Genomic DNA, 131,246 nt, shown 5'->3' with positions numbered 1-131,246 from the left:
GAGGGGGTGGGAAAGGGATGGATGGGGAGTTTGGGATTAGCCGATGCAAACTGTTACATGGAAAATGGATAAAAAACAAGGTCCTCTGTATAGCACAGGGACCTGCATTCAAATCCTGTCATAAACCGTAATGGAAAAGAATATGAGGGACTTCCTTGGTGGTTCAGTGGTTAGGACTTCACACTTTCACTGCCAAGGCCACAGGTTCAATTCCTAGTCTGGGCACTTTTATCCCACAAGCCTCATGGTGCAGCCAAAAAAATGAAAAACATTGTATATATATGTTTAGCTGAATCACCTTACTCTACAGTAGAAATGAACACATTGTAAGTCAACTATGCTTCTATAAAATTTTAAGAAAGGAACTGAGAAGGAGCAGCCAGAAAAGCCAGAGGAAATCCAAGCTGGGGTGGTGTTCCGGAAGTCAAGTGAAGAAAGTGTTTTGGGCACAGGAGTGATGGATGATATCAGATGCAGCTGACAGGGCATGGCAGATGAAGATTAAGAATTGACTACTGGGTCCAGCGCCACAAAGCTCCTTGGTGGCCCTCTGACGGTGGTCGTTGGTGGTCCTTGTCATTGGAGAGAGACAGGAGTGAGTCTGCTGGGAGAGAGTTGGAGAGCAAATTAGAAGGAGATATTGGAGGCAGCGAGTGTGGACAATTCTTTCAAAAAGTCTTGCTGAAAAGGGAAGGAAGTGAATAGGCAGGAGAGAGAAAGTTTATAGGTTAGTTTTAAATTTTATTTATTTATTTTTGGCTGAAACATATGGAATGCAGGATTCTAGTTCCCTGACCAGGGATCAAACCTGTGTCCCCTACAATGGAAGCAGGGATTTTGCAGTGGATTCTCAACCACTGGACCACCAGAAAAGTTCCAGGGTTTTTAGTTTTTAAGACACACCATGGTGTGTAGGCCAAGGGGAAAGATCCAGTAGCGATAAGGATATTGGTGATACAGGGAGAAGGAGGGTAGCTGCAGGGATGCCCTTGAGGAGGTTAGAGAGGGTGGGATCTGCCTACTGCTATGGGAGGGAACTCAGCACAGTGGGCCAGACATTGTGAACATACTCTATTATTTGTGTGTATTTTTTCACAGAAATACAGAGGGGGTTCTCATAAATCACTTCCCTTTTATTTCTACTATATATGATAGTTAGGACATTATATTGATTTTAGGGAGAATTTATGTGTATAAATAGGTTGCCTTATCTAGGAATTTCATTCCAGGATGGGAATTGGGAAGGACAATACAAAATGCTCTTCATCATAAAGGAGGTACTGGTCTGATAGGATTAAACACCAGTGTTGTAGTGCCCATTATAAGGCCCCTGAGGTTGAATAACTGCAGAAAAAAAATATACCATTACCTGAGTGCTGGTGAGTCTCCTCTTTCTCCTCCATTTCCCCATCAACCTAATAAGTGGCAGTTTGATCAGCAAACATTTCTAAGTTCCCTCTTTTAGCTCTGGAATTAAAATATTCCAGATTAGTGGGTAGTGGAATGCAGGAAGGCTTCCTGGAGGAACAGTTAAAGAGCTTATCATTCCATCATCAAAAAAGTCTACCAAAAAAAAAATGCTAGAGAGGGTGTGGAGAAAGGGGAACCCTTCTGCACTGCTGATGGGATGTAAATTGGTACAATCTCTATGGAAAACAGTACGGAGGTTCCTTAAAAAACTAAATATAGAACAACCACATGATCTAGCAATTCCACTCTTAGGCATATAGCTGGAGAAAACAATAATTTGAAAAGGTACACGCAGCATTGTTTACAATAGCCAAAACATGGAAGCAACCTAAATGTGCATCAACAGAGGGGTGGATAAAGGAACTGTGGTACACTCCAAAAGAGATGTGGTACATATCAATATACACAGTGGAATATTATGCAGCCATAAAGAAGAATGAAAAGTGCCATTTGCAACGACACAGATGGACCGTCCCTGAGATTGTTATACTGAGTAAAGGAAGTCAGACAAAGAAAGAAATATTACATGATATTGCTATATGTGAAATATAAAAAAATGTTACAAATAAACTTATTTACAAAACAGAAAAAGTCACAAATGTAAAAAACTTATGGCTACCAGGGAGGAAAGAGGGAGAGTGACAAATTGGGAGATCAGGATTGACATGTATGTACTACTGAATCAACCCACTCCAGTACTCTTGCTTGGAAAATCCCATGGGTGGAGGAGCCTGGTGGGCTGCAGTCCATGGGGTCTCGAAGAGTCAGACACAACTGAGCGACTTCACTTTCACTTTTCACTCTCATGCACTGGAGAAGGAAATGGCAACCCACTCCAGTGTTCTTGCCTGGAGAATCCCAGGGACGGGGGAGCCTGGTGGGCTGCCCTCTATGGGGTCGCACAGAGTCGGACACAACTGAAGCTACTTAGCAGCAGCAGCAGCAACTACTGTATATAAATTAGATAACTAATAATAACCTACTATATAGCACAGTGAACTCCACCTAATATTCTGTAATGACCTACTTGGGAAAATAATCTAAAAAAGAGTGCAAATATGTATAGTTGATTGATTTACTTTGCTGTACACCTGAAAGTAACACAACATTGTAAATCAACTATACTCCAATTAAAATTAAAAAAAAAAAAAGCTCATCACTACCTATGGTGTATTGAGTGTTGTCCACCATGCTGGGAGATATGTGAAGTTATTTTATCCTCATAACAATTCTGAATCAGAGGGTTGAAGTTACTTAGCTAGAGCCACACAGTCAGGCAGCACCTGAATCCCAGTCTGGGTGACTGCAAAGCCTGGGAGGTCCCAACAGATGAGGGGAAGGAAGGAGGGGGAGGAGCCATATGTGACAGTTGTCTCAGAATGGGCATAAACAGGATGTGGTGGTTGATGAAACTTTTCCCCTACCCCACACCCCGCCCCCTCGAGCTGTGGTCCCCACCCCTAGAAGACAGCGGAACCAAGGAAAGAAGAGGCCCCTGGACAGTAAAGTCATGGTCAGGGGCCAGGGTCGTATGGGAAGGGCTAGGGGCTGGAGTGGGACTGGGGCTGGGAGGATGCCAGGGTGAAGGTCAGGCTGTGGATGGGAGGTCAAGGCTGGGGAAAGAGAGATGGTGGTTCCGGGTTTAGCCCCAGGCGAACAGATCCCCAAACCTCCCTGGGCGTTGCCCAAGGGCACCTGCCAAGAGGGCTCCAGTCCAGCCCAGAGGAAAGGGTACCTTTCTCCAATGTTCACAAAGGCAATCTATGGGCTATGGGCCCCTCCTCGTTACTAGTAGATGGGGATACTGAGGTTTGGGGAAAGGGGCAGGGCTGAGGCCAGGGGACTCAGCTCTTAACTGGGCTCCTCTGGCAGTCCGACTCCCTGGTGGTGTGTGAGGTAGACCCAGAGCTAAAGGAAAAGCTGAGGAAATTCCGCTTCCGAAAAGAGACGGACAATGCAGCCATAGTAAGTGAGTGTCATCTTCCCTCCTGAACGAATGGGGGGTGTGGGGGAGCATAGGGACAGATGGCAGGGGCGTCTGACCCACGTATGCCCTCCCTCCTCAGTGAAAGTGGACAAAGACCGGCAGATGGTGGTGCTGGAGGAAGAATTTCAGGTGAGGGGCTGGGGGATGGGACTGGGAGACCCAAAAGACTGTGACTGATGCTGAGAGCCTGGTGTTGGGAGCCAGAAAAACCCGGAAGTCAAGTTCCAGCTTAGCTGTGACCCTGGGCAAGAGACTCTGCCTGTATAGGTCTCTTGTTTCCTCATCTGTGAAATGGTGATAACAGTCCTTACCTCCAAGAGTTGTCTGTGAATTCAGTGATTTAATCCTTGTAGTTTGTTTAGAAAAAAGCAAGTGTCTTAGCACCTCTTCGGTTTGCTCACCGGTAACATGGGGATAATAACAGGACCTACCCCTTTGGGTTTGGGGAGAGATCAATGGGCTAATAATCCATGGGTGTTTCTTGGATGAGTGCCTTGGCACAGAGTACATGTCCGTTTAATGGCAGTCTTTTTATTTTTCTCTCCTCCCCTCACCCCTCACAGAATATTTCTCCAGAGGAACTAAAAATGGAGTTGCCTGAGAGACAGCCCAGGTATCCTGGGGCAAGGAAGGGGAAGATCAGGCCAAGGAGGGTTACAGACTGGGGGGCTACTTGGGGTCCAGTCTTATTTGTGGACTTTGAAACTATGTCTGTGAGTTCCTATCACAGGACTTTTGGTTTGTATACCAAAATTTTATTGCAGAATTTTACGCTAATAGTCATACGTGATGTTAGTACATACTTTGTCAGGGTTTGGTCTCAACATTGCACTTGCTTCATTAAAAAAGAAAAGAAAAGTTAAAATTTCCTTATTTTTCAATGCTTGGGAAGACTTTGAGTAGGAAAGGATTTATTTGACCTTTAATGATTGGGGAGAATCCTGTGTGAAGCCAGAGGAGCCTGGTGCTTTTTGTGTGTGGATGAGTTTTTTTACACTTCTATGAAAACTGGTCTCTTTAGATTTTTTCATCTCGACTGGGCTGAGTTTTGGGTGTCCTAGGACTTTAAGCCTCAATCCCAGGCTCTAGATCTCAGTCAGCACCCTGGGCATCTGACAAGTGCAATCACACAGGGCCCCATACCCAGAAGGGAGCCTTGAAGGCAGGGCTTGATCCCTGCTATCTTGAAATTCTTTATAGTTTTATCTCTGAATCTGTTTTGTGTGAAGTCTGACAGGACAGTGGAGCCTGTGCTGGAGGCTTGGAGCCTCCTTCAGCTCACATGTCCAGCCCTAGATGGGTTCTCAGCTCCCCACTCCCACATTGCCCAATGATGGCTGATGCCCTCTGCCCCAGGCAGGAGGCCTAATTGCAGACTCGGGAGTATCGGGGACGGGGGGGGGGGACACTCACTCCTGAAAGATAAATTCCAGGGTGTGCCCTTGAGCATTTTCACTTCCCCCGTGAGTGTCCCCATGCCCAAGACAGCACATGACTTGAAACAGGAAATTTTAAAAGACCAAGAGCAGTCTGGAAAGAGACTGCAGAAGAAAGGAAAAACAGGCTTTCTCCTGTGTTTCTTACAAGGGGCCCTGCATTTTCATTTTGCACTGGGTTTGGGAAATTATATAGCTGGCCCTGGTCTCAGCCCCTGATTCTAGACTGCTGGGCTCTAAAACATAGCGGTTGAGCACTTACACTCTACCAGCCAAGTTCCTGGGTTCAAATCTACCCATAGAACCTTGCGCAAATGGCTTCACTCTCTGGGCTTTGATTTTCCCGTATGTAGTATGGGGATAATAATAGTACCTACATCATAGTGTTGTTGTGAATAATCAAATAAGCACTTACTTTTTTTTTTTTTTTGGCCACATCACTCAACACGCGGGAGCTAAGCTCCCTAACTGGGGATCGAACCCCTGCCTCTGTAGTCTTAACTATTGCACCTCCAGGGAAGTTCCAAAACCATTTTTTCTTAAGCATTTTTTTCTTTATTGAGTTCTATTTGACGTATAATATATTAATTTCAGGTGTAAAGCATAATGATTTGATACTTGTATATACCGTATGACAGAATGTTCACCATGATAATCTGGTTAGCATCTGTCACCATACATAGTTTCTAGAACATTTTTTTTCTTACGATGAGGACTTTTCATATCTACTCCTTTAGCAACTTTCAAATATACGACACAGCGTTATTAACGTATATCACATCCCTAGGACGTATTTAAAATAAATAACTGGAAGCTTGTACCTTTTGACTCCCCTCACCCATTTCACCCACTCCCACCTTTGTCAACCACTCATCTGTTCTCTCTCTTTATGAACTTGATGGTTTGTTTCTTTATTTTTTCAATTCCACATATAAGTGAGATCATAAGGCATTTGTCTTTCTCTGTCTGATTTATTTCACTTAGCGTAATGCCCTCCAAGAGCCATCCATGTTGCAATGGCAAGATTTCATTCTTTTTTAATGGCTGAATAGTACTTCATTGTTTGCATATGTGTGTGTGTGTGTGTGTGTACCACATCTTCTTTATCCATTCATTTGTCAATGGACATTTAGGTTTTTCCATTTCTTGGTTATTATAAATAATGCTGCAATAAATATGGGGGTGCATATATCTTTTTGAATTATTGTTTTCATTTTCTTTGATAAATACCCAGTAGTGGAATTGCTGGAGCAGATGGTAATTCTATTTAGCATTTACTAGTATTATTTTTTTAATTAAAAACTTATTTATGGCTGCACTGGTTCTTCGTTGCTATGCACAGCCTTTCACTAGCTGCAGTGAGTGAGGGCTGCTCTCTAGCTGCAGTACACAGGCTTCTCATTATGGTAGCTTCTCTTGTTGCAGAGCACAGACTCTAGGCATGTGCACCTCAGCAGGTTGCAGCATGGGCTCAATAGCCATCGCACGAAGGCTTGGCTGCTCTGCGGCATGCGGCCCTGGTCTTTCCAGATCAGTGATCTAATCCATGACCCCTGCATTGGCAGGCTGATTTCCAACCACTGGACCACCAAGGAATTCCCCTATTATTATTATTATTTTTCCCCCATTAATATTTTTTAAATCATTTCTTGTGTTTGAAGCCAGTACCCTCGGTCTCAGTTGTTAACCCTAGGTTCTCAAACTCAGGCAAGATTGCTAGGCTGTGGTCTCAGGGGATGAGCATCAGGCCTGAGCTCCAGGCCAAGGGCTGAGTTTGAATTCCCTTTCACTATTGTAGGTTCGTGGTTTACAGCTACAAGTATGTGCACGCCGATGGCCGAGTGTCCTACCCCTTGTGTTTCATCTTCTCCAGCCCTGTGGGTGAGAAGGGGGTCTTAGATTCTGTGTGGGGATGTGTACACGTGTGTGTTTGAGTGTAAGTGTGTGTACGTGCACGTGATTGGTGATTTTGTGTGTGTGACTGTGTGCGTGTGTATAGATGCCTGTGTGAGTGTGGGGTGTGTGATGAGTGAATGCTGAGAAAGCAATGGGGTGGAGGTGAGGGCCCAAAACCCCCATCTTCATTAGTTTTGAGGTGTGTAAGCACATTCATCTCTTCCTTTTACTGGCAACCCCTGTCTGACCCCTAAACCATCTCCAGGGACCCTAGAATAACTTCCAGCCCCAAACAACTCTGAAGACTCTGACTGTAGCCTCCAGGGACCTCCTTAGAACAATTCCTGGGATTCTTAGAAAACTCCAGGGCCTGTAGGACACTGTTATTGTTCAGTCACCAAGTGGTGTCTGACTCTTTGCGGGCCCATGGACTGTAGCCCATCAGGCTCCTCTGTCCATGGGATTTCCCAGGCAAGAATACTGGAGTGGGAGATACCATTTCCTTTTCCAGGGTAGGACACTACCAGGGCCTTCGAGAACACCTTGGCATCCCCCAGTTATGCTTTCCTCTTCTGTTTTTCACACAGGCTGCAAGCCTGAACAACAGATGATGTACGCAGGGAGCAAAAACAGGCTGGTGCAGACGGCAGAGCTCACAAAGGTCTGGGGCCGCCCGAAGCTCCTGAGTGTGAGGGAGGAGAGTCTGGGATCCGAGGGCTGATGGAGGGTGGGGGACACCACCCCTGGAGGTCCCCCACGGGGGGTCAGGACTCCTGGTCTGAGGGAGGAGGGAGCTGGGTTTCTGGGTCTGAGGGAGGGATGGGCAGGAGCCCTCACTGTTTCAGTTCCTGAGTGGATTATAAAACTGAACCCTCTCTCTGCGCAGGTGTTTGAAATCCGCACCACTGATGACCTCACTGAGGCCTGGCTCAAAGAGAAGTTGTCTTTCTTTCGTTGACCTCTGGGCCGAGAACCTGAACTCAAACCCCCTAGGGCCTGAACATCCCAAACCTTAAAGAAATTAAAATGCAACAACTCAGAGACCCTCAGCTCTGGCTTAGTTTTCTGTTCCTCATTGTGGGCACCGGGTGGCAGTCCTGCAGTACCAGTTTTGGACCAGTAGAGGGCAGGCAGAGCCAGTGGACGCCTGCTGAGTTCTGGGAGGACCAGGAGGATTCCATACCTGTTCCTCTGAAAGAAAGGGAGGGGCCTGTAGGGTTTCCTAAGGAGAAATGAGGGAGGCCTGGGCCTCCTAGAGGAATTGGGGGAATATCTTAATCTGTGGAGGGGCCTTGTCCCTGAGAGTAAAGGAGGCGAGGGCCTGTCTCCCCACCTCCCACCTTCCCACCCTTGAAGGCAGTAGTCTGCACCTATGCTAATTTTCTCAGTGATCCCCCAGGCAGGAAGATTTCGAAGCCAGAAAAGTTGTTGAAGTTGTTATAAATGTCAAATGTAATAGCTTCAGGGGCTGGGGAGTTGCTGGGGGGTGAGTGATTTGTGGGGTTGGGTGGGCCTGTGGGCCAGGTCTGGGAAAGATTTAGAGGAATCAGAACTCTCAGAGGACCCCTGAGGAGTATGAAAAGTTGAGGAGGCAGGAAAGGGACACTGCCCTCCCCCTGTGGCGATTCGTCTTTCTTTCGTCATCTTTGGTCACTTGATGCTCTCAGGCTTTCTGTTTCTGAGGGACATTTACTGAGCACCCACAGTGTACTAGGCTCTGCGGATTCTGAGATGGGTAGGTCTTCAAAGAGTTGAATCACTGTCTCGCTCTGCTTTTCCTCCAGGTCTCTGAGTGTTCCTCTCTCTACCCCTAGATTCAGGGATCTGGGAACTCCCTCTCCCCACCCCTTTCCAGGTTCCCAGTTGAGAGGTGGCTGTTGCCATGGTAACAATGACAGAGTGACCTTGGGCCCCGGCTGCCCCTCCCCCAGTCCTGTCGTTCCTGGGTGAGGGCCCACAAGCCCAGCTCCAACCCTTCCTCCTGCTTCCCAGCCTGAACACACCATGCCTTCAATTGCCCCACACTGTCCCATCCCTTGCCCCCTTGTCCCCAGTCAGGACACGCCCCTTGCCTGAGGGATTCAGGTTAGAATTACTCTACACTGGGCCATAGAGAGATCCTGATGGCCCTCGATTTTCTGGGGGTGGGCTTGGGTGCTCAACCCTTCTCTTTCACCTATGCTGGTCCCCCCACCCCATTTCTCTGCTCGGGTTGTCTCTCCTCCTCCCTCTGTTCACAGCCTCAGTCCCTGAAGGCTAGAGGTGAGGGAATAGGAGGGGTCATTCAATGAAGAGGTCAAGCAACTCCTGGTCTGCAAAGGTCAAAGAGGCAAAAGGACTTGTCCAAGGTCATGAACTTACACAATGAAATGGGCAATAAGAGCTAATACTCTGAGGGCTTCCTATGTGCTTAGTATTTCTATATGCATTTTACAACTAATTTAATTCTTACAATTATTTTTGAAGAAGGTATCATTATTACCCCCGATTTACAAATGAAGAAAGTGAGGCACAGAAACCAAAAAGTTGCCCAAAGTCACACAACTAGCGGTCTGTATGGTTAGAATTTTAACCCAAGGCTATCCTGTGGTCCATGGCCACTCCCTCTCATAGAAAAGAGATTCAGGGAACCCCCTCTTCCTCCTCTATCTTTTCTTTTTCTTGCTACTACTTGCTCGCACCATAGTTGAACATCTGTCTGCCTCCAGGTTCATTCACAAATGCTCTAATCAGAGACAGGCATGTACAAAAATTTGCCCAATTGGGAGCGGGGAGTTTGGAAAGCAGGCATCAATCAGAGAGGGTGACTTTGAAGGGCAGTCCAATGCACAGGAGGTTTGACTACAGGGCTTGTGGAGGGACCAATCAGAGAGGTCAGAACAGAATACCACTATACAATGAAAAGTGGGCACAATGCGGCTGTGGCTTTTCATTTGGGGCCACACCTTTGAGGGGTGGTACAAACTGGGAACCTCTTCCTCTCTTTCCACCAACCTCCCTTCTCAATTCAGTTCAGTTCAGTCGCTCAACCCTGTTCCACTCTTTGCGACCCCACAGACGGCAGCACGCCAGGCTTCCCCGTCCATCACCAACTCCCAGAGCTTGCTGAAACTCATGTCCATCGAGTCGGTGATGCCATCCAACCATCTCATCCTCTCTTGTCCCCTTCTCCTCCCGTTTTCAATCTTCCCCAGCATCAGGGTCTTTTCAAATGAGTCAGTTCTTCCCATCAGGTGGCCAAAGTTTTGGAGTTTCAGCTTCAGCATCAGTCCTTCCAGTGAATATTCAGGACTGATTTCCTTTAGTATGGACTGGTTTGATCTCCTTGCAGTCAAGGGACTCTCAAGAGTCTTCTCCAACACCACAGTTCAAAAGCATCAATTCTTCTGTGCTCAGCTTTCTTTATAGTCCAACTCTCACATGCATACATGACTACTGGAAAAACCATAGCTTTGACTAGATGGACCTTTGTTGGCAAAGTAATGTCTCTGCTTTTTAATATGCTGTCTAGGTTGGTCATAGCTTTTCTTCCAAGGAGCAAGCATCTTTTAATTTCATGGCTGCAGTCACCATCTGCGGTGATTTTGGAGCCCAAAAAAGTAAACCTCCCTTCTAGGTTCCCACAGATCCAGGCTCCCTAGGTTTTCCCTGGGGTGCTTCTCCCTGATAACCTTGAAAGTGAGCAGGTTTTATGTTGAATAGGTGAAGACTGGACTTTAGGTCAGAGTGGAGAACGAGGTACTCAAATTAGGCCTGAAGGGCCCTTGCCTAGGCTGAAATCTTGACTCTTTTGGAGTGGAGTCTAAGCTGGAGGTGTGGGGCTAGGATAGAGGGATGGGGCTTGGGTGGTGGCAGGACCCAGACTGAAGAAACATGAATATTACAAATTTTAAGATGGTGTCTAAAGTAAAGGGGTGGGGCTCAGGCTGTGAGAGTGGGACCTAGGCTTGAGGGGTGTTACTTATTTAGGTCAGATAGGGCAGGGATTTTGCTGTGGGATGGGGCTTTAGAGACAGGGGGTGGAGCCTATGCTTCCGGGTGGGGCCTAAATTGTGGAAGCATTAGATTGGATCTCTATTAGGAGATCTGGATCAGAAATTAAGGTCAGAGGGAAATAATCACACTATATGCTTTCATCTGTCGCCTTCTTTTTCAGGCCAATTCACATTCCGTGATCTCATGGGGCATTCCCCTGCCTCTGGGGTATATATCCTTCCTCTTCTAGTGGCCCCAGGCTGGAAGATCATGTTTATTCCTGAGTGTAGGCTCTACAGTGAGTCTGCAGCAGCTCTATCTCCCAGGCCTTCTCCTAAGAGGAGTTCAAGAACACATTTTTTACTAAGCACCTATCGGGCTTCCCAGGTGGTTCCATGGTCAAGAATCCGCCTGCCAATGTGGGAGACATGGCTTCAATCCCTGGGTCAGGAAGATCCCCTGGAGAAGGAAATGGCAACCCACTCCAGTGTTCTTGCCTGAGGAATCCCATGGACACAGGAGCCTGGTGGGCTACAGACTTAGCTACTAAACAACTAGTACCAAGACTGTTGGGGAAATGTGGGGGACTGGAGAAAACTGGTGTGCATGCCACATGTCAGGTGGCTTACATTTCAGTTAAGAGACAATAAGCAACAAATGAATAAAGAGGTAAACAAACAAGCAAGCAAGAATGTTACCAAGAGTGATAAAGGCTATAAAGGAAAAAAAAAATGAGTTTGATGGGATGATAGAAATCCCAAACAGGGTGGGACCTGTTTGGGTTTTTTGTTGTTGTTGCTTCTTTAGTCTCTAGAAGAGTCCTCCAGTTTCTTCCTGCCAACATTTATTGTGAAAATTTTCAAACATATAGCAAAGCTAAAATAGTTTTACAGTGAACACCCATATACCTACCAACTAGATTCTAGATTAACATTTTGACTGTACTTGCTTTATCACATAGCCATCCATCTATCCATCCATTAATTCATTTAAAAATTATTTATTTTTTTGGCTGCACGTGGTCTTAGCAGCGGGATGTGGGATCTAGTTCCCTGACCAGGGATTGGACCCAGGCTCCCTGCACTGGGAGCACAGAGTCTTAGCCACTAGGGAAGTCCCCCATTCATTAATCCATTTTTACTTTGAAAGTATTTCAAAGTAATCTGAAGACATCAGGACAACTGGTGGCAGTGAGGATATAAATTGGTCATGGTAAAGGAAGGGCTCTCTTAAGAGATTACATTTAAATTAAGAATTGAATGAAGCTCTCTTTCCCTTCGGCATGCCACTGAAGATCCTGGTGTTGCCATGTGCCACCACCCAGCCCAGTGTTACCGGTATTGTAAGAACAAGCGGTACCCAAAGTCCCGTTTCTGCTGAGGTGTCCCTGATGCTAAGATCCGCATCTTCAACTTGGGGCATAAGAAAGCCAAAGTGGATGAGCTCCCACTCTGTGGCCACATAGTGTCAGATGAGTATGAACAGCTCTCCTCTGAAGCCCTGGAGGCTGCCTGTATTTGTGCCAACAAATACATGGTGAAAAGCAGTGGCAAAAATGGTTTTCACATCCGAGTACGGCTCCACCTCTTCCATGTCATCCGCATCAACAAGATGTTGTCTTGCGCTGGAGCTGATAGACTCCAGACAGGTATGCACGGTGCCTTTGGAAAGCCCCAGGGCACAGTGGCCAGGGTCCACATTGGCCAGGTCATAATGTCCATCCGAACCAAGCTGCAGAACAAGGAGCATGTGATTGAAGCCCTCCGCCGGGCCAAGTTCAAGTTCCCTGGCCGCCAGAAGATCCACATCTCCAAGAAGTGGGGATTTACCAAGTTCAACGTGGATGAATTTGAAAACATGGCGGCAGAAAAGCAACTCATCCCGGACGGCTGTAGGGTCAGATACAAATCGCAGTCCCCTGGACAAATGGCGGGCCCCACACTTGTGAGGATCAGCACTGTCCCCTCCTTAATCATGCTCACCAATAAATGCTATTTCCTGTAAAAAAAAAAAAAAAAGAATGAAAAGAAGAAATCAGCCATGGAAGGGGAAAAGAGTGCAAAGGCCCAGGGGTTAGAATGACATGATGTGTTGGAGGAAGAGAAAATTCATTACTGAGGCTGGAAGACAACAGTGGTCAAGGATGAGGTCAAAAGGTGGGCAGGAGCCAGAGATCACAGGGCCAGACACGCTCTGTGAGTGAGGCTATCTCTGCCTGGGCTCAGGCTTTTTATTTCTCTATCTCTGTCTCTATTATTATTATCATATTCATTTGCTCCATGGAAGAAAAGCTATGGCAAACCTAGACAGCCTATTAAAAAGCAGAGACATTATTTTGCCGACAAAGGTCTGTATTGTTAAAGTTACAGTTTTTCCAGTAGTCACATACGGATGTGGGAGTTGGACCATGAAGGCTGAGTGCCAAAGAATTGCTACTTTTGAACGGTGGTGCTGGAGAAGACTCTTGAGAGTTCCTTGGACAGCAACTCCTCAAACCAGTCCATCCTAAAGGAAATCAACCCTGAATATTCATTGGAAGTACTGATTCTGAAGCTAAAGCTCCAATACTTTGGCCACCTGATGCGAAGAGCTGACTCATTGGAAAAGACCCTGATGCTGGGAAAAATTGAGGGCAGGACAAGAAGGGGGCGACAGAGAATGAGATGATTGGATGGCATCACTGACTCAATGAACATGAGTTTGAGCAAACTCAGGGAGATAATGAAGGACAGGGAAGCCTGGCGTGCTGCAGTTCATGGGTCGCAAAGAGTCAGACACAACTTAGCAACTGAACAACAACAGTTCTTAGTTGCACCATGCGGGATCTTTTGTGCAGCACATGGGTTTTCTAGTTGTGGCGCAGGGGTTTAGTTGCTTCGAGGCATGTGGCATCTTCTTTTTCGGCTGTGCTGGGTCTTGGTTGCTGTGCAAGGGCTTTCTTCAGTTCCTGAGAGTGAGCTTGTCATTGTGGTGGCTTCTCGTTGTGGAGCACAGGCTCTAGGGGTTCAGTAGTTTCGGTTCGTGGCTCTCGGCTCTAGAGTGCTGGTTCAGTAGTTGTGGTGCTTGGGCTTAGTTGCACTGTGGCATGTGGGATCTTCCCAGACCAGGGATTGAACCAGTGTGCCCTGCATTGCAAGGCAGATTCTTAACCACTGGACCACCAGGTACGTCCCTGTCTCTGTTTTTATTATCTTCTCACCCCACCCCCCTTTTCCACACCCATCCATCCCAGACCTGCCCTATCCTCTTTCCTCTTTGCCTCCACCTTGTTCTGCCACTTTCTATCTGTGTGATCTTAGGCAAGTGACCTAACCTCTCTGTAGCTCAATTTTCCTCATTTGTAAAATGGGCATAGTCATTTGACCTCCTCATTTGGCTTCTGTGAAGAGTGAATGGAGTTGGGAGTCTGCCTGCTAATGTGAGGGGTGGGGCGACGGACATGGGTTTGATCCCTGGTCGGGGAAGATCCCACATGGCTCAGGGTGACTAAGCCTGTGCACCACAACTATGGAAGCCCTCAGCGTGTTTTGAGTCTGTGCTTTGCAACAAGAGAAGCCACATCATTGAGAAGCCTGTGCACCACACCTAGAGAGTAGCTACTGCTCGCTGCATCTAAAGAAAGTCCATGCACAACAAAGGAGAGCCAATGCAACCAAAAATTAATTATTTAAAAAATAAAGTGTGCAACTTAACAAAAACCAGAAGTGAGTGGAGTTGTATATGTGAAGCCCCTAGATCCAATCCTGGTACACAGTAGGGTTGGACATGTGTCCAATTTTGCTATTATTGTTATTGTTCTCCCACATCTGTCCTTCCAGCCCTAGTCCTCCATGTCCTGGCAGCGAGCACCCAGTATCAGGGTGAGAGGTGGGAATGGTGGCTGGGTGGTGGTGGTGATGGTGGTGGTGGTGTTGTTTAGTCACTAAGTCTGACTTCTTGCGATGCTATGGACTGTATGGACTGTAGCCCGCCAGGCTCCTCTGTTCATGGGATTTTCCAGGCAACAATACTGGAGTGGATTGCCATTTCCTTTTCCAGGGGATCTTCCTGGATCAGGGATGGAACTCAAGTCTCCTGCACTGGCAGGTGGATTCTTTACCACTGAGCCACAAGGGAAGCCAGTGATGGTGGTGGGGAGGGTGAAATCTAGAGACTCGGGAGTGGGGAGTGGGGCTTTGAGTGTCCTCAGGGCGATCTAAGGGTTGTGAGTGGTTCACTAAAGTGAGGTTCCCCAGAGGGAAGCTCTGCAGAGATGCGCTGGATCTGGGGGGTGTGGGGCAGGCTCCATGTGATGATATGAGTAGGAAGAATTTAGAGAAGGGGTTTAGGGGAAGACCTTGGAATCCAAATGGGATCCAAAATGGGAGGGATTTGGGCCACCAGGGACCTAGGGGATTGCAATAAGACAGATTTTTTTTTTTAAGTTAAGATTTTCCCCTTTATTTTTATTCGGGTGCACTGGGTCTTAGTTGTGGCGTGTGGGATCCTTACACGCATATGTTACAGCATGTGGGATCTAGTTCCCTGACCCGGGGTCGAACTTGGCCCCCTACATTGGAAGCCTAGAGTTTTAGCCACTGGACCACCAGGGAAGTCTCATGAAATAAGACTGATTTTGAGGGGAGAGCTTGCTGGGTTTAGAGGCCAGAATATCTCAAAAAGAGATGGAGAGTGGTCTGAGATACCCAGTGGGAGAGGGGCTCAGTTCAGTCGCTCAGTCATGTCCGACTCTCTGCAACCCCACGGACTGCAGCTTGCCAGGCTTCCCTGTCCATCACCAACTCCCGGAGCTTGCTGAAACTCATGTCCATTGAGTCGGTGATGCCATCCAACCATCTCATCCCCTGTAGTCCCCTTCTGGGGGGTTAGCTGTTCCATAGGAGTTGGGCAAAGGGATCTGAACAAGAAAGGAACAGGAATTCTCAGTTCCTCGGAAGTCACAGGGTGGAGGAAGGGCCTGGAGGGTTCAAGAGAGAGAATAAGAACAGGGGTGAGGCAGGGTCCTCAGGAGGGCAGCATGGGTGGGGAAGATGATCAAGAATTTGGGGCAAATTGGGCATTCTGGAAATCAAGGACTGCCTTGGAGGGGAGGATGTTCTGGGATCTAATGGGGGTAATTGGAAAAGTCTAGAGTCTCCCATGAGGAAAAGAGTTATATTTGGCACCCCTAGAAGTTAGACATGGTCTAGAGGCTCTACTAGGGGGCAGAGAATTGTTTGAGGTCAAGAGGGTAGAGGGGCATAGAGGGTCCTCAGGAAGGAGTGGGGTATGGTCTGTGGTCCTGAGTGGCTATAGAACATGGTTTGGCTCCCCCAGGGGAATGAGGCATGATCTGGGGTCTCCCCAGATGTTGACATATGGTCTGGATCCACTGTGGATGTTGGGGTGATCTGGGGTCCCTGAGGGATGAGGTGTGGTCTGGGGGTCCACCCTTTTAGGGTCCCTGGTAGGGGTGCTGTGGACCCTCTTGGATGCTGAGATACGGTCCTGGGCCCCGCTAGATTGGGAGGTCTGGTCTAGGGTCCCTGATGGGTGTGGGGCCCAGTCTGAGGTCGCCAAGGAGAGCAGGACGTGGTTTGTGGTCCTGGGTGGCTGAGAAACATGGTCTTGGTTCTCAAATGCGGTAAGACGTGATCTGGAGTCCCCCTGGGTATCGGGACAAGATCCGAGGTCTTCACTGGGGCTGCAAGTGTCCCCATGCCAGTCGGGGCGTGGTCTGGTGGTCTCTGGGGAAGCCGGCAGGGCTGGAGGTGGGGCTGGGGAGGGGTTGGGGGCGGGCCGGCGGCTCCGCAGTGGAGAGGGGTCTGCGGCGGACCCCGGGGCGGGGGGCGGGGGCTTGCGGCCGCCGCGCCCGGCCCCTCGGGTCTGCGCCCCCTCCCCCCTTGCGGCGGCGGCGGCGGCGGGGCTCGGGCGGCGGGCGGCGCGGAGGGCGGAGCTCGCGGCGGCTCGGGAGGGAGGGCGGGAGGCGGGAGGGAGGCGGCCCCGCGGCACCGCGCCCCCTCCCCCGGCCCTCCCCCCACCATGGCGCGGCGCGAGGCGGCGGCGGCGGGGCCGGGCCCGGGGCCCCCCCGGGCTGGGTGAGCGCGGCCCGCAGCGGCCGGGGAGGCGGCGGGCGGGGGCGCCGGTGTGAGCGCGGGTGTGAGCGTGCGAGCGTGTGAGTGTGTGTCCGCGGCGCTGCGGCGGGCCCGGCGTGCGCTCGCGCGGCCCTGTGTGTGCCCGGCGCCGGCGTGTGCGGCGCCCTGCTTGTGTGGCCATCCGGGTGTGTGCCGGGTGTCGAGCCGAGGTGCTGTGTCCGGCCGTGCGTGTGTGTCCCCCCGGGTGGCTGCCCCTTCGGCTGTGTGTCTGGGGGGCTGTCGCGCGCCCAACGGAGGGGCTGTGTGCAGGTGTGTGTGCGTGGGTTGTGTGCCCAGGTGTGGGTTCTCCCCCCTCCCCCCGCCCCGCGTGAGTGTGTTCGCGCGGTTAGCTGCGTTGGGTGTTTGTGTCCGGATTGGATGTCCATCCCAGGGTCTGTGTAGCCGGGTGTGCCCGCTCGGGTGTCCATTTGTGTGTGTGTATGTGTGTGTGTCTGCGGGTTGTATGTCTCCAAGGGTGTGTATCTGTGCGTCCATGTCAGGTTCCCGGCGGGAGGAGGGGGGGGCCTGGGGCTCAGCGCCTTGTGGGGCTTCTGTGTGGGTTTGGGGGAGGGGAGTTTGCCGCTCCCTCGGTCCATGTCAACTGTGGGGGGGTGGTCCTCGGCGGTCCTTGGGGGAGACGGCCATGTCTTCCCCTTCCTGGTGGCTGGGTGGGGGGGATGGGCAGCCGGTAGGTGGACAGATGGAGGGATGAGAGGCCGAGGGGTGGACAGATGGGCCCGAGGGAGGGACGCAGACCCGGCCCTCTCCCACCCATCCCACCCCAGTCCCCTGCCGGCCAGATCTCTGCAGATGAGGCCGGAGGTGCCCACATCCAGATGGCCAGGCTGGGGGACCTTTGCTGGGAGGATTGCCTCTGACCAGGTGCTCTTCAGCTCAGGCCCCCAACCCTCTGAACTCTGACCTGGCTGGGGAAGGGGGTGCGCTGGGAGGGAGGGGTGTTAGGATTTCCCGGGCCTAGGAAGTAGGTGGGGCGGGGGTGCCTCAGGGGTGGGAGGGATGTGTGTCCAGACTGTGTGTGAGTGCGATTCTCTGCCTATCTGTTGACTCTGCCAGTGGGGTTCAATATTTTGTGTGTATTTGTTAAGTGTGTAAATCCCTCATAGGGCAGTTATGTGAGCATGTGCCTGTTATGAGTGAACATCTCTGAGTGTCTGTGCAAAGGTGGATCTTTTTGTACCTATGTGCTTGTTTGAGTGTGTATCAGCCTTGTCAGTGTCTGTTCCCGTTATGGTTCTGTGCATGTGTGTGAGGTGTGTACAGGCTAGTGTGTGCATTTGTGCATCTGTTGGCGTGGGAATGTACCAGCTTTGTGACCGTGCATACTGGGGGTACATGAAGTTGCATGAGTGTGTTGGGTATTTAAGAGTGTGCACCTGTGTATCTTTGTGTGAGTGAGCATCTGTTACATGTGTGTTGGTGAGTGTGCAAGGGTAGCTTTGTTATAGATGCATGCACCAGGGGACACATGGGTTTCACAGTTGTGTGTGTGCCTCTGTGTGTGAGTGTGCAAGGGAAAAGGCAATGTTGTACGTGTGGTTGTGTGCAGGTGCGTCCACCTCGAGGATCTGTGTCTGTACTCTGAGTCCATTTGCGCATTTGTGTTGGTATCTGAAGAGTGGGGTTGTGTATGTTCAAATACGTACATGCAGGATGATATGTGTACATGTGCCTGTGTCCTTGACATAGGTTGACCCCACTTATGAGCCCAGTGAGATGGGGGCCCGTGTGGCAAGACCTGTGGTATGCTGGGATCCATGGACACAAGCGTGTCCACATCCTGGACCAAGAGCCTCCAGAGGGCGGGGGCACATAGATCATGCTACTCTGTCCATGGGAATTCAGATACAGAGTCATGGGTTGTGGGCCCATGTGGGTTTTGGCATGTCCACATGTGCTGGGGTGACCATGGTCTGCTGGCGAAGATGGGAACTTCTGATCCTCCCCCAGCTCCTGCTACTGTCCAGGTCTTTGAAGTTGGGGGACTGGGATGTGGATTCTGGAAGGAGGAGGCTGGGAGCCTAGCATCCTGGGTTTGAAGGAGACAGAGAGCTGAGGGACCAGACTCCTGGATCTTGGGAAAGGAGGAAACTGAGACCTGGACTGTTGGGTCTAAGGGAGGGGGAGTGTGGGGATCTCAGTCTCTTGAGCCCCCAGAGGACAAAGGACTAAAGTCCTAGACTCTTGGGATTTGGAGGGTGAACAGTCTGGGGCTCAGACTCCTTGATTTCCAGAGGTGACTTCCTGGGTCCACCTGAGCCCCTGTAGAACCTACAGCAGGAGGGCTGAGAGAGTGATCACGGCAGGGGCTTCCTGGGCTGAGGTGGTCTCTGAGGAGGGTCTCGGGAGAGGAGCCAGAAGAATACTAACCGTGTGCTTTTGTTCCTTTGCAGGTACTGGCCCAGGCCCTGACTGCCTGAAGAGAGGTGAGTGGGGTCCCTCCGGCTGGGGATAGAGATGTGAAGTGATTGGGTTTACTCTGAGAGAGCCAGAGGCTTGGAGTGATGCCTTGTATGAATTTTAGTGGCAAGTATGGTAGTGTCCTGAGGGCCAGGTGCCCTGCAGGCTGGGGTTGGTGACAAGATCAGGAATGTCTTGTTTGGGTAAGAGCTTCATAGAACGATGGTGTGGTAGGTGGGCTCTCAGGCCTGGAGGTAGCCCCTTTTAGGCTGAGTAAAGTGGTCAGAAAAGGAGGCAAGAGTTTCCTGACATGAAATGACCCTGCATTTGGATGGTGGCATGGGTATGGTTTACCATTTTGTGTGTGTATGTGCACGTATGTGGGGACATCTCCTGATAATCAGACCTACTGGTGGCTGAGAGAGAGCCAGAGCAAATGATCACTTAACGCTAACAGCAGCTAACATTTATATAGTGTTTACTCCATCAGCAACTACTCTAAGCATGTTGCGGCAGATTATCTCATTTAATCCTCACAATAATCTTATGCTATCATCCCCATTTGACAGATGAACACACTGAGGCCCAAAGAAAGGAAGTCACGTGGCAGGAATTTGGGTGTGAACCTGGGCAGTTGTGGGCCAGATTCTGTCCCTCAATGCCATGCTGCCTCTCAATAAATGTTAGCTGTTTTCATTATTAGTATTACATTGTTTCAACTTGAGTCCCACCCTGGCTGTGGGCCTTCTGGTTTCATAGATAGTGGTTCTGAGCCCCAGAGAGCTTACAGCCATGCAGGTGCAGAGCTGCGTCTCCTACTTCAGGAGCACCACCTCCCAGGCCAGGATTTTCTGTTGGAGGTAGAGCCGTGTCCAGAGGGAGTGCACAACAATTAGTGGGGCGGGGGGAGGGGGGCGTCGCTCAGAGATGAAGCGATGCTCTGACTTTGCCTCTTTTTCTTTTTGCAGCCCCATCACTGTCTTCTTCAGTCTCTTTCTTCTGGTCTTCGTCTGTGTAACACTCTTGTTTCCTCTTCTTGTCTCTCCCTCTCTCCATCTCAGTGTCTCAGTCTCTCTTTTCTGTGTGGGTCTCCTCCACTCAATTTTTCTCTCTTTGCCTCCGACTTGCTCCCTGTCTCTTCACCTGTCTTTCAGATTCTTTCTCTTGTTGTCTCTTTGTCTCTCTCTTTCTCTGTTGCTCTCCGAATCTGTCTCTGTGTCCACAGTCCCCCTTTGCCCGTGGGCTGAAGGATCAGGGCCACATGAGGCCACAGCCCCCAAACTGCAGATTCCTGGGAGGTGGGCCAGCAGGGACTGGGGCATGGGGTGGGGTGAAAACAGTGTCAGGGACACCCCCTTCCCATCCTTTCCTCTTCACCCCCCACCCACCCCGTGTTGTGATGGGAGCTGGCATGTCGTGGGCTGCAGCTGCCGCAGGGGGAATCCCAGCCGGAAGGTTTTGCCTGGAGCAGAGGCACAGCCTGACTGTATGTGTGTGTGTGTGTGTGTGTGTGTGTGTGTGTAGGCATGTATAGGACCTTGTGTTGTGCCTATTAATGTGAGCATGAAAGTCTGCCCCCTGCTTGGGCCCTCAGCAGAGGCCAGAAGGAAACTGGGCTCAGAGAAGGACTTCCCAAGACTGAGCAGGGAGACTGCTGTTTTCTCAGCCCCTCCCACCTTCAGTACAATCCCCCATCCCCACTGCCAAAGGTGTGGGGGGGGGTGTTACCCTTAATACTTATTGAATATGTACTGTGTGCCTGGCCCTATGCTCCGTGACCCCTATGAATGAGCTCTATGAACTCTTGCAACAATCCAATGGCGATAGTACAATTATCAGACCACTTTACAAATCAGGAAATTATGGCCTAGTTCGGGAAAATCATTGGTTTGGGGTCACAGAGTTAGTAAGTCGGGGGAGCCAGGACTTGAACCCGAGTCTATTTGATTTCAAAGCCCTTGCTCTTAATAATAGCCCACATTTATATGCATGGCACCTACAAGACACTCAATGATGATGATAATAATAGTTATACACTAACATGTATTGAACACATTTTATGTGCCAGCCACTGTTCTGAGTATACCATGCTCATTAATCCAGTTCATCCTCACAGAGGTAAGGCCTGTTTTTGTCTCCATTTTACAGATGAAGAAACCGAGATTCAGAGAGGTTCAGACACTTGTCCGAGATCACACAGCTAGTAAGTGTCAGAGCTGGGATTTGAACCCAGGGAGTATGGCTTTGAAATTCATGACTTTAAACCCTAGTCAGCAGTGATTTTTCAAAATATTTAGTGGGTACTAGAAGGTGCAGGCCAGGCCAGATGTCATCCCTCTGGCTGAGAGGTCATGAGAGGTCTGGGAGCTCCTGGAAGAGGGCCAGAAGTGGGGGTTAGACACTCAGAGGTGGGGCAGTGGTAATTTACCAAGCACCATGGAAGTGATGTGATCTGTTCATGAGTGCATGCCAGTTGATGGTCAGTCCTGTTACTGTCCAAGAGGACCCCATTGTCAGGAAGGGACGGATGTGGGTCAGGCTCCGAGCGGGACATCCCAGGGTGGCCAGGCAGGTGGTCAAGCCCTACGCCTGGCTGACCCTTCTCCTTCCTTGCAGATCTCACCTCCCGCTCCTCCTGCCTCCCCCCTGCACCATGGCTCCGGGCCCCTTCTCCTCAGCGCTCCTCTCGCTGCCGCCTACTGCCCTGCCCTTTCTGCTGCTCCTCTGGGCAGGGGCATCACGGGGCCAGCCCTGTCCTGGCCGCTGCATCTGCCAGAACGTGGCGCCCACGCTGACCATGCTGTGCGCCAAGACCGGCTTGCTCTTCGTGCCGCCGGCTATCGACCGGCGCGTGGTGGAGCTGCGGCTCACCGACAACTTTATCGCGGCCATCCGCCGCCGAGACTTCGCCAACATGACCAGCCTGGTACACCTCACCCTCTCCCGGAACACCATTGGCCAGGTGGCGGCCGGCGCCTTTGCGGACCTGCGTGCCCTCCGCGCCCTGCACCTCGATAGCAACCGGCTGGCGGAGGTCCGAGGCGACCAGCTCCGGGGTTTGGGCAACCTCCGCCACCTGATCCTGGGCAACAACCAGATCCGTCGGGTGGAGTCGGCTGCTTTCGACGCCTTCCTGTCCACCGTGGAGGACCTGGATCTGTCCTACAACAACCTGGAGGCCCTGCCCTGGGAGGCCGTGGGCCAGATGGTGAACCTGAACACCCTCACGCTGGACCACAACCTCATCGATCACATCGCCGAAGGGACCTTTGTGCAGCTTCACAAACTGGTTCGCCTGGACATGACCTCCAACCGCCTGCATAAACTGCCCCCTGATGGGCTCTTCCTGAGGTCCCAAGGTCCGGGACCCAAGCCGCCCACGCCGCTCACGGTCAGCTTCGGCGGCAACCCCCTGCACTGCAACTGTGAGCTGCTGTGGCTGCGGCGGCTGACCAGGGAGGACGACCTGGAGACGTGTGCCACGCCGGAGCACCTCACCGACCGCTACTTCTGGTCTATCCCCGAGGAGGAGTTTCTGTGTGAGCCTCCGCTGATCACGCGGCAGGCGGGCGGCCGGGCCCTGGTGGTGGAGGGCCAGGCGGTCAGCCTGCGGTGCCGCGCCGTGGGGGACCCTGAGCCCGTGGTGCACTGGGTGGCACCCGACGGGCGCCTGCTGGGGAACTCGAGCCGGACCCGGGTCCGGGGGGATGGGACCCTGGATGTAACCATCACCACCTTGCGGGACAGCGGCACCTTCACTTGCATCGCCTCTAACGCCGCCGGGGAAGCCACCGCACCCGTGGAGGTGTGCGTGGTGCCTCTGCCTTTGATGGCGCCCCCACCTGCTGCCCCGCCACCTCTCACGGAGCCTGGCTCCTCGGACATCGCCACGCCTGGCCGACCTGGAGCCAATGAGTCGGTGGCTGAGCGCCGGCTTGTGGCGGCAGAGCTCACTTCCAGCTCTGTGCTCATCCGCTGGCCGGCCCAGAGGCCCGTGCCTGGCATCCGCATGTACCAGGTGCAGTACAACAGCTCCGCAGACGACTCCCTTGTCTACAGGTGGGTGTTAGAGTCCCTGGACCTCCTCCTGCCTCAGGGGCCCTCCCTCCGCCTCCCTAGGCCTTCTTGCTCAGCTGGGGTTCTAGATGGGCTTGTAGAGTGGTCTCTGGCTCCCATTTGCCCTATTTCCTTCTCTTTCTATTTCTTTTCTTTGTTTTTCACACATCTTGCAAATCCTTCTGGAGCACCCACATGAGCCATTTATCACCATGAATGCACCCAGCATGGTCCCTGCTCTCATGGGGCCCAGGGTCTACATCACTGCTCACCAAAGGTGTTTGATCATCTACCTTGTCAGTTAGACATTCTTAGAGCAGGAAATATACTCACACATATATAGTTACAGTTGCATTTATATTTAGAAATCACATACAAGGCTACTGTATCAATACATTGGGTACAATATAGAAACAGAAAAGTCTGTAAGTTGCCCTGGCGTGGACAGATCCCTGTGGTGTAGACCAACGTTAAAGAGGTACTTTTCCCCTATCATCTCTGATTTTCTCTTGCTCTCACTTCTGTCTGTCTGTACCTTGTCTCCCTCCTGCTCTCATGAGGAACTAAGCCCCTACTATGTGCCAGACCCTCAGCTGGGCAGGAGAGATACAAGGAGACCAAGAGCCAAGCCCTGCCCTAGGGAGCTCACAGCCCAGAGGAAGGAGGCAGAGAGTATATGATGAATTTCAGTCTTGGCTTTGCCTTGTCTCTCCATCTCGGTAGTGTGGCTCACAGCAATCGGCCTGGCACACAGTGGGCGTTTGCTCGGTGGCTGTGGGCTCTATGCACATCTCTGCTTTGTCCTGGCTCTGCCTCCCTTAGGCACATTGCAGAGTGCTTGCTGAATGTTTCATCCTTTGTATGACATACCTTGGATGCTCCAGAGGGGGTGGAACCATTTCCCCACCTGTGGGCAGCTCCTGATCCTGTGGGTGCTTAGACCCACACCAAGAAGCCTGCCTCTTGGCTTCCATCTTCACCTCACCCAGTGTTCTCTTGGCCATGGTCCTGGCACACAGTAGGCACTTTTCTGTCATTGGTTGAATGAGGTGATGCCTTCCCTTTCTCTTGTCTTTGTCATGCTCATTTTCTTTTCGTTTTGAATTTGGTCACCAAACACTGAATAAATGCCTACTGTGTGCCAGTTCCATGCTGGGCCCTGGGCCTACTGAGATGGATAAGACACTGGCCCAGTCTTAAAAACGTTAGGGCAAACAAATGGACCAAACAAAAACTTTTATAAGGTACTGCCAAAGGATACTACTCCATTTGACCTTCCCAACTTCACTGTGAGACAGCTATGATTCCCCCTCCCATTTTATAGACAGGAAAACTGAGGCTCAGGGGGAGAAGTCACTTGTTCAAGGTCACACAGAAAGAGATAGAACCAAGATTCCAGCTCTTACTGTTCTAACTCCCAATTCTGCCCTTTTTACATCGAACACTTGTTTATCAGGTGACTGCTGTTTGCCAGGCAGAGATTAGGGGAGAGGGATAATAGATTTGTGTAAACAGCTCCTGGTTTCTGTGATTCTCCATCTCTCTTTTTTCCTCCTCTCTCTAACCCATGGTCACTACATGGTGGGATAGAGGGAGGTTCATGGGCCCCCAGACCCAGCATTTCTGCAGATGTTGATGGCCCTCTGTCTCCAATGGGGCAACAGACCCTAGGACTCTTCCCTTCCCCTCAGGGCTACATAGTCCCAGTCCTCTGTCCCTCATTGCAAGCACCAGTGCTACAGCACTGCAGGGGTTAACTCCCTCACTGCTGCCATGGGAGGAGGTGACAACCAACCAGAAGCCTGCTCTGCAGCTTGCTTGAGCCTTACAGCCAATTAGAGACACATGGCCTCAAGCTTTCTTAAGGAGCCAGCCTCTGTCCTTGAAAAGGGGGGAGTCCCTAGCAACTGGTTATTTTAGGGGAAGGAGCAAAAGGAGCCCAAGACTCTTTGAGAGGGAAGATGAGAGGAAGAGGAAGACTTACAGCCAGGGGCCCAAGGTTGGATGGAGTTGGTGGTGGGGCAGTGGTCTGGGAAACGGCAGGCAAGGAGAGAGTTGGAGAGGTGGTGGGCCCCTGACGTGTAGTCTTTTGGGGGGAGGATGGCTCTTGGTGATGGCGGAAACTTCTGGAGGTGGAGGAACTGAGGTGGGTTTCAGGACCAGAAGGTGGTGTGGCTGGAGGGAAGGTGATGCTTCTGAAAGGTAAGAGGCCTGAGGAGGTGGGGGCATGGCCTTTAGAGGAGGTGGTGCTCCCGCAGCATGGCCCCCACGCAGATGAAGAGGCGGTTCATGTCTCTGATGACCCACTAAGAGCTTTGTGGGAGAGGAGAGCCTGTGAGATTGAGTGCTTGCAAATCTGTGTGGGTGTGGCAGTCCCAGCTTAGCCAACATTGAACATGGAAGGGATGTGCCCAACAGAAGAGTGGCAAGACCCAGGGGGAATGATTCTTATAGATGGGGAGGAAAGCAACTGGTAGGAGAGTGTGAGCCACAGCAAAGCCAGCATCGTGTGGGATGCCAATTGTTAATGAAATTATTAAGTGCCAGGCTTTGGGGATGTTAACTCATCATACTTCACACCATCTCTATGGGGTAGGAATTCTTAATAACCTCAGTGGGGGAAATGAGACACAGAGAGGTTAAGAAACTTGCCTGAGGTCACAGAGCTAGCAAGCAGCAGAAGAGAAACTCAAACTCTTGGGATCGTGGCTCTCAGACTTTGTCAGCTTAACCACTTCTCTACACTGCCACTTGTTTGAGAGCAGGGGTCCATGGCAAGAAAGGGGCATGTTTTCTTGGCTACATTTACCCCAATTATGGATGAAACTTACCTGGGGGCATGGTGTAGTGACTTCAGGTAGTATAGGGCAGGGTGTGCACATAAAGTGGTTGCCTCTGATATCTGGGTACAGTGCATGACATGCAAAGAGTGGACATGGTCCTAGGCCGGGTAGGTGAACCATCTCCCCTGAGCCATTGTGGGGTGTGGCTTGGAAGGCACTTGTCAATCAGAAGGGAAGTGGCCTTTAGCCTTGGCCCCTTGGTGGGCGGGAATATGTAGTGGAGGGGATAAGATAGATGTTGCTAGGAGAGGTGTAGGTATACTCAAGGGTCGGATATGCAGATGAGGGGGTGTGGTCTGTATCATGGTTTCCTTCGAGGGGTAGGAACATGTGGAAGAGAGGAACTAGAAGAGCATCCATTGTCCCAGTAGGAGTAAGCCTGGGAGTATGAGGTAACCTGCTAGTCCACCCCAGCGAGAGTGAGGTTTGCAGGTAACGGGGCATGGCCTGTAGCATCCATCCCCTTAAAGGGTGGGAATATGTGAGCGCTTGAGTGGCATTTGTCCCAGTAGGAATGAGACACTGCTAGGGAGCAAGCCCCTTGAGAGCAGGGCATAAAAGCTGTAGCATTCCTCCCTGGGGGCCAGGATGTATAGATGAGGGGAGACGAATGGCTGAAATTTGCCATGAAACACGGGTGGGGAGTGGGTCTGACGGTGGGGCATGCAGATAAGGGGCGTGGCCTATACCCAAGGTCCTGAGAGGGTGGGAATTTGTTGCTTGAGTGGCTGCTGTTGTCCCAGAGAGGGTGAGACACTGGTAGGGAGGCATGGATAGGTCTGCACGGGTGGTGGGGACATGCAAGTGAAGCAGCCTGGTTCAGAGTGGAGCTAACCCCGCGCTGATCCCGCCCCCTCCTGCAGGATGATCCCATCCACCAGCCAGACCTTCCTGGTGAATGATCTGGCAGCAGGCCGCGCCTACGACCTGTGCGTGCTGGCCGTCTACGACGATGGGGCCACGGCGCTGCCGGCCACCCGAGTGGTGGGCTGTGTGCAGTTTACCACCGCTGGGGATCCCGCACCCTGCCGCCCGCTGAGGGCCCATTTCTTGGGCGGCACCATGATCATCGCCATCGGGGGTGTCATTGTCGCCTCCGTCCTCGTTTTCATCGTTCTGCTCATGATCCGCTACAAGGTCTACGGCGATGGGGATGGCCGCCGAGTCAAGGGCACCTCCAGGTCGCCTCCGCGGGTCAGCCACGTGTGCTCGCAAACCAACGGCGCAGGCGCAACGCAGGCCCCACCCCCGCCGGCGCCCGACCGCTACGAGGCGCTGCGAGAGGTGGCGGCTCCCGCGGCTGCGGCGGCGGCTGTCGAGGCGAAGGCTGCGGCGGCCGACGTGGCTTCCGCGGAAACGGAGGCGGTCCTTGGACGTTCCCTGGGCGGCTCGGCCACCTCGCTGTGCCTACTGCCATCCGAGGAAACCTCCGGGGAGGAGTCCCGGGCCGCGGTGGGCCCTCGGAGGAGCCGTTCCGGGGCTCTGGGACCGTCGGCTTCACCGCCCCCTACTTTAGCTCTGGTTCCTGGGGGAGCCCCGGCCCGGCCGAGGCCTCAGCAGCGTTATTCGTTCGACGGGGACTACGGGGCACTCTTCCAGAGCCACAGTTACCCGCGCCGCGCCCGGCGGACAAAGCGCCACCGGTCCACGCCGCACCTGGACGGGGCCGGAGGGGGCGCGGCCGGGGAGGACGGAGACCTGGGGCTGGGCTCCGCCAGGGCGCGCCTGGCCTTTACCAGCACCGAGTGGATGCTGGAAAGTACCGTGTGAGCGGCGGGCGGGCGGGCGCCGAGACGCCTGGGTGCCGCGGACAAACGCCCAGCCGCCCTGACGTTTAGGGCAGGATTCGGGGGTGAAAGCGCCGAGCCAACACGTCGTCGGACTGGAGGGGAGAAGCACCCTTCTCCCTGGAGGGGACGGGGGCGGGCTGCCTGGGCTGTGGCTCGAGGCCACGCCCCCGCGCTCAGGGGGGTTTGAGGGCGGGCCGCCGGGCTCCCCTCCCCCGTGGACTCCAAGCCCCCCTCCTGCCCCTCCCCCCGCGCGCTCGCGGACCTCGCTGGAGCCGGTGCCTTACACAGCGAAGCGCGGGGAGGGGCAGGGCCCCCCCGACACTGCAGCACTGAGACACGAGCCCCCTCCCCCCGCCCGGGACCCGGGGCAGGGGCGAGGGGCCCATTTCATGTATCTGGCTGGACTAGATCCTATTCTGTCCCGCGGCGGCCTCCAAAGCCCCCCCCACCCCGCAACCCCATTCAATTCCCTGGTCCCATCGTCGGGGCTGGCTTGGGGTCCCCTTTTCTCTGTTCCCCTCGTTTGTCTCTGTCCCGCCCTCTGTCATCTCTGTCTTACGTCCTTCCCTGTTCGTCTCTCTTTTCTCTGCCCCGTCGTCTGTTCTCCCTCTGCCCTCCCGTATGGCGTCCAGCCTCCTTGTCTCACCAGATATCTCCCCCAGTACACAATTCTCCCGGGCAGGTCCCACCGGAAGGACCAGACTCTCCCCGACTCCTTCCTGTTACTCCCAAGTGAATCCCCACAGGAACAAAATCCAAAACCAAATCCCCCTCGCTACCGGAGCCGGGACCCTCCGCCGCAGGAGAATTAAACTTTTTTTCTGTGTCTGAGGCCGCTCTGCTGACCTCCGTGTGTGTTTCTGTGTCTTGGGAGGTTGGGGGGGCGTGGCCTAGATTACAGCTCTAGGACTATTAAGTGAGACTAAAGGTAGGCCGGCTGACTGCGACCAGGGAGATCTGCAGTTTCCTACCCTTTGAGAGACTTCGAGGTGGGGAATAATATATAAAAACAAAAACAATAGCTAAGGTTTAATGAGTGCTTACTATTGCCAAGCACTTAAATCGTTTAATCGTCACAACTCTAGGACATCAGTACCATGACCCCATTTTATAGATGAGAAAACTGGGGTCCAGAAGTAAAGCGACTTGCTCCAGGTCGCATAACCAGAAGGTAACAAAATTGGGATTTAAAACGGCAGGCAGCCTTCTGAGTCTTTAGTGCCCAGCAACTAGGGAGTGTTCATTTGCCACATAGGCATTGTGCTAAGCACAGCTCATCTCTCTGAGGTCCGACAGCTGTTGGAGGTCGATACACTTGGCCCCATTTTACAGATAGGAATCTACACCAGGGAGAAGTGAAGTCACTTGCCCAATACTCCCCTGGTGAAGAAATAGGACAGTTGGCAGTTTGACCTCAGTATCTGTTCCACTCTACTACAAAATGTAACCTCTGATGTCTGTGTCTGGAGGCTGGGGAATGGTCACCCAAGGACCTTAATTAGTTGAGCCTGGGTATCAAAAGCCAGCCTGGTGGGAGAGGGGACATGGGAAGGGGCTCACGGGTCACACTGTTTGGAACCTGAGGGATCTTAGGAGGTAGAGAAGGGTCTACTTGAGGGCACAGAGGCTGGCTTGGGGTGGGGGCGCAGTTTCTCAGACAAGGGTGGGGGCTGTGGCTGGGGAAGGAGGGAAGTTTTTTTAGGGGGGTGGTGGATGGGTCCTGCAGTGAAAACTTTTCTGATCCTGGGGAAGAAGGAAGAAGGCTTCATGCCAGCCAGGAGCCTCCTGAGGCCTGGGGAGGAGGAGAGAAAGACAGAAATAGAAACGGAGCAGGAGGGAGGGGGATGGATCTGGGCAGACAGGGTGGGAGGCAGCAAGGACAGAGGCACCAGAGAATCACAGGCCGGCATCACCCGGTGGCCCAGCTGCACTTATCTATCTCAGTCATCACGACTCCTGGGTACCGGGGGCTTCCCACACACCAGCCGTGGTGCTCACAAACCCTCCCTGAAGCATGAATAGAGCATGCAGCTCAGCCCCTGGCACAGAGCACAAAATGGACTTACTCAGAGAGGAAGCGTGATCACATCTATACTCCAAAACAGATGTGTGCAGTGTGTGCACTCTCTTATTTATTTTAGACTAGGTAAGTTGATTTATTTAGAGGGAAACACACGCCACAGAGTGTGGGCCATCTCAGAAGGTGAGAGGCCTTTGCACCCCCTTTTCTAGACAAGGAAACAAGTTCAGACAGGTAAGCAGCTTGCCCAAGATGATGCAGTCTGTAAACGGCAGAGCCATGATTGGAGAATTTACTGCCTTCTTATCCTGCACACCTAACTGTCTGACTGTACTGTCTTTGCTCCACCTGATAAAGCTTTACTGAGCATGTGCTATGTGCCTGGCTCTGTGCAGGGGATACTGCAGTGAACAAAACAGATGAAACAAGAGACCCCTGCCCCATGCAGCTTATATTCTAGAGGCAGGAGACAGTAATCAAGTGAGTAAATTATGAGTGTCTGGTAGTGAATAAGTGTCACATGGAGAATGAAAACATTCTTATTTTGATGGGGGACTTCCCTGATGGACCAGTGGTTAAGACTTCCCCACTCCCAATGCAGGGGGCCAGGGTTTGATCCCTTGTCAAAGATATCAACCTGTAGGCTGCAGGTGCAGCAGAAAAATAAAAAAACCAGGGTGATGGGATGGAATGACTGAGAGGTTTATTTTATTATAGTTGCTTTACAATATTGTGTTAGTCTCTGCTGTTAGTCTCATTTCAAAGGGAATGAACTACAGGTACACATACATCCTCTTCCTCTTGGACCTCCCACCACCCCATCCCACCCATCTAGGTCACCACAGAGCACTAAGCTGAGCTCCCTGCACTATATGGCAAGAGCCCACTAGCTATCTCTTTTATACATGGTTGTGCTTATGTGTCAATCCCAGTCTCCCAATTCACCCTCCCCACAATCAAGCCCCCGTGTCCGCATGTCCATTCTTCACATCTGGGTGAGAGACTTACTTTAGACTGGAAGGTCAAGGAAGGTGATATGGGAGCTGAGAAAAATCCACTGTGGAAAGAGCCAGGGAAGAGCATTCCTGGCAAAGAGAATAGCATGTGCAAAGGCCCTGAGGCAGGAGTGTGCTTAGTGTGCTGGAGGCAGTGTGTCTGGACTGGAGTAAGGGGGAGAGTGAGAGGAGAGCAAGTGGAAGAGGCAAGCAGGGAGCAGCTTCTGCTGAGCCTTGTGGGCTGTGGTCAAGAATCAAGATTTTATTCTCAGCTGTAGGTTTCAGCTGGGGCAGTATTTGGCTTGACCTCTATGAAGAACTCAGCTTTGACTGAGGTGTGCCTGTCTTCACAGCAAAATTGGGAATTGCCACCTCAGAACTTGGCATGCACCCTTTGACATATTTGGGGTCCACATGGTCCCTAGGTCAGCCCTTTGAATGATAGCCCCCCACCTTCCTCTGTAATATCAGGCCTTTCATTTAACAGAGAAGTATTTATCAATGGCAGTGACACCCCCCCCCACCCCCCTGCCCAAACTAAGAGCTTTAAACCCAAGGAATAGGTACATTAGGTGAGATAGTGCATGATATCATTCAAGGGGAGTGTTGGAGCATCTCCTCTGTGCCTGGCCTTGTGCTGAACACTGAAGATCCAAAAGTGACCCAGGCAGCTCCAGTCCTTGCCCTCCTGAAGCTCAGACAGACAGATGGCAATAGGGCTGTGATGTGAGAAACATAGAGCCTATCAGAGCACAGAAGAGTTGCCTGACCCTGCCCAGAGGTTCAGGGAAGTGTATTAGCCAGAGTCTTGGCTACAAGTGAAAGGAAGTCAGCTTAACTTGATTAGGTGTAAAAAAAGTGTGCATTTGTTGGCTCGTAGAGCTAGGAGGGTGGAGAAAGCAATGGCACCCCACTCCAGTACTCTTGCCTGGAAAATCCCATAGATGGAGAAGCCTGGTAGGCTGCAGTCCATGGGGTCGCTAAGGGTCGGATACGACTGAGCGATTTCCCTTTCACTTTTCATGTTCATGCATTGGAGAAGGAAATGGCAACCCACTCCAGTGTTCTTGCCTGGAGAATCCCAGGGACGGGGGAGCCTGGTGGGCTGCCGTCTATGGGGTCGCACAGAATCGGACACGACTGAAGGGACTTAGCAGCAGCAGCAGCAGCAGCAGAGCTAGGAAGAAGGCAATTAAGGGCAAAACTATAAGGACTTTGACCTTAGAGACTGGAACTGAGACTCAACTCCATCAGGACACTCTTCCCATTCATTTCTCTTCTCTACTTGTCTCAGCTCAGATGTGTCCCCTTCCACTGCATGTAGTGGGGAAAATGGTTATTTACAGACACAGACTCAATCCTTCTAGCACCATAGCCCAGAGGTAAAATGGCAGAATCTCCTCCAGTCCTAAATAAAAGTGAATCCCAGGGAAGGGCTCTGGTTGGTTTGACTAGGGTCACATGCCAACCTTGCATTGATTGGGCCATCCAAGGGAATGCAATTGGGAATGGAATTTGATTGGCCAGATCGCAGTCACATGTTCAGATGTGTGGGTCTGGGAAAAGAGGGGAGAGCTAAAAATATTAGGTTGAACCATATGAAACTGCCAGTCCTGTAGGTTAGAAATGGCAGAATACTGGCAATTTCATGGATTGAAACAAAATAGTCACCAGAAAAGTAGGATGGTGAAACTTGTTGGGTATATAAAAGCAATAGAAACCCCAGGGTACTACTCAGAAGAATTTTTGGAGGAGGAAGTGATATTACTGAGACATAGGGAATGAGTAGAAATTAGATGAAGACATAATGGTGATGGGAGAGTAGGGGGGACATGTCCCAAGCAGATGGAACAGCTTATGCAAAGGCTGTCATAAGGGAGTTACAAGGGGAGACTTGTCATTGTACTCTGGAGATGGAGTGCTGTGATTGGGCAAACCTGAGTCATGTGTCCAACCAATGAGGGAGTGAGGAAGGGGGCTCATGCCCCAAAGGAAAATTGAGAAGCTTTACCAGGAGACAGGGATTCTGGGCAGGCAAAACCAAAATATATCCAGTTCAAAAATTCTTTTTTAAGCCTTGGCATCTCCAAGCAGAGGTTTGCAATCTTATTTCAATTATACCACTCATGTCTGAACTCAGACTTGTCTTACATCATTCAAATTTTTATTGTCAAATAATAATTGGTCACTTTTTCTGGGTTTTGGCTGGGCATACAGAGATGGACTTTTGAGGATACATTAGGCTGCAAGAAACAAAACCTAATTAACATGACTCAAGACGTTTTCTTATCTCATGACCCATTTTCCTACTCCTTTGTTCCAACTTCCTTAGAAGAACAGTTTCACAATCTAGGCTTGCTGCCTTATGGTCACAAAATGGCCACCACAGCTTCAAGTCTTTCATCCTCATATGAATGAACTAAGCAGGAAGGAAAGGAACAAATGGAAGAAATTTCTTTCTGCTGGGGAAGAAAAAATCCTAAAATTAAAAAAATAACAGCAATAAATGCAGGTATGGGGCTTAACCTCTGCCAATTGTTTTCAATTATTTACATAAATTAGTTTATTTCATGGCCCTTCCACTGCAGAGGCAGGTGGTCCACACTGGACCTTCTCTGATTTCATAGTCCACAGGATCTGTGAGCATAATAAGATATTTGTTATTTCACTCTATTATGTTTAGGGTGTTTGTTATAACTTGGAGGATATTGTTTGTATGAAAGCTGGAGCCATGGCTGCCATTTTGAGATCATGAGGTAGCCAGAGTAAGAGTCGGTCAACAGAGGTAGAAAGAATCTGGTTTCCCAGTGACATTATTAAGTGAATGAATGAATGAGTCCTAGAACTGCCCTGCCAACTCAGTTTTTATTATGTGTGATAATACATTCATTTCTGTTCTACCCTTTTGAGTTGGGTTTCTGACACCTATTATAGGATAAAGAATCCTGATATAGATTTCTATTTGTCCTAGGTACACATGCAAAACAGAGATACACATTTCACACAGACAGGGAAAGACTTATAAACATGTGCACAAATACACATGCACTTACACACATGTGGGCATGAATACGCTGTTATGCATTTTCAGACTCCGGTTTGGGCAGATACTCGCTTGGACGCATATACACACAGTCACAGAAGGCAGGCACACACAAGTATATGCACCCTGTAATGAATTCTGCTTGCACCACACAGACATCCATACTCAGTCACACACCCACAGTAACACACCCACAGTAACACACACACACACACACTCAAGGATTCACTTATTGCAGAAGGCTCCAACTCCTTACAGTTTATTTCTGCAGCTCTATAAATAAGGGGTGAGGGACTTCCCTGGTGTTCTAGTGGCTAAGCCTCTGCACTCCCAATGCAGGGGGCCCAGGTTCGATCCCTGGTCAGGGAACTAGATCCCACATGCCACAACTAGGAGTTCAAATGCCATAACTGAGAGTGTGGATGCTATAACTAAAGGCCCTGCATGCTGCAGTGAAGATGGAAGATCCTATGTGCTGAAGCTAAGACCAGTGCAGCCAAATCAATACATATTTTTTAAAAAGGGGATGAGAAGAAATATCTTCAGGCAAGACTGGGGTTAATGCATAAAGAAGGTCTGGGGTCTCAGATGGGCTGAGAGTAGGTCCTGGTTCTCAGATGCACATGTCTCTTCTGGTGACACAATTCACATCCCAAGTGAGAAGGTGGAAGAGGTTGAATGGGGCAGGCCTTGAGGCTGTCTTGAGACTCCTGTGGGAGAGATGAGAAGTTTCCTGCTGATGCCCAGTTTCCCATTACCCAGGCATCAGCCTCCACCTTACCCAGGGCCCACACATTCATCCTTTTCCAGGGTCACTCTTCTCTGGGGCCTCCTGGAGCTGTGGCAGCCAGTGCTGGAAGAGGCCCTGGGGCCTGCAGCCTGCTGTGGGCTGAGCCCAGACCCGAGCACAGAAAAGGGTGGTGTGTGAGACAGGACTTGGGACAGAAGGATGAGGTCCCATCTTCCCAGAACCCACAGACCCAGCCCAGGTGCCCCGAGCACTCACACAGGCCTGGAGCTTGCAGTGGTTGGAGTGTCATCAGAAGGGGCTGCCCCAGGGTGTGGTCCAGGGATGAGGTAATCACAGCCCCCAGGACCCTTCAGGGTCAGGACCAGCCTTGCCCCTAAGGTATGGGGCACTCCCACACCTGAGAGGTGAGAGAAAACAGCTGAGGTGGAATGGTGAGGAAGGGTAGGCAAGAACGCTCAGTGAAGTGGAGACAGGGAATCCAGGGGAGGAGGGCAGGTGATATGAGACACACGATGGGGACAGGTGATGGGACAGCTTACACGGGAGCGAGTAGAGGGGACACATGGAAGGAGACTATTGAAGGGGATACAGGTGAGGCAGAACGACAGGGGAAGAGATAGGGGAAGAGACAGGTGAAAAACTGAAATAGGGACAAATGAAAAGTGACCCACGGGAGGGGTCACAGAGGTCTGAAGAGGCGGGGATGGAGAGGGACCGAGGTGGGAGTCAGTGGTGAGGGGAAGAGGGAGTCAGTGTTGAGAGTCGATGGTGATGGGGGTGCAGGGCAAGGGGCACAGGTTGGGCACAGAGCTGGGAGAGGAAAGGAGAAATGAGAAGGAAATAGGTAAGAGGGCAGGTGAGAGGGACAGGTGAGGGAGACAGGAAAGTGGACCCCTAGGAGGAACAGGGACAGGGTCAGGGGAGCATTTGAAGAGGGACAGGGGCGCAGGACAGATGAGGAAAGACCAGAGGAGGGGAGGAAGTACAGATGAGATAAAGGAGGTGAGAGGCCACCCGAAGAGCTAGAGCTAGAAGGTAGGGTGGGGCCAGGTGAGGGCAGGTGGGCCTGACTCTCCCAATTCACCTGGAGGTGCTTCAGATCCCGGGTCCTGGGGAACAGGTGGGAGATGCAGTCCCAGTCCTTCTGCAAGAGTGAGTCTTCCTACAGAGCAAGGACAAGGTCGGATCACAGCGGGAGGGTTGGAGCCTAACAGCAAGGATGAAGGTCTAGCAGGAGGGCTTGAGTTTAACCCATAGGCGAGAGGAAAGGGGTTGTGCCATGCCAAGTTGCTTCAGCCGTTTCCGACTCTCTGTGACCCCATGGACTGTAGCCCACCAGGCTTCTCTGTCCATGGGATTCTACAGGCAAGAATACTAAAGTGGGTTGCTATGCTCTTCTTCAGAGGATCTTCCTGACCCAGGGATCGAACCTGAGTCTCTTAAGTCTCCTGCACTGGCAGGCGGGTTCTTTACCACCAGGAAAGCCTGAGTCAAGAGATTCAATCAGTTTGGTTTAGTTGCTCAGTCGTGTCTGACTCTTTGCGACCCCATGGACTGCAGCATGCCAGGCTTCCCTGTCCATCACCAACTCCTGGAGCTTGCTCAAACTCATGACCATTGAACTGGTGATGCCATCCAACCATCTCATCCTCTGTTATCCCCTTCTCCTCCCATCTTCCATCTTTCCCAGCATCAAGGTCTTTGCCAGTGAGTCAGTTCTTCCCATCAGGTGGCCAAAGTATTGGACTTTCAGCTTCAGCATCAGTCCTTCCAATGAGTATTCAGGACTGATTTCCTTTAGTATGGACTGGTTGGTTCTCCTTCCAGTCCAAGGGACTCTCAAGAGTCTTCTCCAACACCACAGTTCAAAAGCATCAATTCTTCAGAGCTCAGCTTTCTTTATAGTCCAACTCTCACATCCATACATGACTACTGGAAAAACCATAGCTTTGACTAGATAGACCTTCGTTGGCAAAGTAATGTCTCTGCTTTTTAATATGCTGCCTAGGTTGCTCTTAGCTTTTCTTCCAATGAGTAAGCATCTTTTAATTTCATGGCTGCAGTGATTTTGGAGCCCCCAAAATAAAGTCTGTCACTGTTTCTATTGTTTCCCCATCTATTTGCCATGAAATGATGGGACTGGATGCCATGATCTTAGTTTTCTGAATGTTGAGTTTTAAGCCAACTTTCTCACTCTCCTCTTTCACTTTCATCAAGAGGCTCTTTAGTTCTCTTCACTTTCTGCCATAAGGGTGGTGTCATCTGCATATCTAAGGTTATTGATATTTCTCCCAGCAATCTTGATTCCAGCTTGTGCTTCATCCAGTCCAGCATTTCACATGATGTACTCTGCATAGAAGTTAAATAAGCAGGGTGACAATATATCATCTTGACTTATTCCTTTCCCAATTTGGAACCAGTCTGTTGTTCCATTTCTGGTTCTACCTGTTGCTTCTTGACCTACATACATATTTCTCAGGAGGCAGGTCAGGTGGTCTGGTATTCCCATCTCTTGAAGAATTTTCCACAGTTTGTTGTGATCTACACAGTCAAAGGCTTTGGTATAGTCAATAAAGCAGAAGTAGATGTTTTTCTGGAACTCTCTTGCTTTGTCGATGATCCAGTAGATGTTGGCAATTTGATTTCTGGTTCCTTTGCCTTTTCTAAATCCAGCTTGAACATCTGGAAGTTCATGGTTCACGTACTGTTGAAGCCTGGCACGCAGAATTTTGAGCATTATTTTGCTAGTGTGTGAGATGAGTGCAATTGTGTGGTAGTTTGAATATTCTTTGGCATTGCCTTTCTTTGGGATTGGAATGAAAACTGACCTTTTCCAGTCCTGTGGCCACTGCTGAGTTTTCCAAATTTGCTGGCATATTGAGTGCAGCACTTTCACAGCATCATCTTTTAGGATTTGAAATAGCTCAGCTGGAATTCCATCACCTCCACTAGCTTTGTTCGTAGTGATGCTTTCTAAGGCCCACTTGACTTCACATTCCAGGATGTCTCGCTCTAGGTGAGTGATCACACTATCGTGGTTATCTGGGTCATGAAGATCTTTTTTGTACAGTTTTCCTGTGTATTCTTGCCACCTCTTCTTAATATCTTCTGCTTCTGTTAAGTCCATACCATTTCTGTCCTTTATTGTGCCCATCTTTGCATGAAATGTTCCCTTGGTATCTCTAATTTTCTTGAAGAGATCTCTAGTCTTTCCTATTCTACTGTTTTCCTCTATTTCTTTGCATTGATCACTGAGGAAGGCTTTCTTATCTCTCCTTGGTGTTCTTTGGAATAGCTAGAGACAGAGGATAAGATGGTTGGATGGCATCTCTGACTCAATGGACATGAGTTTGAGTAAACTCCAAGAGTTGGTGATGGACAGGGAGGCCTGGTGTGCTACAGTCCATGGGGTCACAAAGAGTTGGACATGACTGAGTGACTGAACTGAACTGAAGAGATTAGAGATTAGTTGTAGACAAAAAGCTAGACGCAGCCTGTAGCAGGAGGAGAGAAGTTAAGCCATCAGTAGCAGGGCAGCAGCTTGGCTATTGCAGAAAGGGTAGAGGTTAGCCCACGATAATAGGGACTTAATGGTTGTGTGTGTGTGTGTGTGTGTGTGTGTGTGTGTGTTTGCTTGTGCCACAATCTGTGTTGGGTTGTGCCACATGCCTTGTGGGATCTTAGCTCCCCAACCAAGGATCAAATCTGGGCCCTTGGTAGTAAGAACACAAAGTCCTAACCACTGGTTGTGTTGTGTTAGTTGCTCAGTCATGTCTGACTCTTTGCGACCCCATGGACTGTAGCCCACCAGGCTCCTTTGTACATGGGATTTCCCAGGCAAGAATACTGCAGTGGGTTGCTATTCCCTTTTCCAGGTGATCTTCCTGACCCAGGGATCGAAACTGCGTCTCATGTCTCCACTAGCATCACCTGGGAAGCCACTGGATCACTAAGGAATTCCGATCCTTTTCTTTCTTGAAGGCCTCCAGCTCACCTGGCAGCAGAGATTTGAACATGCCAGTGTTACAGCCTTTTCTGGTTGTGGTGGGGACAGCACGTGCTCTGGCCAAGCCCAGCCCCATGACCACCAGAACCAGCGCCCATGTTGCAGCCATGGCCAAATTTCCACTGCTTCCCCAGCTGCATAGCTCAGCTTTTTAGCCAAGCTAAATGAGCCATCCTGGCTGAGGTTTGTGAAGCGAAAAGGCAAATGGCTTTGACTTGAAAGGCATGAGTGGGTAGGGCCAGCTGGCTGAACCAGGTGAGTTGATGGGTGTGGGTGGGGCAAGGTGAGCTCAGTCCTATGCCCAGAAGGAAAGAGAATCTGAAATCCCAGGAGAGCTCCGGAGATGTTCCTATGAATCCCTGGGATGTTGGAAAGCCCCTGATGGAGGCTGAGGCAGGATAAGTGGGAAGATGGCACAACAGGGCAGGGGCTGGGGTGGGGTGCGTGTGGGTGAAGCTGCTGGAGTGGCAGAGAGGAAGCTTCCTCCATTGGTTTAAGTGTTTTCCACAAACCCATTCATTTTATGCTCTGAACATTCCCATGGGTAGTTATTTGTATGATCACTCCCATTTTACCAGTGAGGAAACGAGGGCACAGGAGGGTAAGATGATTTAACCTTAGGTTCCACAGGTGTTTAACGGCAGAGGGGTTTGAATGGAGTTCCATGCACTTACTCCCTACTCTGTGTACAGCCAAAGTATAAGATGGAAACCTCTGGGGCTCATTACACCTAACTTTCCTTTCTCTCCCTCTGGGTAGCATGAAAGGGTAGGGGGCTCCTTGTTTGTGGGGTAAGAGCACTTGCTGGGGCTACCTGGAAAGCAGGCAGTGAGGAGGGCTTTCAGGATGCAGGCAGAGTCTGGTTGCTTTGCTGTCATCATCCCCTGCGGTAATAAACATTGTGCAGCGAGGAGGGAATTGCTCTGATGTACAGGAACTTCATATTTTTCATTCCCTTATTTTTTTTTTCTTGGCCTTTAGGTGCAGAAAGATATTAACCATACTCTTCAGATCCTAATATAGAATTGCCATTGGTCCATGAAAGACCCTCTTAGGTTTTACCCCCAGCCTCATGCCCAATCCCTACCCTCCCCCCTCTTCACATACACCCATTTTAATGCCCTTGATATATAGCTGCAAGGATGTAGTTTATACTTTGTGATTTTGTGTGTGTATATGTTTCCAATTTACATAAATGGGATTGAGCTATAAATCTTCTGTTTCTTCCCTCTCTTTTATTTTTTATGTTTGTTAGCTTAACAGTATGTTTCTGAGATCTCTCCATATAGGGTTGTACTTCAAGCTCTCTGCTTCTAACTGCTGCATTGTGTTCCATGGTGTGCCCGAAGCAGTCTGTCGCTTATTTATCCCCCCAGTGATGGACGCTTAGGTTGCCTTCAGCTATCCAGCACCATGAGGCTCACACACATCCTCTCTATTGGAGATTTTCTAGGATGTACTGAGTACATGCTTGGCTGGATGAATCACAAACTGGAATCAAGATTGCCAGAAGAAATATCAACAACCTCAAATATGTAGATGATATTATTCTAATGGCAGAAAGTGAAAAGGAACTAAAGAGCCTCTTGATGAGGGGGAAAGAAGAGAGTGAAAAAGCTGGCTTAAAACTCAACATTCAAAAAACTAAGATCATGGCATCCAGTCCCATCACTTCATGGCAAATAGATGGGGAAACAATGGAAACAGTGGTAGATTTTATTTTCTTGGGCTCCAAAATCACTGCGGATGGTGACTGCAGCCATGAAATGAAAAGATGCTTGCTCCTTGGAAGGAAAGCTATGACAAATCTAGACAGCATATTAAAAGCAGAGACATCACTTTGCTGAGAAAGGACAGTCTAGTCAAAGCTATGGTTTTTCCAGTAGTCAGGTATGGATGTGAGAGTTGGACTATAAAGAAAGCTGAGTGCCGAAGAATTGATGCTTCTGAACTGTGGTGTTGGAGAAGACTCTTGAGAGTCCCTTGGACTGCAAGGAGATCCAATCAGTCAATCCTAAAGGAAATCAACCCTGAATATTCATTGGAAGGGCTGATGCTGAAGCTCCAATACTTTGGCCACCCGATGCAAAGAGCTGACTCATTGGAAAAGACCCTGATGCTGGGAAAGATTGAGGGCAGGAGGAGAAGGGGATGACAGAGGATGAGATGGTTGGATGGCATCACTGACTCAACAGACATGAGTTTGCACAAGCTCCAGGAGATGGTAAAGGACAGGGAATCCTAGTGTGCTGCAGTCCATGGGGTTGCAAAGAGTCGGACATGACTTAGAGAATGAACAGGAACAACGGTAGCCCTGACCTGGTGTCCCCACTGTATCCCTTCAGCTCATTTTCTCCCTCACTTGTACATCCAGTGGGTTGCCACATGCATTGACAACCTCCCACCTCATGTGCCCTGTATCTTTCTGCTTCTCCATCTGAGGTCTTTTTCCTGTCTGCATGCAGGACAGGAAGTGCTAAGATTAATTCCCCAGGGTCAGTCTTAAACCAATGAGGATCAGGAGCCTCGGATGAAGTATTTCTGTTTCCTTTTCTTTGGTGAGTCAGTTCTGAGGTGTGCTCTACATGATTCCTAAGCTCCTTAGAGGGTCCCTCGTAGGAATGACCTCTAGGTGTTCACGGTGGTCACCCTTTGGGGTTGGGACTAGTGTGAGGAAGCAAGATAGCCAGGATGCAAAATTTAAGGGGTCACCCAAAGTGCCTCACTCTGTACCATTTATTGCCTTTTTTTCTTCTTTCTTTTCTTAAAAATTAAAAAAATATTTTCGCTGCACCACACAGCTTGTGGGACCTTCACCCCTTGACCATGGATTGAACCCAGCAGTAATAGCAAATATCAACTACTAGGCCACTAGGGAACTCATAGCTTTTTCCTCTTGAATCCCAATTTTCCCACTCCCTTGAATTTCCTGGGGATACCTCCCAGATAGATTTACCTGTACCCTTGGTTCAGGGCATGCCCTTGGGAGACCCCAAACTAAATCCCGATCCCTATTCAGGAGCAGAATTTCTGAGTCACTACAGGGCACATCTGTGCTTATATTGTCTATTTAGCACCATTCAATAGAGTTTTCTGCAATGATGGAAGTGTCCTGTATTTGCATTGTCCAATATGGTAGTTACTGGCCACATGTGGCTGTTGAGTGCTTACAATTTGGCTAGTGCAACAGAGGAACTGAAATTTCAGTTTCTTTCATTTTTCTTTAATTTAAATCTAATTCCTACACGTGCCTGGTGGCTACCATAATGGGCAGTGCAGTTCTAAATACTCATCTTGTTCTCCCAAACAGTTGCACCTGCTTCATTCTCTTCAGAGATGCTTGAGAGACCCTGTATCCCTGTAAGAGGGTGGACTCCAGCACCTGGCTCTGACTTAGATGATGAGGTCCTAGTCTTGGACTATGAGCTTGATGCAAAATAGATGAGACTTTTGAGGTTGAGGAAAGAGATGAGTGAATTTTGCATGTGGAAGGAATGTAAATATTTGATGGCCAGAAAGCAGATTGTAGTAGTTTTGAAACATGTCTTCAAGATTTTTGACCCTTTCCCCACCGGGAAGTGGGTCTGTCTTTCTTCCTTCAATCTGAGTTGACCTTTGTTGGGTTGTACCTTGCAGACATGCAAGCCCTATACTTGGCTTCCCTGGTCTCAGTGGTAAAGAGCCTGCCTGACAATGTAGGAGACACAGGTTTGATCCCTGGGCCAGGAAGATCCCCTGGAAAAGGAAATGGCAACCCACTCTAGTATTCTTGCCTGGAAAATTCCATGGACAGAGGATCCTGGTGGGCTACAGTCCATGGGGTCGCAGAGTTGGACATGACTTAGCAACTAAACAACAACAACAACAACAAAAGGACAAATATTGTGTGGTTCTCCTTATAGAAAATATCTAGGATAGGCAGTTTATAGAAACAGAAAATAGTTTAGCAGATACCCAGGACTGGGAGCATGGGAGAAGGGGTTATTGCTTAATATGTACAGAGTTTCTGTTTGGATGTTGAAAAAGCTTTGGAAACAGTGGTGATGGTTTACAATACAGTGAATTTACTTAATGCCACTGAGTTATACAGTTAAAAATGGTTTATATGTTAGGAATTCCCTGGCAGTCCCGTGGTTAGGACCTCACATGTCCACTGCAGTGGGCTTAGGCTTGATCTCTGGTCAGGGAACTAAGATCTACAGGCCACAAGGTATGGACAAAAAATGGTTTAAACTGGAAAATTTTACTATGTGTATATATATTACCACAATTAATGAGGTTTAAAAAGGTAACCTTACTGGAAGAATGGAATTCCAATGTTCTATATTTTTTTTTAAAAAACATATACAATGACCAAGTGGAGATTTATCCCATGAATGCAGGTTCAGTTCAGTTCAGTTCAGTTCAGTCATTCAGTCATGTCCGACTCTTTGGGACCCCATGGACTGCAGCATGCCAGGCTTCCCTGTCCATCACCAACTCCCAGAGCTTACTCAAACTCATGTCCATCGAGTTAGCGATGCCATCTGACCATCTCATCCTCTGTAGTCCCCTTCTCCTCCTGCCTTTAATCTTTCCCAGCATCAGGATCTTTTCCAATGAGTCAGTTTCCTGAAGAACTGAATGCAGATTCAATATTTGAAAATCTATCAATGGAATACACCATTTTAACAGACTAAAGAAAAAAAAATTATGTGATCATAAAAGCTTTTGCACAGCAAAGGAAAGCACTGACAAACCAAAAAGATGACTTACTGAATGGGAAAAAAATATTTGCAAATGATGTGACCTATGAGGGATTAATACCCAACATATATAAATAGCTCATAACTCAACATCACAAAAAACAAACAATCCAGTTTTAAAATGGGCAGGAGAACCAAATGGACACTGTCCAAAGAGGAACTGCAGATGACCAACAGGCACATGATAAGATATGCAACATTGCTAACCATTTGAGAAATGCAAATCAAAATCATAATAAGACATGGCCTCAAACCTGTCAGAATGACTATCATCAAAAAGACACAAATAAATGCTGGAGAGGATGTAGAGAAAAGGGACTTCTACACTGTTGGTGGAAGTATAAATTGCTGCAGCCACTGTGTAAAATAGTAAAGAGATTTCTCAAAAAATTAAAAATAAAATTATCATTCATATAACCTGGCAATTCCACTCCTGGGTATATATCCAAAAAAAGCCCAAAACACTAATTCAAAATGATCAGTCAGTTCAGTCACGCAGTCATGTCTGACTCTGTGACCCCATGGACTGCAGCACAACAGGCTTCCCTGTCCATCACCAACTCCCGGAGCTTACTCAAATTCAAGTCCATCAAGTTGGTGATGCCATCCAACCATCTCATCCTGTCATCCCCTTCTTCTCCTGCCTTCAGTCTTTCCCAGCATCAGGGTCTTTTCCAATGAGTCAGTTCTTTCCATCAGGAGGCCAAAGTATTGGACTTTCAGCTTCAGCATCAGTCCTTCCAATGAATATTCAGGACTGATTTCCTTTAAGCTTGACTGGTTGGATCTGCTTGCAGTCCACGGGACTCTCAAGAGTCTTCTCCAACACCACAGTTCAGAAGCATCAATTCTTCGGCGCCCAGCTTTCTTTATAGTTCAACTCTCACATCCATACATGACTACTGGAAAAACCATAGCTTTGACTAGATAGATCTTTGTTGGCAAAGTAATATCTCTGCTTTTTAATATGCTGTGAGAAGGCAATGGCACCCTACTCCAGTACTCTTACCTGGAAAATCCCATGGGTGGAGGAGCCTGGTAGGCTGCAGTCCATGGGGTCGCTAAGAGTCGGACATGACTGAGCGACTTCACTTTCACTTTTCACTTTCATGCTTTGGAGAAGGAGATGGCAACCCACTCCAGTGTTCTTGCCTTGAGAATCCCAGGGGCAGGAGAGTCTGGTGGGCTGCCATCTATGGGGTTGCACAGAGTCAGACACGACTGAAGCGACTTCGCAGCAGCAGCAGCAGCAGCAGCAGCAGCAGCAGCTAGGTTAGTCATAGCCTTTCTTCCAAGGAGCAAGTGTCTTTTAATTTCATGGCTGTTTGAAACAGTTGAAAACATTTGAAACCCCGCTTGCAAACCATCTAAGGGTTGGAATCTGTGATATCTGCTCGTGTTTACTGATCCTGGACTTCATTACTGACTCCCTCAGCTTTATCTTAAGTCGGAGATTCTGTCAGCAACCAAGGACTTCTGTTTAGTCAATGGTGGGTTTTACTTCCAATTCCAGGGTTTTGTCTATGTAATCTGCCATGTTCCGTATGTTGCTCCATTAAAAGTTCTGCCTATTTTATTTCAGTGATCATAACATTGGTTTAAATGTTAATAGAACAGTATACCTAAAAAAAAAAAATTTGAAAACCAAAATTAAAAATACAACACCCCTTATAATTGCTTAAAAAACTCCACTTAGCTATAAATCAATAAAATATGAATAGAATCTGTATGTTAAAAGTTACAAAATTCTCATGAATTTGACGATGTGCATGATGCTTGCTGCACCATAGGCAGACAGATTGAGAAATGAGTTGTTGGGTCAAGGAATAGTGACTTTAATCGGAAAGCCAGCAGACCATAAAGATGGTGGAGTACTGCCTCAAACCTGAGTTAGAATTCAAGCTCCTTTTATACTAAAAAGAGGAGCTGAGTACGGTTGGTTGTTATAAACTTCTTGGTATGGCAATCCTTTGTTCTTGCAGTTGTTAACTGTAGGTTTAATTACTACAATCCTGTAAACCTCCAACAAGACAAATGTTTTTCTCTTTTTGCAACGTTTAATCTCTATATGAAAGGGAAAGGATTATATCTTTAATGGTCAGAGGCTTGAGAATGGCCTGTCATCTCCATTTCAGGCTAGAGGCAACATTCTTTTACAAAGGTGCAGATCCAGAATCAGGAAGCGGTGGCAACATAACACAAAGGGTTAGCATTAAAGGAATAAATCCAATTGGAATCAAGCTTGTTCTCTTTTTTACAGACAGATATCAAAGGAGAAATAAATAAAGGTAGAGACATATGGTGTTAATGAACTGGAATACTCAATGTAGTAGAGATGTCAGTTCTCCCCAGAGTGATCTATAATTCAATGTAACTCCTCTCAAAATGCCAACAAGATTTTTTTTTTGTATATACACACATACTTATCTTAAAATTTATATGGATTATTATGTTTAAATTTACATGGAAAAGAAAAAGAACTAGAACAGCTAAAACACTATTAAAAAAGAAAAAGTATTAGAGACTTCACCCTACCTAATCTCAAGACTTACTAGACAGTGACAGTAATCAAGACAGCGTGGTCCTGGGGGAAGCACAGACACATTAATCAATGCAACAGAATAGAGAACCCAAAAATGGGGCCACATAAGTATGCCCAAATGAAATTTTGACAAAAACTGAAAAACAATCCAATAAAGGAAGGATAGTCTTTTTAACAAATGGTGCTGGAACAACTGGACATTAGTAGGCAAATACATGAACCTGGACCTAAACTTCATACCCCATACAAAGGTTAACTCAAAACAGGTCATACTGCAAAGCAGAAATAGAGACAAATCATAGAGAATGGATGTGTGGACACCAAGGAGGGGAAGCAGGGTGGAATGCAATGAAAGAATGGGATTGACACATATGCATGACTATGTATAAAATAGATAACTAATGAGAACCTGCTGTATAGCACCGGGAACTCTGTTCAATGTTAGCACCACCTGGGAAGCCCCATTTAATGCTCTGTGACCTAAATGGGAAGATAATCCAAAAATGAGGGTATATATATATATATATATATATGTACGTATGTATGTATGTATGCTGCTGCTGCTGCTAAGTCGCTTCAGTCGTGTCCGACTCTGTGCGACCCCATAGATGGCAGCCCACCAGGCTCCCCCGTCCCTGGGATTCTCCAGGCAAGAACACTGGAGTGGGTTGCCATTTCCTTCTCCAGTATGTATGTATACATATATCTATATACACATATGGCTGTATACACATATACACATACACAGGGCTGCCCTGGTGTCTCAGCGGTAAAGAATCCGCTTGCCAAGGCAGGAAATGAGGATTCGATCCCTGCATTGGGAAGATGTCCTGGAGGAGGAAATGGCAACCCAGTATAGTATTCTTGCCTGGAGAATCCCATGGACAGAGGAGCCTGGCAGGCTACGGTCCATAGGGTCACACAGAGTCAGACACAGCCGAGCACAGCACATATATATATGTATAGCTGATCCACTTTGCTGTACAGCAGAACTGACGCACCATTGTAAAGCAACCATACTCCAATAAAAATTAATTTAAAAAAATAGGTCAGGCCTTCCCAGGTGGCTCAGTGGTAAAGAATTTGCCTGCCAGTGCAGGAGGTGTTCAATCCCTGATCAGGGAAGATCCCGCATGCCATGAAGCAACTAAGCCCAAACATCACAGCTATTGAGCCCGTGCTCTAGAGCCTCGAGCTGCAACTACCGAGCCCACGTGCCACAACTACTGGAGCCCGTGTGCCCTAGAGCCTGTGCTCGGGAAACAGAGAAACCACTGCAGTGAGAAGCCTGTGCACCACAACTAGAGAGAAACCTGTGCCGCAGCGAAGACCGAGCACAGCCAAAAATAAATAAATAAAATTTAAAAATCAAAAGGCATCTCATTAAAAAACAAGCACAGGTCATAGATCTTCATGTAAAATGTAAAACTGTAAACTTAGAAGAGAACACAGAAGACCATCTTCATGATCTGGGGTTAGACTGGACACCAAAAGCACAATCCTTGAAAAACCAAAAAGGATCAAAATTAAAAACTTTTACTCTGAGAAAGGCTCTATTAAAATGATGAGAAAATAAGCGACTGAAAGAAAATATTTGCAAACCACATATCTGACAAGGACTAGGGTCTAGAATACATTGTAGAACCCTTAAAACTTATCAATTAGACAAAAATCCAATTAGAAAATGGGCAGAAAACATTGACATTTCACTGAATGGTGTATTCAGTTGACAAACGAACATAGAAAAGATGTCAGAATCACTTGCTGTTGTGCATGCTCAGTCCCTTCAGTTGTGTCTGACTCTTTGCAACCCTAGGGACTGTAGCTCACAAGGCTCCTCTGTCCATGGGATTCCCCAGGCAAGAATACTGGAGTGGGTTGCCATGCCCTCCTCCAGGAGATCTTCCGACATAGGGATCAAATCCTCATCTCCTGCATTGCAAGCAGATTTTTTACCCACTGAGCCACCTGGGAAGCCCTGTCATTAGGAAGATGCAAATTAAAATTGTACAAATTAAAGTCATGATAAAGTGATGATCCATCATGCAGTACACACCTAACTAGCCTGGCTAATCATAATAATAACAATAAGAGAACCAAATGCTGGTGAAAATTAGAAGAAACTATAACTCATATATTGCTGATGGGAATGTAAAATGGTACGGCCACTCTCGAAAACAGTTGGAGATTTCTTAAAAAGTAAGCATACACTTACATTGCATTACTCAGCAGTCACGATCCTGGGCATTTATCCTAGAGAAATGAAAGTGCATGTTCACATAAAAATCTGATATGAATGTTCATGGCAGCTTCAATAGCTCATTAAACAGTTGTTGTTTAGTTGCTAAGTCGTGTCTGACTCTTTTGTAACCCCATGGACTGTAGTCCACCAGGATACTCTGTCCATGGGATTTTCCCGGCAAGAATACTGGAGAAAGTTGCCATTTCCTTCTCCAAGGGATCTTTTCAAATCCTCCTCTCTTGCATTGGCAAGAAGGTTCTTTACCATTTAGCCACCAGGGAAGCTCATTATGCTCTTTTAATATTCGCTAAACTAGTTAATAGTATTAGTTTGTAGTAGCCCCAAACTAGAAACAATCCCTATGTCCTTCAACTGGTGAATGGTTAAGAGTCCATTGTCAGCACATCCGTTCAATGGAACAGTACTCAGCAATAAAAAGAAAAGAACTAGTGATACACAAATTGAATGGATTTTAAGGGCGCTATGCCGAATGAAAAAAGCCAATTTCCAAAGGTTACATGCTATAGGATTCAATTTATATAACATTCTTGAAATGACAAATTATAGAGATAGAGAAAAGATTAGTAGTTGTCAAGGGTAACAGAAGAGCAGGGACGGTGTGACTGTATAATGATCTTTTTTTTGGCCACGTCTCGGGGCTTGTGGGATCTTAGTTTCCTCACCAGGGATCCAACCTGGTCCCTTGGCAGTAAGAGTGCAATGTCCTAACCACTGGATTGCCAGGAAATTCAGAATAAATCTGTATCTTGATTGTTGTACTTACGCATCTTATACATGTGATATAAATGTCACCAAATTATATACAAGTTAAAAAAAAATGTGCATTGGAAAACTGGGGAAGTGCCAGTAAGGTCTGTGGTCTAGTTAATTGCATTGTGACAATGTCAGTTTCCTAGTTTTGGAAAAGTGCTACAATTATGTAATAGTGGATCCAAGGAGCTTCTCTATAGTATTTTTGCAACTTCTTGTAAGTCCACAGTATCGTAAAATTTTAGAAATTTTAATTTTTTTACGCAATAAATGTACTAAAAGGAGAACAAGAGATTGCATAAGTATTTTTCCGTTCAGCTTCCCCTTTCTTCCTTACTTCCCTTTCCGCCCCTCCCTGCCCCACTCCAACCGCCTTAGATAACCATTAACTCACAGCTTTTTCTATATACTTATATGAAATGCAGACTCACGCACATATTCTCCTTTGATTTTACAAAAGTGGCATCGGTCACATATTTCTCTGCAGTTTGCTTTTCTCCTTTCACGGTGCTCCTGAAACTGGCCAACTTTGTCCTGGGTGGTCAGGGTTGGGAAGCAGGAAGGGGAAGGCACGGCTTCCCAGGTGGGGGTGGGAAGAGCTGAGTCAGCGCACCTTTCTTGTGGTCTCAGCTCACCTCACACTGCCCACCCCTCCCTCGGTGCCCGCGGAGCCACCTTGAAATCTGGTGAGTCTCTCAGGAGCCCCACTGCAGGCTGGACGGGGCAGGCGGGGCGGGGGGACCCAAGAGGCAAATACATGGGAGCGTTTCCAAGGGCAGAGACTGGGAGATGGCAGGAAGGGGCACTTTGGGTCAGCTTGGGTAAGGGAGTTAGACTGGCTCCACCTACTTGCCCTGAAGAACCTCGGATCCCACGCCGCCCCAGGGGCCCCCATTTCCTAGGCAGCCGCTCCTCCCCACCTCTCGCCAACCTCTCACTCGCAGGTCTGAGAAGACCCGCTGACCCCACATCCCTTCTGCGCCCAGAGGTCCCCACCCCTGCTCAGCCCTGCCCAGGGTGCCCAGAAGCCCTGAGGGCGTTGAGGGGACCCCCGTATGGGAAACAGGAAGCCCCTGTTAGCAAAAAGGATACAGAAGAGGGGACAAGTGGAGAACAAGTGAAAGGGGACAGAGGAAAAAGATGGAGGCGGAAGGATCAAGGTGAAGAGGCTAAGTGTAAATCTGTAAGGAGTGACTGAGAGGGGACAGGTGGACAAGGCAGGGGAGGGGAGCCACAACTGGATAAGAACCTGTGAGAAGGCGGAGTGAAAGGGGCAGGGCTGGGACCGTGAGAGAGTTGAGGGGAAGTTAGGGGAGGGAGAAAAGTGAGGAGAGACAGGTAAGAGAGGCTGGGGAGAGGAGCCAGATGAGAGGGCCAGGTGAGGCCACAGATAGGCAGGAGAGTTCGGACCTGCATTGGGGTCTCCTCTCTGACTTGCTCCTGCTTGTGCCCACCACCTGCACCCGCCACCTGTGCCACTCAAGTGTGTCTCCTCACCTCTCTGTCTTCAACCTGACTTTGACAGTCTCCTGTCCCCCTTAACCTGACCCCGCTGTCCTGCTCAGCTTTGACCCTCACATATACCCATCTTTAGGCTCCCCCAACTCCTCGCTTGCTGTGGCAGGCCTCAATTTTCCCATCCTATTGGGGGGTGGGCAGGAGCTATGCCCAGCAACTCCCTGAGGAGTCTTTCATTATATAGATAGATAGATATCAGATCAGATCAGATCAGTCGCTCAGTCGTGTCCGACTCTTCGAGACCCCATGAATTGCAGCATGCCAGGCCTCCCTGTCCCTCACCAACTCCCGGAGTTCACTCAGACTCACGTCCATCGAGTCAGTGATGCCATCCAGCCATCTCATCCTCTGCCGTCCCCTTCTCCTCCTGCCCCCAATCCCTCCCAGCATCAGAGTCTTTTCCAATGAGTCAACTCTTCGCATGAGGTGGCCAAAGTACTGGAGTTTCAGCTTTAGCATCATTCCTTCCAAAGAAATCCCAGGGCTGGTTGGATCAGAATGGACTGGTTGGATCTCCTTGCAGTCCAAGGGACTCTCAAGAGTCCGCTCCAACACCACAGTTCAAAAGCATCAATTCTTTGGCGCTCAGCCTTCTTCATAGTCCAACTCTCACATCCATACATGACCACAGGAAAAACCATAGCCTTGACTAGACGAACCTTTGTTGGCAAAGTAATGTCTCTGCTTTTGAACATGCTATCTAGGCTGGTCATAACTTTCCTTCCAAGGAGTAAGCATCTTTCAATTTCATGGCTGCAGTCACCATCTGCAGTGATTTTGGAGCCTAGAAAAATAAAGTCTGACACTGTAGATATAGTTTGTTTATTTTGGCTGTGCTCGTTCTTCCCTTGCAGAGTGCAGGCTTCTCTAGTTGTGGAGCTCAGGCTTAGTTACTCCATGGTATGTGGGATCATAGTTCCCTGATCAACGATTGAACCTACACCCCTTGCAATGGGGATTCTTTATTTTTAACATCAAAAAGATTTTGTATTGGGGTGAAAGTGAAAGTCGCTCAGTCATGTCCAACTTTTTGTGACCCCAAGGACTATACAGTCCATGAAATTCTCCAGGCCAGAATATTGGAGTGGGTAGCCATTCCCTTCTCCAAGGGGATCTTCCCAACCCAGGGATCAAACCCAGGTCTCCCACATTGCGGGCTGATTCTTTACCAACTGAGCCACAAGGGAAGCCCAAGAATACTGGAGTGGGTAGCCTACCGCTTCTCCAGGGGATCTTCCCGACCCAGGAATTGAACTGGGATCTCCTACATTGCAGGTGGATTCTTTACCAACTGAGCTATCAGGGAAGCCCCTTGTATTGGGGTATAGCCAATTAACAATGTTGTGATACTTTCAGTGAACATCGAAGGAACTCAGCCATACATATACAGTTATCCATTCTCCCCCAAGTCCGCCTCCCATTCAGGCTGGTACATAACATTGAGTAGAGTTCCATGTGCTATATAACAGGTCTTTGTTGTTTATCCATTTTAAATATAGAAGTGTGTATATGACCTTCCCAAAGTCCCTAACCATCCCTTCCCCTGTAAGGGGGATTCTTAATCACTGGACCGCCAGGGAAGTCCCTCTCTCATCATATGCTAATGAGCCCGTACCGTGGGCCAGATGATCAGTTGTCTACTGCCTTGGTCCCTCAGCGGGGAGTGGGTCTGAGAGTAGCAGCAGAGTGGGAGGGGGTCTCCGCCCACAACATGAGGGCTGGGTAAGGGGGGATAGACCTCAATAGTAAGAGCTCTCTCTGTTATCTCCCAGTGAAGGAGAGCCTGAGTCCACAGAGGACCTGAGAGCGGCATGCTGAGAGTGGGAGCCCTGGAGGTAAGCCTTCAGCAGGACAAGAAGGAGGTCATAAACCCCGGTGGTGACATTTGACTGCTTACCCTATACTAGGCCCTGTTCTAAATGCATCCCTTGTGTTATCCCCCTAAATCCTCAGGACCTAAGTCAGACATATTATTTCTATTTCCCAGATGAGGAAATCAAGACACAGAGAAGTCAAGCAATCTGCCCTAGGCCACACAGCTAATAAGTGGTGGAGTCAGATTCAATTCTAGGTGTGCCTGACTTGAGAACCACTTAACACTCATGGGTGCATGCATGCTATATCACTTCAGTTGTGTCTGACTCTATGTGACTTTATGGACTGAAGCATGCCAGGCTCCTCTGTCCATGGGATTCTCCAGGCAAGAATACTGGAGTGGGTTAACATGCTCTCCTTCCTGACCCAGGGATCAAACTGGTCTCTTAAGTCTCCTGCATTGACAGGCAGGTTCTTTACCACTAGCGCCACCTGGGAACATTCATGGGGGAGGCTCACAAAGATGGTGAGCTCGAGCTGTTCTCTTGAACGCCTGGGGACTCTAACCTTGCAGCACAGCCGTATCTCCCAGCTGTGTGCCCCTAAATGTGCCACGTGGATCATGGCTGGACCTGTGGCCGTACCTGCTGGATGGACAGGCTGAAGGGATAAGGACACGGCAGGGAGAGGGGAGTCATGGCTGGGCCATGGACTGGGCAGAGGGATAGATGGATAGACAGACAGATGTTGATCAGGGGAGGGAGGTTGGCCTCACCCAGCTTTGCCTTTAACTTCTGTGTGTGGAAAGGGTTGGTACTTCTTCTCTATGGGTGTATTTCTCCTGGAATCTCTGTCTCCCTCTTTGGGTGAGCCTGGGTTGGGCTTTAGCTTTTTTTTTTTTTTCACAGCACTGGGTCTTCGTTGTGGCTCTCAGGCTTAGCTGCACCTCAGCATGTGGGATCTTAGTTCCCCAATTAGACTGGGGATCAAACCCCGTGTACCCTACATTGGAAGGTGGATTCTTAACCACTGGACCACCAGGGAAGTCCCTCACTTCAGCTTTTGACTTGGGTTTCAGACTCTGGCTCTTTGCTGCTGTCTGTTTTCCGGCTCTGGCCTCTATCTGGGTGTGTGCATCTCCATTTCAGCCTGTTTTCATATTTTATCAATATCTTCATGGCTCCTGAGGCCCCCAGGGGAGGGCCCTGCTTTTAGCCTTGCTCTGTGTTTTTTAGCCTCAGCTGCACATTAGAAACATCTGGGAAGGTGATAATATAGCAAATATAGCAAATGTTTGCTGGGTACATATTTGATGCTAGGCACTGCTATAGTTAGATTAACTCATTGAATCCTAGTTATGTCCTTATAAGGTAGGTATTATTATTACTCTCATTTTACAGGTGAGGAAACTGAGACCTCAAGAAACCACTTCCTAATCTCATAGTTAATAATAGGCGGCACTGGGATTGAACCTAGTACTCCCTTAACTTTAACATATGTATGAATCACCTGGGGATATTGTTAAAATGCAGATTTCTGATTCAGTAGGTGGGGGGTTGGACCTGAGATCCTGCATTTCTAACACTCTCCCAAGGTGATGCTGATGGTCTGTGGATCACACTTGAGGAGCAAGAGTTTTAACTATTATAAGTTACCACCTCTTGGTATAGCATTAAAGTGAAGTTAAAAGTTAAAGTGAAGTCGCTCAGTCGTGTCCGACTCTTTGCGAACCCACGGATTGTAGCCCACCAGGCTCCTCCATCCATGAGAATCTCCAGGCAAGAATACTGGAGTGGGTTGCCATTTCCTTCTCCAGGGGATCTTCCCGACCCAGGGATCAAACCCGGGTGTCCTGCATTGTAGGCAGATGCTTTACCATCTAAGCTATCAGGGAAGCCCTGGTATAGTGTAGTGGTTCTCAAAGTGTGGTCCTTGCGCCAGCAGCATCAGCTTCACCTGGAACTTCTTTTTTTTTTAATTAAAATATTTTTTTATTTACTTATTTATTTTTGGCTGCGCTGGGTCTTCATTGCTTTGCAAAGTCTTTCTCTAGTTGCGGCGAGCGGGGGTTACTCTCCAGTTGTGGTGCGTGGGCTTCTCATTGCGGTGGTTTCTCTTGTTGCGGAGCATGGGCTCTAGGGCACGTGGGCTCAGCAGTTGTGGCATACAGACTTAGTTACCCCTTGGCATGTGGCATCTTCCCAGACCAGGATTGAACCCATATCCCCTGCATTGGCAGGTGGCTTCTTAGCCACTGAACCACCAGGGAAGTCCACTGGGAACTTCTTAGAAATGCAAATTCTCTGAGCTACAGTGAATCAGAAATTCTGGTCGTGGAGTCCAGTCTCCTAGGCTTCAGCAAGAACTCCAGCTGATTTTGATGCACATTAAAGCTTGAGAGCACCACTGATCGAGTGTAACAATTAAGACCAATCAAATCTCTGGGACTGCAGCCCAGATACTGGTGTCTTTACAGTTCCCCAAGTGATTGTAAAGCAAGCAAAGACCCTGAACCACTAGATTGGCTGGAGGGACAATCTTAGTTTATGTAAGTAAACAAACACGCTAGCTGAATTGGAATTTGCTGTCAGGGTTTGGTCCGGCCTAGGGAGGTCTCGGTGGGCATGGCCAGGAGATGACAGATGAAATACTGAATTTGGGAGAGTATCAGAAAAACTGATTTGGGAGGCTAAGGACTTCCCTGTTGGACCAGGGGCTAAGACTCCATGCTTCCAGTGCAGGGAACAAGGGTTCGATCTGTGGTTGGGGAGCTAGATTCCTCATGTTGCAACTAAAGATCCCGCATGCTGCAAGGAAGATTGAAGGTCCCCTGTGTTGCAACTAAGACCTGGAGCAACCAAATAAATAAATAAAAAGGAAAGGAGGCTAGAATAGGGATCCTGGGATCCTTCCAAGAGAACCCTGGACAGGCAAATCCTTAGAATCCATGGAATGGGTGGGAGGGAAGGACATTGCCCTGAGTCTCCCCTATTTTCCTTGTGAGGAGCACCAAATAAGGGAGCAGATGTTTTTGAATAAATTGGAGCATGGCAGAGGGCTTTATTGGAATCCCAGGGGACATATGTAGGGTTTGAGGGGGTTGCCAGAATAAAGAAGATGGGTTTAGATGAGTTGTCTCAAACACCTCCCATAATAAATGATGATGATGGTGGTATATGAAAGTGCTCATCATTAGAGAGATTCCCTGAGATGAACCTATGCAATGTTGCTTTCCTTTGTATCCATCAAGTCATCCTTGATTTTCCTCTTTCTCCCTCTGTCTGTCTGTCTCTTTCTCACACCTAGCCCATACTGTTTTCAATTTATCAGCAAATCCTGCTGGCTGGTACTTTCAAAGTGCTTCCAAATTTACCCACTTCTCATCCTCTCCACAGCCCCCATCCTGGTGGTGATATGCTCACCTCCTGCTGAATCACAGCAGCCTCCTCCCTGGTGCTCACTCCCACCCTGGTCTGTCTCCCACACACAGAGATTGTGTCCTCCTTCTATTCAGGAGCCTCTCATGACTCCCATTTCACTCAGAATCAAATCCAAGCCCCTACCGTGTTTTATAGAACCCTTTGAGGGCTGGCCCTCCAGTCTTCTAACCTCATCTTCCTCATCGCCCCTCTCTCCTCTACAAATGTCCTTACTACTGTCCCTTGAATAAACCCCTTCCTGTCTAGATCTGTCAAGGCTCTTAGTTGCAAACAACAGAATCCACACTGGCTAGAGCAGTAGAGACATTCAGTTAAAGACTTTGGGAAGCTTGTAGATTATCATAGAGGGTAGAGTGGCAGCTTATGAAGCCAAAGTGAAAGTGAAAGTCACTCAGTCGTGTCTGAGTCTTTGCGACCCCATGGACTATACAGTCCATGGAATTCTCTAGACTAGAATACTGGAGTGGGTACCCTTTCCCTTCTCCAGGGGATCTTCCCAACCCCGGGATTGAACTCAGGTCTCCTGCATTGCGGGCAGATTCTTTACCAGCTGAGCTACCAGGGAAGCCCAAGAAAACTGGAGTGGGTAGCCTATCCCTTCTCCAGGGGATCTTCTGGACCCAGGAATCCAACCGGGGTCTCAATTCTTTACCAACTGAGCTATCAGGGAAGCCAAAAGCCTGGACTAATCTCCAACCACACCATGAGGGCCTCTCTGGGGAGAAAAACCCTATACCTGTTGCTTAGAATTGCTAAAGGACAGGATTAGCCTCCATGAACGTCCTTCCCAACCTCCCCCAAAGAACCGGAGGCTTTAAACAGATTTTTATTGAAGTATGCTGTGCTGTGCTTAGTCGCTTAGTCGTGTCTGACTCTTTGTGATCCCATGGACTGGAGACCACCAGGCTCCTCTGTCCTCCAGGCAAGGATACTGGAGTGGGTTGCCATGCCCTCCTCCAGGGGATCTTCCTGACCCGGGGATTGAAACTGCATCTCCTGTGTCTCCTGCATTGCAGGCAGATTCTTTACTACTGGAGTGGGTTGCCATGCTCTCCTCCAGGGGATCTTCCTGACCCAGGGATTGAAACTGCATCTCCTGTGTCTCCTGCATTGCAGGCAGATTCTTTACTACTAGCACCACCTGGGAAGCCCATATATACATATATCCACTCTTTTTTAGTCTTTTTTTTTTTTTTTTTCTTTGACCATGCTAGGAGGCATGTGGGATCTTAGTTCCCTCATCAGGGATCGAACCCATGCCTTCTGCATTGAAAGTGCAGGGTCTTAACCACTGGACCACCAGGGAAGTTCCATAGGTTCTTTTCCCAGAGGCATTTTATTGTAAAAGCCACTGAATGACTGCTTTCCATTTTTGTGGCCACCTACTGTAGCTCTCTCCCTCTCCTTTTTTAAACAACAAAACCCAAGATTTATTGAACACATTTTATCTCCCAGATATTGTTATCTTCTTCATTTAATTCTCACAAGTACATGAAGTACATATTATTATTATTCTAGTTATATAGATGAGGAAACTGAGGGTCAGCAGGGTGAAGCAACCTACTCCAGCAATTATTACGTGGCTTCAGAGTTTATATTCAAGTCTGTCTTATGTACTTCAAACTAGAGATTCTCGGTGGCAAAGAATCTGCCTGCTAGTGTAGGAGATGCAGGAGACACAGGTCGATCCCTGGTTTGAGAAGATTCCCTGGAGTAGGAAATGCCCACCCACTAGAATATTCTTGTCTGGAAAATTCCATGGACAGAGGAGCCTGGCAGATGGTGTGGCAAGGAGTCTGTATCTCTACCTAACATTATATTACATATATTTTTGGTAACAGCTTTATCAAGATATAATTCACACACCATGTAATTCACCTATTTAAAGTGTACAGTTTAATACTAACACAACATTAGGATTTCCCTGGCAGTCCAGTGGTTAAGACTCCATGCTTCCTATGTAGGGGGCTCAGGTTCAATCACATATGCTGTGCAGCCTGCAGATTAAAAAAGAAAATAAAAAAAATAATAAAAGGGCCCTTTAAACAGCAACTACATCACCTCAACCTAGTCTTCCTGGCCAGTGGAAACATCTCAGGAGGCTGTTCCTCTCTCCCCAAAGCAATCTTGCTGTTGTCAGTATAATTGGGAAAATAAAAATTCTTAAAAAAGAAAACAAAACTAACACAACATTGTAAATTAACTATATTTCAATGTAAAACAAAAGAGTACAATTCAATGGTTCTTATAGATTCACAGAGTTGCAAAGCCATCACCACAATCAATTTTGGAACCTTTTCAACACCCCCAGAAGAAATCCTGTATGTTTTATCACTCACTCTCCATTTCCTCTCAATCTCTTCCCCTCACATACAGCCCTGGTGGTGATGGTTTAGTTGCTAAGTTGTTTCTGACTCTTTGTGCCCTAGACAACCACTGGTCTACTTTCTAGGGCTTCCCTGGTGGTTCAGATGGTAAGGGATCTGCCTGCAATGCAGGAGATCCCATTTGTATTCCTGGGTTGGAAGATCCCCGAAAAAGGAAACAGCAGCCAACCCAAGTATTCTTGCCTGGAGAATCCCACAGACAGAGGAGCCTGATGGACTATAGTCCATGGAGTTGCGAAGAGATGAACACAACTGAGTGACTACACACTTTCAATCTCTTTCTGTCTCTATGGATTTGCCTGTTCTAGCCATTTCATACAAATAGAATTATATAGCATATGATCTTTTGTATCTGGCTTCTTTTACTTAGTATGATGTTTTCAAGGGTCATCCATATTGTAGCATGGATCAGTTCTTCTTTTCTATTTATGGCTGATAATATTCCATGGTATGGATATACCGTGTTTTGTTTATTCATTTATCAGTTGGTGGACCTCTGGGGTGTTTTCCACTCTTTGGCTATTATGAATCAGGCTGCTATAAACATTTATGTACAAGTTTTTTCATGGGCATTACAAAGGACAGAAAAGGAAAGGACCTAAGAGAATCAGAAGATATTAAGAAGAGGTGGCAAGAATACACAGAAGAACTATACAAAACAGATTTTAATGACCCAGATAACCATGATGGAATGATCACTCACCTAGAGCCAGACATCTTGGAGTATGACGTCAAGTGGGCCTAGGAAGCATTACTACAAACAAAGTTAGTAGAGATGATGGAATTCCAGCTGAGCTATTTCAAATCCTAAAAGATGATGCTGTAAAAGTGTTGCACTCAATATGACAGCAAATTTGGAAAATTCACCAGTAGCCACAGGACTGGAAAAGGTCAGTTTTCATTCCAATCCCAAAGAAGGGCAATGCTAAAGAATGTTCCAGCTATTGTACAATTGTGCTCATTTCACATGCTAGCAAGGTTATGCTCAAAATCCTTCAAGTTAGGCATCAGAGAACTTCCAAATGTACAAGCTGGGTTTTGAAGAGTCAGAGGAACCAGGGATCAATTGCCAACATTTGCTGGATCATAGAGAAATCAAAGGATTTCCAGAAAAACATCTACTTCTGCTTTATTGACTATACTAAAGCCTTTGACTGTGTGGATCATAAGAAACTATGGAAAGTTATTAAAGAGATGGGATTACCAGACTACCTTACCTGTCTCCTGAGAAACCTGTATGAGGGTCAAGAAGCAATAGTTAGACCCTTACATGGAGCAAATGACTGGTTCCAAATTGGGAAAGGAATACAACAAGATTGTATATTGTCACCCTGCTTATTAAACTTACATGCAGAGTACAACATGCAAAGTGCCAGGCTGGATGAATCGCAAGGTGGAATCAATATTTCTGGAAGAAATATCAACAACCTTAGATATGGAGATGATACCACTCGGCAGAAAATGAAGAGGAACTAAAGAGCCTCTTGATAAATGTGAAAGAGGAGAGTGAAAAAGCTGGCTTGTTTCAATGTTGTTTCAACATTAAAAAAAACTAAGATCATGGCATCCTGTACCATCACTTCAGGGCAAATAGATGGAGAAAAAGTGGAAGCGTGACAGATTTTATTTTCTTGGACTCCCAAATCACTGTGTACAGTGATTGCAACCATGAGATTAAAAGATGCTTGCTCCTTGGATGGAAAGCTCTGACAAAGTTAGACAGTGTATTAAAAAGCAGAGACATCACTTTGCTGACAAAGGTCCATATAGTCAAAGCTCCTTGGACTGTAAGGAGATATAACCAGTCCATCCTAAAGGAACTCAGTCCTGAATATTCATTGGAAGGACTGATGCTGAAGCTGAAACTCCAATACTTTGGCCACCTGATGCAAAGAACTGACTCATTAGAAAAGCCCCTGATGCTGGGAAAGATTGAAGGCAGGAGGAGAAGGGGATGACAGAGAATGAGATGGTTGGATGGCATCACCAACTCAATGGACATGAGTTTGAATAAGCTCCAGGAGTTGGTGATGGACAGGGAAGCCTGGCCGGACATGACTGAGTGACTGAACTGCACTAAACTGATAGTCATGTACAGAGGTGAGAGACCACAAAGAAGGCTGAAATGAAGCTCCAATACTTTGGCCACCTGATACGAACCGCCAGCTCACTGGAAAATACCCTGATGCTGGGATAGATGGAAGTCAAAAGGAGAAGGGGGCAGCAGAGGATGAGATGGTTAGATAGCATTGTCGACTCAATGGACGTGAATATGAACAAACTCCAGGAGATGGTGGTGGACAGGGGAGCCTGGCATGCTTCAGTCCATGGGGTCACAAAGAGTGGGACATGACCTAATGACTGAACAACAATTTTGTAGGTTGATGTGAAGATTAGAAAAATTAGCGCGTGCAAAATACTTAAATCCATGCCTGGCATGTAGATAGCACTCAATAAACAGTGTCATCATTAACACTTTTCCCCTTCAGCTCTGGTTGGTTTGTAGGCGTTCCTAAGGGCTCTTGTGTCAGTTGTGAATTAATTATATTTGACTGTTAGAACAGAGGTCACTTATGCAAGATAGAAGTTTATTTCTGTCCCATGCAAAACAAATCCAGAGGCAGGACTAGTATTTCAACTCCACATTAGGGATCCAGGCTCCTTTCAGCCTTCTGCTCTGCCAGTCTCAGCAATGTGTTCCAATCTTAAGATCATTTCTTGGGACTTCCCTGGTAGTCCAGTGGTAAAGCATCTGCCTTGCAATGCAGGGGATGTGGGTTTGATCCCTGGTTGGAGAACTAAGATCCCACATGCCTAGAAGCAACTAAGCCCATGTACTGCAATTAGTGATCCCTGAGCCTGCAAGCCACAATTAAGACCCAAGACAGCTAAATATAAAAATATTAAAAAAAATAATTTCTTCATTCATTGTGTTTGCTGGAGCCCAAGCTATATTCAAAGTAGATATTACATGGAAGGATAAAGGACATAAAGGGTATCTGCCAGCTGCCTATTCCCTTTAAGAAATTTTCCTGGAAGCCCCATCCAATGACCTGAGAGTTTTTTGTTTGTTTTGCTGCACCACAAGGCTTGTGGAATCTTAGTTCCTGGACCAAGGATTGAACTGGCACCCTTGGCAGTGAAAGCTCAGAGTCCTAACCACCGGACCACCAGGGAATACCTTGACTTGAGGGATTTTTTTTGTCTTAGCTGCAAGGGAGGATGGTAAACATCTTTTAGCCTGGACCATTGCCATCTGCCATTAAATCAGGGTTCTGTTATTAAAGAAGTGGAGGTTGGATATAGCCTAGGCCAGAAGCAGTCTTTGCCACACACCTGTAGGCAGGTGGTGAATGTGCTGGTGTGGAGAATGCCAGATATGTCAGCTTGAGAAGCATTTCCCACTAGACTGCCACAGCAAGGATTTTTAGGTATTCTGTTTACCACTGCTTCCCCAGTGCCTTAGAATAATGCCAAGCACACAATAGGCTCTCAATAAGAATTGAATGAATGTGCTTCTGGCTAACACTCCAAAGGAGCAGGAATAAAGCTTAAAATCATTTGGAATGTGGAAGAAGTTTTAAAAAAATATACTTGTTGACTTGCCTCCAGTTTTTTATTTTGAAAACTTTCACTCTTATAGAAAAGTTACAGAAGTAGTACAATGAGCACTCATATACCCTTTACCTTGATTCACCACTGTTAATTTCACTTCTCTCTTCCACTTGAAAGGAAGTTGCAGACATTACAATACTTCCCACCTAAACACTGTCTTCGAAGCTCCTAGAAACAAGGACATCTCCTACCTAACTCACAATACTCCACAATTTTAACATTAGAGTAACAGGATCAACTGTGTATTACCTAATATGCACTCCATGTTAAAATGTATCCAGTTATATCAACAATAGCTTTGTTCTTCATATTTTTTCAAATTCAGGATCCTATCCAGTCAAGGACTGTGCGTTGCATTTTGATGTGAATGTCATCTCTCTTGCCATCCTTTGATCTGGAGCAGTTCCACAAGCCTTTTTTTTTTTCTTTTATGACATTGACATTTTTGAAGACTCCAAGCTAGTTGTTGTGTAAGGATTTTGGCTTGGGTTTGTTTAATTCTTTATTCATGATTCAATTAAAGTTAATCATTTTGGCCAAGAATAATTCAGAAGTGATGTTGTGTCCTCGGCGTATCACGTCTCGAGGGACATGCTGTCAGTTTATCTCCTTTTTTGCTGATTGGGTTAAGGTGTGTGTGTGTGCGTGCATGCGTGCGTGCGTGTGTGTGTGCTCGATCTCGACCGACTCTTTGTGACCCCATGAACTGTAACCCGCCAGGCTCCTCTATCCATGGAATTTTCAGGCAAGAATACTGGAATGGGTTGCCATGTCCTCCTCAGGGATCTGAGGGATCTCCCTGGGATCTTCCTGACCCAAGGATTGAACCTGCATCTCTTGTGTCTCCTGTATTGGCAGGTGTATTCTTTACCACTGCGCCACCTGGGAAGTCCTTGGGTTAAGGTGGAGTCTGCCAGATTTCTCCATTGCAAAGACTTCTTCCCTTCCTTCTAGTTAATGAGTCATCTGTGGGATTATACTGGAGATTGTGTGAATATCCTGTGCTCCAACAATTTTTATTTCTTTTTTAAAAAATATTTTATGACCCAGAGGGATGGGATGGAGGGAGGAGAGGGAGGGATTCCTTCCCCTCCCTCTTGACTGATTCACATTGTTGTATGGCAGAAAGCAATACAACATTGTAAACCAATTTTCCTCCAATTAAAAAATAAATTTAAAAATATTTTATTTAGTTTACTTTTTTGCCATACCACCCAGCTTGTGGGATCTCAGTTCCCCAACCAGGGATTGAACCCATGCTCCCTGCAGTAAAAGGTCAGAGTCCTAATCACTGGACCACCAGAGAACTCCCATCCAACAACTTTTCACCCAAAGGTTTTAGTGTTCATTGCTGATCCTCTTCTGAATCAATTATTCCATTGGTAGTTACAAACTGCCTTGAAGATTTTGAAATATCCATCTTTGTTCTAGCTTAAACAGTGCAGATTTTCCACAGAAACAAGTTGCTCTTGATTTTTTCTTGAAGTCTTTTTGAAGTTGGATTGCTCCTAGCCTGAATCTATTTATCTGTCTGTCCCTGTTCCCGTCCTTATTGAATTTTCCCCTCTTCTGATTCAGAACTTCTTGGAAAGACTGGCCAAGAGTCCCTATATGCCAGTGTTTGTGGAGAAAACATTAAACTCAAGCGGGCAATAAAGCTTCAGGAACACGGATAGGTGATGATGCTCGTGATCATGATAACTAACATTTATTGAGCAGAGATGATGTGCGGAGAATTATTCTGTGATTTAGATGTGTTAAATAACCGTAGATTTTTTTCAACAACCTTATGAGTTAGGTGTTATTTTTGCCTTTATTTCAGAGGAAAGCAAGGTACAGAGAGGTTAGATGATTTGATCAAAGGCACAGACCTAGTCAGTGGCAGATCTGGGTCCTGAATCCAGTGATCTCACCTGAGATTATCCATCTGACTCACCTCAGCCCTTAACAAAGAGACTTTGTAAAGAGAAAGACTTTAAAGCAGTTAACAAGTGTCTTGTGAAAAGACGGATACTGATATCAGTCAGGGTTCACTTCTAGAAGGAATAAACCAGTCTAGCTGTTCTAGACAGAAAGGAGTGTAATAGTAAAAATTAGGTAGTTAATTTTATGTGTATATTTGCATGGGCCATGATGCCCAGGTATTTGGTCAAACATTATTCTGGATGTTTCTGTGAGGGTGTTTTTGGATGAAGTTAACATTTAAATCAGTGGACTTTGAGTAAAGCAGATTGTCCTCTGCCATGAGGGTGGGCCTCATCTGATCAGTTGAAGGCCTGATAGAACAAAGAACTGACCTTCTCTGAGCAAGAGGAAGTTCTGCCAGCAGAATGGCTTTGGACTTGAACTGCAACATCCCCTCTTTCCAGGATATCCAGGTTTTCAGTGCACCCTACAGATTTTGGACTTTCCAACTTCCATCGTCACGTGAGCCAATTCCCTAAAATAAATCTCTTTCTCTTTCTGAATCTGTATCTATATCTAAATCTGTATCTATATTTCTTATTGGTTCTGCTTTCTGGAGAACCTTAATACACTTATAAAATCATTTAAAGGCTCAGAGGAGAAAGCTGTAGGCTTGGCCTCCAGAAATGATTCTCAAACAATGCTGCAGAACTGAACCAGAAATTGCTATTTCTGCCACAAATGGAAGATGGGATTCAAGAGACTATTGCAGGACTGTTGAATTCAAGAGCATATTGGGAAGACTGTTTATTCATCTGTAGTCTCAGCCTCAAGCTCGTTTGTCTCTGCTCTGTGATTATAGGGTTGAAAGCTTACAAACTACATTTGCCTAGACTCCTTTGCCATCTTATGATTAATTTCTGCCAACGAGAGAAGAAAGCAGGAACTTCCTCCAGCTCCACATCCTCTCAGTCTCTGTGTATCATGGCTGGGGTCCCTGAGGAGAACACTAGGGAGGGTTCTTGAGATCAACACCTGTGAAAGCGAGGGCATTGAATGAGGCTTGGGCAGAGAAGTTGAGCTGTGATGTATTCCCAATAAAGACCGCTCCTGACCTTCTGGGGGCTCTGGATGGCTCTTCAAATTCTCTTGAATCACACTCCTGTATTGAGTTGGACTCCTGTTGGACTCCTGGGTCTTTACATCTCCTGTTCATCAGTCATTGGCTACACTGGAGTGAGGTGTGAATTTAGGCAAAGCAGTTTTATTCAGCCTAGGCAATTCCTAAAGAGAGCTGACGGCTAAGCATTCCCAACACCTGGAGAAGTAAGTTCGTCATTCCTGAATGGGAGTTTGGATCGTGTATCATGGCATCTACTACACAATGGATAGCTCTAGTTTCAGCTGGAATACTGCTGTGTTCCCAGTCCTAGCTACTTTGTACATTTCCTCCCCCTACAAATATACCAGCAGGATAATATCTCAGGCACCCTGGATGATCAAAGAACCAGCTGCAGGGAATCTGCGTTCGAATATCAGAAAACCAGCTTCACAGTTCTCCTTTTGGAGCTTGGGCACCTATTGCAGGGGCTCCCTTCAGAGGCTGGAGCTGAACTGCCTTGGTGCCTCCTTGGAGATCCCAGCCCCAGCTCTTGGTAATCTTGGAATCCACCAAGTGGGGTCTTATGTCTAAGACCCTGGATTCTGGGAGTACCACCTGACTTCCTTTGCTCCTTCAGACCCAGAGGTGATAGTGGATTTATTTCATTACAATCTTTGGGTTACCCTGACATCTTTTTTTTGCTCTTCCAGGCTTCTAACACCTATGCAACCAATTAATCTGACTATAAAGAAAGCTGAGTGCTGAAGAATTGATGCTTTTGAACTGTGGTGTTGGAGAAGACTCTTGAGAGTCCCTTGGACTGCAAGGAGATCCAACCAGTCCATCCTAAAGGAGATCAGTCCTGGGTGTTCATTGGAAGGACTGATGTTAAAGCTGAAACTCCAATACTTTGGCCACCTGCTGTGAAGAGCTGACTCATTTGAAAAGACCCAGATGCTGGGAAAGATTGAGGGCAGGAGGAGAAGGGGACGACAGAGGATGGGATGGTTGAATGGCACCACCCACTCAATGGATATGAGTTTGGGTAAACTCTGGGAGTTGGTGACGGACAGGGAGGCCTGGCATGCTGCAGTTCATGGGGTTGTAAAGAGTCGGACACGATTGAGCTACTGAACTGAACTGAACTGAATTGATGTATTTAAAGTTTTATTTTTTATTGAAGTATAGTTGAATTACAATGTTATATTAATTACTGCTGTACAGCAAAGTGACTTAGTTATTAATATATCAGATCAGATCAGTCGCTCAGTCGTGTCCAACTCTTTGCGACCCCATGAATCGCAGCACACCAGGCCTCCCTGTCCATCACCAACTCCCGGAGTTCACTCAGACTCACGTCCATCGAGTCAGTAATGCCATCCAGCCATCTCATACTCTGTCATCCCCTTCTCCTCCTGCCCCCAATCCCTCCCAGCATCAGAGTCTTTTCCAATGAGTCAACTCTTCGCATGAGGTGGCCAAAGTACTGGAGTTTCAGCTTTAGCATCATTCCTTCCAAAGAAATCCCAGGGCTCATCTCCTTCAGAATGGACTGGTTGGATTTATATATATGATGTGGGTTCAACTTAGCGTGCATGTATATATATATACATGTATATATCTATACATATACAAGAATACAAAAAAGAACACACAACACACACACACACACATATATATAGTCTTTTTCATATTCTTTTCCATTATGGTTTATCACAGGATGTTGAATATAGTTCCCTGTGCATATACGAGGATCTTATTTATCCATTCTATATATACAAGGTTGCATCTGCCAATCCCAAACTCCCAGTCCCATCCTCTTCCCTTGGCAAGCACCAGTCTGCTCCCTATGGCCCCAATTCTGCTCCACAGGTAAGTTCATTTGTATCACATTTTAGATTCCACATGTAAGTGATATGGTATTTGTCTTTCATGTTTAGACTTACCTCGCTTAGTAGTCAAGTGATCGTCTCCAGTTGCACAAATATCTGAATTTAAAACCCTCTTGCCTAAAATAATCTAGAGTGGTTCCATTTTCCCGACTGGACCCTGACTGATCCCTCTGCCACAAATAGGTGGAGATGGAAGATCACAAGGTTATCATTGAAACTGACGACTTTACCAGTACATCCTGTGTTGGGCTCAGCGATTATGAGGTTGTTCTACCACTTCTTGTTTGGTCGAGCCACTTGGCATTGAGATCTAACCCTGACTGGGGATTGAGCCCATACCCCCTGAATTGGGAGCACAGAGTCTTAATCACTGGACCACCAGGCAAGTCCTGTCCTACTGATTCTTGACACTTGTGAATGGGTAGGAATTCACTGGAATGCTGTGTGTGTGTGTGTGTGTGCATGTGTGTGGTCAGTCTTACTTGACTCTTTGTGGCCCCATGGACTATAGCTCCCCAGGCTCCTCTGCCCACGGGATCTCCCAGGCAAGATTTCGGGAGTGGGGTGCCATTTCCTACTCCAGGGGATTTTCCCAACCCAGGGATGGAACCCAAGTCTTTTGTGTCTCCTGCTTTGACAGGCAGATTCTTTACCACTAGTGCCACCTGGGAAGCCCAACTGGGATCCTGCTGCAGAACAAAATCAAGACAGTGGGAGAAGGTCTATGTCTCACTCCTCCCTTTTGAATCTCTTAGACTACACCTCATTGGCCAAAACTAACTTGCATCCAGAGCTTAACTGGAAAGGGGTCTGAGAAAGGTTTTTTGGTTTCCAGCTTCATGATGACACAGTGGAGGGAGGTTGGAAAGGATGCCTCTTGATCAGTTAACCCTTCTGGCCCCATCTACAAAAGGCTGCCCCAAAACTTTACCACTGGCAGTCGTGGTAGGCAGGTGAGGCCGGGGGCCAGATTGTAGGGGTTGAGTGAAGAATTGGGGTGAATCTAGAAGACTGAGAAGCTGGGGTAGTTTGAGCAAATCCAGGTCGTTTGGAAGAGATAACAGGACCTGAGACAGTTGTTGGATGGATAAGACAGAAGTGAATGACAGGGAAATTCACGCTTTCACCGCTGAGGGCCTGGGTTCAATCCCTAGTGGAGGAACTAAGAAACTGCAAGCCGAGTGGCATGGCCAAATATAAAAAAAGCGACAGCAGTATGTTACATGGCAAAAAGGACTTTGCACATGTAATTGATGTTTCAGGCAATAAAATAGAGAGATTATTCTGGGTTATCTGAGCGAAAGTGTTAATCACTCAGTTGTGTCTGACTCTTTGTGATCCCATGGACTATAGCCCATCAGGCTCCTCTGTCCATGGAATTTCCTAGGCAAGAATACTGGAGTGGGTTGCCATTCCCTTCTCCAGGGAATTTTCCCAACCTAGGGATCGAACCCAGGTCTGCCACATTGTGGGCAGATTCTTTACTGTCTGAGCCACCAGGGAGCTTATATGAGTGGGCTCAGTCTAATCCCATGAACCCTATAAAAGCAGAGGACTTTCTGTGGCTGGGGTCAGAGAATCAATCCTGAAGGAGACATCAGAGAGGTTCAAAGTGTGAGAAGGATTCCAGCCAGGGTTGCTGGAAGAGGCCCACATAGAAACCACCAGAAGGAATGTAGGCAGCCTCTAAGAGTAAGACCGATTCCTGCTGGACACCTAGGGAGGAAGCAAGACCTCAGTCCTACAGTTGTGGGGACAATTCTGCCAGCAACATGTTTGAGCTTAGAAACAGATTCTTCCCCTGAGCCTCCGGGAAGGAAGGCAGCCCTGGTAACACCTTGATTTTGGCCTGGTGACAGACCCTAAGCAGAGGACCCAGTGGAGCCCTCTCAAAATTCCCATCTACAGAAACTGTAAAATAATAAACATGTGTTGTTTTAAATAGCTAAATGTGTGGTAATGTATCATGGAAGCCACAAAAACATAAAAAAATAAAATAAGAGAGAAAAAGCCCCAGATGAACAGTCTGTCTGCCTAATGATGTCCATGTGCGCTGCCTCAGCCTGCAGAGGAAGGCTTGGCCCAGTGTGAGCGGTTTCTGGGGCCCGAGTCCTAATGATATAAATGAGTCACCCAGTTTGTGATATTTTCCTGACTTATTCAGAAGTGGGTTAATGAGCAAGGCGGCGCAGGTCCTTCCCTGGTGGTACAGTGGATAAGAATCTACCTGCCAATGCAGGGAGACATGGGTCTGATCCCTGGCTGGGGGAGATTCCACATGCTGCAGAACAACTAAGCCTGTGGGCCACGACTACTGAGCCCGCACCCTAGAACCCACAAGCCGTAACTACTGAAGCCTGTGCGCCTAGAGCCTGTGCTCCACAACAAGATGAATCACAATGAGAAGCCCACGCATCTCAGCGCAGAGTGGCCCTGCTCGCAGCATCTGGAGAAAGCCCATGCGCAGCAATGAAGACCCAGTGCAACCAAAAATAAAGTCAATTAATTATTTTTAAAAATTAGCAAGGAAGGGAAGAATTACAAAGTAGCAGGACAATACTATAGAGGTTAGTGATATGGTTATTATCTTGATTGTGGTAGTGGTTCCACAGAAGAGTTCATATATCAAAAGTGATCAAGTTGTAAATTTAAATATGTGCCATTTACTATATGTCATTTGTATCTCAAGAATACGTATAAACTATACATAAAAAATACACACGGTGAAGACATGAAAAGACAAGCCATGGAGGGGGAGAAGATACTTGCAAAACTATTTTTGAATAAAGGTGTTTTATCCAGAATATGTTTTTGAAAACTTGCAACTTAGTAATAAGCCAAAGAACCCAATAAAACTGAGAAAAAAACATTTGAACAGACACTTCACCAATGAAGATATATGGATTGCAGATAACAATAGGAAAGCATGCTCATCGTTGTTAGTCATTAGGGAAATGTAATTTAAAATCGAAGAATTGGTGCTTTCACACTGTGGTGTTGGAGAAGACTCTTGAGAGTCCCTTGGACTGCAAGGAGATCCAACCAGTCAATCCTAAAGGGAATTAACCCAGAATATTCATTGGAAGTACTGATGCTGAAGCTGAAGCTCCAAAACTTTGGCCGCCTGATGCGAAGAGCTGACTCATTTGAAAAGACCCAGATGCTGGGAAAGATTGAAGGCTGGAGGAGAAGGGGACATCAGAGGATAAGATGGTTGGATGGCATCACCAACTCAATGGACATGAGTTTGAGCAAACTCCAGGAGATAGTGCAGGACAGAGGAGCCTGGGGTGCTACAGTCCATGGGGTAACAAAGAGTTGGACATGACTTAGTGAGTGAAAACAACAACAAAATCACAATAAGACACCATTATTCATCCACCTGAATGACTTTAAACAGAAGGATATAAAGAAGCAAGTGCTGAGACTTCTCTAGTGGTCCAGTGGTTAAGACTCCACCTTCCAATGCAGTGGATGTAGATTTGATCCCTGGTTAGGGAACTAAAATCTCACATGCCAGGCATGCTCTGAAATAGGGAAGCCAGCACACCATGACAAAGACCCAACACAACCCCCCCCAAACAAACAAACAAACAAACAAAGCAAAATAAAGAAACTAACAAAAATCAAGTGCTGGAGAGTTTGAGAGTAACCGGACTGCGAACTCTGTGAGGGCAGGACCTGGGCTCTCTTTGTCATCACAATGTCCCCTCATCACCCAGTTCAGGGCCTGGCACAGAACAGATATTTATTAAGTAGACAAAATTATTTGGGAGGACATTTTTTGATGACTTCTGGGGTCCCAGAGCAATTGGAACATCTCTCCTAGGGGTTCTCCCTTTATATCTCTCTTATGATGATGCTTGCCTGAGCATTTCCATCTCAGCCTGATAATTCAAGATAATTTCATCTCAAAATACTTAATTTAATCATCACATCCTTAAAAAATCTTTTTTTCCCCTTCCACAAGTAAGGTCACTTTTATAGGTCCCAGGGTTGGGCTGTGGATATCTCTGGGACAGTCGCTTTTCAGCCTACCACAAGAGAGATCATACAATCTTTCTTAGAGCAGTCACCTCCTCTCAAGCCAAATTCCCTTCAGCATGGGTCAGAATCCGACCCCTGTGAAAAGTTTCCTGTCTCTCTTCTTCTTTTTTTGGCGCGCTTTATGGCATGATGGGATCTTAGTTTCTCGACCAGGGATCAAATTCCGTCCTCCTGCAGTGGAAACGCAGAGTCCTAACCACTGTACCGCCAGCGAAGTCCCAAAACACGTCCTCTCTTTTCCCTCTAGATTCACTCTCCGCTCTGCTCTAGGTGGGAGTGTGTGGAATTACATCCGTTGGGACTCCCTTGCCTCCTGCCTTTCAGCTGGGTTCAGCCATGGGAGGTGTTAGCAGAAAACAGGAGGGAGGAAAAGAGAGCAGGTGCATATTGACTCTCCTGACTAGCTCCCGGCTGGGTTGGCAGCAGTGATGTTGCAAGAATCTGTGTCCGGGGACTGGGAATCACTCCCTCCCAGGTCCCTTCTGGTTTAGGAACGGTGGTAGCCTCCGGCTGTTGGCTGGGCCGGGGGTGCTGCCCTCTGTTGTTTTCTCTTAGCTATGCACCCGCATCTTGTACAGTTGTTGCTCCAATAAATTTCTTGCCCTATCTGATCATTTGGTCTCCCTAGAGGATCGAGTGGGGACGGCAATGGCACCCCACTCCAGTACTCTTGCCTGGAAAATATCATGGATGGAGGAGCCTGGTAGGCTGCAGCCCATGGGGTCGCTAAGAGTCGGACACGACTGAGCGACTTCACTTTCACTTTTCACTTTCATGCATTGGAGAAGGAAATGGCAACCCACTCCAGTGTTCTTGCCTGGAGAATCCCAGGGACGGGGGAGCCTAGTGGGCTGCCATCTATGGGGTCGCACAGAGTTGGACATGACTGAAGCGACTTAGCAGCAGCAGCAGCAGAGGATCGAGAGGATCGTGGCTGATACAGTCACCTGGTCAAGCCTACGATAGTCCCCAGCAAGAGCACCAGTGCAGGTTGGTTTAGGTCAATCAAGAATGACGCTGATGGAGGGGAGGGGGAAGAAGAATTCCCTGGCAGTTCAGTAGTTAGGACTCCATGTTTCCATTGTGTGGGTCACAGGTTCAATCCCTGATCCCTGATCCAGTTCCCAGCAAGCTACATTTCACGGCCAAAAATAAAAAATATACAAATTATTTTTAAAGAAAAGAATAATTGGGGAAGGGGCTGTGCTGAAAAGAATGACCTGAGAAATTTTGCTGGGCTGCCCACAACCGTGTCTCCTTTAACCATTTTAGTGATAGGGCCTTAAGATAGAGCTTCCTCTCTTATTCAACAGTTCACATGTTAGAAAAAAATTTTTTAATGATGATAAATTGATTTAATAACGAGTCCTTATGTTATGCCAGGGATTGTGTCTTGGTACTTGACATGATTTAACACATTTAATTCCCACTACCTCCCAATGTGGGCAGGATATTATAATTTATTTTACTGATTGGAAACTAAAAGCTTAACTGACATGCCCCAGGTCGAGCAGTAACTAAGTGAGCATTGGTTGAGATTGCAAGATCTCTCTGACCTCAGAGCTCACATTTTCAACCATGACCACCATCCTTTCTCAGATTTGAGATACTTCTGCCCATCAGATGAGATGCTAATCTCTTGGCATATATTGTTTCTAATCTATGGAAGAACCTCTTTTCTTGAATACATGTCACCATCACCTCACCCAAACTCCCTCATCTACTCTTAGGTACTACAGGGAGCTCTCCTCTTCCGAGGCCTGAACTTTTAGAAACATAAACCTGAGCAGTTGTATCTTTGATTAAAACTCTGCAATGACTCCCTGTGTATCTTACTGAAAAATCCAAATGCTTAAAGATTTCACAGACACCAAAGGCCCTGGTCCCGATCTGCCTATCTAACCTTACTCCCAGCCATCCCTCTGAGGAGTTCTGGACTCCAGCACACTGGCCTTCTTTCTGTTTCTCAAACTTTAATGACCAGAGTCCTCCCCAGACAGAAGTTCCTGGGAGGATAGGGACCTGTGGCTCTGTACCCACAATACTGGCAAATAGCAGGCAACTAGGAAACACTATCTGTGTAGAATGAGTGAATGGCTGCAGGGATGAATAAATGAAACTTTCAAGGTGAGGAATTCCTAAGTTGTTTTTAAAAAAAATTTTTTAACAATTTTTATTATTTATTTATTTATTGTGCTGGGTGTTAGTTGAAGCACACGGATCTTCTATCCTTGTTGAGGCATACAGGGTCTTTAGATGTGGCATTCGAACTCTTGTTGCAGTATGTGGGATCCAGTTCCCTGACCAGGGATCAAACCTGGACCCCCTGCATTGGGAGCAAGGAGTCTTAGTCACTGGACCACCAAGGAAGTCCCCTTAAGTTATTTTCAGATGAAGAAATCTAGAGGCCAGGAAAGGTAAATATATTACGACAAGTCACTCAGCAGAGTGACTTGTAAATGTCCCATCTGGGTATCAAATTCAGGTCCAAGTTCAAAGTCAGGCTTCCTCCACTCTGTCTCAGAATGATTGCTCTCACTAGTAAGTGTAACACCACTTAATAAGTGAAAATGAACTGACACCAGAAGAAAAGAATACCACCAGGGACATGGGATTTGCAAACATGGGGACACATAAATAGCAGGACCCAGAGTATTATAACTGTGAACTTTGACATCTGTGATCCCCAGATCCCTCAGGGAATGAGACTTGCTTGGGTGGGGGAGAGCCAAGTGTGACAGATTCATAGAATCCCCCAAAGGCATTGAAGGTTCAAATCAGAGGACCAGCCCTGTAATGGTTAGAGGAACCCAGGCAATTATGTAAGTAAGACTGGTTCCTGGTATGTGGGGGTCAGTGACCAAAGTGACCCAGGAATCAAGTCTTCTACTGACCACCCGAGATGATAGTCTGTGGCCGTGCATCCCGCAGAAATGGATGCATCCAGAGAATGTGTTCTAGTCTTGGGGAAGAACTAGTGTCTCTTGCACTCACTGTGGGTGGGTGAAGGTTCAGTCAATGGTGGCAGAGAAGCCATCTGCTGGTGTTCTACCCACTCCAATATTCTTGCTTGGAAAATTCCAGGACAGAGGAGCCTGGTGGGCTACAGACCATGGGGTCGCAAAGAGTTGGACACAACTGAGTAACTAGCACTTATTTGGGGCTTTCCATGTGGCACTGGTGGTAAAGAACCCACCTGCCAATGCAGGAGATTTAAGAGATATGGGTTCAATCACTGGGTCAGGAAGATCCCCTGGAGGAGGGCATGGCAACCCACTCCAGAGTTGTTGCCTGGAGAATCCCATGGACAGAGGAGCCTGGCGGGCTACAGTCCATGGGGTTGCAAAGAGTCAGACACAACTGAATCAACTTATCAGCACAGCAACAGTGAGGCAAACTCCATTCATAGATGCTAAAACAAATGGGGCAGAATTTGAGAAGTAATAGGGATTTACGTGGTATCAAAGTCTCCCCACACCCTTATTTACTCCAAAGAGAAAAATAGTAACTGTACAGTAGAGAAACTTGGCAGGCACCATCTGAAAAAATAGAAATAAGAAAAACAAGGAGTTGTTGAATTCTGGATGATATCTTATACTTAGAACACAGCTCTGCTTGTACTGGCTACCTCTCAAGTACATGGTAGCTACATGGGATCTGGAGACCATACTGAACAGCTCATCTTCAATGGACCCCACTGTTCAAGATTTCTCATCCTATATAGTAATCAATGTTCTCATTATTAAGGCATTTTTAGTTAATATTACTTTACTTAGAATGCATTCTAGGAAATTCCCTGGTGGTTCAGTGGTTAAGACTCTGTGTATCCAATGTAAAGGGTGCAAGTTTGATCCCTGGTCAGGGAACTAAGATCCCACACGCCCAGTCATGGCTAAAAAAAAAACAAAACCTAATAATGATAAAATTTTTAAATAAATTAAAAAGAAGGGGTTTAAAAAAGAATGCTTTCTAGTGAGACTGTCACACCATCACATAGGTACTGTGGGAGGATCAATGCTACTGCTGCTGCTGCTGCTAAGTCGCTTCAGTCATGTCCAACTCTGTGCGACCCTATAGACGGCAGCCCACCAGGCTCCCCCGTCCCTGGGATTCTCCAGGCAAGAACAGTAGAGTGGTTGCCATTTCCTCCTCCAATGCATGAAAGTGAAAAGTGAAAGTGAAGTCGCTCAGTCATGTCCGACTCTTAGCGACCCCATGGACTTCAGCCCACCAGGCTCCTCCGTCCATGGGACTTTCCAGGCAAGAGTACTGGAATGGGGTACCATTGCCTTCTCCGGGGGGGATCAATAATGGCCCCCAAAGACGCCAACCCCCATCCCTGACCTATGAATAAATCCTATTACACATGCAGGTGTAATTAAAGGATCTGAAGATGTAATTAAGATTTATGGACTTTGAAATAGAGAGATTATCCTGGATTCCCTGAGTAGGCTCAATCTGTACACACGTTCTTTTTTTTTATTTATTTTTTAAAAATTTATTTATTTATTTAACTTTACAATATTGTATTGGTTTTGCCATACATTGACATGAATCTGCCATGGGTGTACATGTGTTCCCCATCCTGAACCTCCTCCCACCTCCATCCCTATCCCATCCCTCTGGGTCATCACAGTGTACCAGCCCCGAGCACCCTGTATCATGCATCGAACCTGGACTGGCGATTCATTTCACATATGATATTATACATGTTTCAATGCCATTCTCCCAAATCATCCCACCCTCGCCCTCTCCCACAGAGTCCAAAAGACTGTTAATACATCTGTGTCTCTTTTGCTGTCTCGCATACAGGGTTATTGTTACCGTCTTTCTAAATTCCATATATATGCATTAGTATACTGTATTGGTATTTTTCTTTCTGGCTTACTTCACTCTGTATAATAGGCTCCAGTTTCACCCACCTCATTAGAACTGATTCAAATGTATTCTTTTTAATGTGAGTAACACTCCGTTGTGTACATGTACCACAGCTTTTTTATCCATTTGTCTGCTGATGGACATCTAGGTTGCTTCCATGCCCTGGCTATTATAAACAGTGCTGCGATGAATATTGGGGTACACGTGTCTCTTCCAATTCTGGTTTCCTCAGTGTGTATGCCCAGCAGTGGTATTGCTAGGTCATATTTCCAGTTTTTTAAGGAATCTCCACACTGTTTTCCATAGTGGCTGTACTAGTTTGCATTCCCACCAATAGTGTAAGAGAGTTCCCTTTTCTCCACACCCTCTCCAGCGTTTATTGCTTGTAGACTTTTGGATAGCAGCCATTCTGACTGGCGTGAAATGGTACCTCACACGTTCTTAAAAGCAGAGAAATTTCCCAGGCTGAAGGTAGAAGAGAAATGTGGCAAAGGGAGAAATGAGAGGGACTGCAAGCGTAAGAAGGATTTGACTCATGATTGCTGACTCTGAGATCTAGGGTCCTCGTTAACGGACCAAGAGCTAAGGATGGGCCATCACGGCAAAGGAAATGGAACCTTAGTCTGACAACCATAAGGAACAGAATCCTGCTGACAACTTAAATGAGTTTGAAAGGGAATCCTTTCCTGAGCCTCTGAAACTATCCAGCCAGCCACACTTTGACTTAGCCTGTAAGACCCACAGCAGAGAAACTACCCAAGCCCACCCAGATTCCTGACCTGTGTAAGTGTGAGATAATGAATTTGTGTTCTGTGGAGTCATTCAGTTTGTGAGAATTTGTTGTGGCGCCCTCCCCCCAAAATTCACATACATAAGTACAGAGACCCACACCAAAGGAAGTATCATTTTCTCATTGTTTATTTGTACGTTTTTTATAAAAAGTAGAAAAATAAACATACTGGGTCTGAGTTTGAGAAATGTCATCTATAAATAAATAATTATTTGGAGGCAATAAATAAAAAAAAAACTGATTTTGATGCATAAAAAAATATCTAAAAAGGTAGGACAGGTTGCAGGCAGGTCTCTGGGGTCAGACACACTGGTCTCCGCTGGCAACACATTTCAGGTCCCGGGTGAGGAGGCGGAGGAGGTTGAACATCACAGAGGCTTTGAGGCAGTCCTGGGACTCCTGAGGGAAGAGGGGGATGGCTCAGTATCTCCCACGTCTGGGATCCCAGCTGCCCCGGACAACAGTTTGCCATCTCTGCTCACTCACCTTCCGGGCCTCCTGGAGGCGGTGCAGCCAGTGGTGGAGGCGGCCCCGGGGCCTGGAGCTTGCTGTGGGCTGAGCTGGGACCTGTGGGCAGAGGAGAGAGGGGTGAGGCTGTGAGGCAGGGCCGGGGACCAAGGGGGATGTCCAGGCGGTCAGAGCCCAGACCCGGCCTGGGGCCCCAACACTCACACAGGCCTGGAGCTTGGAGTGGATGTTCTGCAGCGTGAGAAGGGGCTGCTCCAGGCTGTGGCCCAGGGATGAGTTAGCCATGGCCTCCAGGACCGTCAGTGTCAGGGCCAGCTCTGCCTCCAGAGCCACAGGGCGCTCCCACACCTGAGGAAGAGACAGAAGACACGTGAGAGCTGCAAGTGAGAGGGACCAGGTGAGGGGGCAGGTGAGGGGGGCAGGTGAGGGGGGCAAGTGAAGGGACAGGTGAGGGGGGCAGGTGAGGGGGACAGGGGGAGGGACAGAGGGAGGGGAAGCAGGGTCAGGTGAGAGACACAGTCCACGTGGTTGGCTGAGCGGAAGCTGTGGGAGAGGACTGGGGAGGGCAGGGAGAGAAGGACACGTGAGAAGGAGGAGGTGAGGGGGCACCTGCGGAGCCAGAGCAGGTGAGGGCAGGTGGGGCTGACTCTCCCAACTCACCTGCAGGTGCTTCAGGTCCCGGGTCCTGGGGAAAAGGTGGGTGCTGCAGTCCCAGTCCTTTGGCAAGAACGAGTCTTCCTAGAGAGCAAGGGCAAGGTCGGATCACAGCCGGAGGGACGGAGGGGGGACCCCAGGGAGACCGGAGGATGGCCAGCAACAGAGGAGGGGAGGTTATCTTCCCAAAGGATGGCAGAGGCTCATCCAGTGCAGGACAGGAGATCGCCCACTGCGGGGAGTGGGGAGGTCAGCCCCCTCGGGGGTGGGGGGGCAGACCTGCCTGCAGCCCAGGTAGTCTAGGAACCCACAGGAGGGGGCTGGGGGCTCACCCACTGCCAGAGGGGTGGGGAGACTCACAAAGGCATCCCTGGCCGTCTTGAAGGCCTGCAGCTCTTGAGGGGACAGAGACTTGAACTGGGCCACGTGGCAGCCCCTGGCAGGTGGGAGGGCCCTGGGGGCAGAGGGCACAGGAACTGCTCCTGTCCTGCTCAGCGCCACGGTCGTCAGCATCAGCACCAGCACCAGCGTGCAGCCCGGGGCCATGTCTGGTTAAGGAAGCATAGGAAGGTGAGGGGAGGGAGGGCGTCAGGGAGTGAGGGTGCAGGCTCTGGGGAGGCGAGGGTCCCAGACACTGGTGCGGGGGCTCACCCAGCTTCATTCCTGCTCTCTGGTCTCTGTCAGAATGGGGGATCAAGTGTCCACTCTGAGGCTGTTGCCTGGGATCTCAGTCTTGTCTGGCGTCTCTGACTTCAGCCTCCTCTTCTGGATCTCGGCTCGTTGCTCCGTTCGTGTCTCTGAACTTGCAGCTCTGTCTGGTCTGAGGTGTAACTGCTGCCTGAGCTCCATGGTGCAGCTTTTAGCCTGTGCAGCCGGGCAATCCCAGCTGATGTAGGAAAAGTGAAAACACAGCTACAGGCTAACACTGGAAAGCCCAGAGCAGGGCGGAGCCAGTGAGCCAGGTGAGCAACTGAGCGAAAGAGAAACTGACATTGATTGGTGCTCACCTCGGAGGAAGTGAGTAATGAAGACAAAATCAGGACTGAAGTAGCTTCAGCCCCACAAGGGCGGGTCTCCTATAGAGACCAGGCTGATTTAGGACTGGGTGGGGAGGGGACAGAGGAAGTTTCTTTTTTGCAGATGCCCCAGTGCGGGGAATAGAAGGAAAAGGCACTTGTAGAAGGTGTTACCTTGAACAACATGGACCTTCCAAGAGGGAGGCTGTTCAGAGGATGAGAGAAGATCCAGAGGTGCTGTTGAGGGTGGGGAGAGTGGGTCAGAAAGGCACAAACACTCTAGAATTAAGAGAGGAGACCAGCCCCTCCCCACCTATGGATAGTGACAGAATAGGGGAGGGGTGGAGTCTGCATTAACCTGTTCTCTGATTGTCAGGTACAGAGGGACCCAGGAATAGGAGGATCTGCTATGAAATTGGGGTGTGACTAAGACTTCAGAGAAATCAGATGGGCTTGAGAAAAATGCCTTCATTCACTAAGTAATTATTTACTCCCCACTTTGGGTCAGATTCTTTTTAAGGTGCCAAGAAAACAGTATTGGAAGAAAATGAAAGACATAAAATAATCCTTCATGGAGCCATTTACAAGAAAAAGGTACCAGAGAGTATGGGATGGGGGGGTTAGGCATGTGGGATGTATTATGTTAGATAACATCAGATAATGGAAAATGAAAGAAATGAACCAGGGTTGAGAGTAGAATGGAAGAGAAAGTTGCACTAAATAAGGTAATGAAATGACACTTGAGGGCAGCCCTAAAGGAAGTGAGGGAGGCAGCTCCGTGGAGATCTGAGAGGGAGCCTTCTAAGAAAAGGGAACAGTCAGTGCACAAGGAAAAGAGAGAGAACCTCCTCCTTTTGTGAGCCTGTCTATGTCTCTGCTGCAGTGTGGTCTTGAATACTCATGATAGCACCAAAGACATCCATGCTTACCTACATTTCAAACACAGAAGATATTGCAGGGACTCAGAGAGGTTAAGAAAGTTGTTCAAGGCCACATAGCATATAACTAGTGAGGGCAGGATGTGAACTGAGTTTTATCTGACAGCAGACAAGTAACTACTGCACTCAACAGCCCCAGTGTGGCTAGATCTGGACTTAGAGGGAATGGATTTCTCCAACAGAAAGTATGGAGGCCTGGAAAGGGTGGCCCACAGTCCTCATCTGGGAATATCTATGAGCTCCAATGCATAATCATGTTTCCAAAGCAACCGCGGGAATGTGCCTTGGGCATCTACAAGTGTTCTGGTCAGATTCTGTCAATTGCACGCACCTTATATCAAGGGAAAAGATCAGGGTCATCCTCTGCTTTTAGGGCTTCCCTGGTGGCTCAGAGGGTAAAGCGTCTGCCTGCAATGCAGGAGACCTGGGTTTGATCCCTGGGTCAGGAAGATCCCCTGGAGAAGGCAATGGCACCCCACTCCAGTACTCTTGCTTGGAAAATCCCATGGATGGAGGAGCCTGGTAGGCTGCAGTCTATGGAGTCCCGAAGAGTCGAACACGACTGAGCGACTTCACTTTCACTTTTTACTTTCATGCATTGGAGAAGGAAATGGCAACCCACTCCAGTGATCTTGCCTGGAGAATCCCAGGGACAGGGGAGCCTGGTGGGCTGCTGTCTGTGGGGTCACACAGAGTCGGACACGACTGAAGCGACTTAGGAGCAGCAGCAGCAGCATATCAGGGGAAAAGATATCCCTACAACAATGAATCATGAAAACTGACTGTTTATCTGAAAATTCCTAAATACTGTTTCTCTTAGAAAGGAAGTTCATGGGAGTGGTTAGGAGCATTGGAGCTGGGGGAAAATATTCTGGGTTCAAACCTAGTTCTGATCACTACCTATGAGACCCTGGGAAACAATCTTTGCACTTGGCCACAATGGTTGCCCTGGAGAAGGAAATGGCACCCCACTCTAGTTCTCTTGCCTAGAAAATTCCATGGATGGAGGAGCCTGGTGGGCTACAGTCCATGGGGTCGCAAAGAGTTGGACATGACTGAGCGACTTCACCACGACGACACGACAATGGTTGCCCATCCACAGGTCAGGACAAATGGAAGAAGTAGGGTTCTTGTGTATTATGTGCATGGTGGTTTAATGGAGACCAGTCATTAAGGCCATTCTGTGACTTCAGCTGGAAGCTTTGGAAACGTTATCTCAATATATATTACTCACTGCAGTGGACGTGTAATAATGTCATGGCGTAGATGAAAAAACTGGAGCTCAAAGAGAAGCAATTTGTCCAGACACACAGCTATGAAGTGGCAACAACAGAACTGAAACTCAAGTCACCTGATTTCCCTGTCTCAGCATTTTGTGATCAACAGCCCCCCCCTCCCCATGATCACAGGAGAAATAACCAACAGAAATGCAAAAAAAATATATTTAATAATTGGCAATAAACTGACAACAGAAGACAAAATAGAAAATACACACAGAAACTTCATTAATACAAAACACACAAGTTACGGAATTAAAAGAAAAAAAACAACTGCTTCTCAGGACTTTTGGCCCCTTCACTACCCAGTCCCTCAGGGAATGAAGCCTTCCCAGCCAGGAGCTCCAAAAGTCACAGATTCAAGGACTCTCAAGGTGACCACTGAAGGTTCAAAGCTGGGATTGAAATTTGTCATGGGACAGGGGTTCCTGTAACTACAGAAGTAGAAACTGGTCCAAGAGTCACAGATTTATGGACTCTCAAGGTGACCACGGAAGGTTCAAAGCTGGGATTGGAACCTGTCATGGGACAGGGTTCCTGTAACTACAGAAGTAGAAACTGGTCCATGGTCTGTGGTGGTGGTCAGCGACCAAGGCAGACACGGACTCCAGTCTTTTCCTGGGAGGTTCTTAGGGCAACGCATCCCGCTGGTTCCCGGGGACTCTTCCTGGTCTTTGGGGAAAGAGCGCCTCAGGCACCAGCGCATACGGGTCGAGGCTGAGAGACCCCCTGGTTCAGTGAGACCACGGAGGAGGGCGGCGCCCGCAGCCCGGCGCTCTGAGCGCTCCGGGTCCAGACGGAGCGGCGGCGGCATCACAGACAAGGCCCCGCGTGCGCCACCAGCCGCAGGTCCCACGCGAGCAGGCGCAGGAGGTGGAAGATGACGGTGGCTTCGTGGCATCGAGGCGACTCCTGCAGCCCGGGAAGGAGGCAGAGCGGGGCTGAGTCGAGACTCTCCTTCCCGTGAGACCCCCCCGACTCCAGACCCTCAGGGCTGCAAGCCCGACCCCCGCCCCGTCTCCACCTCCCGCGGTCCTCCCTGCGGTCCAGCCGCGCTCGCGCCGGCTCCACTCACAGCTCGGCGAGTCTTGGGACGCCTCCCGGGCCGCCGCGGGGACCTCCTCCAGGAGCCTGGCCGGGCCAGCTCGAGCTGGAGCGGGGAAGGAGGTCAGCGAAGGCGGTGGAGACCCGAGCCTCCCGTCCCCTCCCCGGTGACTCGGACCCTCATCCTTCCGGCCGCAGAGCAAAGCCGGGAGGATGCCTTTCGTGTCCGTGCCCATTTCCGGGCTCAGTGGGACAGCTTCGCGGTGCGGGTCGTGGCCCTGAGACCAGGGGCGCAGAGCGAGCCGGGAGCGGCGCGGGGCCAGGCCGCCGAGCACTCACGCAGGCCGCCACGTCCCGCCCCGCGGCCGCCAGCAGCTCCAGGGTCTGCCCGACGCCGGGGAAGAGCTCGGGGCTCGGCAGGCTGCTCAGCACGGCCTGGGCGTCGGCGAGGTCGTGGGCCACCCGGCGGAGCATCGCACAGGACTGCGGGAACCGGGCTGGAGTTAGACGGGACAGCGCCCGAGCCGCCCTCCACCACACACACAATCCCGCCGGCCTCGGGCCTCACCGACAGCCGCGGAGGGTTCCTCTTCGGGCGGATAGAGCCTTTGCGAGGCCCCCAGCTCAGCGTCTCTTCTTCCTGCGGGACAAGAGCTGGGGTGACGCAGGGCCTCCTGGCCAGGGCCCCTGGAGCACTGGGCACGTCGAGGATTCCTGGACGTGGATCAGGACTGGTCGGGACGGTGGTGTTTTTCGTGTCCTGAACCAGGCTGCGCTCTGATGAGTGTGCGGAGATTTAATGCTCCCGCCTTCCCGGTGCGGAGCCGGCGCTTCGATGTGGAGCTAAGTCCGCCTGGAGTGGGCGCCCCTCCGTGACCCTCACCAAGGCCGTATATGAGCCGACCACGGGACACCCAGGAAGACGTCAGAGTCACAGTTGTGGACCCTGAAATCAGAGATGTGCTTGCTGGACGCTAGAACATGAGCGCCCCTCGGGCCAAAGCCTAGTGTCTCTGAGCCTGGAGGGCCCAGGGCCGGAGGGTCTGGGGGTCGGGGAGGGGGGGGACCAGGGCCTCTGAGCATCATTCACATAGTGGTCCCTCAGCGCCTTGACAGCCAGCAGCGCCAAGAGGTTCAAGGAGCGATAAAGTGAGAGGAGGCAGTGCCGGGCTCACCAAAACCCACAGCCCGATGGCCGCGGCGGCTGTGCCACTCCGCCCCATCTCTGCTCCTGCTGGAGGCGACAGATGTCAGGCGGCCCAAAGAGAAGGCCCTGAGTCCAAGCCCCTGCCTCTGGTTAGACTGGCACAAGGACTGTCATTCACAGAGTGGACGCTGATCACACAAGGGGGGTCCTGACACCCCTCCTACCCTCAGCCTCTCCTCCCTCACTCCTCACCTGCACTGTGGCTTGGGTGCCTGGCACTGCAGCAGGGCCTGTCTTCCACTGGCCTCTGAGTGGTGTCCAGAGTGGTGCCCACCTGGGTCGGCGGTGCCTGCACCCTCCAAGGTGGCTTTTAAGTGTTTCAACTGGGACCAGTGAGCAACCGGGCTTCCCGGTGCAGGGTAAGCTTTCCCAACGTCAGTGCTGGCCAGTGGCCAGCGTGTGTGGACTTTAGCCACCTTGGGCCAGTGCCAGCGATGACTCTACCTGACCCTCGCTCCTGAGCCAATTGCTACTGTTTGCTTTCTGGACTCTGTATTTTCTTTTTTCTTTTTTTTTTTTTATTCCTTTATTTCTCATGTGTTCCCCATCCTGGACCCTCCTCCCTCTTCCCTCCCCATACCATCCCTCTGGGTCGTCCCAGTGCACCAGCCCCAAGCATCCAGCATCGTGCATTGAACCTGGACTGGCATCTCGTTTCATACATGACATTTCACATGTTTCAATGCCATTCTCCCAAATCTTCCCACCCTCTCCCTCTCCCACAGAGTCCATAAGACTGTTCTATACATCAGTGTCTCTTTTGCTGTCTCGTATACAGGGTTATCGTTACCATCTTTCTATATTCCATATATATGCGTTAGTATACTGTATTGTTGTTTTTCCTTCTGGCTTACTTCACTCTGTATAATAGGCTCCAGTTTCATCCACCTCATTAGAACTGATTCAAATGTATTCTTTTTAATGGCTGAGTAATACTCCATTGTGTATATGTACCACAGCTTTCTTATCCATTCATCTGCTGATGGACATCTAGGTTGCTTCCATGTCCTGGCTATTATAAACAGTGCTGCGATGAACATTGGGGTACACGTGTCTCTTTCCCTTCTGGTTTCCTCAGTGAGGACTCTGTATTTTCTGTGTGTTGATCTTTCTTTGGCTCTCTAGTGATGAACTGAAAACACACCATTGCCTTCAATTGGAAGCAGCAAGCTTGGCAGAGGTACCAATACAAGTGCCTGCCCTCCAGGAGCTCATACTAGGGTTTCTACTGCTTGCTCTTCCATCACGCTCTTTTGTCATTACATCCTGTCTTCTCTCCCTGTCTTTTTCTTTCTCTTTCCTTGCACAAACATCCCTCCCTTCTGTTTTTCAGCTTTTTTCCTCATCTGGGTCTTAGAAAAATTCTGTCTTCCTTAGAGTATTATTTCATGTGTGTGCATGTTAAGTTGTTTCAATCATGTCTGACTGACTGTAGTCCGCCTGGTTCCTCTGTCCATGGGATTCTTCATTCAGGAAGTGCTCAGCATGTATCAGCTATAATTATTGTTAACAATGGTTGAGAAAAACATGTCTGCAATTCCAATTTTCAACAGCAAATGAACAATAGTTTTATAATTAGTAAATGAATAAATATCATTTAATAACACTCTATTAAATAATATGTAGTCCTTTACCAATTACCAACTAACAGACTTAGTTGCTCCACAGTATGTAGGATCTTCCCAGGCCAGGGATTGAACCCATGTCTCCTGAACTGGGAGACAGATTCTTTACCACTGAACCACCAGCAAAGCCCCGCATGTTTAGTTTTTTAAGAAACGACCAACCCTGTTTTTCCAGAGGGGCTGTACCATTTTGCATTTACACCAGCAATGAGTGATCAATTTCCTGTATCCTCACTAGCGTTTGGTGTTGTCACTATTTTTTTTAGGCATTCTGATAGTTGTATAATGGTATCTCATTGTGGTTTTAATTTGCATCTCTCTAGTGGCTAACAATGTCCAACATCTTTTCATATACTTATGTCCCAACTTTCACTCTTCGGTGAAATGTCTCTTAATGTCTTTTGTTCATTTCCCAAATGGATTGTTTAATTTTCCTACTGTTGAGTTTGGAGAGTTCTTTATCTATTCAAGATACTAGTCCTTCATAAGACGGGTGGTTTGCAAGTATTTTCTTCCAGTCTTTAGCTCATCTTTCTATCTTCTTTTTAAATTAATTAATTATTTCTGGTTGTGCTGGGTCTTCATTGCTTCACGAGGGCTCTCTCTGGTTGCAGTGCTCTGGCTTCTCATTGTGGTGGCTTGTTGTGGAGCACAGGCTCTAGGCACGTGGGCTTTAGTAGTCGCAGGACTTGGGCTCAGTAGTTGTGGCTCACTGGATCTAGAGCATGGGCTCAGTAGTTGTGGAGCACAGGCTTAGTTGCTCCCAGGCATGTGGGATCATCCTGGATCCAGGATCGAACCCATGCCCCCTGGATTGGCAGGTGGATTGTTATCCACTGTACCATGAGAGAAGTCCTGTCTTCTTAACATGATCTTTCACAGAGCAAAAATTTTTGATCAAGTTCAGTTGATCAATTTTCCTTTTATGGATTAATCCCTTTGTCCACCTCTAGACCTTGAAGATGGTCTTCCTAAATTTTTCTAGCTTCTATAGCTTTATGTTTTACATTTAAGTCAGTGATCCATATTGAGTTAATTTTTATTTTCATGTGAGTTTTATGTCAACGTTCATTGTTTGGCCTATGGATGTCCAATTACTCCAGCATTGTTTTTTTAGTTAATTAACTTACTTGTTCTTACCTGGGTCTGGTCTTCATTACTTCACGGACTTTCTCTAGTTGCAGCAAGTGAGATCTACTCTTCATCTCAGTGCGTGGGCTTCTTATAGTGGTGGCTTCTCTTGCTGCGGAGCAGGGGCTCTAGGGTGCTTCAGTGGGGGCTTCAAAAGTTGCAGTTCCTGGGCTCCAGAGCACAGGCTCAATAATTGTGCACAGGCTTAGTTGGCTCGGGTCATGTGGAATCTTCCCAGACCAGGGATTGAACCAGGTGTCTCCTGCATTGGCAGGCAGATTCTTCACCACTAAGCCACTAAGGAAGCCCAGTATTGTTTTTGAAAGGGCTATTTTTTATTTCCAGTGAATTGCTTTTGCATGTATGAGTATTTCTAAACACAAGGAGTGTCACAACATGTGTATTGTTCTCAACAATTTCCTTTTTTCACTCTATGTTTTGAAGATTTTTCCACGTCAATACATATAGATCTACTTCATTCTATTTAAAGTCCAGCTTAATCTGGGGTTCATGAACCACCCCTACAGTAGGATTCAGGGGAGGGTGAACTTGCATGGGAGAAAGTTACATCTCCTTCTTCATTAACCTCTAACTGAAATTTAGCATTTCTTTCCCTTATGAATGTAAGCAACAAGCTACAATAATATTAGCAGAAGTTGTGACTTTGCCATAAAAGAAGACACAGATATTTCATAGCATATTACAGACATGGCACATATCTTGCAATATCATTTACTCCTATTAGTACCTCAAAAGTTAAACCTACTGCTCTATCTTGTACTTAGATCATCAATAAAGAGGCATCAGTTCAGTTCAGTCACTCAGTCGTGTCCGACTCTTTGCGACCCCATGAATCGCAGCACGCCAGGCCTCCCTGTCCATCACCAACTCCCGGAGTTCACTCAGACTCACGTCCATCGAGTCAGTGATGCCATCCAGCCATCTCATCCTCTGTTGTCCCCTTCTCCTCCTGCCCCCAGCCCCTCTCAGCATCAGAGTCTTTCCCAATGAGTCAACTCCTCGAAAGAGGTGGCCAAAGTACTGGAGTTTCAGCTTTAGCATCATTCCTTCCAAAGAAATCCCAGGGCTGATCTCCTTCAGAATGGACTGGTTGAATCTCCTTGCAGTCCAAGGGACTCTCAAGAGTCTTCTCCAACACCACAGTTCAAAAGCATCAATTCTTCAGCACTCAGCCTTCTTCACAGTCCAACTCTCACATCCATACATGACCACAGGAAAAACCATAGCCTTGACTAGATGGACCTTTGTTGGCAAAGTAATGTCTCTGCTTTTCAATATGCTATCTAGGTTGGTCATAACTTTTCTTCCCAGGAGTAAGCGTCTTTTAATTTCATGGCTGCAATCACCATCTGCAGTGATTTGGAGCCCCAAAAATAAAGTCTGACACTGTTTCCACTGTTTCCCCATCTATTTCCCATGAAGTGATGGGACCAGATGCCATGATCTTCGTTTTCTGAATGTTGAGCTTTAAGCCAACTTTTTCACTCTCCACTTTTACTTTCATTAAGAGGCTATTTGGTTCCTCTTCACTTTCTGCCATAAGGGTGGTGTCATCTGTATATCTGAGGTTATTGATCTTTCTCCCAGCAATCTTGATTCCAGCTTGTGCTTCTTCTAGCCCAGCGTTTCTCATGATGTACTCTGCATAGAAGTTAAATAAACAGGGTGACAATATAAGCCTTGACGTACTCCTTTTCCTATTTGGAACCAGTCTGTTGTTCCATGTCCAGTTCTAACTGTTGCTTCCTGACCTGCATACAAATTTCTCAAGAGGCAGATCAGGTGGTCTGGTATTCCCATCTCTTGAAGAATTTTCCACAGTTTATTGTGATCCACACAGTCAAAGGCTTTGGCATAATCAAGAAAGCAGAAGTAGATGTTTTTCTGGAACTCTCTTGTTTTTTCGATGATCCAACGGATGTTGGCAATTTGGTCTCTGGTTCCTCTGCCTTTTCTAAAACCAGCTTGAACAATTGGAAGTTCACGCTTCACGTATTGCTGAAGCCTGGCTTGGAGAATTTTGAGCATTACTTTACTAGCGTGTGAGATGAGTGCAATTGTGCAGTAGTTTGAGCATTCTTTGGCATTGCCTTTCTTTGGGATTGGAATGAAAACTGACCTTTTCCAGTCCTGTGGCCACTGCTATCGAGTGTAGTACTTTCACAGCATCGTCTTTTAGGATTTGAAATAGCTCAACTGGAATTCCATCACCTCCACTAGCTTTGTTTGTAGTGATGCTTTCTAAGGCCCACTTGACTTCACATTCCAGGATGTCTGGCTCTAGGTCAGTAATCACACCATCATGATTATCTGGGTCATGAAGCTCTTTTTTGTACAGTTCTTCTGTGTATTCTTGCCACCTCTTCTTAATATCTTCTGCTTCTGTTAGGTCCATACCATTTCTGTCCTTTATCGAGCCCATCTTTTCATGAAATGTTCCCTTGGTATCTCTAATTTTCTTGAAGAGATCTCTAGTCTTTCCCATTCTGTTGTTTTCCTCTATTTCTTTGCATTGATTGCTGAGGAAGGCTTTCTTATCTCTTCTTGCTATTCTTTGGAACTCTGCATTCAGGTACTTATATCTTTCCTTTTCTCCTTTGCTTTTCGCTTCTCTTCTTTTCACAGCTATTTGTAAGGCCTCCCCAGACAGCCATTTTGCTTTTTTGCATTTCTTTTCCATGGGGATGGTCTTGATCCCTGTCTCCTGTACAATGTCACAAACCTCAGTCCATAGCATTTAGCGCGGGCGGCTGCGACCGGCGCATTTAGCGCGGGCGGCTGCGACCGGCGCATTTAGCGCGGGCGGCTGCGACCGGCGCATTTAGCGCGGGCGGCTGCGACCGGCGCATTTAGCGCGGGCGGCTGCGACCGGCGCATTTAGCGCGGGCGGCTGCGACCGGCGCATTTAGCGCGGGCGGCTGCGACCGGCGCATTTAGCGCGGGCGGCTGCGACCGGCGCATTTAGCGCGGGCGGCTGCGACCGGCGCATTTAGCGCGGGCGGCTGCGACCGGCGCATTTAGCGCGGGCGGCTACCCCACGTCCGAGGTCAGAGGCAGAAGCCGGGAGGACCCCACGCCTGAGAGGAGGCGGCCAAGAGGAATTACCCCACGTCTGAGGTCAGGGGCAGCGGTTAAGAGTGCCAGGCTGCAACGGCGCAGGAACGGCCAAGAGGAGCTACCCCGCGTCCGAGGTCAGGGGTGGCAGCCGAGAGGAGCTACCCCATGCTGGAGGCCAGGGGCGGCGGCCGGGAGGAGCAACCCCACCTCCAAGGAGCAGTGACTGCGTGGGCGCAGGAGGGCCTAGAGGAGCTATTCCACATTCAAGGTCAGAAGGGGCGGTGGTGAGGAGATACCCCTGGTCCAAGGTAAGGAGCAGTGGCTGCACTTTGCTGGAGCAGCCTTGAAGAGATACCCCACGTCCAAGGTAAAAGAAACCCAAGTAAGACGGCAGGTGTTGCAAGAGGGCATTAGAGGGCAGACACACTGAAACCATACTCACAGAAAACTAGTCAATCTAATCACACTAGGACCACAGCCTTGTCTAACTCAGTGAAACTAAGCCATGCCCTTGGGGCCACCCAAGACGGGCGGCTCATGATAGAGAGGTCTGACAGAATGTGGTCCACTGGAGAAGGGAATGGCAAACCACTTCAGTATTCTTGCCTTGAGAACCCCATGAACAGTATGAAAAGGCAAAATGATAGGATACTGAAAGAGGAACTCCCCAGGTCAGTAGGTGCCCAATATGCTACTGGAGATCAGTGGAGAAATAACTCCAGAAAGAAGGAAGGGATGGAGTCAAAGCAAAAACAATACCCAGCTGTGGATGTGACTGGTGATAGAAGCAAGGTCCGATGCTGTAAAGAGCAATATTGCATAGGGACCTGGAATGTCAGGACCATGAATCAAGGCAAATTGGAAGTGGTCAAACAGGAGATGGCAAGAGTGAATGTCAACATTCTAGGAATCAGCGAACTGAAATGGACTGGAATGGGTGAATTTAACTCAGATGACCATTATATCTACTACTGTGGGCAGGAATCCCTCAGAAGAAATGGAGTAGCCATCATGGTCAACAAAAGAGTCCGAAATGCAGTACTTGGATGCAATCTCAAAAACGACAGAATGATCTCTGTTCGTTTCCAAGGCAAACCATTCAATATCACAGTAATCCAAATCTATGCCCCAACCAGTAATGCTGAAGAAGCTGAAGTTGAATGGTTCTATGAAGACCTACAAGACCGTTTAGAACTAACACCCAAAAAAGATGTCCTTTTCATTATAGGGGACTGGAATGCAAAAGTAGGAAGTTAAGAAACACCTGGAGTAACAGGCAAATTTGGCCTGGAATATGGAATGAAGCAGGGCAAAGACTAATAGAGTTTTGCCAAGAGAACGCACTGGTCATAGCAAACACCCTCTTCCAACAACACAAGAGAAGACTCTACACATGGACATCACCAGATGGTCAACACCGAAATCAGATTGATTATATTCTTTGCAGCCAAAGATGGAGAAGCTCTATACAGTCAACAAAAACAAGACCAGGAGCTGACTGTGGCTCAGATCATGAACTCCTTATTGCCAAATTCAGACTTAAATTGAAGAAAGTAGGGAAAACCACTAGACCATTCAGGTATGACCTAAATCAAATCCCTTATGATTATAAAGAGGCATATGTATCACTTATTGCAAAGTTACTCTAATGTTTTGGTAACTGTTTCAATACAATCAGTTTTCTTAATAGTCCTGTGTATTTAATTTTATGTCTTTAAAAACATGTTTCTGGAAAAAAAAAAACACATTTCTGAATCAATAAGTGATTACAGCAAGGTGGCAGGATAAAAGGTTAATACACAAAAGCCTATTGCTTTCAATGAACAATTTGAATTTGAAATTAAAAATACCATTTACATTCAGCATCCCCAAAAATGAAATACTTAAGTATTAATACAAATCTAACAAAATATAAACAAAATCTGTGTGAGAAACACTGTAAAACTCTGATGAGAGAAGTAAAAGAACATCTAAAAATAGAACTCTTCTATGAATATGGATAAGAAGAGTCGATATTGTCAAGATGTCAGTTCTTCCTAACTTAATCTATAGAGTCAATGCAATCCAAAGTTCCAGCAAGTTAATTTGTGGATATTGACAAAGTGAAAGTTAAACAGAAATTCAAAAGACCCTGAGTAGCTTTCACAGTATTAAAGGAGAAGAACAATGTTGAAGGACTGACACTCTCACGTTAAGACTTACTATAAAACTACAATAATCAAGACTCTGCTATTAGTGAAAAGATAAATAAATCAATGTAACAGAAGAGAGTACCCAGGAATAGACCCACACAAATGCAGTCAATTGATTTTTGAGAAAGGACCAAAGGCAATTCAGTAAAGAAAGGATAGTCTTCCCAAAAATGGTATTGAAACAACTGGATAGGGAATTCCCTGGTGGCCCAGTGGTTTAGACTCCCAGCTCCCACTACAGGGGGCGAAGTTTCAGTCCCTGGTCTGGGAACTAAATCCTGCATGCCGTAGGGTGTGGCCAAAAATAAATATAAATAAATCAACCTAGATGCAGACTTTGCACATTTTCACAAAAATTAACTTAAAATATATCATAGACCTAAATGTAAAGTGCAGAACTATAAAACTCCTATAATGTAGTATAGGAGAAAATCTAGGGAACTGTGGTGATGATTTTTTGTATACGCTGAAAGCACAAAACATGGAAGAAAAAAAAATTGATGAATTAGAAAAATTTAAAATTTCAGATGACAGACACCATTAAAAGAATGAAAAAGTTACTCCCTTTCTCTCCCCTAGTCTTAAAAAGCATGATTTTAACAAAAGACTGGAAAGAATATCAATGCCTACCAATAGGAGTTTGGGATTGGTATTCAATAATCCCATTAGATTGGAAGCCTTACTAGTGGTACATGCAAATTGTCTTCCATCTGCCCCTCCAAGTTCATTCTTCCCACTTCTCTAGCCTCCTCTGGGCCCCAGAAGCTGGCCTTTGGCTTCTGTTGAGTGCAGCCAATGGGGAGCCTAGTAATAGGCCCCGAGAGAGGGAAAGTAGAATACAGGCAGTGTATTTACTTCTCTTTCCCTCCACCTGTGTGTATGACTCTCTTCGTCCCAGGTCAGGGAACCCCTCCCTCCCCTATCCGCTTTCTTCAGGTTTAGGGATGACAGATATACACCGGCTGGGCCCAAGACCTTGAACTACTCCTCCTCTGCTCCCTTTACCATCCAATCCCTTGGTAAACACTCCTGGTATTAAACCACTTCAAATTATCCTAAATTGATTAGGGCATCTTTCCTGCAGGGGACCTCACTGATACAGTATGATTAAAGATGTGGGGGAATGCAAAGGAGAGATAATGGTAAGACACAAAAATCAGGCTACCAAACTGTATACAGACAAGCTCCAACTTGGCAGAAATTGTTCATAGAGGGAAAAAGAAAAAAGGAGGATTAGCAACTAACTGCTAAAAAGATTACCTCCAGGAAGTGGGATTAAAGACTTGTTTAACTCTCCAAGTTGTATGTTTTTTTAATTGGCTGAATCTTTATAACGAATGTGTTACTTCAATAATCAGAAAACATACACACAAATCAGTCTATGTACATTTCTACACATTGGAAAAACTGTTTCCAGAGCTGGGGTGAGGCGAGACAGGGTGAGGTGGGTGGTGAATTGACAGATTTTCTTTTTCTCCCTTACGCATGTCTCTATTTTCAGGCGTTATCCAATGGCCCTGCATTACTAATTTTATCGGGAAAAGTAGTAGGTTTTATTATTTATTTATTTAATATTTTTATTTATTTATTTGACTGCACCAGGGTCTTAGCTGTGGCATGTGAGACCTAGTTCCCTGACCAGGGATTGAACCCAGGCCCCCTGCATTGGGAGCCCAGAGTATTAGCCACTGGACTACCAGGGAAGTCCCTTTTATTTATTTTTATTTTGGCTCTGTTGGGTTTTTGTTGCAGGCCTTCTTCAGTTGCAGCGAGTGAGGGCTACTCTCTAGTTACGATGTGCAGACTTCTCATTGCAATAGTTTCTTTTGTTGCGGAGCAAGGGCCCTAGAGCACTGGCTCAGTAGTTGCGGTGCATGGGCTCTGTTGTCCCTCAGCACATGGAATCTTTCCAGACCAGGGATGGAACCCATGTCCCCTGCATTGGCAGGCGATTCTTTACCACTGAGCCACCAGGGAAGTCCAGTAGATTTTATTTTTAAACCAAAACAGAGACTGACTGAGACACACAGAGACAGAGACGCTTGAATGTTTGCAATGTTGACTAAAAAAATAGCCACAGCCTAAAAGTTGAGTTACATTTTATTTGGTGGAAATTTTCAGGACTTAAGTCCAGGAGGCAGCATCTCAAGAGGTCCTGGGAGAACTACTCAGAGGAGGTGGGAGGGGGAGGGAGTCAGGTTACATTGAAATTTGCATCAAGGGGTAGGTAGTCTGAACGTCAGAAGTATTGTCGTGAATTAAAGAAAATCAGATACCACAGTTAAGGAATTTAGCTCTTTTCCTTGTATGCAAAGATGGAAGAGTCTGGACTCACTGAAATCATTCCTTTCATATGCATCTCCGCTATCTGGGCCCAGTATCCTGAGTCCCCCAGCATTCAGCATAGGGAGTGGTTACAGCTTGACGGCTGCCGGATGTTGTTCTCCTTCCTGGGCTCAGAAATTCACCTTTGGAGGGCTGGAATCACTGATGGCTGTGACATCCTTGTCTATTGATATGGCAGGAAATACTCCATTTCTCAGTGAGAAAAAGGAATAAGAAACAAACGAAGTTACTGACAGAGACAAAAACAGGACCAAAGAGGTGGAGACAAAAGGGGAGGCGAATAGAGAGGAAAGAAAGAGAAATAGAATGAAATGAGGACAGAAGAGGAAAGAGAGGCGGCACTAAATCAGATACGGCCTGGGGGGTAGTTATGGCTTAGAGATCAAGCTTTGAAGCTGGTTTGAGTACAGGCTCAAATTCTGCCTCTGCCGATTATAAGCTGCGTATCTTGGAGAAGCTCCTTCGTCTTACTGTGCCACGGTTTTCCCATCTGCAAATTGGAGGTATAATAGAACTATTCTTGCAGTGTCATTTTTGGAATATTAAATGAGATGCTGCTGCTGCTGCTAAGTCGCTTCAGTCGTGTCCGACTCCGTGCGACCCCACAGACGGCAGCCCACCAGGCTCCCCCGTCCCTGGGATTCTCCAGGCAAGAACACTGGAGTGGGTTGCCATTGCCTTCTCCAATGCATGAAAGTGAAAAGTGAAAGTCAAGTTGTTCAGTCGTGTCTGACTCTTCCGAGACCCGATGAACTGCGGCCCACCAGGCTCCTCCATCCATGGGATTTTCCAGGCAAGAGTACTGGAGTGGGGTGCCATTGCCTTCTCCGTTAAATGAGATGAGTACATATCAATACCTTGGAACAGGGCCTAGTAACTGTGTAAGAGCTAATCGGCATTATAGAAAGGAGATAACGACACCCAGGGTGATGAAAGTGAAAGGATACAGAAAGGGCCTGGAAGTGTTGGCAGTCAGCTGGGGTGGCATCATTGCTGGCATTGCCTCACTGTGGGTTAAAGTCCTCACATCCCTGCCTACAACCCTCTGGGCCGATCAATGGCCAGCACTGACGTTGGGAAAGCTTACCCTGCACCGGGGAAGCCCGGTTGCTCGCTGGTCCCAGTTGAAACACTTAAAAGCCACCATGGAGGGTGCAGGCACCGCCGACCCAAGTGGGCACCACTCTGGACACCACCCAGAGGCCAGTGGAAGACAGGCCCTGCTGCAGTGCCAGGCACCCAAGCCACAGTGCAGGTGAGGAGTGAGGGAAGAGAGGCTGAGGGTAGGAGGGGTGTCAGGACACCTCCTGCCTCTTCCCCTGGGTGTGATCAGCATCCACGCTGTGAGTGACAGTCCTTGTGCCAGTCTAACCAGAGGCAGGGGCTTGGACTCAGGGCCTTCTCTTTAGGCTCCCTGATATCTGTCGCCTCCAGCAGGAGCAGAGATGGGGCAGAGTGGCACAGCCGCAGCGGTCGTGGGATTGTGGGTCTTGGTGACTGTGGGTGTAGCTGCCAGCCCCAACGTGACTGAGCCTCAGCGCTGCCTCCTCTCACACTATCGCTCCTTGGACCCCCGGGCGCTGCTGGCTGTCAAGGCGCTGAGGGACCACTATGTGAGTGATGCTCAGAGGCCCCCACCCCTCCGCCCCTGGCACCCCCGGGCTCAGATATGCCAGTCTTTGTCCCAAGGGGCCCTGGCGAACTAGAGTCTAGTAGGTGCATGGCAGATCTCAGAATGGAGAACTGTCAACCCCGACCCCTTCCCTGAGGCTCTGGTGGTCGGTCATACAAGAACTTGAGGCGCATCACAGATGGGGGGCCCCCTCCAGGCGGACTCGGCTCGACATCAAGGCGCAGGCTCCGCACACAGTGTGCGGGTGCATTTCAGCTCACGCATCAGAGCGCAGCCTGGTTTGGGACACGAAAAACACCACCGTCCCGACCAGTCCTGATCCACGTCCAGGAATCCTCGACGTCCCAGTGCTCCGGGGGCCCTGGCCAGGAGGCCCTGCGTCACCCCAGCGCGTTTCCCGCAGGAAGAAGAGACGCTGAGCTGGGGGCCCCAAAACTGCTCGATCCGCCCGAAGAGGAACCCTCCCCGGCCGTCGGTGAGGCCCGAGGCCGGCGGGATTGTGTGTGCGGTGGGGGGCGACTCGGGCGCCGTCCCGTCTAACTCCAGCCCGGTTCCCTCAGTCCTGTGCGATGCTCCGCCGGATGGCCCGCGACCTCGCCGACGCCCAGGCCGTGCTGAGCAGCCTGCCGAGCCCCGAGCTCTTCCCCGGCGTCGGGCAGACCCTGGAGCTGCTGGCGGCCGCGGGGCGGGACGTGGCGGCCTGCGTGAGTGCTCGGCGGCCTGGCCCCGCGCCGCTCCCGGCTCGCTCTGCGCCCCTGGTCTCAGGGCCACGACCCGCACCGCGAAGCTGTCCCACTGAGCCCGGAAACGGGCACGGACACGAATGGCATCCTCCCGCCTTTGCTCTGCGGCCGGAAGGATGAGGGTCCGAGTCACCGGGGAGGGGACGGGAGGCTCGGGTCTCCACCGCCTTCGCTGACCTCCTTCCCCGCTCCAGCTCGAGCTGGCCCGGCCAGGCTCCTGGAGGAGGTCCCCGCGGCGGCCCGGGAGGCGTCCCAAGACTCGCCGAGCTGTGAGTGGAGCCGGCGCGAGCGCGGCTGGACCGCAGGGAGGACCGCGGGAGGTGGAGACGGGGCGGGGGTCGGGCTTGCAGCCCTGAGGGTCTGGAGTGGGGGGTCTCACGGGAAGAAGAGTCCTGACTCAGCCCCGCCCTGCCTCCTTCCCGGGCTGCAGGAGTCGCCTCGATGCCACGAAGCCACCGTCATCTTCCACCTCCTGCGCCTGCTCGCGTGGGACCTGCGGCTGGTGGCGCACGCGGGGCCTTGTCTGTGATGCCGCCGCCGCTCCGTCTGGACCCGGAGCGCTCAGAGCGCCGGGCTGCGGGCGCCGCCCTCCTCCGTGGTCTCACTGAACCAGGGGGTCTCTCAGCCTCGACCCGTATGCGCTGGTGCCTGAGGCGCTCTTTCCTCAAAGACCAGGAAGAGTCCCCGGGAACCAGCGGTATTGCCGTGGGATGCGTTGCCCTAAGAACCTCCCAGGAAAAGACTGGAGTCCGTGTCTGCCTTGGTCGCTGACCACCACCACAGACCATGGACCAGTTTCTACTTCTGTAGTTACAGGAACCCTGTCCCATGACAGGTTCCAATCCCAGCTTTGAACCTTCCGTGGTCACCTTGAGAGTCCATAAATCTGTGACTCTTGGACCAGTTTCTACTTCTGTAGTTACAGGAACCCTGTCCCATGACAGGTTCCGATCCCAGCTTTGAACCCTCAGTGGTCACCTTGAGAGTCCATGAATCTGTGACTCTTGTAGCTCCCCACTGGAGAGGCCTCATTCCCTGAGGGACTGGGTAGTGGAGGGCCAAAAGTCCTTCTGAGAAGCAGTTTGGTTTTTTTTTTAATTCCCTAACTTGTGTGTTTTGTATTGATGAAGTTTCTGTGTATTTGCTATCCTGTCTTCTGTTGTTAATTTATTGCCAATGATTAAATATTTTTTGCATTTTTATTGGTTGTTTCTCCTGTAATCCTTGTGAGGAGGGCTGTTGAGCACAGAATGCTGAGACAGGGAAATCAGGTGACTTGAGTTTCGATTCTGTCCCTGCCACTTCATAATCGTGTCTCTGGACAAATTCTCTTTGAGCTTCAGTTTTCTCATCCATGCCATGGCATTATTGCACTTCTCTTGCAGTGAGTAATATACATTGAAATAATGTTTCTGAAACTTCCAGCTGAAGTCATGGACTGGCAGTAATAATTGATCTCCATTAAATCATCACACATATAAATACAAAACAATTGGACTTTAAAAACTTGTCAACGGACTTCCTTGGTGTTCCAGTGGTTAAGATGCTGGGCTTCCAGTGCATGGGGCTTGAGATGGATCCCTGGTTGGAGAATTAAGATCCTATTTGTCCCACTGTGGGGCAAAAAAAAAAGTCTGAATCTGTGGATGAACAATCTTTATGGACAGCTACAGGCCTGTTTCCCAAGGTCACACAACTAGTGATGGTCAGAGCCTGGCTTGAACCCCGGAATCTTTAACTCCAGCTCCCAGCTCCTACCTGGTATCTCAGAGAGTAAAGAATCTGCCTGCAACGGAAGAAACCCAGATTCAATCCCTAAATCAGGAAGATCCCCTGGAGGAGGAAATGGCAACCCACTCCAGTATTGTTGCCTGGAGAATCCCATGGACAGAGGAGCCTAGCGGGCTACAGTTCAAGAGTTCAAAAAGAGTCCGAAGTGACTACAGTAACACTTTCACTTTCTTCCCAAGCTCTTAACCACTGCCTTGAACTTCTTTTGTAAGAGAAGCACTATGATGTTTAAGAATTTTGAGGTATTTTGTCAATTTTCAGGATTCCTTTTAGCAATGTCTCCTCCCCTGATATACTGCTACTGCTAAGTCACTTCAGTCGTGTCTGACTCTGTGCAACCCCATAGATGGCAGCCCACCAGGCTCCCCATCCCTGGGATTCTCCAGGCAAGAACACTGGACTGGGTTTCCATTTCCCTCTCCAATGCATGAAAGTGAAAAGTGAAAGTTAAGTCACTCAGTTGTGTCTGACTCTTAGCGACCCCATGGACTGCAGCCTACCAGGCTCCTCCGTCCATGGGGTTTTCCAGGCAAGAGTACTGGAGTGGGTGCCATTGCCTTCTCCGTCCCCTGATATAACGTCCCTGCAATTGACAGAACTGACCAGAACACTGGTAGGTGCCTTGGGCACATCCCTGCTGTTGCTTTGGAAACATTGTTATGCATTAGTGTTCAAAGATATTCCCAGCTGAAGACTTTGGTCCACCCTCTCCCTGGAATTACGAATGAAGGAAAGAGGGGGTGGGAGGAATAGTCAAAAGGACTCCACACCTTCTACTGGAAAAATCCAACTCCATCCAAGTCCAGGAGCGCTAACCATACTGGGGCTGCTGAGCGCAGTGGCTATTTTCTGGTTTCAGACAAAATTCAGTTCACATCCTGCCTTCACTGATTATTTGCTGTGTGACCATGAACAACTTTCTTAAGTTCTCTGGGTCCCCCACCCCCACCGCCTGTCTTCTGTATTTGAAATGTAGATTAAAGCATGGATGTCTTTGGTGCTATCATGAGTATTCAAGACCACACTGCAGCAGAGACATAGACAGGCTCACAAAAGGAGGAGGTTCTCTCTCTTTTCCTTGTGCACTGACTGTTCCCTTTTCTTAGAAGGCTCCCTCTCAGATCTCCACAGAACTGCCTCCCTCACTTCCTTTAGGGCTGCCCTCAAGTGTCATTTCATTACCGCATTTAATGCAAACTTTCTTTTCCACTCTGCTCTCAACCCTGGTTCATTTCTTTCATTTTCATTATCTGATGTTATCTACCATAATACATTCCACATGCCTAATCCCCCCATCCCATACTGTCTGGTACCTTTTTTTTTGTTAAAAAAAAAAAAAAAAAACACTTCACGAAGGATTGTTTTATGCCTTTTATTTTTTTTAGTGATCTCTTCCTTGCACCTTAAAAGGGTCTGACCCAAAGTGAGGGAGGGGGTAATTACTTAGTGAATGAATGAAGTCATTTTTCTCAAACCCAGTTGACTTCCCAGAAGTCTTGGTCACACCCTGATTTCATAGCAGATCCTCCTATTCCTGTGCCTGACAATCAGAGTACAGGTTAGTGCAGGCTCCGCCCCTCCCCCATTCTGTCACGATCAGTACCAGGTGGGGAGGGGCTGGTCTCTCTTAGTTACAGAGTGTTTCTGCCTTTCTGACCCCTCTCCTCACCCTCAACAGCACCCCTGGATCTTCTCCATCCTCTGAGCAGCCGCCCTCTTGGAAGGTCCAGGTTGTTCAAGGTAACACCTACAGGTGACTTTTCCTTCCTCTTCCTGCACTGGGGCAGCTGCAAAAGAGAAAATCCCTCTGTCCCCTCCTCACCCAGTCTTAAATCAGCCTGGTCCCTGCAGAAGAACCCCCCGCACCCCTTGTGGGGCTGAAGCTCTCCCCATCCTGATTTTGTCTTCATTACTCACTCATTACTTCATTACTCATTCGAGGTAAGCATGAATTGATGTCATTTTATCTTTCGCTCAGTTGCTCACCTGGCTCACTGGCTCCGCCCTGCTCTGGGCTTTCCCAGCCCGGGCCTCCCCTGGTGGCCACTGTCAGCCTTTACCTGCGTTTTCACTTTTCCTACATCAGCTGGGATTGCCCAGCTGCACAGGCTAAAAGCTGCACCATGGAGCTCAGGCAGCAGTTACACCTCAGACCAGACAGAGCTGCAAGTTCAGAGACACGAACGGAGCAACGAGCCGAGATCCAGAAGAGGAGGCTGAAGTCAGAGACGCCAGACAAGACTGAGATCCCAGGCAACAGCCTCAGAGTGGACACTTGATCCCCCATTCTGACAGAGACCAGAGAGCAGGAATGAAGCTGGGTGAGCCCCCGCACCAGTGTCTGGGACCCTCGCCTCCCCAGAGCCTGCACCCTCACTCCCTGACGCCCTCCCTCCCCTCACCTTTCTATGCTTCCTTAACCAGACATGGCCCCGGGCCGCACGCTGGTGCTGGTGCTGATGCTGACGACCGTGGCGCTGAGCAGGACAGGAGCAGTTCCTGTGCCCTCTGCCCCCAGGGCCCTCCCACCTGCCAGGGGCTGCCACATGGCCCAGTTCAAGTCTCTGTCCCCTCAAGAGCTGCAGGCCTTCAAGACGGCCAGGGATGCCTTTGTGAGTCTCCCCACCCCTCCTGCAGTGGGTGAGCCCCCAGCCCCCTCCTGTGGGTTCCTAGACTACCTGAGCTGCAGGCAGGTCTGCCCCCCCTCCACGGGGCTGACCTCCCCCCTCCCCACAGTGGGCGATCTCCTGTCCTGTACTGGATGAGCCTCTACCATCTTTGGGAAGATAACCTCCCCTCCTCTGTTGCTGGCCATCCTCCGGTCTCCCTGGGGTCCCCCCTCCGTCCCTCCGGCTGTGATCCGACCTTGCCCTTGCTCTCTAGGAAGACTCGTTCTTGCCAAAGGACTGGGACTGCAGCACCCACCTTTTCCCCAGGACCCGGGACCTGAAGCACCTGCAGGTGAGTTGGGAGAGTCAGCCCCACCTGCCCTCACCTGCTCTGGCTCCACAGGTGCCCCCTCACCTCCTCCTTCTCACGTGTCCTTCTCTCCCTGCCCTCCCCAGTCCTCTCCCACAGCTTCTGCTCAGCCAACCACGTGGACTGTGTCTCTCACCTGACCCTGCTTCCCCTCCCTCTGTCCCTCCCCCTGTCCCCCTCACCTGCCCCCCTCACCTGTCCCTTCACTTGCCCCCCTCACCTGCCCCCCTCACCTGCCCCCTCACCTGGTCCCTCTCACTTGCAGCTCTCACGTGTCTTCTGTCTCTTCCTCAGGTGTGGGAGCGCCCTGTGGCTCTGGAGGCAGAGCTGGCCCTGACACTGACGGTCCTGGAGGCCATGGCTAACTCATCCCTGGGCCACAGCCTGGAGCAGCCCCTTCTCACGCTGCAGAACATCCACTCCAAGCTCCAGGCCTGTGTGAGTGTTGGGGCCCCAGGCCGGGTCTGGGCTCTGACCGCCTGGACATCCCCCTTGGTCCCCGGCCCTGCCTCACAGCCTCACCCCTCTCTCCTCTGCCCACAGGTCCCAGCTCAGCCCACAGCAAGCTCCAGGCCCCGGGGCCGCCTCCACCACTGGCTGCACCGCCTCCAGGAGGCCCGGAAGGTGAGTGAGCAGAGATGGCAAACTGTTGTCCGGGGCAGCTGGGATCCCAGACGTGGGAGATACTGAGCCATCCCCCTCTTCCCTCAGGAGTCCCAGGACTGCCTCGAAGCCTCTGTGATGTTCAACCTCCTCCGCCTCCTCACCCGGGACCTGAAATGTGTTGCCAGCGGAGACCAGTGTGTCTGACCCCGGAGACCTGCCTGCAACCTGTCCCACCTTTTTAGATATTGTTTATGCACCAACTACCTCCACTGGATTATTGGTTCTAGATTCCTATTTTTTTACGAAGCCCCTAAATTATATTTATTCTTGTACTTTTTATACAATGTGTGAAAATAAACTATTTGTTCATGACATTGACCTTGCTTATATGTGTCTGAATATGTGACTGCATATGTGGCAGGGGGAATGGGAAGAGAGAAATGAAGAGAATAGGAAAGAATGTGGACTTGCCCGGTGGCTCAGTGGAAAAGAACCTGCCTGCTAGTGCAGGGAATGTGGTTCATTTCCTGGTGGGGGAGAGTTCCACGTGCCACGGAGCAGTGAAGCCTGTGGGACACAGCTACTGAGGTAGCACTCTACAGCTCACGTGCTGTAGGCCCTTGAGGTGCAGCTACTGAAGTACACGCAGGCAGGGCCTGTGCTTAGCAACAGAGAGACCACTGCAAGGAAAGGCCCATGCGCTGAAACAAGAGTAGCCCCTGTTTTCTGCAACTAGAGGAATCCTGCATGCAGCAGTAAAGGCCCAGCACAGCCAAAAATAAAGAAGTAGGTAATTTTAAAAAAGAGAATATAAAAGAATGAATGAGCAAGGAGTGAAAGAATCACTAAGGATTTTTCCAACCACAACAAGGGAAGATTTTATTGCACCACAAGCTGTCATTACATTAAGAAATAAGATGTCTAGAGGTGGCTGGGTCTGGGTCAGATCAGTGGGACAATGTCTTTATCATGGACCTACAGTCTGTATCTGTGAGTAGGTCTAAGCATATGTGTTAAAATTGTGTTTATGGTCCATTCACCCCAACTGCCTGTGGTTCTGAACCTGGGATGGCTTGTCAGATTGGAGATTTGCTGGGAGAAATATCACAGAGGAAGTTATCACCAAAAACTACTTAGTTCCACTGTGAGCATCGTTCTATGTAGACAACTGTGTTGGCTACAAATCATTTTTGTTTCTGATCTATGTGTCTTTTATTTCCCTTCTTGCCTGATTGGAATGGATAGGAGTGCAGTACTACTATGTTGAGTAAGAAGGGTGAGAGAGGACATGTTTGCCTTCCTCCTGATCTTAGGGGGAAAGCATTCAGTTTCACCATTAAGTGTAAATGTCAGCTGTGGGTTTTTTTTTTTTTTTTGTAGATGCTCTTTTCTTTCTTTCTTTTTTTTAAATGTATATATTGATTTGGCTGTGCCAGGTCTTAATTGCTGCATGTGGGATCTAGTTTCTTGACCAGGGATCAAACCCTGGTCCCCAGTATTGGGAGCATGGAGTCTTAGCCACTGGGCCACCAGGGAAGTCCCAAGATGCTTTCTTTCAAGTTGAGGAAGTTCCTTTTCATTCCTATTTTTTCTAAGAGTTTTCAAAAATCATAAATGAATGCTTGTGTTTGGTAAATGTTTCTTCTTCATTGATATGATCATGTGATTTTTTTTTTTCTTTAGCCTGTCTTGGTGAATTGTATTGATTGGTTTTCAAATGTTGAACCAATCTCGTATGCTTGGAATGAATCCCTTAGGTGGTAGGGTATAATTCTTTTGATGTACTGCTGAATTCTGTGTGCCAACATTTTGTTAAGGATTTTTGTGTCTATATGCATTACTTTACTTTATGCAAGATAACAAGTTCAAATTATTTTTTAAGCCAGTCGAGTCAAAACTTACTGTTGTGCTGTGCTGTGCTGTCACTTCAGTCATGTCTGACTCTGCAACCCTATGGACTATAGCCCACCAGGCTCCTCCATCCATAGGATTCTACAGTCAAGAATACTGGAGTAGGTTGCCATGCCCTCCTCCAGGGGATCTTCCCAGCTCTGGGATTGAACCCACATCTCCTGTGTCTCCTGCACTGCAGGAGAATTCTTTATTGTTGAGCCACCAGGTAAGCCCAAAACTTACTGTTACTTGCAGCCAAAAGCATCCTTAATGATACACACGGAAATGAAAGGCAGGTTTCCCACAGAGCTGATGAATTCTGGCTGCATGGGATTGTTATGCCCCCACCATACCCAAGACTGTCATTGATACAAAGAGTCTTCATAATCAGTATCCATGGAAGCGGGGCAGGAAGATGAATAACCTGGAGCTACAATCCAGGTAAACAGGCTCTCCTGCCTACCCCAGTCTCTATGACATCACTCTTCCTTCAAACCTCTGTTTCTTGAAAGTTTCACTCCAACTCTTTCAAGTCTTCTCTGCTTCCTCTTATCAGTGACTTCGTCATGTCTTTTCTCTCTCTCCAAACAGATTACTTTGCTCTCTTCCTCACAGAAGCTACCAGGTAGAAATTCCACATCATCTATACCACACTCTACCTGTCCCCACCCTCCTCTTGCTTCCCCATCAAGATCAGTGAGCTGCCTTTCTTCCTAACTTGGACCAGTGCCTGACCCTGGTCCCTCTTATGTCCTTCCTCCATAAATTATTCTTCTCTTAGCCTCCATTTTCTATAACTTCCTTTCTACAAGTACCTGCCCATCGGTAGTCTCCTCTTTTATTAAATCCCTTTCTTAATCTGTCCTTTTTTCTGCAGCTATTTCTCCATTTCCCTTTACTGGCTCCACTTCCTTCTAGACTCCAAGTCTCTGTAACCCCTACAGTTGGCTTCTGTTCCCAGATATGCACTCCCCAACAACAATCTCCTTACAGCTAAATCCTGCATTGCTTCTCCAGTTCTCACCCTAGAAGACTTCTCAGCAGCATCTAACCCATTCCTCAGTAACTCCTTCTTGTAACTCTCTTCTACTTTGACCTTTGGGATACCACCCTCTCTTCTTCCTTCCATGTCTGCCTGCTTCTTCTCAGTCACATTTTCTGGTTCTCTTTCTTCTTCCTATCTCTCGAATACTGGAGTGTCTCAGGGGCCTGTCCTAGATCCTCATTTCTCTTCCCTACACTCTCTCTGGGGTCTTCTCACAAATCCCCATGGATTCACCAACTATATTCTCATTGACTACTTTTGTATCAGTCTGCTTAAGCTGGGTTATGCTTCAGTAACAAATGACCCTCAAACCAGAGGCTTATAACAACAAAGGTTTATTGCTTACTCATGCAACACAACCATCTTGAGTAAGTTGACTCTCAGCTCGTCACTGGGATCCAAGATGAAGGTGCAGTTCTATCTTGGACTTTGATGGTCTTAGAGAGAGTAGAGAGACAAGAGTACACGATGGACTAATCACTGGCTCTTAGAACTTCTGCTCAGAAATGATACAGATCACTTCACTTCCATCCCCATTTCATTGACCCAAACAAGTGACACAGCCATGCCTGAGGTCGATAGGGTAGAGATTAATAATTTCCCACAGAAATGGATTCCTCTCTTTGGAAGGTGAGAAGATATATTTCTTTATTTTTGACAGTGTCTGGTCTTAGTGGTGCAGGGGCTCTTCTTCTGGAGAGTGCAGGCTTACTTGCCACACGGCATGTGGGATCTTAGTTCCCAGACCAGAGATCAAAACCGCATCTGCTGCATTGGTAGGTGAGTTCTTAACCATTGGACCGCCAGGGAAGTCCCCAGGAAGAAGATATTTTGAATGATAAGGCAATATAAAACATCTTAAGTTCTCATCTCCAACTCTGACTTTAAAGACAGGATAAATTGGCGTTATTATTTTGCATAGAAATCAGCTCAAGTTCAGATCCAAACTGGACCAGCTGATAAGCCAATAGCAACAAAGACTCTGTCCCTAAAATTTCCCTTGCCATCTTCTGAATAATGGTCCTTAGAAAGGGATTGACTGGTGAAAACTCCCAAAAGAAGAGCTAATCCCACAGGGCTGAGAAGGCAGGATCAGTGTCCACTCTCCATGGTTCTGAACACCACTGATAGCTAGAAGAGGGTGGTTTCTTCCATTGCTGGGAGCTTGGTGAATGCCTGTTAACTTCTTCAGCACTTACAGATTTTTTAAATGGAATATTGTCACATCACCTGTGGTTGGAGAACAAATGGAAGAATCCTACTGTGTATGAAATGTAAATATGTTTACAGGGATTTTTTTTCCCCCTTAAATAACAGAAAACTTCAACTCAACTTGCTTAAACAATCAGGACTTTGTAAGATAGATCAGGAGTTGGCTAATTCAGAAAATCACACTAATGTTATTAATAATTCAAATTCTTCCCATCTTTCAGCCTTGCATTTCAGCTGCATCCTCAGGTTTGATCATCTCAGGTCATAAGGTGGCTACCACAGTTGCAGACATTAAATCCTTTGGGCAGAAAAAGGAAAGAATATCCATGTGTCCTGCTTATCACTAAGGAAAACCTTTCCCAGAAGCCCCCTAGCAGACTTCCTTTTAACCCCACACCAACAACCCATTAAAAATAGCAAATCCCAGGACTTCCCTGGTGGTTCAGTGATTAACAATCTGTTTTGCAATGCAAGGGATGTGGGTTCAATCCCTGTTTGGGGAACTAAGATCCGACATATCTCAGACCCTGTGTGATGCCAATGCTGAGTTTTCGAGTCACAGCTAGAGAGCTCATGCACCGCAACAAAAGATCCTGTGGGCCAAAACTAAGACCTGACATAGCCAAATAAGTAAATGTTTTTTAAAATTTGCAATCTTCCATGCTGTGCTTAGTCGCTCAGTTGTGTCTGACTCTTTGTGACCCCACGGCCTGTAGCCCACCAGGCTCCTCTGTCCATGGGGATTCTCCAGGCAAGAACACTGGAGTGGGTTGCCATGTCCCCCTCCGGGGGATCTTCCCAACTCAGGGATCAAATCAGGGTCTCCTGTATTGCAGGCAGATTCTTTACTGCCTGAGCCACCAGGGAAGCACCAGTGGTCCTGATGTCCCAGTGCTCAACTTTCCACCTCTCCCCCCAGCAAATATCTCCTTCTAACATATCATATATGTGCTTACTTACTGGAACTTCCCTGGCAGTCCAGTGGTTAAGACTTTGAGCTTCCACTTCAGGGGGCATGGGTTCGATCCCTGGTTGGGAAACTAAAATTCCACTTGCCATAATGTGGTCAAAAAAAAAAATAATAATAAAAATAGGGATTTCCCTGGTGGTCCAGTGGCTGGAACGCCATGCTCCCAGTGTAGGGGATTCAAGTTCAATCCCTGGTCAGGGAACTAGATCTCAGACGCTGCAGCTAAAGATCTCCCATGCTGAGATGAAGATTGAAGACTCCATGCACAGCCAAATAATTAAAATAAATATCTTAAAAATTAAAATAAATTCCAGCTCAATCCTATACCCACTCCAGCTACCACACTTCTCTGCCTCCTTGTATTAGTCAGGATTCTCCAGAGAAACAGAACTCTGACTGGATACAGATACAGATATAGACTATATATATATAGTTGTTTAGTCACTAAGTCATGGAGAAGGAAATGGCAACCCACTTCAGTATTCTTGCCTGGAGAATCCCAGGGACGGGGGAGCCTGGTGGGCTGCCATCTATGGGGTCGCACAGAGTCAGACACGACTGAAGAGACTTAGCAGCAGTAGCAGCAGCAGCACTAATCATGTCCAACTCTTTTGTGACCCCATGGATGGTAGTCCACCAGGCTCCTCTTTCCATGGGATTTCCCAGGCAAAAATAATGGAGCGGGTTGCCATTTCCATCTCCAGGGGATCTTTCTGACCCAGGAATTAAACCCATGTCCCCTGCATTGGCAGGCAGATTCTTTACAGCTGAACCACCAGAGAAGCCCTATATATATATACATATATATTTATTATAAGGAGTTGGCTTATGCATTATGGAGGCTAAGTCCCAGGGTCTTCCATTGGCTGCCTGGAGACCCAGGAGAGCTGATGTGTAAGTCAAGGCTAAGTCCAAAGGTAAGTCCAGGCTAAGTCCAAAGCCCTGAGAACCAGGAGAGCCTATAGCATAAGTTTCAGTCCCAAAACCAGGATGCTCGCAACTCAGGAAGAGCCAGTGTTCATCTAGAGTCTGAAAGCCAGAAAAGAGCACAATCTCAGCTCAATGCAGTCAAGCAAATGGAGTTCTCTCTTACTCAACCTTTCCCTTCTATTCAGGTCTGCCATTAATTAGATGAGGTCCACCCACCGTAGGGAGGGCAATATACTTGACTTACTCTACCAGTTCAAATGTAATCTAATCCAGAAACACACTCACAGACATAACTTGAACAACATTTGGCCAAATGTCTGGGGACCCCATGGCACAATCAAGTTAACATATAAAGCTGACCATCACATGCCGTTTTCAGCAATGTTTGTCAAAAGAATTGTCTAGGGAATTCCCTGGTGGTCCAGTGGTTAAGAATCCACCTTCCATTCCCAAACCCAATGGTTGATACTCAGACCAATGTTTCCTGATGTTTCAGCAGTAATTGACATGGGCGCTCATTCTCTGATCTATGAAACACATTCTTCCCTGGTTCCCACTTTCCTGGTTTTCCTTCTCTCTCTGGTGGTTCCTTCTCAGTTCCTTTTCTGATTTTCCATCTCCTGGAACATCCAGAGCTCATCACAGTGCTTATCTCTCATCTGTCTGTGATGTATGTATTTATTCTCATGGCTTAGAACCCAATCCCATCTCTGTAGTCATGGCTCTTGTGGCAGATTGAATTCTTGGTACACATTCTTCCCCTTTCCTGCATTTACACCCTTCCTATGGCCTCACTGAAGGCAGAATTTACTTCTCTGTCCCTTGATTTTGGACCCAGCATGTGACTTTTTAAAGCCAGTGATATATATATATGAAATGATGTACAACAATGTGCCTATTCTCAGTCCAGTCCTCAAGAAGCCTCATGGGTTTCCTGTTATTTCCTGGGGTTTTGCTCTGATGATGAGAAGAGCTCTCCTGGCTTGCTGCTGTCCGTTAGCCTGGCCTTAGACCTGAGCCATCCAGACCCTCAGCTTGAATCAGAGCCACCCAACTGAACCTGATTGGAATCGTCGAACCCCAGAGGTCAGCAGAGCCATCCCCAGCTCATCTGCAGAGAGCTGAGCTAAGTCAATGGTTACTGTGTTTTTGAGATTTTTTTGGTTGTTTATTACACAGCACACACTGACTGATACACCTCCCAAACTTAGCTTTCCAGACCTCACTCCTGAACTCCAGGCTTATACATCAAACTCACTACTGAACAATTTCATTTGGATATCTAATGGGCTTCTCAAACTTATCATGCCAGAAATGTAACTCCTGCTCTTCCCTACCCTAAACCTGTTTCTTCTGCAATCTTTCTTATCCTAGAAAATGGAAGCTCCATGTTTCCAGATCCCCAAGCCAAAGACCTTCGAATCATCATTGGTTCCTCTCTTTCTCCCATCTCCCACATCCAGTTAGTAAGTCCAATTGATGCTACTTGTAAGAATATGCTGCACTGGGCCCTTGCTTACTCCCTCACTGGCCCCACCCTGCTCCTGTCCACCCTCTCTCAGCTGGACCATGGCAGCAGCCTCTTCCCTGTGCTCCCCAGTCCTGCTGTGGACCCTTAGTCTGATCCCCACATGAAGCCAGAGGAAATCTGTAAATACCTGAGTCAAGTCAGGCCCCTCCCCTACCCAGAAAACTCTTCCATCTCACTTAGTGTGTTCATTGACCAGTGAATAAATAAACCAAGTAATGATATATATGCAGAAGTAAAATCAATCTAAAAAAAAAAACCAAATGGATTTGCATTACCCTAATGATTAGTGGCCATCTTCACACGTGCTTATTGGTCATTTGCATAAAAATGAGTCTTTTAAAAATGTTTGACTTATTTGGCTGCATCAGGTCTTAGCTACAGCACGAAGATCTTCGTTGCATCATGTGGGACCTTTTGTTGCAGTGCATGGACTCTCTAGTTGCAGCACTGGGGCCCAGTAATTGTGGTGTGCAGGCTTAGTTGCTCCACAGCATGTCGTATCTTAGTTCTTGGACCAGGGATTGAATCCACGTCCCCTGCATTGCAAGGGGAATTCACCTTAACCACTGGGCCACCATGAAACTCCCTGAAACGAGTCTTAGAGGGCCAAAATCAAGGTGTCAATAGGGCTGACTCCTTAGGGAGAATTCTGGGAAAAATTCTATTCCTTGCCTATTTCAACTTCTAGTGGCCACCTATATTCCTGGGCTTGTGGCCCCTTACCTATCTTCAAAGAACATCACTCCAGTCTCTGACTTAGCAGGCATACAGATAATCCAGGACAATCTTCTCATCTCAAGATCCTTAATTCAATTACATGTGCAGTTTTTTTTTGCCACAAAAAGGTCATACTCACAGGTTCCAGGATGAGGACCTGGATATCCTTGGAGGCCATTATCAGCTTGCCAGAGTCAGAATTCCCTCTGCTGTACACAGGTGGGACCCTGATGCTGGGAAAGATTGAAGGCAGGAGGAAAAGGGGATGACTGAGGATGAGATGGTCCGATGGCATCACCGACTCAATGGACATGAGTTTGAGGAAACTCCGGGAGTTGGTGATGGACAGGGAAGCCTGGCGTGCTGCAGTTCATGGGGTCACAAAGAGTCGGACGAGACTGAGTGACTGAACTGATACTGATACTGATCAGCCCACCACAGTCAAAATTCCATACCATACCCAGGTGGTGTAAAGGCTGCATTCCCTTTTCCCCCCTGGAGACTTGAGTCCTGTGTGACTGTCTCTCATCCCTCAACCTGCCTCTTACCCAAGCAATGTGACAATACCTCAATATCTAATCAGTATCTAATACATCAATATCTAATCTTTCTTCAGGAACAGGAAACTTGACTTCCCACCAGGCATATGGCTAATCTTTTTAAAAATTTTAATTAATAAGCTGTGTTGGGTCTTCATAGATACACATGGGCTTTCTCTGGTTGCAGTGAGTGGGGGTTAGTCTCTAGTTTCAGTGCACAGGCTTCTCATGGCGGTGGCTTCTCTCATTGCAGAGCTTGGGTTCTAGGGCACGCAGGCTCAGTAGTTGTGGTGTGTGGGCTTAATTGCTTCATAGCACGTGGAACCTTCCTGGACCAAACCAGTGATCAAACCAGCGTTCCCTGCAATGACAGGCGGATTCTTCAACATTGGACCACGAGGGAAGTCCACGACTCAACTTCTCATGGCATCATATGCTCACCTATAACTAAGTTCTGATGGTAGGGTGGAGATAGGTGTATCATGTGTCACTCTAGAAAGAGCTCTTAAAGAATAGAACATTCTATAGAACAGTCTTTTGGACTCTGGGAGAGGGAGAGGGTGGGATGATTTGGGAGAATGGTATTGAAACATGTATAATATCATATGTGATACGAATCGCCAGTCCAGGTTCGATGCAGGATACAGGATGCTCGGGGCTGGTACACTGGGATGACCCAGAGGGATGGTATGGGGAGGCAGGTGGGAGGTGGGTTCAGGATGGGGAACACGTGTACACCTGTGGCGGATTCATGTTGATGTATGGCAAAACCAATACAATATTGTAAAGTAATTAGCCTCCAATTAAAATAAATAAATTTATATTAAAAAAAAAGAATGGAACATTCTCTTCTTCCCTCCCTCTTATTCTTCATCTGTTGTCTGGAGTAAGGATGCAAAGATGGAGTTCAAGAAATCATCTTGGACCATGAAGAGGAAGCCACATATTGATGATGGAGCAACAAGATAGAAGAAGCTTGGGTCTTCGCACTGTGGAGCCCTGGACAGCTTGAGTAGCACCTATCTTCACGTAAAAGAGAATAAAACTTATTTTCAGGAAAATCTAATACTAATTTGTGATAGACAGCATAACACCGCCGCCAAAGATGCCCTTTCCCAGTCCCTAGTCCCTGTGGATATGTTATACTACACGGAACAGGGGTGATATAGTGGCAGATAGAACAAAAGCTGCTAATCAGCTGACATTAAAATAATGAAATTATCCTGCATTATCTTGGTGAGTTCAATGTGATCACAAAGATCCTTCAAAGTCAGGGAGAGGTTTGAAGATGCTATGTTGCTGGTTTTGAAGAAGGAAGGGGGCACAGGCTAAGGAATGTAGGTGGCCTCTAGAAACTAGAAAATGCAAAGAAACAGATTGTTTTCTAGAACCTCTAGAAGGAGGCTTGATTTTAGCCCAGTGAGATCCATTGATTTTAGCACAGGGAGATCCATTTTAGATTTCTGATCTCCATATCTGTCAGATAATAAATCTGTATTTTATTTAACTATTAGGTTTACTTCTTGAAAATGGCTTCTTTTTTTTTTAAGTATTTATTTATTTATTTTCGGTTGCACCAGGTCTTACACGTGGGATCTTCGGTCTTCCTTGCAGCATGTGGGATCTTTAGTTGCTGCATGTAGGATCTAGTTCCCTGACCAGGAATCGAATCCAGGCCCCCTGCATTGGGAGTGCAGAGTTTTAGCCACTAGACCACAAGGGAAGTCCCTGTATGGCTTTAAACCACTAAGTTTGTAATAATTTGTTTTGGCATCAATAGAAAACTAACACATAATTGATCCAGTTTTCTTCTCCTGAATCTTTCTCTGTTTTTAAGGGAGAAAATAATAATTATCTCATTAATAATGATAATCAAAACCAGCATCAACATTAATAGTCAACAAACAGAATTTTTGTATGCCTGATATAATCTTGGCACACAACACATTATCTTATGTAAGCTTCGCAACAATCTCACAGAGGAAGTAAGAAGCATTAAATACAAATGTGGGAAAAGAAAAAAAGGCTGAAAATTAGCAAGCTAAACATCAATCTCAAACGTTAGGATAAGAACAGCACAATACATTTTAAAAAAAAGAGTAAAAACCAAATGCACAATAGAAACAAATGTTATGTGTTATTATTAATGAAGTAAGATCAAATTAAAGAAAAACCCCAAATATACAATACAGAGGATCTATAAAGCTAAGTGTTGGTTATCACTAGTAATTTGAAAAAAAATTGCAATTACATCTCAAAGCTGATGAAAAAAATTCAGCCATAAAAAAGGAAGGAAATCTTTCCATTCGAAATAGCATGGATGGCATTATGCTAAGTGAAGTAAGTCAGACAGAGAAAGACAAACACTGTGTGATTTCACCTTTTTTTTTTCTGCACTGTGAGGCATGTGGGATCCTAGTTCCCCTGTATTGGGAGCGCAGAGTTTTAACCATTGGACTGCCTGATCTCACTTTTATGTGGAATCTAAAAAACAAACAGAAAGCTGAACTCATACAGAAACCAAGAACAGATTGATGGATGAATGAAGGTGGTCACAAGGGACACAGTTCTAGTTATAAAATAGGTAAATCCTAGGGATGTAACAGGAGAAGGCAATGGCACCCCACTCCAGTACTCTTGCCTGGAAAATCCCTTGGACGGAGGAGCCTGGTAGGCTGCAGTCCATGGGGTCGCTAAGAGTCGGACATGACTGAGCGACTTCAGTTTCACTTTTTACTTTTATGCATTGGAGAAGGAAATGGCAACCCACTCCAGTGTTCTTGCTTGGAGAATCCCAGGGATGGGGGAGCCTGGTGGGCTGCCGTCTATGGGGTCGCACAGAGTTGGACACGACTGAAGTGACTTAGCAGCAGCAGCAGCAGGGATGTAACGTAGAGCATGGTGACTATGGTTAACAATACTGTATTGTATATTTAAAAGTTGCTGGATTCCCTGGTGGCTCAGTGGTAAAGAATCCACCTGCCAATGCACAAGACACAGGTTCAATCCCTCATCCGAGAAGATCCCACATGCCTCAGAGCAACTATACTTGTGGGCCACAGTGATTGAGCCTGTGATCTAGAGCCTGCAAGTGCAACAACTGATACCAGAGTGCCCTGGAAAGAGCCTATGTTCTGAAGCGAGAGAAGTAACTAGAGAGTAGCCCCTGCTTGACACAACTAGAGAAAAGCTGGGGCAACGAAGACCCAGCACAGCCAAAATAGATAAATAAACAAAAAGTTAAGAGCGGAGATCTTAACAGTTCTGACCACAAGGGGAAAAATGTAATTATTTGAGGGTATGGATGTTAACTAAACTTACTGTGGTAATCATTTCACAATATATACATATACCATTAAGTTGTAGACCTTAAACATATACAATCAGTTCAGTTCAGTTCAGTCGCTCAGTCGTGTCCGACTCTTCTCGACCCCATGAATCGCAGCACGCCAGGCCTCCCTGTCCATCACCAACTCCCGGAGTTCACTCAGACTCACGTCCATCGAGTCAGTGATGCCATCCAGCCATCTCATCCTCTGTCGTCCCCTTCTCCTCCTGCCCCCAATCCCTCCCAGCATCAGAGTCTTTTCCAATGAGTCAACTCTTCGCAGGAGGTGGCCAAAGTACTGGAGTTTCAGCTTTAGCATCATTCCTTCCAAAGAAATCCCAGGGCTGATCTCCTTCAGAATGGACTGGTTGGATCTCCTTGCAGTCCAAGGGACTCTCAAGAGTTTTCTCCAACATCACAGTTCAAAAGCATCAATTCTTTGGCGCTCAGCCGTCTTCACAGTCCAACTCTCACATCCATACATGACCACAGGAAAAACCATAGCCTTGACTAGACGGACCTTTGTTGGCAAAGTAATGTCTCTGCTTTTTATGCAGGTCAGGAAGCAAAAGTTAGAACTGGACATGGAACAACAGACTGGTTCCAAATAGGAAAAGGAGTACGTCAAGGCTGTATATTGTCACCCTGCTTATTTAACTTATATGCAGAGTACATCGTGAGAAACACTGGGCTGGAAGAAGCACAAGCTGGAATCAAGATTGCCAGGAGAAAGATCAATAACCTCAGATATGCAGATGATACCACCCTTATGGCAGAAAGTGAAGAGGAACTAAAAAGCCTCTTGATGAAGGTGAAAGAGGAGAGTGAAAAAGTTGGCTTCAAACTCAACATTCAGAAAACGAAGATCATGGCATCTGGTCCCATCACTTCATGGGAAATAGATGGGGAAACAGTGGAAACAGTGTCAGACTTTATTTTTTTGGGCTCCAAAATCACTGCAGATGGTGACTGCAGCCATGAAAAACATATACAATACTATATGTCAATTATGGGCTTCCCTGGTGGCTTAGACGGTAAAGAATCTGCCTGCAATGCAGGAGACCTGGGTTCGATCCCTGGGTGGGGAAAATCCCCTGGATAAGGGAATGGCTACCCATTCTAGTATTCTTGCCTGAAGAATCCCATGGACAGAAGAGCCTCATGGATGTGGGTTGGGGAGCGACAGCCCATGGGGCGACAAACAGTCGGACAGGACTGAGCAGTTAACACTTTCACTTTCGTGTCAATTATATCTCAGTAAAATGAGAAATGAGAAGAAAAGAGAGAGAGAATGTACCGATGACCAATATAAGCAACAGAGAAGGAAACCTGAAGTTTTGCCGTTTGCAGCCACAAGGGTGAACCTAGAGGGTATCTTAGGCTAAGCAAAATAAGACAAGAGAAAGACAACTGCTGTATGGTATTACTTATATGTGGAATCTAAAAAATACAACAAACTAGTGAGGATAACACACACAAAACAAGAAACAGGGAATTCCTTAGGCGGCCAGTAGTCAGGAAGATCTCACAGCTGAGGTGTCAAAGAAAAAGGGAGACACAGAGAAGAAACTAGTGGTCACCAGTGTGGGGAAGCGGGAAAGGCAACATAGGGGTCGGGGAGGGAGAGGCACAAACCGCTGGTGTAAGATAGGCTCAAGGATATACACAACGGGGAATATAGCCAGTATTTTATGATAGCTGTAAATGGAGTGTAACCTTTAACAATTGTACAAAAAATAAAACAAAAGGAAACGCTCCTTACAAGTCTCAGAACTAGAAGAGGGAACTAGCTTTTGTGTGTATTGTCTCGACTTCACACGAGAGGAAACTGAAGCTCACAGATGCTGAGTGGCTTCCCAAGTTCAGGCAGAGCCGTAAATTTCCCCGTAAATGACAGAGCCGGGGTTTGAACCCAAGGCTCCAGCTCTCCCCAGCCGGCTCCAGGAATCTCCGTGCTTCGGCGCCACCTCGCGGGTGCGCCCAGCCTTCCCACGCCCTGCCCGCAGCCCGCGAAACTCCACCCCCTCCCCAGATTTGGTTTAGGGTTTTCACTGGGGTCGGGGGGCGGTCTCTAGGTCAAAAGTGTTACAGCCCTTGGGAGTTTCAGACTCTGCTTCCTCCACAGGTTGCTCTGAAATTTCATTAGATTTTCTCTCTCAGTTTCAACTACTCCCCTATGGTGCCCCCGGGCCTCCTACCGCTCCTCCTCAGCCTTGATGGCCTCTGAATTCCTCCATACCCTCCTGGTGTCAAGTTGCCTGTCTGGAGCCAAATTCTTGGCTCTATCTATCTCAGATAGGAGTGTCAGGCTTGCTTAATGGTCCCCAGCACTGGGAGCTGGTAGAAAACACGGAACTGAAATCCTACCCCAGACCTGCCGAATCGGATCAGTATCTTAACAGGACCCTCTCCACCCACCTCACCCCCAGGTAATCTGGGGCACAGTATAGCCTGAGTGAGGCGTGCCAGGTGGCCCTAGTGGTAAAGAACCCACCTGCCAATGCCAGAGACCTAAGAGATGCAGGTTCGATCCCTGGCAGAGGAAGATCCCCTGGATGAGGGCACGGAAACCCACACCAGGATTCTTGCCTGGAGAATGGACAGAGGAGCCTGGTGGGCTACAGTTCATAGGGCCACAAAGAGTTGGACACAACTGAAGTGACTGGGGACGCACACATCAGGCAGTTTGAGTAGCCCTGACCTACAGCACCAGGGGATCATGGGACCCAGGGAGCCTTCCAGATAGGTGCCTCACCTGAAGCAGGCGTAGCTGAGAAAATGGTCTTCACCTGTGTGTCTTGAAGTTAGATGATGAGTGACCTTTTGTCTGCACTGGAGAAGGTTCAAGTACATTCCAGAAATTTGGCTTCCAGGTATGGTCTAATGAGACTCCATCATGGAGCCCGAGATGTTCCCTTTTCTATTGCTACTGGAATTTGGCTTAATTTGTTTGGGAAAATATATGAAATAAACTTTCTAGGAGTTGAGCAAATTGAGCTATTAATATGGAAAATTCTAGATATAATAAACAGTGACATGTGAAGTCTTCGAAGACCAAAGCCCTGACCCAGTGTTCTCAAACTCCAGCATCAAGTCACCAGGAGGGCTTTTAAAACTCAGATTGTTGGAGGGTATCCTTGGTGGTTCAGTGGTTGGGAATCCACCTACCAACACAAGGGACACAAGTTTGATCCCTGCTCCGGGAAGATCCCACATGCTTCAGAGCAACTAAGCCTGTTTGCTACAACCACTGAGCCTGTGCTCTAGAGCCTGGGAGCTGCTACTACGGAAGCCTCTACAACTAGAGAGTAGCCCCGCTCACTGCAACTGCAGAAAAGCCGGAGTGCAGCAGTGAAGATCTAGCAGAGTCATAAATGAATAAATAAATCTTAAACAAACAAACAATCTCCGAGTGTTGGGAATTCCTGGGGGTCTAGTGGTTAGGACTCTGTGCTTTTATAGTCCAGGGTGTGTGTTGGGAACTAAGATCCCTCAAGCCAGCCTGGACAACACCCCCTCAAAACAAAGCCACAAACAAACAAGCTCAGACTGTTGGGCCCCATCCCTAGAGTTTCTGATTCGTAGAACTGGGGCGGAGCTGAGAATCTACATTTCTCACTAGTTTCCAGGGAATGCTGATGGATGCTGTTGGTCCAGAGATCACTTTTTGAGAATTGCTGCTTCCAAACCAAACAGTCAGGGTTGGTTTGGAGGGTTATATCAGCCCTTGAGAATTATATAGAAACACACCAGCAAATTTGGAAAACTCAGCAGTGGCCACAGGACTGGAAAAGGTCAGTTTTCATTCCAATCCCAAAGAAAGGCAATGCCAAAGAATGCTCAAACTACCACACAATTACACTCATCTCACATGCTAGTAAAGTAATGCTCAAAATTCTCCAAGTCAGGCTTCAGCAATACATGAACCGTGAACTTCCTGACGTTCAAGCTGGTTTTAGAAAAGGCAGAGGAACCAGAGATCAAATTGCCAACATCCGCTGGATCATGGAAAAAGCAAGAGAGTTCCAGAAAAACATATATTTCTGCTTTCTTGACTATGCCAAAGCCTTTGACTGTGTGGATCACAATAAACTGTGGAAAATTCTTCAAGAGATGGGAATACCAGACCACCTGACCTGCCTCTTGAGAAATCTGTATGCAGGTCAGGAAGCAACAGTTAGAACTGGACATGGAACAATAGACTGGTTCCAAATAGGAAAAGGAGTACATCAAGGCTGTATATTCTCACCCTGTTTATTTAACTTCTATGCAGAGTACATCATGAGAAATGCTGGACTGAAAGAAACACAAGCTGGAATCAACATTGCTGGGAGAAAGATCAATAACCTCAGATATGCAGATGACACCACCCTTATGGCAGAAAGTGAAGAGGAACTAAAAAGCCTCTTGATGAAAGTGAAAGTGGAGAGTGAAAAAGTTGGCTTAAAGCTCAACATTCAGAAAATGAAGATCATGGCATCTGGTCCCATCACTTTATGGGAAATAGATGGGGAAACAGTGGAAACAGTGTCAGACTTTATTTTTCTGGGATCCAAAATCACTGCAGATGGTGATTGCAGCCATGAAATTAAAAGACGCTTACTCCTTGGAAGGAAAGTTATGACCAACCTAGATAGCATATTCAAAAGCAGAGACATTACTTTGTCAACAAAGGTTCGTCTAGTCAAGGCTATGGTTTTTCCTGTGGTCATGTATGGATGTGAGAGTTGGACTGTGAAGAAGGCTGAGCGCCAAAGAATTGATGCTTTTAAACTCTTGAGAGTCCCTTGGACTGCAAGGAGATCCAACCAGTCCATTCTGAAGGAGATCAGCCCTGGGATTTCTTTGGAAGGAATGATGCTAAAGCTGAAACTCCAGTACTTTGGCCACCTCCTGCGAAGAGTTGACTCGTTGGAAAAGACTCTGATGCTGGGAGGGATTGGGGGCAGGAGGAGAAGGGGACGACAGAGGATGAGATGGCTGGATGGCATCACTGACTCGATGGACGTAAGTCTGAGTGAACTCTGGGAGTTGGTGATGGACAGGGAGGCCTGGCGTGCTGCGATTCATGGGGTCGAGAAGAGTCGGACACGACTGAGCGACTGATCTGATCTGATCTGAACCCCTGTCTGTGATCTGTCATTAAAAAAATGATTCATTCCAGTGATCCAGTGCAAGTTTAAGCACTGATTTGAATGTTTTCCTGTATTCATGTAGCAGATTTAGCATTTTCATAATGTTATTTATGTTCAGATTCTACCCAGATTGAGACAAAACTTTCTTTTTTCTTCTATTAGCACTTTCACATGTATACCCATCTATTTTTTATAGTCTGATGAAAAATGTCAAATCAAGACATGAGATGTAAAAAGGGAATTTTTTTCACATTGTTCAAATAAAAATATATCAGTGGATTAAAAAAAAAAACCCTACTGTTCTTCCCACTGCATTCCCGGAGTCCTTTGCAACGCCCCTGTAATAGCTCTTTTCATTGTGTTTGAATTATTGATTTACCATCTAACTTTCTCAAACGCTCATGGGCTCCTCAAGGGCAGGACATTCTTTCATTTGAAGAAAAAAAAAAAAACGTGCAGTAAAGAGATGTTTATTTTTCTACCATTTGTCCAGTTTATGTTACTAACAGCAAGGAAATTGTTTTCAGAGGAAGATGCCTAGTGAGTGCTCACATGGGCATGTTAGATGTTTGCATGGAGTTTTGCGATTTTGAGATTTCATAGAGCATAGGGTGGGAGTGGTTGAGAACTGGGGCTTTGTCAATGATAGTGGGCGTGTGATTCTGTTGGCAAGACAATGTCTGAGGCCGTGTTTCTCTGGCACTGTGTATCAAGCATATGTCTACACTTAATCCTAGGTTCACCAGTGAGTATCAGTGACCATCAGTGATACTGATGCGTGAAGGGGTGTCCCTACCTTCCCTCAACTCGTGTGTGTGTCCCTGGATTGGGGATGCTGTGCCCATGCCCTGGGTTTTTGTGGATTCTCTCTGCCTCTGGCTGTCTGCTGTGCCCCAGAGGGTCCTGCGTTCCTGTCCCTGTCAGGGTCTCCTCACCATCCCATGTTGCTCTCTGTGTCTGAAGTTCATGGCCCTCCTGGGTGGCTGGGGCTCTAGGTAACTGTGTCTGTCCCCAAGTCCAACCCTCGCAGAGCTAGGAGGGTAGGGACTCTGTGTGGGAAGTTAGCAGCTGGAGATTAGATTTCGTAGTCACGAGAGGAAAGGAGGGAGAAGGATGCAGGTTTGATTTGGGGCCGGGTCAGGCCAGGGTACAGGGTCTCAGAATCATTGTAAGAATAATCCTAACAGCTTCTGTTAATTGTGCATTTACCGTGTGCCAGGCACTGTACTTTGTACTTATATTTGTACTTTTTTATATTATATTTATACTGTAATTTATAAATATATTTATATTTGGGGCTTCCCAGGTGGCTCAGTGGTAAAGAATCCACCTGTCAATGCAGGAGATGTGGGTTTGATCCCTGGGTAGGGAAGATACCTGGAGAAGGAAATGGCAACCCACTCCACTATTCTTGCCTGGGAAATCCCATGGGCAGAGAAGCCTGGTGGGCTACAGTCCATGGGGTCACAAAAGAGTCAGACCCAATTTATCAACTAAACAACAACATATTTATATTTATACCATTGTATTTATTCACCATCACAATTAGGTACATATATTATATTTATAAATAATTACGTGAATTGCTCCTAATATTTTAAATAGTATTTTATTGGCTATAAATTACTTTATATAGTAAATCTATTGTCATTTTCTGTTTCTATCATCATTTTGTATTATCCTATGGAAGATAGGAGGAAACATTCAGGGAGATGAGTTCACTTGCCCAAGGTCATTCAGTAAGGTGACAGTCAAAATTTGAACCTAGTTCTTAGTGTTTCCAGCCTTTGGCTTTTAACTCCTACACTACCCCGGGCAAGGCAGAAGACGGTGTCTAGGAGAACAGGAGGGAGCAGGGTTAGCCGAGTGGCTGTGGATAACAGCAGATTGTTGTCAGTGTGGTGGGGTGCTGGTGTATGTTTGTTGAGCTTTGTCGTGTGCCAGGCATCATGCTAAGGGCTTTCATAATAAGAATATGGCAAGGACTTCCCTGGTGGGCAAGAGGCTAAGGACTCCGAACTTCCAAAGCAGGGGGCCCAGGTTCAGCCCCTGGTCAGGGAACTAGATCCCACAAGCCGCAGCTCAGGATTCAGTATGCTGCAACTAAGAGAGTAGATCTCATGTGCCGCAACTGGGACCAGCGCAGCCAAATAAATACATATTTAAAAAAATAGGCAAACACTCATATGGCACATAGCAAGGGCCCTACTTTAAGTGCTGTTATGTGGATTATTTCATTTACTCCTTACACCAGCATCCTGAGGTGGATACCGTCCATCCTTGTCTCCATGAGACCCAGAGGTAGAGTCACTTGCGAAAGCTCGTGGAGGTGCTGGGATCTGGCTCCAGGCGGCCTGGCTCCATAGGCTGTTCCTCTAGCCCCCGTACTTTTCTACTATCCCTTGTAGTCTTCATAGCAATCCTATAGTGTAGGAAGAAATGTCACCCATTTTACAGATGAGGAAACTGAGACCCAGACTTGGACCCACCCACAGAGCCACAGCTCACTCACACACCTGACCCTGTTCTCATCTGGTAGGAGGCCAGGGATTCCAGAGACCCTCTGAAGGGCCTTGGCCAGACTCCCAGATGCCAGGGGCCTCATGTCCCTGAGGTCCTAGCCTCCCTAACCTTCCTGTGCTGCTGCTGCTGCTGCTGCTGCTGCTGCTGCTGCTGCTGCTGCTGCGTCGCTTCAGTCGTGTCCGACTCTGTGCGACCCCAGAGACAGCCTCCCACCAGGCTCCCCCGTCCCTGGGATTCTCCAGGCAAGAACAACTGGAGTGGGTTGCCATTTCCTTCTCTAATGCATGAAAGTGAAAAGTGAAAGTGAAGTCGCTAAGTTGTGTCCCACTCTTGGCGACCCCATGGAATGCAGTCCACCAGGCTCCTCTGTCCATGGGATTTTCCAGGCAAGAGTACTGGAGTGGGGTGCCATTGCCTTCTCTGTACAGCCCCTTAATTTTGCCTTTGGTTTATACCATTTTGACTTGCTGATCAGTAAACATTTATGTTACAAAAATTGTCTATTTTCCCCCAGATTATGTTTTTCTTTTTGTTGCTATACAAAACATTTAAGTTTTATACAGTTTAACCTATCCTTTGTTTATTTTATTTAAAAAAATATCTATTTATTTGGCTGTGCTGTGTCCTAGCTGTGGCATGTGGGATCTAGTTCCCTGACCGGGGATGGAACCTAGCGCCTCTGCATCCGGAGTGTGGAGTCTTAGCCAGTGGACCATCAGGGAAGTCCCCTGTTTATTTTATAGATGCAAGATTTCCAATCTTGGTTAAGAAAATCTCGTTCCTTGGGAGTAAGAATTCTGGGGTGGGGGTACAGTGGCAGCTTCTTCCTTCCCTCTCCCCTTCCTTGACTTGTCCTTCTTGGGGTAGGTGGCAGAAGGTGTTGTTTGATATCTTGTCAGTTTGTAAGTCTTCTTTATATATGTTGTTGTTGTTCAGTCGCCCAGTTGTGTCCAACTCTTTGCAACCCATGGACTGCAGCACACCAGGCCTCCCTGTCTCTCTCTATTGACTGAAGTTTGCCGAAGTTCATGTTCTTTGCATCAGTGATGCCGTCCAACTGTCTCATCCTCTGACGCCTCTTCTCCTTCTGCCTTCAATCTTTCCCAGCATCAGGGACTTTTCCAATAAGTTGTCTGTTTGCATCAGACGACCAAAATACTGGAGCTTCAGCTTCAGCATCAGTCCTTCCAGTGAATATTCAGGGTTGATCTCCCTTAAGACTGACTGGTTTGATCTTGCTGTCCAAGGAACTTTCAGGAGTCTTCTCCAGCACCACAGTTCAAAGGCATCAGTTCTTTGGTGCTCTACCTTTTTTACAGTCCAGCTCTCACAACCGTACGTGACCACTGGGAGGACCATAGCCTTGACTATATGGACCTTTGTCGGCAGAGCAATGTCTCTGCTTTTCAACACACTGTCTAGGTTTGTCATTGTTTTCCTGCCAAGAAGCAATGGTCTTCTGATTTCATGTCTGCAGGTACTGTCCACAGTGATTTTGGAGCCCAAGAAATGGAAATCTGTCACTACTTCCACCTTTTCCCCTTGTATTTACCATGCAGTAATGGGGCCGGATGCCATGATCTTAGTATTTTTAATATGTAATCTTTAGTCAGCTCCTTCACTCTCCTCCTTCACCCTCAACAAGAGGCTCTTTAGTTCCTTTTCACTTTCTGCCATTAGAGTGGTGTCATTTGCATATTTGAGGTTGTTGATGCTTCTCCCGCCTATCTTGATTCCAGCTTGTAACTCATCCAGCCCAGCATTTCTCACGATGTGCTCAGCATATAGGTTAAACAAACTGGGTGACAGCAGACAGCCCTGTCATACTCCTTTCCCCATCTTGAACCAATCAGGTGTTCCATACAGGGTTCTAACTGTTGCTTCTTGACCAGAATACAGGTTTCTCAGGAGACAGGTAAGATGGTATGGTATTCTCATCTTTCTAAGAGCTTTCCACAGTTTGTCATGATCCACACAAATGTTTTAGTGTAGTCGATGAAACAGAGATAGATGCTTCTCTGAAATTCCCTTGCTTTCTATATAATCCAGCGAATGTTGGCAATTTGATCTCTAGTTCCTCTTCCTTTTCTAAACCCAGCTTGGACATCTGGAATTTCTTGGTTCAAATAATGCTGAAGCCTAGCATGCACAATTTTAAGCATGACCTTACTAGCATGGGAAGTGAGTGCAATTGTCCAATGCTTTGGTACTGCCCTTCTTGGGAACTGGAATAAGGATTGACCTTTTCCAGTCCTGTGGCCACTTCTGGGTCTTCCAGATTTGCTGGGATAATGAATGCAAAACCATCATCTTTTAGGGATTTGAATAGTTCTGCTGGAATTTCATCACATCCATTAGCTTTATTAACAGCAACGCTTCTTAAGTCCCACTTGACTTCGCACTCCAGAATGTCTGGCTCTGGGTGACTAACCACACCATTTTAGTAATCTGGTTCATTAAGATCTTTTTTAATACGATTCGTCCCTGTATTCTTTCCATCTTTATATATAATAGCTACTAATTCTGTGCTGTTCCAAGTGTTGCAAATTTCCCCCCAGGCCTTTTGTATATTACCTTGCAATGATTTTCGTCCTGCAAATATGTCTAGCTAATTTCTCAACCTTGCTCTGAGAGATCTGCTCCTGGGGAGGTGGGGGCGACTCCCTTCTCATCTCCTCCCTCCCATCTCTCCCTTCCCTTTCAAGGTCTGTCTCTCCTTATCTCCAGCTTCTCCTTTCCCAAGGGCCTGCCTGGGGGGGAAGGTACACGCCCGGCACGGAGGCCCAGCTTCCATCCCCTTCTTTGGGCCTCTCCCTATTTGGAAGTGGGAGGGGGTTGTCCACTCGCTGTCAATTTTTAAGAGCTCCTCCCCCTATAAGTATTAACCCTATGCTACCCTCTGTATTCCAAGTCACAGGTCCTGTCATTTGCTACATTCCGTCTTAAGCAGCAGCAGCTGCTGCTGCTAAGTCGCTTCAGTCGTGTAGACGGCAGCTGAGTTTTATGCAAATAAAGTCCGTCCTGTATGCGCGGTTGTGGGTTCTGATGTTGGTTGGGAAGTCTCCCTGCTCCCGGGCGCCCTCGCCTTCCCTCCCCAAGTCCTTATCTCGCAGCTTTTCGTTTCCCACGGGTCGGGAGCATAAAAGGGAGCGGGGGCTCGGCCTCGCAGCGTCACCATGTCCCCGCTGTGCCCACTGCTGCTGACCCTTGCCCTGTTGGCCGTCCCCGGCGTCCGGGGCGCCTGCCCGGCGTCCGCCGACCTGAATAACGCCGACGGGACGCGCACGTGCGCCAAGCTCTACGACAAGAGCGACCCCTACTACGAGAACTGCTGCGCCGGCGCCGTGCTCTCCTTGGAGCCGGGCGCCGACCTGCCCTACTTGCCCTCGGACTGGACGAAAGTCATCTCTTCGATCGTGGTGGGCCAGCGCTGCGAGCTCACCGTGTGGTCCGGTCGCGGCAAGGAGGGCAAGTCGCGCAAGTTCTCGGCCGGTAGCTACCCGCGCCTGGAGGAGTACCGCCGCGGCCTCTTCGGGGACTGGTCCAACGCCATCTCCGCGGTCTACTGCAGGTGCCCACCCGCCGGCCCCACCACCCAGACCCCTGAGCCTCTGACCCAAACTGAGCATCCTTAGAACCAGTTTCCGAGGTCCCCCTTCTCCTCCCCCACGCCCCCTCCCCCAAGCCCATGCCCCTTGGATCTCCCAGACCCAACTCTGAGATTCCCAGACTCAGTAATCCAGTCTTCATTCTGGGAGCTCCCCGTCCCACCTCCCTGAATCGCCCACTTGCCTACCCACCAGACGGCTGCACTCTCTGGGGAGGGCAGATGATCTCTGGTGACCTCGAGCCTAGCCTGGTGATAGGAAGCCATCAACCCCCTCACTTTGAAGCCCCCAGAACCAGAGCTAGTCCTTCCCCACCCCCCTAGATCATCAGATCCCAGGGCTCTCAGACCCAGCTCTGGAGCTCCCAGATTCTAAACCTGACTGACCCAGACCTCAAGACCCCAGACCTAATTCCAGGAGTACCCTATCTAACCCTCATGCTCCTCATGCTCCACTCTTCTAGATCCTCTACATCAGCCTTGGCCCCAGAAACTGGTTCCAATGCCCCCATTAAGGTTCTGAAGCCTCCAGGCCCAACTTTGGAGGCCCCTGAGCCCACCCTGAACTCACATATCCAAACTCACAGACCCCGTGGCCCTAGATCTACCCAGGGCACCCTCTAAAACCACCCACCTGCCCCTCTACCCCCAAGAACTCCAAGAACCTCCAGCCCCAAACTCCCAGGCCAGGATGCCTAGCCCCTGAATTTGGAGCCCAGCCCCAGCCCCCAACCCCATCTCAGGCTTCTAGAATCCCTCCTACCATAAATCTCTGAGGCCCTGGCACCCCCTGACAATAATTTTCTATTCTGTTGCAGTTGCAAATGATACCTTACGAGATCGCTCATCTCCAGCCCTTACAAAGTGCTGAGCCCCTCACCTGGCCTTGTCCATGGGGTCTGCTGAAGTCTGTAAGACCCAGGAGAACAAAGCTTTCTGCCTACCCTCATATTGCCTTCCCTGTAATACAGCCCTTATGAAGCCATCTTTGTCTGCCCTCTGCTTGCGTTTGGGCCCCAAGTCCACGCCGATGTGGGGTCGGGAATGGAGGAGGGAGCAGGGTGGTCAGGGCTGGGTCAGCCCATAGTACCTGCTGTGAATGGGGACACATGCATAGATCCTGTGGGGGCACACGCACGGATTTAGGTGTACACACATGTGCACATACCCATACGGCATCTGTGTGACAAGTAATGGTACTGCTGGCTGATTTTTAAAAATATTTATTTATTTTGTTTGGCTGTACCAGGTCATGGGATTTCCAGGTGGTGCAGTAGTAAAGAATCTGCCTGCCAGTGCAGGAGATGCAAGAGACTGGTTCTATCCCTGGGTCGGGAAGATCCCCTGGAGTAGGAAATGGCAACTCACCCCAGTATTCTTGCCTGGAAAATTCCATGGACAGAGGAACCTGGAGGGCTATAGTTCACGGGGTTGCAAAGAGTTGGACATGACTGAGCATGCACGCTGGGTCTTAGCTGTAGCATGTGGGATCTAGTTCCCTGAACAAGGATGGAACCTGGCCCTCCTACATTGGGAGCCCAGAGTCTTAGCCACAGGACTACCGGAGAAGTCAAACACTGAAATGCTTTCTACACTTATTGGTGGATAGCCATTTTCTGAATCCCCCCTTCCCCACAACAGGTGTTCAGGCCTGCCAGGGACCTCAAGACTCTCTCAGGATTCATATGTACGATGGTAAGAGGCCTTCAAGGACTCTGCCCCATGTAGGTCCAGGGTCTGTTTTGTGATCTGCCCACAGCCCAGGACTCATGGGTTGTGAAATACTTTTAATGCCCCAGGCTCCAGCACATGGAGAACATTTTCATTCTAATTTGCATATTTCTGAAAATTCAAATTTGCAATTTACTACTTCTAAGGATAAGGACCCTTGACGAGTACCTGGGTTTGGGGGCTCTGGAGGAGTAAGAGAGGAGCAATGAGGGGTCTTGGGAGAAAGAGAAGTAGAGGGACAGCTCTGGGGGATGATAACATGGGATTGGAGGGAGGAAGGAAATCTGGGGACATTCTGAGAGTTAAGAGACATGGGAGAAGAAGGAGGTGAGTAGAGAGGCTACAAGGCCATAAATTTGGAACATAAGAGATCAGAGGTCAAGGGAGGTGCTGGAGATCAAGGACGTGCAAGTGGGAAATGAACTTGGTGAAGTTCTAAGGAGCAAACGCCAGGGAAACAGCATTCCTTGGGCACATGTATTTATTCATTCAGTCAACAAAGGTTTATTGAGTCCCTATTATCTTGTTAAGCACTGACTCAGGAAGAAGTGGCCACTGCCCTCATGCAGAGAGTGCAGCGAAAATGCCAGTGAGACAGACAGTCAAAGATGTGTGAAGATGTCAAATGAGAAGCCAAGGCCCAGACAGGATTACAGGGCATAGGAGGCAGTACGTGATCCAGGAGTAGCCAAGGGGACAGGAGGGTATAAAGGGGGAAGCGGGGTGCTCAGGAAACATGGTGGAGCTTAAGAGTCAGGAGGTACTAAGGGTTAGGGACTTCTAAGGCTTAGGGAGCTGCTAGGGGATCAGAGAGATGCTAATATATCAGAAGTGATAAAGTAATAAGAAGTCACTGAGGGGTTGATATCTTGTATCATCATATAAGACGTCAGGAGGGGCCCAGGGTCAGCCAATCACTCCCTGAATTGCACAGACACAGAGGAGTCGGTCACCCTAGTCCGCCGCAGCCCACCACGCTCCATCCGGTTCTTGGTCTTGTGCAGGAAGTGGACAAAGCGGACGCCAGGGCCATACTGGCGGAATACGTGGGATACCTGGGGCAGCACCAGGGTCAGGAAGAAGTTCTTTTTAGGGACCCATAAGCCCTGCCCTCCTCCCTCCTCCCTCTGTGAGGTCTTGGGACACAAAAGCACATGTAGAGGTGGTGGCCGGGGTAGAGCGTCTCACCTGGATCCAGTGCCCGGGAGGGCCTCTCCCAGAGGTGCGGGGGGCCACGTGGTGCTGGGCGATGACTGTGCTGCGGTCAGCCGCCAGCAGCCAGACGTGCAGCTCATACACACATGCGTCCAGTCGGCTGTCCTCGAACCTGGGGTGGGGGGCAGGCTTTCAGCTGCCACCACAGCCCCCACTCCTGGTACGGTTGCCATTCCACACACACACCCACTGGCACCCACTATGTGCACCGGGGCTGGGTGCTGCTTGTGACACGGCAGTGACCAAGACAACCCTATGCCCTGCTCTCATGGGATTAATAATGGTCCAGTGGGGGAGATGGACATGTCATTAGGAAGCGACAACTAGGCATGGTCAGGGCTGGGATAGGGGACATGCGGGGTGCTGGAGCATAATGCATCTGACCCAGGTTGGGAGTGGTCAGGGAAGGCTCCCCATGGCCTGAGTTCAATCCCTGGTTGGGGAACTGAGATCCCTCAAGCTGTGAGACGCAGCCAAATACAGGGGGGAATCCATCTCAAGAAAAGAAGGTGACCAACATCCAAGGAAGAAAGAAGAGGCTCTGGGCGGGAATATTTCAAGAACAGAAAGATTCAGACCAAAGGGGCCAGAGAGATGGAAAGGGCTGGGTCCCTCAGTGGCAGGAGGGTCTCAGGGAGCACGGGGTGAGGCATGCGCTTTGGGGAGCCCACGTGTGCCACCTGGCTGGGCAGGTGGGCGGGGCGGAGGCACGTACCAGTCCATGACTGTGATACGTGGCTGCTCATCATCCAGTAGCTCCTCCCATAAGCCCTCGGCCAGGAGGTCCACGCACTGCTGCTTCACCGTCCAGCTGTGAGAGAGGGCAAGGGGGAGGGCTGTCATCTGCTGGCATTCTCCCAGGTCAGCCGGCCCCCTGAAGCGGGACACCCTGATCGTACCACCCTCCTAAAGACATCAAGGGCGCTGGCCTAGGGGGGCTGAGCAGCCACTCAGCACCTCACAGTATCGGCTCCTGTGAGCTTCTCTGAGGGGGATGCATCCTGAACCCTGTGTTGCAGATGGGGAAACCGCGGTGCACACAGGGAAGTGACTTACAAGATCGAGCAGCAAAGAAGTGGCAGAGCTGAACCCAAGTGCCTGTGACTCGGAGCCCCTGAGTTGCGGCATCCCACCCACTAAGCAGAAAGGGGGCCCGGTTTAAAGGCCTAGGTGACTCTCCCGTTCCCACAGAAAGAGGCTGAGTATAGGAACAGTATTAACTGTTAGGCTTCCCTGGTGGTTCAGGCGGTAAAGAATCTGCCGGCAGTGCCAGAGACCCAGGTTGGATCCCTGGGTCCGGAAGATCCATTCAGGCAACCCATCCAATACAGGCAACCCATTCCAGTATTCCTGCCTGGAGAATTTCATGAACAGAGGAGCCTGGTGGGCTACCGTCTATGGGGTCGCGAAGAGTTGGACGCGAACTGAGTGACTAAGCACGGCATGGAACACCTACTACGTGCAAACTAGCCAGACCCTATGCCGTGTGTTTTATGGGCATGCTCTTATGACATCCTGTTTACAGAGCAGGAGACAAGGGCCCAGAGAGGTAAAGACAGCTTTTCCAGGTCCCACAGCGAGGGAGGCCGGAAGAAGGAATCAAATGCAGGCCACGTGTGTCCCGGCCACTCACCTGAGGTTCTGCTGGAGTTTCTCAGTCCTGATGTGCCAGCCGCGGAAATTGCCTGGCGGGTGGAGGAGCAACGGATTAGAACTTGCCCCTTCTCCAGGGCCACCCTTCCACAGCACGGGGCTAGCCTCCGGGCGCTTACCCAGAGCCTCCAGGGGTTGCTGGGTGGGACCGGTAGGGGGCGCTGGCTCATAAATGTTGATGCCTGAAAAGCGCAGGGAAGCGGAGCCTCAGGCGTGCTGAAGCTGCCCTCCTTCCTGCAGGATCCCCACTCCCTGCCCGCTGGACGCGGCTGGAAGGACGGGAATCAGTGCCCCACCTGCCAGACCAGCCCAGCCAGGCAGCAGGGAGTGAGTCAGGGCCCTAGGAGAGCCCTGAGAATGTCCTGGGGTCAGAGGGCCAGTGCTTGGAGGGGGAAGGCGTTGTGGCGAGAGGGGAGGAACAGAGGGAGAAAGAAAGAGAGGAACCAAGAAAAAGAGAGAGAATACGGGAGGAGGGAGATAGCTCTGGGAGATAATGAAGGACAGGGAAGCCTGGCGTGCTGCAGTCCATTGGGTCGCAGAGTCGGAATGACTGAGCGACTGAACGGTAACATGGGAGGAGGGAGGGAGAGATACAGACCCTGTGAGAGATAGAGACACAAGATGTAGAAAGAGACAGAGATGCAAGTGAGACAGAGAGACACGCTGAGAGAAAAAGGGACAGAGAAGGAAGTGCTAGAATGCATGGCTGCTCGGCCGCTCAGGCCTGTTAGATTCTTTGCGACCCCATGGATTGGAGCCCACTAGGCTCCTCTGTCCATGGGATTCTTCAGGCAAGAATACTGGAGTGGGTTGCCATGCCCTCCTCCAGGGGATCTTCCTGACCCAGGGATCGAACCTGCGTCTCCTGCATCTCCTACAGTGCAGGTGGATTCTTTACCTCTGTGCCACCGGGGAAGCCCCAGAGAAGGATGCAGAGGAATAAAAACACAGAGGGAGACATCAAGAGACAGAGACGAAGAAACAGAGTTAAGAGAGACAAGGAAACAAAGAGAAGACGAGACCGACGGTCTAGGTGAGCGAGCCCAGGGGAAGGAGACGGAGGCGTGGCGGCCTCCCGGCTGCTCCAGCCTCGCGCAGACCACGGCCCCGCACCTTCGGGGTTGGGCGAGCGCAGTAGGTTGCGGTAGAGCGGCCGCCTCAGGAAGAGCAGCTTCCAGGTGAGGCGCGGGGGCAGCTCCAGGCTCCCTCTCGGCGGCGCCCACTCTTGCAGCAGCAGCTGCCGCGCGTGGGCCTCGGTTGGCGACTCGGGCGCAGGGAGCCGGGGGGTCTCGGGGGCCGCGGGCGAAGGCGGCGACGGGGGCGGAGGCGGCGACGCCGGCTCCTGGGGGCTCGCGGGTTCCTCCATCCCGCCGCCGAGCTCTGGTCCTTCCCGCACCTCCTCCATCGCTCGGGTCTGGGTGACTGTCCGGGCTTCTCCGCAGGGTTCGGGGTGAACCCGGGGCGGGAGAGGGCGGAGCGCCTCGACTGGCCTTTAAGTAGAGGGGTGTGTTGGGGGAAGGATCCGGGCCCCCAGGCCCTCCTCCCTCAGGGTCGGGAGCCCAGGCCCCAGCCCCTCCTTCTCCCAGCTTGCAGAAGTCCGGGTCCCAGCCCAGCTGTATTTCCCAAGCCTCCTGCTCCAGTTTCCCCAGACATCAGCCCTGGAGAGGGGTGTGACCAAGGCGTTAATGCCAGGGCTCGGTTCTCTAATGAGGCCCATCCACCTCGTTAACATCCCGCGTGGCTGGAGGAAAGCTTAATTAATGAAGCCCCCATCTCCCCCCCGCAACCTCCCCGTCAGCTGGGCATGTTGTAAGGGGTGGGGATGGGAGGGGAGTCCCGCCTCTGCTTGTTCCTCCTCTGTCCGCACTTGGGACACGAACTTGGGACCTGATATTTCTTGTCCCAGAAGCATAGAGGCGTGGGGTGGGAGACAGAGAGAGACCCAGAGAGACTCTGAGCTAGAGATGGGGAGTCACAGAGATGGGGGACCCAAGGGAGACA

At 48.3% G+C, this 131,246-nt stretch overlaps 7 protein-coding genes and 1 pseudogene across 11 annotated transcripts; 6 read left to right on the top strand and 2 right to left on the bottom strand.

The window, feature by feature from the left end:
- The first annotated feature begins 2,926 nt into the window (after positions 1-2,926).
- On the top strand, positions 2,927-7,837 carry GMFG (glia maturation factor gamma). The gene is made up of 7 exons (NM_001024537.2): positions 2,927-2,983; positions 3,343-3,439; positions 3,537-3,586; positions 4,021-4,070; positions 6,692-6,774; positions 7,377-7,450; positions 7,676-7,837. The coding sequence occupies exons 1-7, from the start codon at positions 2,981-2,983 to the stop codon at positions 7,745-7,747; spliced, it is 429 nt and encodes a 142-aa protein (NP_001019708.1). The 5' UTR covers positions 2,927-2,980; the 3' UTR covers positions 7,748-7,837.
- A 4,194-nt stretch (positions 7,838-12,031) lies between these two features.
- LOC132342848 (large ribosomal subunit protein uL16-like) lies at positions 12,032-16,658 on the top strand (annotated as a pseudogene).
- A 112-nt stretch (positions 16,659-16,770) lies between these two features.
- On the top strand, positions 16,771-28,815 carry LRFN1 (leucine rich repeat and fibronectin type III domain containing 1). 5 transcript variants are annotated; one of them, XM_024979073.2, is made up of 5 exons: positions 16,771-16,841; positions 19,289-19,321; positions 21,444-21,498; positions 21,912-23,354; positions 27,058-28,815. In XM_024979073.2, exons 4-5 carry the CDS (start codon positions 21,949-21,951, stop codon positions 27,962-27,964), a joined length of 2,313 nt encoding a protein of 770 aa, XP_024834841.1. In that variant the 5' UTR covers positions 16,771-16,841; positions 19,289-19,321; positions 21,444-21,498; positions 21,912-21,948; the 3' UTR covers positions 27,965-28,815. The 5 variants fall into 5 exon arrangements, with proteins under 5 accessions (XP_024834841.1, XP_059733521.1, XP_024834842.1 ...); XM_024979074.2 differs by lacking the exon at positions 16,771-16,841 and adding an exon at positions 16,952-17,047; XM_010814935.4 differs by lacking the exon at positions 16,771-16,841 and adding an exon at positions 17,882-18,862.
- A 47,973-nt stretch (positions 28,816-76,788) lies between these two features.
- IFNL3 (interferon lambda 3) lies at positions 76,789-78,156 on the bottom strand. Its single transcript, NM_001281901.1, is given in 5 exon segments — positions 76,789-76,887; positions 76,975-77,055; positions 77,161-77,304; positions 77,617-77,694; positions 77,971-78,156. Coding segments are annotated over 5 exon segments (588 nt in total).
- Positions 78,157-94,737: 16,581 nt separating this feature from the next.
- LOC101902055 (interferon lambda-4) lies at positions 94,738-96,486 on the top strand. Its single transcript, XM_005219126.2, has 5 exons — positions 94,738-95,077; positions 95,501-95,572; positions 95,658-95,801; positions 96,035-96,109; positions 96,271-96,486. Exons 1-5 carry the CDS (start codon positions 94,910-94,912, stop codon positions 96,367-96,369), a joined length of 558 nt encoding a protein of 185 aa, XP_005219183.2. The 5' UTR covers positions 94,738-94,909; the 3' UTR covers positions 96,370-96,486.
- A 3,315-nt stretch (positions 96,487-99,801) lies between these two features.
- LOC112441453 (interferon lambda-3) lies at positions 99,802-101,518 on the top strand. Its single transcript, XM_024978862.2, has 5 exons — positions 99,802-100,243; positions 100,515-100,592; positions 100,905-101,048; positions 101,154-101,234; positions 101,322-101,518. The coding sequence occupies exons 1-5, from the start codon at positions 100,058-100,060 to the stop codon at positions 101,418-101,420; spliced, it is 588 nt and encodes a 195-aa protein (XP_024834630.1). The 5' UTR covers positions 99,802-100,057; the 3' UTR covers positions 101,421-101,518.
- Positions 101,519-124,182: 22,664 nt separating this feature from the next.
- Positions 124,183-125,631, top strand: SYCN (syncollin). Its single transcript, XM_002694982.6, has 2 exons — positions 124,183-124,610; positions 125,465-125,631. The coding sequence occupies exons 1-2, from the start codon at positions 124,216-124,218 to the stop codon at positions 125,472-125,474; spliced, it is 405 nt and encodes a 134-aa protein (XP_002695028.1). The 5' UTR covers positions 124,183-124,215; the 3' UTR covers positions 125,475-125,631.
- Positions 125,632-125,853: 222 nt separating this feature from the next.
- On the bottom strand, positions 125,854-130,873 carry NCCRP1 (NCCRP1, F-box associated domain containing). The gene is made up of 6 exons (XM_002695049.6): positions 130,359-130,873; positions 129,365-129,427; positions 129,226-129,277; positions 128,308-128,403; positions 127,566-127,704; positions 125,854-127,432 (listed from the first exon to the last, which is right to left on the bottom strand). Exons 1-6 carry the CDS (start codon positions 130,648-130,650, stop codon positions 127,292-127,294), a joined length of 783 nt encoding a protein of 260 aa, XP_002695095.1. The 5' UTR covers positions 130,651-130,873; the 3' UTR covers positions 125,854-127,291.
- Positions 130,874-131,246: the final 373 nt, after the last annotated feature.

Source organism: Bos taurus, chromosome 18, assembly GCF_002263795.3.
Source record: "Bos taurus isolate L1 Dominette 01449 registration number 42190680 breed Hereford chromosome 18, ARS-UCD2.0, whole genome shotgun sequence".
Lineage (NCBI taxonomy): Eukaryota > Metazoa > Chordata > Mammalia > Artiodactyla > Bovidae > Bos > Bos taurus.
Note: the sequence above shows the minus strand (reverse complement) of the source record. Positions and strands in the feature narration are given on the sequence as shown.

Coding starts and splice junctions, on each gene's coding strand:
- GMFG (NM_001024537.2), top strand. Junction 4,071..6,691: donor TTGCCTGAGAGACAGCCCAG/GTATCCTGGGGC, acceptor TCACTATTGTAG/GTTCGTGGTTTACAGCTACA. Junction 6,775..7,376: donor CATCTTCTCCAGCCCTGTGG/GTGAGAAGGGGG, acceptor TTTTTCACACAG/GCTGCAAGCCTGAACAACAG.
- LRFN1 (XM_059877538.1), top strand. CDS start 21,949: ATGGCTCCGGGCCCCTTCTCCTCAGCGCTCCTCTCGCTGCCGCCTACT. Junction 23,355..27,057: donor GACGACTCCCTTGTCTACAG/GTGGGTGTTAGA, acceptor CCCCTCCTGCAG/GATGATCCCATCCACCAGCC.
- LOC101902055 (XM_005219126.2), top strand. CDS start 94,910: ATGGGGCAGAGTGGCACAGCCGCAGCGGTCGTGGGATTGTGGGTCTTG. Junction 95,078..95,500: donor AGGCGCTGAGGGACCACTAT/GTGAGTGATGCT, acceptor CGTTTCCCGCAG/GAAGAAGAGACGCTGAGCTG. Junction 96,110..96,270: donor GTCCCAAGACTCGCCGAGCT/GTGAGTGGAGCC, acceptor CCCGGGCTGCAG/GAGTCGCCTCGATGCCACGA.
- LOC112441453 (XM_024978862.2), top strand. CDS start 100,058: ATGGCCCCGGGCCGCACGCTGGTGCTGGTGCTGATGCTGACGACCGTG. Junction 100,244..100,514: donor AGACGGCCAGGGATGCCTTT/GTGAGTCTCCCC, acceptor CTTGCTCTCTAG/GAAGACTCGTTCTTGCCAAA. Junction 101,049..101,153: donor ACTCCAAGCTCCAGGCCTGT/GTGAGTGTTGGG, acceptor CTCTGCCCACAG/GTCCCAGCTCAGCCCACAGC.
- SYCN (XM_002694982.6), top strand. CDS start 124,216: ATGTCCCCGCTGTGCCCACTGCTGCTGACCCTTGCCCTGTTGGCCGTC.
- NCCRP1 (XM_002695049.6), bottom strand. CDS start 130,650: ATGGAGGAGGTGCGGGAAGGACCAGAGCTCGGCGGCGGGATGGAGGAA. Junction 129,428..130,358: donor GCGCTCGCCCAACCCCGAAG/GTGCGGGGCCGT, acceptor TGCGCTTTTCAG/GCATCAACATTTATGAGCCA. Junction 127,433..127,565: donor CTCCCGGGCACTGGATCCAG/GTGAGACGCTCT, acceptor GTGCTGCCCCAG/GTATCCCACGTATTCCGCCA.